The sequence below is a fragment of the Chlorocebus sabaeus genome, chromosome 15 (genome assembly GCF_047675955.1).
Source record: "Chlorocebus sabaeus isolate Y175 chromosome 15, mChlSab1.0.hap1, whole genome shotgun sequence".
Taxonomy (NCBI): Eukaryota; Metazoa; Chordata; class Mammalia; order Primates; family Cercopithecidae; genus Chlorocebus; species Chlorocebus sabaeus.
The window spans coordinates 10,281,888-10,407,963 of NC_132918.1; the positions used below are offsets into that span (position 1 = coordinate 10,281,888).

Consider the following 126,076-nt stretch of genomic DNA (forward strand, 5'->3'; position numbering starts at 1 on the left):
CCTCAGGTAGCCATTTTTCCCCATCAGAGACAGAACATATTGGGGCCAAGCGGTAGTGCAAAAAAAAAAATGAGCCGCCTCTTTTTCAGGGTTTGTGGGTCAAATTGGTCCCAATGGCTTAGGATGGATTTTAAGGGTGAGCCTGTTGATGCCTGAGTGTTTCCCATCTGAAAGACAAAACTGTCTGTGGTTTTGGTTTCTCTCCCTGCCCAAGAACCCTGCCCAATGGTCCCTGGATCCTGCTGATCAGAATAGTTGCGCTCACTGACGCAGCAGCAGAAACACTAGCTTTCCACCCAGACCACATGGAGGACCAAGGAAGGTCGGATTTAGTGGCCCTTACCAAGGCATTGTTGAAAACCTGCACCCTTGCTTGTCCTCCTAGACCACAAGGAGAACCGAGAAAAATCGGATTTAGTGGCCCTTACCACCGCATTCTCGAAAACCTGTTAGAGTCCTAAGCATTCTCCTAAGCAGTCTCCTTCATAGGACTTTACCCCCGTCCTATGAAGATGTTATGCCCCAAAAATGAAGTGGAGGGCCATACCCTGAGGGAGGGAAGGGATCTCCAGGGTTGGAAGAGTAACACCTTTTGTCCTCACTTTACATGAATAGGAAGGATACAGTTTCTGAGGCTCCTCATAGCCTAGCTTCAGGAATAGCTTTTGTTAGGCCAGCTAGTCTGAGGAGGGATCCTAAAATTCCAGGTAGTCCCCTCTACAATGGGGCTTTGGGCAAAAATTATGTCTTCTGATTGGTGAGCCAGGGTGCCTGAAGAAGGCAACAGAGTCTTGGAGTTTACACTAGAAGTCATTCTTACAGGAGAAACTAGAAAAGCAACAGAGATAGGGAGTGATTTTTAGAAGCAGGACTAGCCTCAGAGAAGAGAGATGAGAGGAAATTTGTCTGGCAGGCATTAGGACCCAGGGGACAAGGGTCAGGATAGATAGAATAGATGAGTGAATCTTGCTTGGGCAACATGCTTTTGAGAGTTCCACTCATGGCTGCAGGGTCAACCAACTTCTTGTCAGGAGCCCGGAGCTGCATGGCTTTCCTCTCTGTCGACCCTCAGCTCAGCCCAGAAGTACAGGAAAAGTGGAAGCTGGTTCTAGGCAAACCAATGCTCCCAACTCCGAAGAGTCAAGGGTTGTTAGAGAACCCTTTCCCAGAAAGCCTGACACCCGTGTCTTTAGTCAGGGGGCCACGCTAGTCGCTTTTAACTGGCTGACAGGTGCCCAGTATTTAGCTCCCGAATTCTAAGAAAAAATAGGACAGAATAGCAAGCAAAAGGGGTCCATTGGTGCTCACTGCTCAGCTATAATTGATGTCCCACTGCTTGGCGATAGGTGAAATTCTCACCACGTGGTGACAGGTGAAAATCCCATCTGGGTCACCAAAATGTGTCCAGAATTGGTGGGTTATTGGTCTCGCAAACTTCAAGAATGAAGCCGCAGTTCTTCAAGATGGTAGTCCAGAGTTTGTTCCTTCAGGTGTTCAGATGTGTCCGCAGTTTCTTCCTTCTGGTGGGTTGGTGGTCTCGCTGACTTCAGGAGTGAAGCTGCAGACCTTCGTGGTGAGTGTTACAACTCTTAAAGGCGGTGCGTCTGCAGTTGTTCATTCTTCTTGGTGAGTTCGTGGTCTCACTGGCTTCAGGAGTGAAGCTGCAGACCTTCGCGGTGAGCGTTACAGCTCACAAAGGTGGCACGGACCCAAAGAGTGAACAGCAGCAAGATTTTTTGTACAGAGCAAAAGAACAAAGCTCCCACATGTGTGGAAAGGGACCCTAGCGGCTTGCCACTGCTGGCTCAGGCAGCCTGCTTTTATTCCCTTATCTGACCCCACCCACATCCTGCTGACTGGTCCATTTTACAGAGAGCTGATTGGTCTATTTTACAGAGAGCTGATTGGTCCGTTTACAGAGAGCTGATTGGTCCATTTTGACAGAGTGCTGATTGGTGTGCTTACAATCCCTGAGCTAGAGACAGAGTACTGATTGGTGCATTTACAATCCTTTAGCTAGACACAGAGTGCTAGAGAGAAAAGTTCTCCACATCCCCACTAGGTTAGCTAGATACAGAGTACTGATTGGTGTATTTACAAACCTTGAGCTAGACACAGGGTGCCGATTGGTGTATTTACAATCCCTTAGCTAGACATAAAGGTTCTCCAAGTCCCCACTAGACTCAGGAGCCCAGGTGGCTTCACCTAGTGGATACCGCACTGGGGCTGCAAGTGGAGCTGCCCGCCAGTCCCACTCCATGCGCCCACACTCCTCAGCCCCTGGGCGGTCGATGGGACTGGGCGCCACAGCACTGGGCAGTGCTCATCAGGGAGGCTCCGGCTGTGCAGGAGCCCAAGGCGGGTGGGGGAGGCTGGGGCATGGCGGACTGCAGGCCCGGAGCCCTGCCCCATGGGGAGGCAGCTGAGGCCCAGCGAGAATTCGAGCGTAACGCTGGTGGGCCAGCACTGCTGGGGGACCCAGTGCACCCTCTGCAGCTGCTGGCCTGGGTGCTAAGCCCCTCACTGCCCAGGGCCAGCAGTGCTGGCCACCCACTCCGAGTGCGGGGCCCACCGAGCCCATGCTCATCCACAATGCGCTGGCCCGCGACTGCTGCACGTAGCCCCGGTTCTTGCCCACGCCTCTCCCTCCACACCTCCCCGCAAGCAGAAAGAGCCGGTTCCAGCCTTGACCAGCCCAGAGAGGGGCTCCCACAGTGCAGTGGCAGGCTGAAGGACTCCTCAAGTGCCGTCAGAGTGGACTCTGAGGCCAAGGAGGTGCCGAGAGCGACGGCTGCTAGCATGTTGCCACCTCTCAGTATTGTATGACACATACTAACGACTGGTGTATGTAACTTTGACTTACTCTTTTACTGTATTATACTAATGAGGTGATGATACCAAACCATTATGAGTTTTCAAGTTTAAGTACTTTCATATAAAGGTTACGGCCTTGAGCTTTGTAACCTAAATTAGCAGTGCGTGATCTTAGACATTGTTTTTCCATGTTGTAGTTGTTACCTAATCCCACTTTCTGTGGCCTGTACCATTTCTTGGGTTATAAATCAGCAATAAAAGCTAAACACCAAAATTAATTTGCATGAGTATACTGCATTCTAGTGTCAATTTGCCCAGAAGAACTAAACAGTAATGCAGTCAAAAGAGGTCTCCTCAAGATAACTTACATATCTACCACAAAAGTAATTAAGAATGAAAGATTAAACCTCACTTACTACTAATATAAATGCTACATTTGTCAACTATCAGGCAAACAGGTTTTATTTTCATCTTGCAACCTTGTATAGTGAAAAAAAATTTTTTTTAAAGATTATACAAAGTTTAATCCTGCAAACATACAAAGTAAACAAGTGTATGTGCAATAACATTGAAGTACATCACTCATAATCACATAATTTCTGTATAATTCATGGACTTGGTCATAGGTGCACATATTTCCAGGCATAAGTGTTGGCTTTCATTATTTTACTGTTCCATTTCCAACATTCATTATGTTTTCACAATTGATCAGATAGAACTACATAAAACAAGTGATGGAAAAGTTGCCATACCAAAGCTACTACACCAGTGGCCCCCAACTTTACTGTGCATCAGAAACACCTGGATGGCTTGTTAAACCATAGATTGCTGGACCCCAAACCTACTGTTTGACTCCATAGGTCTGGGTTCAGACCCAAGAATCCACACTTCTTGTAAGTTTGAAGGTGATTATAGCTGTGCATGGTGGCTCACGCCTGTAATCCCAACACTTTGGGAGGCAGAGGTAAAAGGATCACTTGAGCCTGTGAGTTCAAGACCAGCCTGCACAACATGGGGAAACCTCGTCTCTACAAAATCTAGCCAGGCATGGTGGCGTGTGCCTGCAGTCCCAGCCACCCAGAAGGTGACGTGGGAGGATCACCTAAACCCGAGAGGTTGAGGCTGCAGTGAGACATGATCATGCCACTGCACTCCATCCTGGGTGACAGACTGAGACCCTGTCTCAGAAAAAGAAAAAGAAGTAATGTCGATGATCCACGACCAAACTTTGAGAACCACTGTATTATACTAATGAGGTGATACCAAACCATTATGAGTTTTCAAGTTTAAGTACTTTCATATAAAGGTTACGGCCTTGAGCTTTGTAACCTAAATTAGCAGTGCGTGATCTTAGACATGGTTTTTCCATGTTGTAGTTGTTACCTAATCCCACTTTCTGTGACCTGTACCATTTCTTCGGTTATAAATCAGCAATAAAAGCTAAACACCAAAATTAATTTGCATTAGTATACTGCATTCTAGTGTTAATTTGTATAAAAATATATTTTTGAAAGGCTTCAATGGCCTCGTGTTATCTCCTAAGATATCTTGAAAAATAGAGTTGCACCTGCTGTAAAAAGTCTGAGTAGCATCTAGAAGCCTTAAAAGGCATAGAAAAGGAAGGATTGTGTATTTAAAGAAAAAAAGCCTTAAATTTTAGCCCTCCCATGAAAAGGAAGCATAAACTACACGTGGCCAAATGTACTGTGTTCCCTGGGATTGTGCATTTCTAACAAGTGTCTAGGAGATATTGATCTGGTAGTCCTATATTTTGTCTAGCAAATTCCTAGAATGGTGTCATTTTTGTACATTTCCATTCCATCTGAGTTTCAATCAATTTTTTTTAACTTCAAAGATTTTATTTGATTCATTAAAGAGGAAACTGGTGAGGCATTTCTACCAGCTCAAGGGAGAATTTTGTAAACGTTACATTTATTGATCAGAAATACTGAAATGAATATGCAAATGAAGGCAAAACTGGCCTCTTCCACAGTGGGGAAGAAAGTCAACAGAACCTCCAATAGGCATAATTTACATGTGTAGAGAGACTCAATCAGCTTTTAATATAGAAAGATATTTGAACCCAAAATCTTTCATTAAGGTAAAAAATACAGTAATAATTTTTAATGAAACCCTGGAAAATTCATACAAATAAAATTAAAAGCCTCCAATGGGGTAGAATCCAGCAATATCCTAGACAAATGCCTCCTGAAGAACAGCTTTTTTAAAACATCACTGTTATCATTTATAATTCAGACCTCTCCTATCTTTGGCTATTTTTATCTCTTCAAACTTTACTCCTAAAATTGCACTAGGAAAGCTTTCCTTATTGTAATCATAATTGGAGCAAAGCTGAAAATGTTTCTTTAGAAACATCTAAGGAAATTACTTAGACTCAGATACTTATAAGTGACCATAACAAGCTTTTATCCTGTTTCACATCAGTTTTAATGGGAATAAAAAGTAAAAACAGTACATTTATTAGTGGTTCACATAGCTGCCATGATGGCAAAGTGACTGTAACTTGCATAAATAATACACTCAAGGACATTCCACACTCCTTGGTGGTTCCAGCAATGCAATTTATTAAATAAAATTAAAAAGTGACTATTCCCATGAAAGAAAGCATCAAAAACTAGTTTTGAGAAAGAAGATGAAAGGCTCAATCTCTAACTCCTGGATGCCAGGAAGCAGAGTTTTTCAGAATCAAAAACAAATTAAGAGCTCACAGCCCCACCCCTCAGGGGTCACATAGGTTGGTACTGTTGCTTGTAACTAATTCATGATTTTAGCCCTTTCTTTACCCAAAATTAAAACTAAGGACATAACACTCTTCAAAAATACACATACCCTGAGATAGATCATTACCAGAATCTACACAGGGCTTTGCTATTTAGGTACAGTTAGTACAATTCATATTTAAAGTCATTTCATAAAAATAACAACTGTGCCAATCTTACAAGTTTCATTTCCTCCCATCATGGTCACCAAAGCAATCTCTATTGTTAGGATTCTTCATTGTTTGAAGGTAGAAACTGCTTAGCAAAATTCTCCAGCTCATTTTCAAGTTGAACAGCTTTATTTCTAATTAAAAAAAAAAAAAAACACCAATCTAATTACCGTAAAAGTCAAGGAGAAAAGTGTATTCCATCCATTATTAAAAGACAAAAACTTTAATAATAAACAACGAAGAGCATAATAGACAGTGGAATCACATCTTACACGGGAGTTATATCCTAAGTTACCTAGAGTCATGATTATGCTTGCAAATTCCCTTTAAATAATGCACAAAGTACAGAGTGTTTCTTACGGACATATAAGGAAATTAGCAGATGTTACAGTGGCAATGGCATACCAAAAATATTTCCTTTAAACACTAGATTCATCCTTGATGCAGCCAAATGCCCACAAGAGAGGAAAATTGGAACTAAAACTGTCAGAAAACCAGATTTGTTTCCCATTCTCATACTATGCTAGGGCACATATTCATTGCATGGGCTCTCTCTCTCCATTATGGAGCAGGGAGGGGTCTTGTTTTACTTTATTCCTGTGTGCATATGCTTCAGGTCACACAAGTGAAGCGTACATCAGCTCTGAACTCTACTGTATATATTTCTTGAGGTAGCTCTCCTGCAGCGTTAGCACATTAAATTCTATTCAAATGGCTGAGCCTAATCTAGTAAAAAATGGAGATTCCAAATATTATGGTATTTGATTTTTTTAAACTTTTTTCTATTAGAAAAATGATTAATTAGCAGACCAAAAATATTCATACTTATTCAAGCCAGTCTCTCCCAAATCAGAAAGCTACATGACTAATGCCAATAATCTATTTTATCATTTGTTTTATTATAACAAAATGAAATACTACTTAAAAACTTACGTAGGTATTTCTCTATCAAAAGCTGAATAAATCAAAACCAAAATTAACCACAAAAACTTACAGGGTTAAGTTTAAGGTTAAGACATAAAACCAATTTCTACTGCAGTTTCACCAAATTTGAAAGGTATATTTGGGATGAGCTGACTTAAAATAGGAGCAATCGAATACATACAATTCACATGGGTGGGTGAGGGTGGAAATATCTAAGTGACAGGCAGTCATCTTTTCCAGAGATTTTGAAACTAAGGTGCAATGAACATGTGTGTTGGTCAGATGAAGACACTATGGATAATCACTACTATGGGTGTTTTAAGCACATGTCCAAAAATCCAGGTCACAAAGACAGTCCCTCCAATTTGTAAACATTGACTACTAAGCTATTCTTACACGGGCAATTTTGTGTAGTATGTGTCCTAGAAGTAACAGCAGGGACTAAATGAGGTTTAATCGTTCTTCCAAGACATTCTGACAAGCGAGCCTAATGGGTAAGCATAAGTAAGAAAGCTGAAAGTTAAGTTCTTAAGCACTGAGTAAGAATTCCCAACCACACACCGAATGGTGACACTTTCAGTCTTGTCCCCAAAAGCAAATTTCATTAGACCCTAAATAATATATAATGAATCATATCAAACCAGAAATCCACATCTTATCAGGAAATCTTACTTTTATTATGATTTAAGTATGCACAATCAATAGTCTCCCATGAAAACAGAAGTTATGAATCTTGAACATATACAACTAAAAACCACTTTTAATTATACAACTTCTGTTCTGAAAGGGACAAATATAGCCTAATAAAGAGTAAATTTTGATCTATAAAGTTTCTTTCGATTCAGATTTGTTTTCTTGTTGAAATTAGCCTTCGGTGAAACTGCAAAACACATGGAATTCAATATGGAAGATTTTCATTCAAACCAACACAAAGAGCTATTAGGTATGAATACAAATTCATTAATAATTTTACATATTTTGTAATGAGATGAGTAAATGTTCAAATTATTGAGAAGAAAGGTTTACATACCTTAAGAGCTTTGAATTATTTTGTATTTTCTCCAACTGATCTATTTCTTTCGGTAATCTAGCAATTTCTTCTTCCAGTTGTTTTTGAGTAATATCAACTTGTTGGCACAGGCGAGCAAAAGTGGTAGCCATTTTTCTTAAAATACATATTTAGAAGCAGTCATAAATGTCTTCAAAAATGAATAAGCTTTAATTTAAAGCTCACATAAAAAGGAGAACACAAGTTTTAAAAAACTTCTAAACTACAGGGAATCAGAACACTAAGAATGCTAAGAGGGAAGGTATGGCACTAGTGGGCTGAATTTTATCCTGGCTCAAGAGACGATATTACCTCTGCTATATGGCTGTGAACAAGAACAAGCTACATAAAGACAAAAGACAGGTCTGTTTCTTCAGAAGCACAATAAACCTTACTCATGCTCGGGACCCTGCCCAATCAAAGTAAGAAATTATCAAGAACAGAAAAAAAATTCCACGAACTTTCGTGACATAGGCAAAAATACCTTACTATAGCAAAATTTAACAATATTTCTAGAATCAAAGGGTTATATTTGAGAGCTAATTAATATAGCAACTTTGGCAAACATTGCATTTTTAAATGGGAGCATACCTCTTCCCATTCCACCAAATCCCAGTATTAGACATGAAGCATGTGTCATTCTTTTACTATTTTGTTAAATATTAAATATTTACTTAGTTTATTTTAATTGAGATATTATTTGAGGTTACCTCCATTAACGTGCCAAGTCTTCTAAGAAAGAGGATCAAGTCAAGTTTTTATTTCCCATAACCCCTAGCATGAATTGCTACATGGAAGCCAATTAATAAACGTTTGATAATCAATGCATGGAAAGCTACATTAACTTTGTTTTTATTTATATGAATTTCAGCTGATTTCTTTGGATGTCCAAATACGTTAATTAGATGAAAACTCATTTTTAATATAAATTACAACTATCAGATAAAAATAGAGGCTCAAAAAACTTGGTCAATGAATGAATGAATAAATGAACAAATTCCTCAAATTTGAGGTCTCCTGGTAACCATTCTCTGCAATTATTAACTGTTACTTCAGGCTTTGATTTTGTATCTGAAACAGTTTATCGTTCCTGCAATTCCTGTCTCCTAAGTCTGAACAATTTCATATACTACTGCAAAGTTATTTGTTTTAGAGCTAAGTGTTGGTGACATCACTCTCAGAATTCCTAATTATCCAAACCCCAATCTACACATACAGACAAGGCCACATCCTGCCATGAAGTATATAACTGAATGTATGTAAACAGCTTATATACACGTGCCACACTGAAATTTTTCTCTTCATGTCCTTGAATGCATTCCTTTCCCCTTACCTTCTTGCTTTTGATTTGGGTTGTTGTCTCCATCTCATCTTCTGATACAGCGTGTTCAAATCTCATATGCTACATATCTCCTCTAGGAAACCTTTATTGATCTACTATCCTTCATGATTTAAGTAACTTGTACAGCCTTGTCTTATGATAATAGTTTATCTTCTTCTATTTCTTATCACTCTTAACTTTGTATTATAATTATGTAAATGTTAGTTTCTCCCATTAAACTGAAGTTATCTTGAACTCAAAGAATTTTTAAATTCTGCTCTCAAGAGGCATCCAAATACAGAATATTGTACCCTGACTTGACTGGAGTTCTATATATTTTTACCACATGAATGAAACAAATATTTAAGTTGCATAAAAGCAGAAACCAGGTCGACTTAGGTATATGTTATGATAAAATTCTCCTGAGATCTAAAAATAAAATAGCATTTAACTTATACATTTGAACCGTGAGAGCAAAAATACATTATACTCACCATGAAATCAGGAGTCTGCCTACCATTAAGTCCATTTGTTAAATGCTAAGAATTCATTCAGCTTTCTTAGACTGCTTGGCCAGGCTACCTCTCTATTCATTCAGTTTTCTTAATTAAGAAACCACAAAGATCTGGCTGGGCGCAGTGGCACACGCCTGTAATCCCAACACTTTGGGAGCCCAAGACAGGTGGATCACTTGAGGTCAGGAGTTTGAGATGAGCCTGGCCAACACGGTAAAACCCTGGCTCTACTAAAAAAAAATACAACAACAACAAAAAAATTAGCTGGGCATGGGGCTGGGCGTGGAGGCTCATGCTTGTAATCCCAGTACTTTGGGAGGCCGAGGCAAGTGGATCATGAGGTCAGGAGACCATCGAGACCATCCTGGCCAACATGGTGAAAACCCCATCTCTACTAAAAATACAAAAAAATTTGGCCAGGTGTGGTGGCATGCACATGTAGTCCCAGCTACTTAGGAGGCTGAGGCAGGAGAATTGCTTCAACCCGGGAAGCAGAGGTTGCAGTGAGCCGAGATCGCGCCACTGCACTCCAAAGTGAGACTCTGTCTCAAAAAAAAAAAAAAAAAAAAAAATTAGCTGGGTGTGGTGGCATGTGCCAGCTACTTGCTTGAATGCGGGAGGTGGAGGCTGCAGTGAGCCGAGATTGTGCCATTGCACTCCAGCCTGGGCGACAAAAACCACAAATATCTTAAGGGCAACTATTTATTTTTGAGACATAGTCTCTCACTTTGTTGCCCAGGCTGGAGTTCAGTGGTGTGATCTCAACTCACTACAACCTCTGCCTTCCAGGGTCAAGCAATTCTCGTGCCTCAGCCTCCCAACTAGCTGAGATTACAGGCATGCGCTACCACGCCCGGCTAATTTTTGTATTTTTTGTAGAGATGGAGTTTCACCATGTTGGCCAGGCTGTTCTCAAACTCCCGACCTCAAGTGATCCACCTGCCTCAGCCTCCCAATGTGCTGGGATTATAGGCGTGAGCCACCTTGCCCAGCCAGGCACACAGATTTAGAACAGGTCTGCTGAAGATCTTTTGAGTTGGGCATGGTGACGCATGCCTATAATCCCAGCTATTCAGGAGGCTTGAGGAGGGAGGATCACTTGAGCCCAGGAGGTCAAGACCAACCTGGGCAACATATTGAGACCCTGTCTCAAAAAAAAAAATTAAAAATTATCCAGGTGTAGTGGCACACACCTGTGGTCCCAGCTACTCAGAAGGTTGAGGCAGTAGGATCACTTGAGCCCAAGATTCGAGGCTGCAGTGAGCCATGATTGCGCCACTGCCCTCCAGCCAGGGCAATAGAGACCCTATCTCTGAAAAAAAAATAACAACAACAAAAATTAAGAACTATATTTTTAAACCCCTCCAGAGTTCTTGAGAGTTCCTATCTACCAATTTTCTAATGTTCAAACCTAACCTATCAGGAGAATGGAAAGAAGAATAGTGATTAGGAGGGAGAAACGGCAGCAGTGAGGTTTAGTATTGTTCTATTTTTTCTCATTTGTGGCGATCACAAAACATGTTCATTTTGTGATAATTCTTTGAGCAATACACTTATTTTGTGCATTTTCTGCATATATGTCATATTTCAGTAACTTTTTTTTTTAAAGGAAAGATGCATCTTTCAACTTACTGTTTTACTTGGTGACTGCAGTTCGCACTCGTGGAGCTAACAATCATCTTCAGTTTTTCAGTTGCATAGTTTACAAACTGCTGTTTAAAGGCTCGCTCCTTGGCATGGGTGGTCCAGGACAGTCTTTCATACAGATACAAAGCTCCATACATAGTTAATGAAACAGATATGAGTTTCCAGCCTATAGTTTTCCAAATCTGTAAGATAAAGTCACAGGTTAGTCTGAGAAGGAAAAACACCATTTTGGAGAGCACATTTAAAAACATTTTAGCTCCTTATGGATCTTTGAGTTAGATACATTTGTATATTCCTTCTCTATGAGAAAACCTGAAGTTACCAGAAATCAATCAGGCTTAAAAGGGATCAGCACACAAATAAGGGAGAGCTTAATAAGCTGCCAGATTTGATAAACTGATTCAATGTATCTCAACAATAAAACGAGGTTATCTATTTTAGGTCAGATCTTTCAAAAACCAAAACAAGTATATCTATGCTGTTAATGATATAATTAAAAAAAAAAAAAAACAAATAACTACTACTAAAAATAATATTTAATACTTACGATAGATCCCCTTGATATTCAGAGAAGGCTAGATAGGGCACCTGGGATTTTCTTATTACCCCAATGTACAAATATTTATTTGGGTGCTATGATGTGAAAATGCTTAGGAAGTATTAAAGACCAGCTAGATGGTGACAGTTCATTCCTAAAAATGTATGTTTTTTAAAAATTTAAGATGAGACTTGTGATATTTAATTCACTACCTTTAACCTGCAAATGTTCATACTATTTTACAGATCCTATAAACAGAAGTAAATACTATATAGCTTTTCTTTTGTGAGCTAACAGGCAGCCTTGAAAACATTTCAATTTTAATTACACTAAAAGTAATGTTTCTTACCACTCCTCCAACAATAATGATACCCATAGAAGTTCTAGATGTAAGGGAAGCCAATCCTGTTACTAATGTAATCATGAGTTCTTCTTGTGATGCATTATCTGGCGTTGCTGGAGTGGTAGGAGCACTGGGAGTAGAAGCTAAAGATCTAGGGAGCTGCCAAAAAGAAAAAAAAGAAAAAGGAAAAAAGATTATTATACTTAAACAACTATAAATTAAAGTTACCTTTATAAAACTCTTTAAAATTATAATAGCAAATCTATGAGGGAAAAATTACCCTAAATGATGAGTATACAGCAAATATACGTAGAAAATAAAAATAATTTGGAAATTCTTGTCTACGATATGGACCAATGATATCATGAACAATAATAAATGTTCATAATATACAATGGGGTCTAAATGTAACAATAGGCCTTCAACTCTCAAGAGGAACGAATTGTGTTTTAAAAAAAACTAACAACAAAAGCACAATCCTTGAAACAAACAACAACCAAAAAAGATAAACCAAAAAAAAAAAAAGGCCTTCAAAATAAAAGCCTCTCAAACTTCAAAATGCACAGCCACAGACAAGAGAAATATATTTGGGGGTGGGCGTGGTGGCTTATGCCTGTAGTCCCAGCACTTTGGGAGGCCATGGCAGGAGGACAGCTTGAGATCAGAAATTTGAAACTGGCCTGCGCACCACAGTGAGGCCTTGTGTCTACATAAAATTGTTTTAAATTAGCTAGGTGTGGTGGCACATGCCTGTGGTCCCAGCTCCTTGGAAGCAGGGGCTGCAAGTGAACTGTGATCATGCCATCATACTCCAGCCTGGGCAGAGCAAGTCCTTGTCTCAAAAAATAAAAAATCAAATAAAAATCATATTTGGAAATCATATATGTGAGAAAGAACTTGATCCAGAATATGCAAAGAAACCCTGCAACTCTATAGGACTCAAATAATTTAAAAATAGGTAAAAGCTTTGAATAGACATTTCACAAAAGAAGATACACAAATGGCTAGTAAGCACACAAAAAGATGTTTAAAATCATTGGTCATTAGGGAAATGCAAATCAAACCTCCAATGAAATACTACTCTATACCCACTAGAACCTAAGTATATACTAAAGAGAAATGAAAACACAGGTCCAAATAAAAAACATGTAGATGAATATGTATAGCAGCATTATTCATAATAGCTAAAAAGTACAAACTACCCTAATGTCCACCAACTGATGAATGGATAGTGTTATATCTATAATGGAATAGTCCTCAGCCATAATAAGAAATGAAGTACTATACATCCTACAACACTGATACCATGATGACAAACCTTGAAAACATTATACTAAGTGAAAGAAACTAATCACACAAGGCCATATTTTATATGATTGCATTTATAGGAAATGTCCAGAAAGGGCAAATCCATAAATATAAGGCAGATTAGTGGTGAGGCTGCAGGTGGAAATCATAATTGGCTACAAATGAGTAAAACGGCTTTGGGGTGACAAAAGCTAAAACTCAATTGTGGTGATGGTTTTACAATTTCACAAATTTCCTTAAAAATTACTGAATTAATAAATTTTTAAAACTTTTTCTTTTAAAAAGTTTGTATTTATTATTTATTTGAAATGTGAAAACCAAATCTTCTAAGAAAACATAAAAGTTTCAAAAATGAATGTAGCACCACCTGCAACAGTACTGGACGAAAGCTTTATGATAAGCTTTCCCTTAAGCATACCACAGGCTGAGTGTCCCCTATCCAAAATGCTTGGGACCAGAAGTGTTTCAGATTTCAGATTTTTTAGGATTTTTGAATATTTTCATAGATATTATAATGAGCTATCTTGAGGATGGGACCCAAGTCCAAACACAAAATTCATTTATGTTTCATATACCTTATATGCATAGCCTGAAAGTAATTTTATCCAATATTTAAATAATTTTGTGCATGAAACAAAGGTTGTATACATTGACTCATCAGAAAACACAGGTGTCACTATGTCAGCCACCCATGTGAACACTCTGTGGTTGTTTGGCATCACCATCATTCTTGACTGAATTTTTATGCTACTGACAAGCAATCATTTTCTTACACCTATTCACACAAAGGAACTTAACAGTAAAAATATAAGACACACCATTAATAATAGTGAAAAATAATGTATTCAAACTAAGCAGCACAGAACACTTGTATCAGCTGTTAAACAGCAACAATGGCAGGCTTTCAGTCTCTACCTACAATGCTATATTTTGATTAAAAATTCCTGTACACAGTACTTTGTTAGGTGAGAAGAAACATCAGAAGCAGCTGGGGGACCAAGAAGTGGGTCCTCTAGGCATAAGAAGACATTCTGCTGAATGGCCTTTTAAAATGTTTCCTGTAGTACCACCTACTTGCCTCTCTAACAATGGTTTTTGTTGAAGTCTCTCCCTGATTTTATAAACCTATTTCTTGTTCTGTTATGAATACATGCTGCTCTAGTGCTTCAAGAAGCCCATCACCATCCTGCCTATAGGCACTTGTTCTGCAGGGTCAACGACATCATCTTCATTATCACTATTATCATAATCACCTTGATTTAGAAGCATTTTAGCTCTTTCGTCATCAGTTAATGAATGAACAACTGAAGCCTCATTATCAATGTTAAACACTTCTTTGATATACCCTTCTTCTAGCTTACAGATGGACTCTGAAGATATTATTTTTTTGCATAAGGAGGTCAGATGTCATTTTTTTCTCTCTTGACATACTTCAAAGTCACCAACTTGCTCCTCATCATCAATAAATGTAGTGACAGGCAGAGGCTGCAGGCATACACAACTGAGTAACTGTCTTCCAAGTGCTGGCATATATGGCATCCTTCATCCTAAACTCCTTGTGCTGGCAACAGCATATATGGCAGCTTTCATTCTAAACTCCTTCTGAAAACCTTCCACACTCAGCCTCAGTTCACTGCTGCTAGCATGCTGCCCAAAAAAGGTTTTTGTATTTACTCCTCATTGATCTTAGAATACCCTGGTCACAAGGTTAAAATAATGAAACATTATTTTTTATGAGAATTTCAGCTAGAGGATGAACAGAATAGTTGTCAAGGAATAACAAAGTCTTGCAGTCATCATCTGGTCTAGCTTCCCTGCAAGTGCACACAAGCTGCTGGTATAAAATGTTTGTGAAACCAATCAGAAAAGATGTCCCTAGGGATCCATGCCTTTTTGTTCGCACAATAATGGACTAGTAAAAAATTCATTCCTTGAAAACAGTGAGGACACAAGCTTTTGCCTATCACAGCAAGTTCACATTTATGCCTGCTGCATTAGCACATCCCAGCACAGTTATTCTGTTCTTTGCATCCTTAATTCTTGTAGGGGCTGTCTTCTCAGCTGTAGTCAGTGTCTTTTTGGGTCAATAATGGCAAAACAGTGGTGTTTCGTCAGCATTACAGACTTGTTCTGGAGTTGATTTTCATCAGAGACAACTTGGCATATTCATCAATGAATTTCTCTGCTGTTTTTGTGATCAAGATGCTTTACCACCACAAACCTTTAAAAAAGTTAATGCTATCTTACCTTAAATTTCTCTAACTAGCCTATTGAATACTCACAGTTCCCTTTGATTTTCAGTTCATTTTAATAGATCTTTATTTCATAACCAGCATGTCCTTAAGTGGCACGTGTTCACTGAAATACTGATGGATCCACTCTTTCAATACATGATCAAGATCTTTGTATTTAACTTTCTGTAGTTTTTTTTTTTTTTTTTTTTTTTTAATTAACTTCTGTCATCATTTTTAGCACAGAACTTCAATAGTTTAGGCCTAAAGAACAACTTTAGGAAAGTTGTTCTTTCTTTTAGGTCATATATGGTGTTCATTCCAACATCATTCTTCTGTAAGAAGTTTCTCACATTGTTATCCAGTTTTTCCAACAGCTTAAATTTTTGTGCTATAAATAAAATAAATGCCTCTTCTTTTTCTTATCAATGTCACCCACGAGGGTATCTGTAGGCCTTTTAAACACTTTAAACAGGCTGGAAACTGTGGCTCACGCCTGTATTCCCAACACATTGGGAGGCTGAGGCAGGTTGATCACTTCAGATCAGGAGTTTGAGATCAGTCTGGCCAACATGGTGAAACCCCATCTCTACTAAAAATACAAAAATTAGCCAGGTGTGTTGATGGGTGCCTGTAATCCCAGCTGCTTGGGAGGCTGAGGCAGGAGAACAGGATGAACCCAGGAGGTGGAGGTTGCAGTGAGCCAAGATTGTGCCACTGCACTCCAGCCTGAGCCACAGAGCAAGCCTCCATCTCAAACACACCCCCACTCAAAAAAAGATCTTTTTTAAACAGTATCTTTACACCAGAGAAAAGAGAGTAAGTAAAGAAGCCCATAGTGGGTAATGCACAAAGGTCTTGGCCCCTTGTAGGGCATCATGGGGAACCTGCTGTTGGTGCATTGGGCCTGCACATGTGCCATTTTAGTACCCTTCATAGGTGTGCTTGTGTGGGGGAATTTGGGCATGTGTGGAAAAGATATATTGCAGTTAGAGGAGGCTGAGTCTTTCCCCTGAGGACACTGAATAAAACTGTGTGTTGTGTGCCTGCCTTTTTACTATGACCTCACATGAGGTCTTGTGTGGAATTTTCCACCTGTGGTGTCACCATACTCAAAAGTTTTTGATTTTGGACCTTTAAGGATTTTCAGATTGGGGATGCTCAAACTAAATATCTACCTCAGAAATGGCTCTAAGAGACAGATATTAGTTTTTAAATATGCAGATTTTGTAAAGCTAGTTTTATTATAGAAAAATCACACAAACAAAATAATAAAGGAGAGTCTAAATTGGTAGATTCAAAGATACATACCTGAAAGATAGGCTCTGATAATCCTAGGAGCACCCTCTGAGCATTTCTAGGGCCCAAAAATCGATGTACAAGGGAAGACCAGCCCAGGGAAAAATGAAATACAATATCCTCTTGAAAATCAGAACATAACTTGTGGTAATTTAGATTATAACTGAGATCAAATTTCTGGCAAGGGATCAGTGTATGTAGTTTATCCTGTATACCAGCTGGAAGTAATGGCTTCAAATTTTCTAGAAAGAACAAAATTACAACACTTATTTTAAGAAAGAATGGTAAGTGTTTTACCTTCAATGGAACGCCTAAAGGAAAATAAGCTCTTTACCAGAGTCATGAATGAAAAAACAAACCAGACGTGACCTTGTAGACATAAATATTACCAATAATTTCTTGCTGGGACTGAAGCACTAACGCGTTTACTTCATCGGTGCATCGATCAGCCAAATTTCTTCCCATACCATCCTCTATGTGCTTATTTAATTCCTGTTAACAATGGCAAATATCCATATTATTTTTTCTCCAGAAAGCATGTAGTTTTTATAAAGACATAAAAAATGCAGTAAATGCCAAAATGGTCTTTTTAATTTAATTTAATTTAATTTATTTATATATTTTTTTGTGAGACAGGGTCTTGCTTAGTTGCCCAGGCTGGAGTGCTTTGATCTTGACTCACTGTAGCCTTGACCTCCTGGGCTCAACTGATCCTCCTGCCTCAGACTCCTGAGTAACTGGGGCTTTAGGAGCGTGTCGCCACGCTTGGCTATTTTTTTTTTCAGATGGAGTTTTGCTCTTGTTGCCCAGGCTGGAGTGCAGTGGCGTGGTCTTGGCTCACTGCAACTTCTGCCTTCCGGTTTCAAGCGATTCTCCTGCCTCAGCCTCCCAAGTAGCTGGGATTACAGGCGCCTGCCACTGGCTAAGTTTTTTTTTGTATTTTTAGTAGAGACAGGGTTTCACCATGTTGGTCAGGCTGGTCTCGAACTCCTGACCTCATGGTCCATCCGCCTCAGTCTCCCAAAGTGCTGGGATTACAGGCATGAGCTACCGCCCAGCCTAACTTTGTTTTTTGTAGATTACAGTTCTCACTATGTTGCCCAGGCTGGTCTCGAACTCCGGGGCCCAAGTGATCCTCCCGCTTCGGCCTCCCAAAGTATTGAGATTACAGGCATGAGCCACTGTGTCTTGTCCTAAAATGATCTTTACCTCATTCTAAGTATAAATTTTCTATTTACTTTTTATACAAGATAGTTTACATTTATTACAAGAGGGCAATCTAACAGTTTCATTTTGTACTGATTGCCATGAAGACACTGAAATGCCAAACCATGAAATAAATGAGGGTATAGAATAATAAGAAACTGTCTCTGAATAATTTTATCTATACTTTAACTTACACTTTTATATATTTTTAATACATCTGGATTAGGATGAAACTCTGAACAAAATTCATCAACCAAAACAGACAGTCGACAAATTTCATCTGTCATTGCACATGCAACCTGAAAATATGAAAAATTTGGAGTTAAAATAATTAAACAAGATTATCAATTACTCAAAAAAATTAAGTTGAAAAATCTTAAAACATTCTTTTAAAGTAACAGGAATAACATTTTTAGTATTATCAAAAATAATTTCCATCCAGGTTATTTTAATCATGAAGCTACTGTTACCCACTTTGTTTGCCACCTCCTCGGTAACCTCCTTGATTTTTTTCTTAACATCCAGTGTTAAAAGGTTCATCTGGTTTCGAATAAAGTCCAGTCTATCAATTTGGTCTTCCCTCTCTTCCACTGAATAATGCCTATTTCAGTAATAAAGAGTAATCAACGTTCAGGGTAGACTGAAGTCCTAAAGCATTTCAGCAAGGGACTCATTCATGTATTGAACCATCTATTAGCATGACCCAAGGAAGAAAAACTTGTAACATCTGAAAGGATTCAAGTAATATTTCACTTATAAAGTATTTTATATAGACCATTTGATAGAAACCACATTTCTCTGCCCATGTGGCACCTGAAACCCAGAAAGGATGAATAAGAATTCTAAGTCTTCAAACACTTCATAAATATGAACAGGCAAAACAGAATGCAGTACTGACTTTAGTTAATAAGCAGGGGTCAGCATATGGTACCTTACAAGCCAAATCTAGCCAGCTGCCAGCTTTTGTTAAAGTTTTCTTGAAATGCAGCCACATCCATTCATTTACCTATTATCTATGGCTGCTTTTGCTCTAAAACTGTAGAAATGAGTAGCTCCAAGACACTTTATGGCCCATAAAGCCTAGAACATTTACTGTCTGGCTCTTTTTTTAAAAGTTTGTTCACCTCCGGCTGATACAGGAAAATAAAGGTCTGAAATCCATTTAAGAAGATCTTTTACTTAAGAAGTTCCCAGCACATTATGATTATACAATCCTCAAATCACATTTTCTTTGTGCTATACTTTGTTCAATGTCCTATGTCTTTAAAAATAATTACTAATTAAATCAATCTTATAGACCAAAATTTGGGTACTACATCAAAGCAACTGAGCTAGAAGGAAGTGCTATAGCAGCACAATCTCATTAAACAGAGGCTCTACACAGGGGCTGAGTTCAAACTCAGGGTTCTGATCCTTGCATTTTATATGCTGGCAGTTCTCTGCATTTGAACTTAATTCATTCCTAAGAAAGTACCATTATAAAGCAACACACAGGGACATGAGGGAGTCTTTGTTCCCAGCAAGAGCAAATACATTTAAAATTCCAATGTTATGACATCTTGGACTTAAGCTTTGATGCTTTTATGTTTCCTTCAACTGGCTTAAGTCCACTGAAGGTTCTATTGAGGCTTAACATCATTACTTTTGTCACATCTAGTAACATTCCATTCTGTGTTTCAAGCATACCAAGTTTGTGAGAATTATACTTTTTATCAATAATGCTGGTATTTTCATGTATTCATTGCCACCTTTACAAGGTAACAAATAGTATAAAATAATGCCATACAGTATAACATAAAGGGTACTGCTTACCGAATCAACTTTCTGGTTGGCAGGTAGCATCACCTTGTTTGTTCATCAGGCAATAAACAAACACAACTAGTATAAAATAGTGATTTCAAAATACCGATGTATGACTATATTAAAAAGTGGGTTGTGGGTTGAATGCAAAAAGAGGATCACCTGTTTTGGAGTTCTTCATAAAAATCTGCTTGAAGAAATAGCCATAAAACATTTTAAAAATCGCAATTCATACACAGGAATAGTGAGGTCCAGGGAATATAAATGATGTGTGCAAGGTTGCAGAATAAATATTGACACTTTTAAATATGCACTTAAAAAATACAAGTAGGCATCAGTTAAACCCACAAGGCTGATTTCACTGTAAAAAGTATTTATAGTACAACAATTTAAAACCTCAGTCTTAACAAAAGTCTGACCAAAAAAACTAACATTTTTACGTTGCAACGAAATGAACTCATACCTTTTCTCTTCAGCTGCCAGGTTTATTGAATCCATTATGTTTTTCACAGTAGCTAGTATCTGTTTAGCTCTGATAGTGTGCTGTTCAAACTTTGTTTTCACTGCTGACTGCGAGATACACTCCTGCGAGGGGCCCAAGCCATAACACATTACTGTAATTCCATCGCAACATTTTCAGGAATTTAAACACAAGAACTTGCTGTTTGTAACTTTAACCCAAACAGAAATAAAGATAGAAAATAAATGAGTGATAAAAGCACAACTTAAAATTACAAAGGTGAAAAAAATACAAAGACTCAAAAGTAAAAAGGGCTTTAGCAGCAAGTTACCATCTTTGTGTATTTTTACACAGTAATGTGCAATGGTTTGACTCTAACATTAAAAAAAAAAAACACAAAAAAACAGGGTACTATTTTCAATGTTAAAAAATTCTCTCATTAGAATTACTATTTTTTATCTGGATCACCTTTAATCCAATTCTAGTCCTTCTATCTAGATTCTTCTCATACTTGAAATAGATATAACCTAGTAAAGTTCTTAAATAAGATGTGAATTAGAACAATTCCTTATTTAATAGCTGAATGATACAATGATTCCTGTAAGTTCGCTAAAAAAGACTTCTCTGGATTAAAACGTGAAGAATCTGAAAGCTAACATTTAACAATGTAACATCTAAAATTGTTTATAGAAAAAATATCTGCAGCTATTTAGAAGATAATTGTAATTACTTTCATTAGAATATAGTATGTACACAAAGGCCTGAATCATGCCCTATCTCATTTGTTTTACCTTCAAGCTAACAACCCATTAATAATTGTTATAAATCAGTGTTTTATAACCAGTATTTAAATAAAAAATATATCACAATGCATCACATGTATCGATGGATACATTTTGCAACATTTTTGTTTCAATTTTCTTTTTCTTTTTTTTTTTTTTTTTGAGACGGAGTCTCGCCCTGTCACCCAGGCTGGAGTACAGTGGCCCAATCTCAGCTCACTGCAAGCTCCGCCTCCTGGTTTCACGCCATTCTCCTGCCTCAGCCTCCCGAGTAGCTGGGACTACAGGCGCCTGCCACCACACCCGGCTAATGTTTTGTATTTTTAGTACAGGCGGGGTTTCACTGTGTTAGTCATGATGGTCTTGATCTCCTGACCTTGTGATCCGCCCGCCTCGGCCTCCCAAAGTGCTGGAATTACAGGCGTGAGCCACCACGCCCGGCCTTCAATTTTCAATATATAGAATACTTGTTATCTAAGAAATACATATAAAAATTTATATATATATCTAAAGAAATATATATATATATATATTTTTGACAGTCTTGCACTGTCATCAAGGCTGGAGTGCAACGACATGATCTTGGCTCACTGAAACCTCCACCACCCAGGTTCAAGTGATTCTCCTGCTTTAGCCTCCCAAGTAGCTGCAATTACAGGCATGTACCACCATGCCTGGCTACTTTTTGCATTTTTGGTAGACAGGGTTTTGCAATGTTGGCCAAACCGGTCTGCAACTCCTGACCTCAAGTCATCTGCCTGCCTCAGTCTCCTAAAGTGCTGCGATTACAACAGTGAGCCACCATGCTCATCCTATAAATATATATTTACTATGATTTATCATTTAAAGTTTATAAAATTGTTATATTACAATTTGTCTTTCGTTTTTTCTTCATGGAAAGTCAAATTCTGCACTGAAATACAGCACAGTAACTACTATAGATGTTTTACAAGAGACTTATTTTCTATGATAAATTAATTTTAAATTAGGGATATATTAATTCTCTGATACTCCAATGAATTCATCTTCTTGAACCTCTATATATTTAGCTAATACAAATCGTGGTAATTGCTTCCTGAAGTTCATTACTAGCCTTCCTTTGTTAAAACAAATGGCTTTTAAGCTTCAAAAGGCATTTACTTAATACTCTAGTGCTACATTTGTTATCCTGAAATCATCAGGATGCTACATGTGTATTCAGTGTCCTATTTATGACCTATGCTTAGCCTTCATGTCTATGAAATTATTCGAGCATTCAGAAAGACTACAATCTCCTTTGCCATTTTAGCTCCCCACTTCAGCATTTTGTTTGAGGTAGAGAAAACAAAACAGATTATTTAGCTATACAGCACATGAGGGTAATTCATTTAGTCAATATTTAACTCTGAAGCCATTACTTTCTTGCATTGCCTAGCTTAATTTTTGCCCATGGTGAAGCTCATTTATGCATTAGTCATTTTCACTGATTTTGAAAAGAATAATGTAGGAAGTTATAGTATTCCTGTTCTGTACACACCTAAAGATAAAACATTCCTGGATGTTTTCTTTTTTTTTTTTCTTTTGTTTTGTTTTTTTCTGGATGTTTTCTTCTTTAAAATCAACAATAATTATATAATAATGAACATTTGTAAATTATTTTTTAATAATTAAAAGAATGCATTGATTTTATTTTAAATAAATGCCTCATAAATGTGTCAAATTAACTTCCGCAAAAATTATAATAAAAACAAAAATATTTTTAAAGGAAAAATATTAAAATAAAGTCGATATTCCTCGATGAAGCAGATCTAGATATCAGCAATGAAGATCCAAATTTGTAGATAACAGCACAGTGTTAGAGCTAGACGAGACAGAAAAGATCTCCAAAAGTTATTAGGCAATATAAGTTTCTTTCTGATTCAAAAAGATATAATGATGAGTAAGCATAGAGAAGAAAATAATCAATCTTCTAATTAAAAAGTATCCCACAGTGGTGCTCCCACTGATCTGTAGGATATTTAAGAGATACCTTGAAAAAAGAACATTCTACTCCAAATAAGTATGGGTAGTGTTAATTTAAATAAAGTCCCCCTTCTAAGTTATTTCTCAGCATCCTTAATACACTAATATGCTAATTAATCTCTATGGGGAACATATATACTACGCAGCAGTTCCCAGACTTATTTTATCAGGAACTCTAATCATACATTAATATTAATTTATATGTGTAATTAAAACATAAAACCAACAAACTTTTCAATTTCCCTTGAAAATAGACCCTACAAACACCTAACAACATGCTATTCATCACTGCCAACTTATTTTGGTGTATTTTCAACAGAAAAGTGCAAGAACTATACCTTTCATCTAGATATATCAAATACTAACAGTCAGCCCCTTTTGTTTACTTCTCCTCTCCCTCCATACACATGCTCCATACTTTCTATCTTGTGTGAGGGCATATATATATGTAATATTTATATATTATATATAATAAATATAATCTTGCAATATATATATAAAATGTATGCCCCCATATACATAAAGAGAGGCATACATTTTTATATATACTTATGTATTATTTTCCTTCCTAAACATTTTGACAGGTCATTACTGCATCACAAGCTTATTACTAAATACATCAACACTTGTCTTCTAAGAAAGAAAACATTTATTTGCACAATCACGAAACAACTGTATTCAGAATATTTACCATTGAGACAATACTGTTATCTAACAAACAGTTCATGTTCAAATTTCACCTATCATCCAGGAATGCCCATTACAAAAAATCCACTGACATTTTAAATAAGTTATTTTTATATGTCTATCTCCCATCATACAACCAAAACTAGTAAGAATTAATGGTGAAATAACTGTGCAAAAGAAATCTGGATTTCTAACTTGCTTTTAGAACAATGCAGTCCAAATGCATTTTGAAACTTTCCAAATACAGTTTTAAAACAATAAGAAAATGTATTAATAGACTAATATTGATTTTCCTTTCTTCCTTTTTAAAGAAAAGAGACAGAGTCTCACTCTGTCACACAGGTTGGAGCACAGTGGTACCTCCATAGCTCACCATCACCACAGACTCAAACTCCTTGGCCTCCTACCTCAGCCTCTGGGGTAGCTGTGACTATAGTCATGAGCTATCATACCTGACTTTTTTTTTTTTTTCTGGTAGAGATAGGATTTTCATGTTTTTGCCCAACCTGATCTCGATCTCCTTAGCTCAAGCAATCTTCCTGCTTTGGCCTCCCAAAGTACTGGCATCACTGGCATGAGCCACCAATGCCCAAGCTAATATTGATTTTCTTGATTGCTTTTACTCAATTTAATTTTCAAGCCTTGTTTAACTTAGTATTCTAAATGTTTAAAATACTTAGATCCACTTGAATCAAATGAATCTAAAGAAGTCCATGGCAAAGGTCAGATTGATAAAGGTGATGAACTTGATAGTTTTTCTTTTCACAAAAAATCTTGCAAGACTACAAAGAAAAGTAAGCAAATCCCCAAAACAAAGAGAAATGTGTGTAAAAGCCACATGATGTGACCACAACACAAATAAACCAAGAAATCAGTAACCAAAAATTGGATAAAATGAACCACAACACTTGAATTTTAAAAAATCTTATATTGATAAGGAAATGCCAAAAGGATAATTAGAAACAAAATCAACAAAAACTAAACTAGCACTGAAAACCTTGGGATACGCCCAAAGTTGCAGTCACAAATTCACAATCCTGAATCTTTTCTTCAAGAACAATAAGCAAAAAACCAATGCATCTTCAAAGTAAACAATGTTAAAGATGAACACAGGCCAGGCACGGTGGCTCATGCCTGTAATCCCAGCACTTTGGGAGGCCAAGGCGGGCAGATCACAAGGTCAGGAGATGAGACCATCCTGGCCAACATGGTGAAACCCCGTCTCTACTAAAAACACAAAAATTAGCTGGGTGTGGTTGCGCGCCCCTGTAGTCCCAGCTACTAGGGAAGCTGAGGCAGAAGAGTCCCTTGAACCCAGGAGCTGGAGGTTGCAGTGAGCCAAGATCATGCCACTGCACTCCAGCCTGGTGACAGAGTGAGACTCTGTCTCAAAAAAAAAAAAAAAACAAAAAACAAAACACAGAACTTAGTGAATGAACCCCCAAAAATGACATTTATTAAGTGATAAATTACATAAGAGCTGGGGCTGCGTCTTTGGATGATAAAACATTGGCAAACTCATTAAGGGTCTGTGTGTGTGTGTATATGTATATGTAGATATACATTCATATTTAAATATAGACATGAGAAACAAGAGACTCAAACAATTTTATGCTACTAATATAAAATTTCAGAAATACACCAATTTCTAAGAAATCAGGAATTACCAAAACTGATTTAAGAAGTAACAAATACCAGTCTTGGACTAAAGCTGACTAAAACTTTCAACGTAATTAATCACCAAAAAATATTTTGTCTCTTTTCAATACATTTAGACATAATATTTTTTGCCCAGCTGATTATCTGTTTAGATAAATTCATGTAATTTTTACTGATTCTCATTTTAGATATTTCGGACTTAAAATTTTCAAACTCTAAAGCTGCACATTCCATGACTTTATGTAAAAAAAAAAAAAAAAAAGCTACTGCTCAAAAGCAACTTTTTCCATACATAAATTTTAGAATCCCAAATGGACCATTAGAATAAAACATAAACTGCCAAGTTTCCTCTACAAACATTTAAAAAGAATAGTTCCTAAGTCTGTCTGATTATTGCAATCATTTGGGGAGCTTTGAAAATGTATGTATATAGATTGCTAGACCAACTCCAACCCCCTGGATCTGGGGGTTGGGGATATGATAGGTTGGGAGCCTGCGGTTCTGTAAAGCACATCATGTGATTCTGATGATCAGCCAGGCTTGTGAACCAATGCTCGACAGCATATCTTTTATTCTTCTGATTCCCACCTCCTCAAGGAGATATTCTGGGGAAGCACAAGCTATACCATGAAGCAATATGGAAGCAATATAAATGTGTAACAGAACATTACACAGTTATACACTCTATAAATGTATAATTTAGAAGAAATCAATGATAAACATACATAAAACACATATATACAAAGGTCAATAAATAAGAAAAAACAAGGAAACAGATCCTCTCCCTACATATTTTCCCCATGGATGAAATACTGGTAACAGTGAGGAAAGGAGGCTGAGATGGGAGGATCATTTGAGCCCAGGAGTTCGAGGCTGCATGAGCTATGATTGCCCAACTGCACTCCAGCCTGGGTAACAGAGGGAGATCCCATTTCTTTAAGATAAAAAAAAAGGTGAGGAGAGCATCAACCCTTTGGTGAAAGCAAAAGGAAAAGAAAAAAAAAACAAGCAATGGTCTTTGAGTAACTGGGACTTCACATATCCTATAGCTTGGCTTGAGAGGACATCTACCCATAATCCAGTAGCCTCGGAACAATTAGATCTTACCGAGATAGCTGGCAGTGGATTTGCTTTCTTCCAGTTTGTCTTCATCTAATAACCTTTTTTCTCTCACCAAATTAAAGATGAGAGATAGTAAGCAAAATGTTTATTTTAAAAATCCTGCCAAGTATACTCAACATTCATGTACCCCCTATTAAGGCAGTTACTACTTATAAGAATAATTACAGATTGAGGTTTCTTCAATGCTGAAGTCATTGTGTTCATTCCTAAGTGGGAAGGTGATATGAATTATATAGGGCAAAACAGGAGTTCAGAAGGTTAACATCTAAAGAACTATTCAGTCAAATGTAGGGTGAGTTTTAATGTCTCTGAATAAAAACACTTACACTGCAACATAAGAAACTAGCCTCCCTCCCTGTCTACCACTCAGGTACTTCAGTAGTTTCCTAGAAGATTCTGAAAATGGTGAAGCTCTTTTTTACTCAATTATTCATTTAGAGTGTTTGGCACAACATATGGAGAATGGACATGTGGTAACACAGTATATAAATATAATAAAATTTTGTCAAATGGCATTAATCATGTTTTGTATACTTCTATTAGTCACGCGGCACAAAGAAAAAAAGGATAATGCTTACTTTGCTCTATTATCCATTCCAACAGCAATTACGCTTGTTTGCTCTTGTTCCAAATTATTGAATACAGGGAATTTCATTCATTGCACAACACAGCAATACTGAAACACATTTTCTTATTTATATATAAATACATAAAAAATAAGAATAAGGAAGAAATTACAATCTCTAATTCTCAATTCTTACAAATCATTTTGCAGGGGGTTCCTTTCTTCAGACTTCCCACATTTTACTGGCTATGTCAGTAACTAAACTAAATAACAGCAAAAGTTATTGACAAAGACAAATGATAAAACAGAAGATTATGCTTTCTCCAACCAAGGAAAGAGTTTTGTATTAGGCAATACAATCACAAAATTCCTACCTCAAAGATTTGTTCAAAATTCTGAAATTCCTGTAATCTTGCCTGAAATCCTTCAGCAAGTGCCCCACCTGTAATGTACAGGCAAAGATTTAAAAACCTAGTATATAGCAAGATATATTTTCTGGTAGGTTACTGATTTTATAATTTTATATATAAAATATTCCATTATATATATATATACACACATATAAATATAGATATATGTTTTCCACCCCCCCCCACCCGAGACGGAGTCTTGCTCTGTTGCCAGAGCTGGAGTGCAATGGCGCAATGTTGGCTCACTGCAATCTCCGCCTCCTGGGTTCAAGCAATTTTTCAGCCTCAGCCTCCCCAGTAGCTGGGATTACAGGTGCACGCCACTATGCTGGGCTAATTTTTGTATTTTTAGTAGAGACGGGGTTTCACCATGTTGGCCAGGCTGGTCTCAAACTCCTGACCTCATGATCCGCCCACCCCAGCCTTCCAAAGTGCTGGGATTACAGGCGTGAGCCACTGCACTCGACCAATTTTAAATATTTTTATATTTAAAAAGGAAATCTATAACTAATGCATACCGCTTTCTGGCATCCCCTGTGCTTTTTGCTTTCTAGCACTAAGAACTTCCTTTGCTGAAACAAAGAAGATACGATTCTGTGCTTCTAAAGCATTTACAACTTTGAGCTCCTCCACCAAGAAATGCAGGCATCTTTCCATGTGCTGTCTGCGTACCTACAGAGAAAAGGGTATTAAAAGAATTCTAATAATTTAAACAAATATAATAACCAATGACTACAGGCCAATACTTTTATTTACAGTGATATAACAAAAGTTACCATATAACTAATGAATTCAAAAATTCTAATAAATGAAGTTTGATACTTAATGACAGAAAATCTTTCTCTTAACGATTCTGTCTTTTGAACATTTATTTAAAATTCTGCTGGGCACAGTGGCTCACGCCTGTAATCCCAGCACTTTGGGAGGCCGAGGCGGGCAGATCACAAGGTCAGGAGTTTGAGACCAGCCTGGCCAACATGGTGAAACACCGTCTCTACTAAAAACACAAAAATTAGCGGGGTGTGGTGGCAGGCGCCTGTAATCCCAGCTACTGGGCAGGCTGAGGCAGGAGAATTGCTTGAGCCCGGGAGGTGGAGGTTGCAGTGAGCCAAGATGGTGCCCCTGTACTCCAGCCTGGGTGACACAGCAAGACTCCATCTCAAAAACCAAACCAAAACAAACAAACCCTGCTAAGGTTGGGGCGAATACATTAACCAGGCATTAGAATTGCAATGTTGGGTTCAAGATTACCACTTGGGCACACTGAGGTGAAGATTACGGGTTAGAAGTTAGGATTTAGTACTAGTCTTCAGCATTATGGCTATGATAAGGGTTCTCTATATTAAGACTTGCAAAAATAAATCTAAATGGGAATGCTGAAATATCTGAGGAAAAATAATTTATGAGTGATACTTCCTAATTCTCCAATGATTATGTGAACCCCAATTTGAAAGAACATGGCTGTAAGACAACAGTTAATGACAGGAGGACATAAAACATGATGTTACGCAAAATTCCAATGGTGGAAAAATGAAAGCAAATAATTTAACATGTGAAGAGTGATGGGATAGTTTATTTTTATCTTGTCCTCTACATATAATAATTTCATACTACCATTAAAATCAGAAATCGTCTCAAGCAAATTAAATAAATATTATTTATAGTCCAAATTCCAGATACTTTAATCTTTTTAAGTTTCTACAATTGGTGTGACTAAAATGCCAAAAAAAAAAAAAAAGTTGAGGATGCAAATCTTATGAAACTCAATCTGCTGGCAAGAGTACAAATTGACACCAAGCACTTTGGAGAACTCTGGTGCTATGTTTACTAAAATCTAACATATTCTTAACTTGTAATCTAGCAATTTTACCTCTAGGTACATATACCCATGGTTTACTGACCTCTGCATTACTGACATTTTGGATTGGCCAATGTTTGTTTGGGGGCCCGTTCTGTGTCAGGGCATGTGTAACAGCATCTCTAACCTCCACTCATTAGATGCCATTAGCACAAAACCCCAGTTGTGACAAAAAAAAAAAAAATATATCTTCAGATGCTGCCAAATATCCCATGGCAGTCAAAACTGTCCAACCTCCACATTGAAAACTACCTAACAAGAATGCATATATATGCACACCAGAAGGACATATACAAGCATATGTACAGTAGCATTCATAACTAAATACAGTAAATTAACCCAAATGCCCATCGTCGTGAATAAGTCAACTGTAGTATAGTCACAGATGGAATACTATACAGCAATGAGAATGCAATACAACTATGCTATGCACAATATGGACACATATGACAAACATGTTAAATGAAAAAAACAGATGCAAAAGCAGATTTTTGTTTGTTTGTTTGTTTTTTGTTTGTTTGTTTGTTTGTTTTTTGAGACGGAGTCTCGCTCTGTTGCCCAGGCTGGAGTGCAGTGGCTCAATCTCGGCTCACTGCAAGCTCCGCTTCCTGGTTTCCCGCCATTCTCCTGCCTCAGCCTCCCGAGTAACTGGGACTACAGGCGCCACCACCTCGCCCGGCTAGTTTTTTTTGTATTTTTTTAGTAGAGACGGGGTTTCACCGTGTTAGCCAGGATGGTCTCGATCTCCTGACCTCGTGATCCGCCCGTCTCGGCCTCCCAAAGTGCTGGGATTACAGGCTTGAGCCACCGCGCCCGGCCAAAAGCAGATATTATATGATTCTGTTATATAAAGTTGAACAGGCAGAAAAATTAATTTAGGGGGTCAGAAGTCAAGATAAATGGATAATTTCTCTTTGGTAAGGAGGGCAGAATGGAAGTTGGAAGGAGGGAGGTAAGCGAGAGGTTCTGGGGTGTTCAGAATGGTCTGCTTTTTGATCCGGATTTTGAGACAGGTGTGTTAAATTTGTAAAATTTGGCCAGGCACGGTGGCTCACACCTGTCATGCCAGCACTTTAGGAAGCCAAATTGCAAGGATCACTTATGATTTATGTACTTTTCTGTTATGTACATTTCAATAAAAACTTAAACAAAAAAGAAGTTTCAATCTTTGAAATAACTAGATAGTATAACACAATTTTCCCTCAAAGTAACTTCATACCTCGGTCTTTATCACATACCCACTTCAGGTTTTCTCTAACTATATTCTTTTCATGGAATAGCTCTTATAATTTTCTATTATATAAGCTATATTGTTTTCTCAAATAACAATATATGTGACTGTACTTCAAAACCTACAAAAAATAAATAAAATAACTTACGTCTTCCATATATTCCGGCTCTGATGCAGAGGCATCCCAACGATTATTGAGAATGAAAATATTAGGCTTGGAAAGCCGCTCATTCACTTTATGAAAAAAATGTTTTTCCTGGAAAAAAAAAAAAAACAAAACTCACAGTACATTCACTGTAATTTACATTTACAATTGAAATTTTATTTTAATGAGAAAGTCTGAACCATTTAGACAACATTAACACCACTGACAAAAGATCCCAAAGCACTCTATGAGCATTAAACTTTCAAAGATGAAAAAAACTGATGAATAACAATTTTTAAAAATCATGTTATAGTTTTGAATATTAGATTATCTCAACTCTGGAAAGTTTATTTCAGATGAGTCTGGCTCCAGACATTTGGAAAAATAATCTTCTAAGTCTGACAGCAGCTTAAAGTGTACACAGGTAAGGTGAAACCTAGAGTATATTCAGGTGAAGCTGGAAACAGCTAATAATACTGAAAATATAAAAAGCCTTGTCCGATAGATGGCAGAAAGGAGGAGTGGTTTATATTTTATTCAAGAGACGTAAGTAAGCATCCTAAAATTTCTGGCATTCATTCTCCCTGAGACTGGCAAATAACCATAAGCTAGAGTCATCAAGCCCTATATTGCTAGAGAAATCCAGGGAACTACACACTATAGAAAGACTAGAAACAGCCCTTCTGGTTCTATGAAAACACAAACCCCTTCATTCATGCCTGTTTTTAGAAGTTCTTTCTAATCCATGATTTGGATTTCTCTTTTCAGAATGAAAACAGACACTGCTTCATTCCCTACCACCGAAACACAATAATATGATTAAATCCTACCGTATTCATTAGCGTAGATTCAGAGTTAGCGACCAAAACGAAGACATCAGCATCCAGGCAAAACTTATCAATCCAGCTATCCAGCTCTGTAGTAACATCTGTGCCTGGACTAATCAGAGTGAAATAAAAATTGTATTACATTTCTTAAAAAGAAAATTTGGGTTACAGAATTTTTTCAGCTTTTATGTATAATTTGAAGTCTAAAAACAGGATTTCCACCTGTCATCTATAAGCAGCCTAGGAAATTTTAACCCAGTGAACTTTGACAAAGCAAATAACATGCTCAATATTTCAATCTTTTTAATCTTTATGCTTTACATGGCTGAAATATAAAACTAGGCTAATGGATACTAAACAACAAGGGTTAAAGCAGCTATATCCAGTAAGGCTCAGAGAAGATTTAAGCCCTTATAAACACAAATAAAAAAATATAAATTTAATATACCAACTACACTAGGACCTGCAGTGAAGAATTTGCCAACTACAAATCTTTGTAAAAAATTTAAAAAATTTTTCATTTTAAATGTTTGTGGGTACATATTAGGTATACATATTTATGAGGTATATGAAGTATTTTGATGGAAGCATACAATGTGTAATAATCACATTGGGGCTGAGCACAGTGGCATATTCATATAATCCTAGCATTTTGGGATTCCAAGACACGAGTGCTTGAGTCCAGGACATTGACACCAGCCTGAGCAACAGGACAAAACCCTGACTCCACAAAAAAAAAAAAAATACAAAAAATTAGCTAGGCTTGGTGGCATGCCCCTGTAGCCCCTGCTACTCTGGAGGCTGAGGTGGGAGGATTGCTTAAGCCTGGGAAGCGGTGGTTGCAGTAAGCCATGATCCCATCACTGCACTCCAGACTGGGCAACACAGCAAGACCTTGCCTCCAAAAAAAAAAAAAAAATCACATCATGGTAAATGAGGTATCTATCAACTCAAGCATTTATTCTTTGTATTACAAACAATCCAATTATATTATTTTAGTTATTTTTAAATGTACAATTAAATTGTTATTCAGCCAGGTATGGCAGCTCACACCTATAATTTCAGCACTTTGGGAGGCTAAGATGGGAGGATTGCTTGAGGCCAGGAGTTTGAGACCAGCTTGGCCAACATGGTGAATTCCCACCTCTACCAAAAAATACAAAAATTAGCCAGGCATGGTAGCCACTCTGGAGGCTGAGGCACAAGAATGGCTTGAACCTGGGAGGCGGAGGTTGCAGTGAGCCAACACTGTGCCACTGTACTCAAGCTTAGGTGATAGAGCGAGACTCTGTCTCAAAAAAATAGAAATAAAAATCAATTATTATTCACTATAGTTACCCATTTTGGTACCAAATATTAGATCTCTTTCATTTTTTCTTGTATCTATCCAACTGTCAATCTTAACTGACTGGGTCATAGATACAACCTGGTTATGAAATAAAGCTAAATTAGTTAACATTGTATTTAAACCAAATATTTTGGTGTCATGAACATCTTCTCTCTCTTCTGTTTCTATGGATTACTTGAAACACTCATTTCCATTTAAAAGGAAAATCCATTATCAAAAACAAAATGGAGCCAGGTGAGGTGGCTGGTGTGTGTCTGTAATCCCAGCTACCCAGGGGAATGAGGTGGGAGAAATGCTTGTGCCCGGCAGGTGAAGGTTGCAGTGAGCCAAGATCATGGCACTATGGCACTGCACTCTAGCCAAAAAAAGTGGCCATCCTTTAAATTTCTTGAAACGGAATAAGACTGATGAACTGGTGCTTTTATGTAACTTATAAAATAAAACCAATACCTTATCTCTTCCTTAATCTAGCTAATGAGAACAAAGTGGCAACTGAATGTTTTAATTTTTTATACCACATGCTAAAGTAAGCAGTATTATACTATTAAACAAACTTCCAGAGAAAATGCAATCCACATGTAATTTTACCTGTCTACTAACACCAGGTCATCTCTCAAGAGGGCACATTTTGCTTTTGGCCAAAACACATGTACAAGACAGCCAGCTTTCAAATCTTTGTCCATGTGAAGGGCATGGGCCAGTTGATTAACTGTCTAAAGCAGGAGGAAAAGAAAAAAATAAACTGCACTTGTAATAAAATTCAATAAAAATTAACAACATTGTAGTACATTTATTTTAGCCAAACAGGTGTATAAAAACTCTGAAATAAAACCTTCTGAGCAATCATGAGAACCTGAATTTTTAAATTTCCAAGTACAAAAAAAATATGGTTCCCTCAAAAATAACTCCAGCAACAGAATTCTAAGCAACTCCTGATACTGATACTGGTTTTGTGAAGTATATAAGTTATGGAGTCTTCGTTCCTTTTGCCTACTTGTATTTTCTGACTACTGAAATAAATGTGTATCACTTTGTCATATGGAAGAAATGTCATTATTAAAATAGGTTAAAATTAAATAGCTTTTAACACCCCCTAGAAAGGAATGAAATCATGTCTCTTGCAGGAACATGGATGGAGCCACAGGCCATTATCCTAAGTCAATCAACGCAGAAACAGAAAACCAAATACTGCCATCTTCTCGCTTAAAAGTGAGAGCTAGGCCAGGAGCAGTGGTTCATGCCAGTAATCCCAGCACTTTGGGAGGCCGGGGTGGGTGGATCACCTGAGGTCAGGAGTTTGAGACCAGCCTGGACAACCTCGTGAAACCCTGTCTCTACTAAAAACACAAAAATTAGCCGGGCGTGGTGGCGTGTGCCTATAATTTCAGCTACTCGGGAGGCGGAGACAGGAGAATTGCTTGAACCCAGGAGGTAGAGGTTGCAGTGAGCTGAGATCACACAACAGAGCGAGACTCTGTCTCAAAACAAACAAACAAACAAAAAAGTGAGAGCTAAACATCTAGGTACACACAGAAATAAACATGGGAACAATAACATTGGGAACTACTACAGGGGTAAAGGTGGAAGGTGACAAGAGCTGAAAAACTACTGAATGCTATATTCACTATTTGGGTGACAGGTTCATTTGAAGGCCAGACTTATGCATCACACAATATATCCACATAATAAACCTGTACACATAGGCTGGGCGCAGTGGCTCAAGCCTGTAATCCCAGCACTTTGGGAGGCCGAGACGGGCAGATCACGAGGTCAGGAGATCGAGACCATCCTGGTTAACACAGTGAAACCCCGTCTCTACTAAAAAATACAAAAAACTAGCTGGGCGGGGTGGCGGGTGCCTGTAGTCCCAGCTACTCGGGAGGCTGAGGCAGGAGAATGGTGTAAACCTGGGAGGCGGAGCTTGCAGTGAGCTGAGATCTGGCCACTGCACTCCAGCCTGGGCGACAGAGCGAGACTCTATCTCAAAAAAATAAAAATTAAAAAAAAAAAAAACAAACCTGTACACTCCGAATCTAAAATGACGAGGAGAAAAAGAGTGTGAAGAGGACTGGAAGAGCACAGATCAGGAAAATGAGAGATGATTTCTTTAGAGTAACACGGCATACTTTGAGGCTCTAAAGTCATGAGAAGTTTGAATTTTGATTTGCTAAAAATCTTAATTACAAAATAATAGTGATTCCTTCATTTATATGAATTAAAAGCTTGATTAGTATTTTCTTTTCTTTTTGAGACAGTGTCTTGCTCCATTTCCTAGGCTGAATGATCACAGCTCACTACAGCCTCAACCTCCCAGATTCAACCAATCCTCCCACCTCAGCCACTCGGGTAGCTGAGACTACAGGTATGCGCCACCATGCTTGGCTAATTTTTGTATTTTCTGTAGAGATGGGGTCTCACTATATTGCTCAGGCTGGTCTCAAGCAATCCGACCACCTCAAGTGCTAGGATTGCAAGCGTGAGCCACTGTGCCCAGCCTTGAATAGTATTTTCATAAACATCATCTCACTTTTCTAATAACTAATCTGAAGGGTATGCTTTTTCTAAAACTTACAGACTGAGTCACCTGATTTACATCAAAGAGCAAATTCACAGAGCAAGAACCATCCATGACTTTACCAAGAAATGAAATAGCATGGATCTTCAAGCACTGAACTTTTGTGTTTGTGGAAGAGATCCTTAGACTTAAGACAAAGTGACCGCAATGAGAAACAGTGCCTTAACTAACTGCTTTCAGTCCAGAGTCAACATCTTGCATTCTAATTTGCTTTTCCTTTTATTCTTTTTTTTGGCTGTAGGAGTCTAGTGGCACTGAATTGAGAAATTTATGAAAGGCAGGGAATTGCCATTGGCTCTCATCTGACAAAGTTAAAATATTTATTCATGAATATACTTACTACATACTCCTGAAGTAAGAGAGTTTCTAAAAACACAGACACATATCAAAAACAGATATCAGGGCCCAATTTCTTAAGCAATTCTGTTTTAAAAAGACAAATCTGAGGCCAGGTATGGTGGCACACGCCAGTAACCACAGCACTTTGGGAGGCCAAGGTGGGACAAATTTGAGATTAAACAGCAATGATACACTTCAATAATGTCAGTCTCAGCCGGGCGTGGCAGCTCACACCTGTAATCCCAGCACTTTGGGAAGCCAAGGCAGGTGGATCACCCAAGGTCAGGAGTTCAAGACCAGCCTGGGCAACATGGTGAAACCCTGTCTCTACTGAAAATACAAAAATTAGCCAGGTGTGGTGGCGCATGCCTGTAATCCCAGCTACTTGGGAGGCTGAGGCAGGATAATTGCTTGAGCCTGGGAGGCAGAGGTTGCTAGCTGAGATCGTGCCATTGCACTCCAGCCTGGGCAACAGAGCAAGACTCCGTCTAAAAACAAATAAATAAAATAATGTTAGTCTCACTGTAAGGGGAGATTTAAAAAACCTGTAATTCTAATATACCTTTAAATTAAGGACAGGTTTTATTCTTCCACTAATTTAGCTATGAAGTAAAAAAAAAAAAATTTAGAGTACTTAAAATATTTAGTGATGGCTTTCAAAGTTACAAATACTAAGTTCTTCCTATAATCCTAGCACTTTGCGAGACTGAAGCGGATAGATCACCCGATGTCAGGAGTTCGAGACCAGCCTGGCCAACATGGTGAAACCCCATCTCTATCAAAAAAAAAAAAAGGTACAAAAATTAGCTGGGCATGGTGGCACGCACCTGTAATCCTAGCTACTTGGGAGGTTGAGACAGGAGAATCATTTGAACCTGGGAGGCAGAGGTTGCAGTGAGCCAAGATTGCACCACTGCACTCTATCCTGGGCGACAGAGCAAGACTCACTCTCAAAAAAAAAAAGAAAAGAAAGAAATATTTACAGTTCTTTTTATAAGATGTCAGCAATGCAGACATCTATAAAAATGTTATTAAAGAATAAGTTAAGGACATTGTTTCAGGTATATTATGCTGCTAAAGGTTAAAGATCATACCTTCACACTCTTTTTTTCATCTGATCCTTCTGTCATAAGATAGGCTTTATCTCCATCGGTTCCTTCAACACTTAGGAAGCAGTTGGTTATATGGCCAATCCCACTAGGGAGAACTTTATCCCACAGCATTGCATTGATAACAGAGCTCTTCCCACTGCTTGTCCTGAAGAATATACAAAATCATGAAAAACAAAACATAACAGTAAAAAAATTAGTTCTTTCACTGGGTCTAATTTAATCAACTTTTTTAAAATCCAAATTTTGTTAAGATTTCTTAAGACTGCATTTTTACAAAAAAATTGACCACCTGGCTTACACAAATATCATCAATGTACATTTCAGAAAAAATAAAGTGTAAGAAAACAAATCTGACCTTTCTCATAGTATTATCCTCAACTTTTCTTTCTTGCTTTTTGTGGCAATTTGAAATCACAGGTCAAAATTCTGTAACACTACTATCACAAGATGGGGTCTAATATCCCATCTCCTTAAATCTGGGCTGGTTTGTGACTGCTTCAACAAATAATGCACATCAGAAGTGACACTGGGTGGCTAGGTGCAGTGGCTCACGCCTGTAATCCTGGCACTTTGGGAAGTCAAGGTGGGTGGATCACTTGAGGTCAGGAGTTTGAGACCAGCCTGACCAACATGGTGAAACTCCATCTCTACAAAAAATTAGCCAGGTGTGGGGGTTGGGGGGGCACCTGTAATCCTAGCTACTCAGGAGGCTGAGGCAGGAGAATCACTTGAACCCAGGAGGTGGAGGTTGCAGTGAGCCAAGATCGTGCCACTGCACTCCAGCCTGGGTGACAGAGCCAGACTGCGTCTCAAAATAAAAAAAAGGAGTGACACTGGGTGACTTCCAAGACTAGGTCATAAAAGACAATGCAGCTTCTTCTATCTTGTTCCCTGGAATATATGCACTTGGAGTCTTGCCATGTAAAAAGTCCACTTACCCCGAGTCTGCTGTGCTACAAGGAAGTCAAGCTAAATGGAGAGCTCTGGGTAGTGCTCTACTGAACAGTCCTAGTCTTTGAATCATTCCAGCCCAGGTCCCAGACGTGTAATTGAAGATTTAAGATTATTTCAACCCTCAGTTTTTGAGCCACCCCAATCTGCACATCTTCTCAGTTAAGGCTCCAAAATCCATGGAACAAAGACAAGACATCCCCGCTGTGCCCCATCTGTATTCTTGACTCACAGAATCAGTGAACATAATAAAATGGTTAAGTTGCTAAGTTTTGGGTAATCTGTTATGCAGTCATAGGAAAAAGAACACTTTTGATAGCTCTGAAATGCAAAGAACAACCCATACTCACTTCAGGGACTTGCTTTCCATTAAGTCAACCCAAGTCCCAGATACCACTGGGAGCCTTTTGGTTCACTGCAAAAGCATTCTATCTTTTTGGCATATGTTTTACCTTTTTTCTTTAGCAGAAGAGGGAAAGAACTTTTCTTATGTTATGGATATCATTCCCAACTCCCTTCCCAGGGAAGCTGCTTACCTTCATTAGCTCAATATTGGCTTCCATTGCCACTATACCACATCCTGCAAGGATGCCTAGGACCTCTCTTACAATTTATCTTTCTGGACATTTTATGAAGCCTTGCAGTGATCCTCAAGGGTAGTTCTGAAACCATCTCCATGGGGTTAACAAGAATTATATGCCGGGTTCTGGACAGAAATATGGCTATAGCTCATTATTAATCAGGCTGCACTTTGGCCCACTTCCTTATTGCTAAATGTCACGTAACACCAGATACTGACCATTTGCACCTCCTTCTTCCTATAGACAGGATCTCTGACATTAGAATCATAACACTTTTAAGGATAGTTTAAGATGTTTTCAGGCCCCCAAATCCAGCAACCAGTTTGAAGACCCCCCCACCAGAAAGGAATGGGATGGACCAGCATGTGAATACGGCCTAGCTTTATTATCTCCCTCTACCATGACTTCACTCTGCAAGCTCCAACCAATCAATGATCTCTATACTTTGGGCACTCCAAAAACCTTAAAAACCCTAACCTCAAATTCCTTGGGAAGATGGATTGAGGTTCCCTCCCATCTCCTCATTTGGTGACCCTACGATTAAATCTCTTCTCTGCTGCAACCTGGTGTCTCAGCACATCAACTTGCTGCATGCACTGGGTGATGAACCTACTATGGTTACAGTTTGGGTTCCCCCACCCCATATAAGAATCATCTGGGGAGCCCATTAATGATGCAGATCCCTCAAACGAACTGTGAACCTAAAGAATCAAAACTCTGGGGATGCTCTCAGATGATTCTTATGCATACTAAAGTGTGAGACACGCTGTCATCCTGCCTCCCAAAACAAACAAAAAAAAACCACTGTGGAAAAAGAAACTTTTTCTCCTCTACTATCGAAATCAACACAGAACACTTCTTAACTAGATGTATGGGGATTTTTCCACATGCATGAAGCAGTTCTCCAGCAGACACCAACTGGGGGCCCTATTATTCAATTCATTTCTACCTCCTCCCACCTTGGGTTCAATGTCAGAATAGCTCACAGAACTCAGGGAAGCACTATACTTACATTTACTGGTTTATTATAAAGGATATTATAAGTGACACAGATGAGATGCCTGAGCACTCATGCCCTCTCAGCATGCCACTCTCCCAGCATAACCATGAGTTTAGTTACCTGGAAGTCCAATCTTATTCAAGAGTTTTCATAAAGCTTAATTTTCAGCCTGTCCTCCCCCACCCTTCCTGGAAATGGGTTGGTGGGAAGGAAAGTTCCAATCCTCTAATCCCCTGATCACTTAAATTTTCAGGTGACTGGTCACCCTCTGAGGTTATCTAGGCACCGCCCCACCCTAAACCACTTATTAGCATAAATTCAGGTGTCATCAAAAAGGGCTCATTATGAAAACAAGATACTCCAATCACTCAGGAAATTCCTATGGTTTTAGAAGCTCTGTGACAAGAATGGGACAAAGATCAAATATATTTCTTTTTATATCATACCAATGCTTTCTAATTTTCCTTTTACCTGGCTGGCATTTCTTTTTCTTGTTTGAGATGGAGTCTCCCTCTGTGGCCCAGGCTGGTGTGCAGTGGCATGATCTCAGCTCACTCAATTTCCGCCTCCTAGGTTCAAGTGATTCTCCTGCCAAGGCCTCCCAAGTAGTCGGGATTACAGGAGTGTACCACCACATCCAGTTATTTTTCTACTTTTGGTAGAGACAGGGTTTCACCATGTTGGCCAGGCTGGTCTCAAACTCCTGACCTCAGGTGATCCACCTGCCTCGGCCTCCCAAAGTGTTGGGATTACAGGCATGAGCCACCACGCCTGGCCCCTGGCTGGCATTTCCATGGATAGTCCCTCTTCCTCTCCCCAGTGTTTTTCATTGCACACTCTCCCTGGATCATCTCATCAACTCCTGTGATTTCAATCACCAACATAAGCCAATAATAATTCCTAAATTTCCTAGAATTCTCCCTAGTCCAAGTCTCATATTTCCAACCACCTTTTTGGTAATTACACTTGAATATATATAGTTGTATTAAACACACACAATTTATGGCCTATACTACTTGTCAGAGGTGTTTGAACCAGAGCAACTCCATCTTGAATAGAGGCTGAGTAAAATGAGGGTGAGACCTACTGGGCTGCATTCCCAGGAGGTTAGGCATTTTAAGTCACAGAATGAGATAGGAGGTTGGCACAATATATAGGTCACAAAGACCTTGCTGATAAAAGAAGTGACCAAATCCCACCAAAACCAAGATGGCGATGAAAGTGACCTCTGGTCGTCCTCACTACTCATTGTAATATATATATAATATGTATATAATATACATTAAACTAATTATAATACATTAGCACACTAAAAGACTCTCCTACCAGTGCCGTAACAGTTTAGATGCCATGGCAACATCCAGAATGGATGGATATATGGGCTAAAAAGGGGAGGTACCGGCTGGGCATGGTGGCTCACACCTGTAATCCCAGCACTTTGGGAGGCTGAGGTGGGTGGATGGCCTGAGGTCAGGAGTTCGAGACCAGGCTGGCCAACATGGTGAAACCCATCTCTACCAATAATACAAAAATCAGCTGGGCATGGTGGCACACTCCTGTAAACCTAGCTACTAGTAGGGAGGCTGAGACAGGAGAATCGCTTGAACCTGAGAGACAGAGGTTGCAGTGAGCCAAGATCATGCCATTGCGTTCCAGCCTGGGTGACAAGAGCGAAACTATCTCCCAAAAAAAGAAAAAGAGGGGGACAGGTACCAACTCTCAGTTCTGGGAATTGCCACCCCTTACCTGGAAAACTCATGAATAATCCACCCTTTGTTTGGCATACAATCAAGAAATAACCATAAAAACAGCAAAGCAGCAGCTCTTGGGGCTGATCTGCCTATGCAGCAGCCATTCTTTATTCCTTTACTTTCTTAATAAACTTGCTTTCACTTTATGGACCCACCTGGAATTATTTCTTGCACAAGGTCCAAGAACCCTCTCTTGGGGTTAGGATCAGGACCCCTTTCTGGTAACAATACTACAACTGCCTCCTACCTCCTGTTCTCATTTAATTCATTCTCCCCATTATATCTAAGGTTATAATTGTAACATCCAATCCTCTCATGACTATTTTCCAAAATAAAAGAATGCAGAACTCCTTAGCATGATAATATTAATATAAGGTCTTTTACAATCTGACTTTTGCTTACAAAGTCTCTTCTTTTGCTATTTTCATAACGCCTTAAATTCAACTACTTGAGTTCTCCAAACACACTGCGGTCTCTCTCCCCCTTTCTATTTATGGCTTTCTGCAAGAAATGAGCTTTTGGACCTTTTTCACATCCAAAGCTATACCTATTTCTCATCCTCGGTAGGACAGTTGAGTCATCACCTTCCCAGGAGGCTCTTCCTTCCTACTCCACCCTAATCTGAAGTAGGATCTTTTTAAATGGAGCTGTCTCATGCCAGACTCTGTGTAAGGCCCTGAGAATATGGTCAAATGGGAGAAGCAGAAAATAAAAACATAAAATAAGAGCATTGTGAAAAGTGTTGAAAGACATTAACAGGGTGCTTTAACAGAAAATAACTGAGAAGGAATAATTTAGACAGACTGGTCAGAGAAGGTATCCAAGGTAGTAATATTTAAGATGAAATATGAAGAATAAGAAGGCATGAGATATAGATAGAACAAGGAAAGGAGAGTTGTAGGCATAGGGAATTACAAGGGCAAAAGCCCTAACATGGGAAATAGCTTAGAAGGCCAACGAAGTCAGTTTAGTAAATAAATGCCTCTGTTGGTACACAGCACATGATAGCTGAATGACCAATTAAGGAGCTACTCATTTGTCTTTGCATATAAGCTGTGGCAGAGATCACACTATCACTCTGGATAGTGACACCAACGTAATGGTGCCTCCTACTCTCCCTCTGGGAATGATGGAGTTGAAAATTCTGGAAGACATACCTGATCACTGCCCTTTTCTTCCCCCCATAATCCTTACAACCTGTGAACCTGATAATTGTCAACCTTAAGAAAGATACTAAAGAAAATCACCTCTAAATTAGCCAGGCACAGTGGCTCACACCTATAATCCCAGCACTTTGGGAGGCCGAGGAGAGTGGTTCACTTGAGGTCAGGAGTTTGAGACCAGCCTGGCCAACATGGTGAAACCCCATCTCTAATAAAAATATAAAAATTAGGCCAGGGCCAGGCACAGTGGCTCACGTCTGTAATCCTAGCACTTTGGGAGGCTGAGGTGGGTGGATAGCCTGAGCTCAGGAGTTCGAGACCAGCCTGGGCAACATGGTAAAACCCCATCTCTACTAAAATACAAAAAAAAAAAAATTAGCCAGGTGTGGCAGTGTGCGCCTGTAGTCCTAGCTACTTGGGAGGCTGAGACAGAAGAACAGCTTGAACCCAGGAGGCAGAGGTTGCAGTGAGCCGAGATGGTGCCACTGCACTCCAACCTGGCAAGAGTGAGACTCTGCCTCAAAAAAAAAAAACAAAAAAATTAGGCCAGGTGCAGTGGCTCACGCCTGCAATTCCAACACTTTGTGAGGCCAAGGCGGGTGGATCACCTGAGGTCAGGAGTTCAAGACTAGCCTGGCCAACACAGTGAAACCCTATCTCTACTAAAAATACAAAAATTAGCCAGGTATGGTGGCGCACGCCTGTAATCCCAGCTACTCGGGAAGCTGAGGCAGGAGAATCGCTTGAACCCGGGATGTGGAGGTTGCAGCGAGCCAAGATTGTGCCATTGCACTCCAGCCTGGGTGACAGAGCGAGACTCCATGTCAGAAAAAAAAAAAAAAAAAAAAAAAAAATGCTGAGTTTACTTGGGAATCAAAAATAAGGATTATAATCTGGAATGCATGGAATGGCATACCAGTGCATTCAGTGAGGGTAAGAGGAGTTTCTTTTATCAGCAAAAAGAGATTTACATAAGCTGCCTAGAAACAGAGTTCTTTGGTTCCAGAGGTTCAATGCCAGCTATTGTCAGTTCATTGGTGGAGACGCCATTACTGGACAAGAACTCTCCTCAGAACATTTTATCTGAATTAATGCAGTCCTAAAGTACGTTTATTGATAAGTCTTATCAAAGCAGGAGATTTGAAAGAATTTCTAGAAAGTCCTTGGAAATAGTTATCTCAGACACGTAAGCAAGAGCCTCTTTCCTTCTAGGCCTGTCTAGGTCTGACAAAAGTTATATCATCCTAGCTTCTGAAACTTTCACATAATCAAGTAAACTTAAAAGAGTAAATCACAAATTATGCTTATCATTTACCTGTATTTCCATTCTTAAAACTGGCTAAGAGCCAATTCTTAGAGATGAGCATCATGAAAAGGTAAAAATATGACTGACTTTCATAAAGCTTCATTTTATACCAGGAGGTAAAATGTACAAATTCTTTCACATGCTAACAGCTTTAATGTTCAACACAGGCAGAAACTTGCGGGGCTGGGGGAGGATGGGAGAAATATTACTTGCTGAAACATCAGACACAAAGCTGATTTCTGGAAACTAACCTTAGAATAATAAATAATTACCTGCCAAAAAACGCCACCTTCATGTGTCTCCGAGACAGCACCTCACCAATGATGGAAAGCTTGTCTTTATATCCCTGCATTTCTACCAGATCATTCTCAGTGGCTATTCGATCAAGTTCTGGATTCTTGTATGTTGCTGTGAAATTGAAATGGCATCAGAAAAGTGATATAAATGAATATTAAGTTAGTTATATAATGGAATACCTAAGATTGTATGTATTTTGGCTTTATGTTAACGTGCCACCCACAGCATCTGAATGTTTGGTAAAAGGTGCATACTCCGTGGCAATGGGTCATAAGAATCCCGCCTGAAAGAATTTCAAGAATATTAAATGTTGCAAGGGCACAGTCAAAAGCGTACTTCTAGGTCTCAAACATACAAGCTACCCCTGAGACAAGATTACATTTCTAAACAGAGAAACTAGAACCTAACACTGACCTATTATTGTTCCAACCTGACAGGATGGATCTTCAGATCTTGAACTCAGAAGGGGGAGCCACATACTGAGAAAAAAATGAGGTTTAATAGGAGCCCCTCAGAAATTAAGATGTGGTTCAAGGTCTCCAAGCTAGGAAAGACCTTGCTACTTTACCACGTTCTATCAGCTTCCCTCAGGGATGAGGTGAAACAGCTCATTTAACAGAGAAGAAAGAGAATTACAGGTTGTGTCCCATCTACAGCCATACCACCCTGAATGTACTCGATCTCATCAGATTGTATCCCAGTCTCACTCTCATCAGGTTTAGGGTTTAACTGCACATCCCAGCCCTCACCTCTCCTCTATAGCTGGAGGTAGTTAAAAAAGCCTGGGTTTGAAAGGAGAAAAATATTTCAGTTTTGTTTATAATTCAGGAATAGGAGATAACCTGATGTTTACATTCTTATCACCTCTTTTTGAAGGTAAAGACATGAAGATTTATGTGGGCATGGGGGCTCACGCCTATAATCCTAGCACTTTGGGAGGCCGAAGTGGGCAGATCACTTGAAGTAAGGAGTTTGTGACCAGCCTGGCCAAAATGGTAAAACACCATCTCTACTAAAAATACAAAAATTAGCTAGAAATCACTTGAATCTGGTAGGCGGAGGTTGCAGTGAGCCGAGATCATGCCACTGCACGCCAACCTGGGCAACAGAGCGAGACATCGTCTCAAAAAACAAAAACAAAAAAAAGATTCATCTGGCTATCTGAATGATCCTAATTAGAGAGAAACACTGCCACTGAAAACATACCCAGTGCACATCCAATTAAGCTTCTCATATCTCACCATACTTTTTTAATGCATTAATAAAATATATGCAATTTGGTGAATAATGGACAGACTTGTTTAAGTATCATTACATTTATTTTTGCTTTTCATTTTATTTTTGCTCTTGTATGTTTTTCCTGATTTATTTGCTTTGTCTCCTTTTTGCAACGTTTTTACTGAGTTTCTAAAACCTGTAAAACTGAATTCAGATTCTAAAGCTGCCATTTCACTAGTGCCTAGCATAATGCATGATCTACAACACGCACAATACACATTTAACTTCATTTTCACTTCCTATTAATTTTTTTAGAAAATAAAATATTTTTCAAAAGTCAACTGTGCCAGCTCAAATTATTTCCTAATTGGAAACAAAGATTCTATACTACTATTTTTTTTTTTCTCATTCAGCATTGAATTGTGTCAAGTCTGGTGCTAGGAATACCATGAGTCCTAGGCTCCTGCCCTAAAGGAGCTCAAAATCTGGTAAGAGAGGGTTGCGAGAGACATGAAAAAAAAAGTTTGATTCTACCAATCTATTAAAGGTTTCCAGCATTGCTGGAAAAATTTATAGAATCCCTCCCTTTCCATTGCACAGTTGAGAGGTACATAATCTTTGTTTTTTTGGTTTTTTTTTTGAGATGGAGTCTCACTCTGTCGCCCAGGCTGAGTGCAGTGTGCAACCTCGGTTCACTGCAACCTCTGCCTCCCAGGTTCAAACGATTCTCCCTCCTCCAGCCTCCTGAGTAGCTAGGATTACAGGCTTCCACCACCATGCCGAGCTAATTTTTGTATTTTTAGTAAAGACAGGGTTTCACCATGTTGCTCAGGCACGTGCCTGTAGTCACATTTAGTCTGGAGGCTGAGGGAGAAGAATCGCTTGAACCCAGGAGGTGGAGGCTGCAATGAACCGAGATCACGGCACTGCACTCCAGCCTGGGCAAGAAAGCAAGACTTTGTCTCAAACAAAAAAAAAAGTACTCCCTAGTAAGACATTCCTCATCACCACTGTTTCAACAGTTATGAAATGCCTTTTGCCCCTTTCCACTGCAACTCAGCCTCATTTGAGAGAATGAGATATGCCTGAGGTCTTGGTTTAACTGCTAAGTTGGGGAGGAGACAAGTATAATGGTTAAATGTGGACTGCCTGATTTTTTGTCTGGGCATTTATTAGCTGTGTGACCTTGGGCAAGCTGTTTAACTTTTCTTTGATTTAGTTTCTTCATCTTTAAAATGAAAGATGGTGGTGATGAAAATTAAATGAACTATTAATATAGCTATTTCATCACCTAGTGGTGATAAAAATTAAATGAGCTATTAATATACTAAAGTTGTTATTAATACCATTTAATTTTCCCCTTCTGGAGGGTAGAAATGGGTTTTACTCGTTATGGTACTTCTCATAGTATACAGTACAATGCCCTATATGTGTTCAATAACTAATGTTGAAAGAATACGCACTTTTATATATTTTCAACAGTAATTACTTTAAGAACTTAAGAACTAACCTTCAACAAAATGTGATCCTTCAGTAACAAACTCCAGTAACTGGTCAAAGATTGCAGTAATCGCCTTCTTAGCCAGCACAAAGTGCTTCAGTGGAGAAACAGTTTCTGCCATTATGCTACTAGGGGGAGATAAAGTTAGAAAAGCACAAAGTAAAGTGGATGATAGATATGTAAACTAATGACACACCCAGTGACAGTCATCAACTCCCCAGTGAGATAAATTATGCGGGCAAAATGTTTTTAGGTAATTCTTTTTTGGGAGTGTTCTAGTCAGACAATTAGAGATGACTTTTGAATGATATTTCACTAAAATAAGTGAAATCTATTAGCCAAAATTTTGGTTGCAATTTCGACTCAATTTCCCTTTGGTAAAGATGAAACTAATTGTGACTAAGTTTGTCACTGCATGTGACTATAAAGTACATCAGGGAATAGGGTTAGTGAAAGGAAGCCAAGTTCACAAACAATAACGAAGTTATTAAGTTTCTCAACCTGAAGCTCTGGGTGAGTGGGGGTGGATATGCAGAGTGAACAAATAAAATTATAAGATCACAACGTGAGGCTGACATTTAGAAAGACGGAGTTCATCACTACAAATGAGGAGGTAAGGCTTAAAGAGGGCATTAACGCTTCCAGCCAAAGTATCAGAAACTTGAAGGAATATCAGTCTAAGAAAGCATAGGTGGTTTCTCAAGAAAAAGACACCAAAGACAAACAATCACGGCCTAATCCTGGTGTGCACATGGAAAGGAACAGTGGCCATAAAGAAGGCGGATCCTTCCAGAGAGTCCAGAAATGACCGCGCGAAGGAGCTGCGTGGGAAAAGCCGGGTGGAGGCAACGCCCCGGTCCGGCCGGTGTGAACACCTGCCTTAGTAAAAGCCTCCCGCCTTCCCACACCGGGCGCAGTGGTCGGGGCCAGAGCCCACCCCAGCCCCCCGCGCGCCCGTCCAGGTCCGGATCCCCCACTCCCACCCCCGAGCTCGGCCTCGTGGGCCCCGTGGGCTCGACTCGGCCGCCGGCCCCGCTCGCCTGACGGTTCGTTCTCTCCTTTCCCACAGGACCGCGGCGGGCTGCGCCTCGTCACAGAACGCTGCATGCACGACTCCCGCCCCCTGTCCCCAGTCGCTCGAAGGTCACTCCGAGCGTCGCAAACGTGCTAGCTGTCGAGGCAGCCGACACTCACTGTCTCTGCTCCAACTATCACCCGGCAACAGAAACTCGGCCACTGATCCCAAACTGCCTCATCTTCCCGAGAAGTTAAAGGCGGAGAGGAGGCAGGGGGAGTGGCAAAGGGCGGTCACTTCCGGCCTCTTGCCTCCCCTGTTCTGTTTGGCTCCGTGGCCGGAAGCGCATTATGCCAGGCGCCATTTTCCTTAAGGGCAGAAGGCAAGATTTGTTGTGGACAGGGACTGCTACCAGGAGAGTGGTTTTCCGTTCCCCCTTCCAACTTCTCACCCTCCCTTCTCCCCTCAAAGTGTCCAAGTCTCTGCCCAGCCTAGGCTTAGCTAGCTTCCAATGATGGCAGTGGCTGACGCCTGTAATCCCGACGCTTTGGGAGACCGAAGGGGTGGGATATCTCTTAAGACCAGGAGTTCGAGACTAGCCTGGGCAACATAGGGAGCCCCACCCCGCCGCTTCCTCCTCCCCGTCTCTACAAAATAAAAAAATGAAAAAAATTTTTAAAAAATTTAAAAACCTAGCGATGCGTGGTGGCACACACCTGTGGTCCCAGCTACTTCGGAGGCTTAGGTGGGGGAATTGTTTGGGCCCGGGGCTGCAGCGAACTGTGATTTATCGTGCCACTGCACTCCAGCCTGGGCAACAGAGCGTGACATTGTTTCCAAATTAAAAAAGAAAAAAAAGAAAAAAATCCAGATCATATCACTTTCCGAGTTTAAAAGCTTTCCAGGCCCGGCGGGGTGGCTCACGCCTGTAATCCCAGCACTTTGGGAGGCCGAGGCGGGCGGATCACAAGGTCAGGATATCGAGACCATCCTGGCTAACACGGTGAAACGCCGTCTCTACTAAAAACATAAAAAATTAGCTGAGCATGGTGGCGGGCGCCTATTGTCCCAGCTACCTGGAAGGCTGAGGCAGGAGAATGGCGTGAACCCGGGAGGCGGAGCTTGCAGTGAGCCGAGATTGTGTCACTGCGCTGCAGCCTGGACGACAGAGTGAGACTCCGTCTCAATAAATAAATAAATAAATAAAAAGAACTTCAGAAAATAGAGCAGAAAACCCAACAGAAAAACAGACATAGGGAGAAGCATTTCACAAAATGAAAGTGAAAATGACTAATAAGCATATTAAAATAGTCTCAACTTTGTTAGTAATCAGATTATGCAAATTTAAACAATAATAATGTACTACTTTATACCCTTAAGATTTACAAGAAATTTAAAAATTGTATGATATTGCTGGTAAGCCTGTGAGGAAACATGATCTTGCTGATGGGAGTATAAACTTTAGTCATTCTGCATATATTTTGGAAGTACTGAATCACAAGTATATAAAAAACTTACAAAAATGTGTATGGTAGGTAGCGTTATACATAAAGCAAATACTTAGATACATGAAAGTCAATTTGATATTTAACGAATTTGTAGTTCAGAAAGGTGACAGTTTCCTGCATTATATGGTAAATCTCTTTGAGGTCAAGAACCATAGTTTATCTTTGTATCCCTGAGCACTTGGCTTGCTGGTAGATATACCATAGCTGCTGTTGGTTAAATAGAAACATAGTAAAATAGTTTTTTTTTTTTTTTTTTTGAGGAATCCCGCTCAGTCACCCAGGCTGGAGTGCAATGGCGTGATCTCGGCTCACTGCAACCCCCACTTCCCAGATTCAAGTGATTCTCCTGCCTCAGCCTCCCGAGTAGCTGGGATTACAGGCATCCACCACCAATGCTTGGCTAATTTTTCTATTTTTGTAGAGACAGGGTTTCACCGTGTTGGCCGGGCTGGTCTCAAACTCCTGACCTCAGGTGATCCACCTGCCTCGGCCTCCCAAAGTGCTGGAATTACAGGCATGAGCCACTGCGCCCAACCCGTAAAATAGAAGTTTTTAAGGTCAAAAAAAAAAAAAATTTTTTTTTAAGGAAGGGGGAGTCCAATCTTTTGGCTTCCCTGGGTCACACTGGAAGTAGTATTGTCTTGTGTCACACATAAAATACACTAACGATAGCTGATGAGCTTCAAAACAAAGCAAAAAATTGCAAATAAATCTCACAACGTTTTAAGAAAGTTTACAAATTTGTGTTGTGCCATGGGTTGGACAAGCTTGTTTTAAGGAGTTGCAGAACCCATGGACTATTTAAGAAAAACTTAGTAACATTACATCTACTGTTCGTGATCATAGTCACACAATTTATAGCTACGGAACAGGGATTACAAATCAGAGTCATATGCTTTTGTCCTTTATTTTTTAATATGTTATTTTCTCTTAAGTGTTTGGTATAACATTCAATGAAAAACACAGGGCACATTTTAACTTTAAAGAAAATTCTTTGAAGAGTGGTTGGGAGTTTGTCATGTTCATTCTACCTTAAAAAGCATTTGACTAAGATGTTAGAAGATCATTTTTCTCAAATATAAATAAGTTTAATCTGGAATTCTATATTCTCCAATTTCAGTCACTCATGTATCATCTACCCAATGTTTTCCATATCCATGTATGACTATTATTTACTTCATATTTTTCAGCAATTTGTTTTTCTTACAAAGTTGATTTTTTCCTAAATTAGCCGGGCATGGTGGCGGGCACCTGTAGTCCCAGCTACTCAGGAGGCTGAGGCAGGAGAATGGCATGAACCTGGGAGGCAGAGCTTGCAGTGAGCCGAGATCGCACCACTGCACTCCAGCCTGGAGGACAGAGTGAGACTCTGTCTCAAAAAAAAAAAAGTTCATTTTTTCCTAAGTAAAAATATTCATGAATCAAAGTGTTGTGCCAATGAAATTTTATACCACACAATTTACAACCATGAAAGTAAAAACTACATACCATATACAATTATTATTTTATTATTATTATTATTATTAGAGACAGGATCTCACTCTGTCTGCCCAGGCTGAAGTGCGGTGGCACGATCAATAATAGCTCACTGCAGCCTTGAACTCCTGAGCTCAAGCAATCCTCTCACCTCAGCCTCCCAAGTAGGTGGGACTACAGGCACACACCACCATGCCTGGCTAATTTTATTTTAAATTTTTGTATAGTTGGGATCTCACTATGTTGCCCAGGCTGGCCTCAGGCGATCCTCCTGCCTTGGCCTCCCAAAGAGCTGGGATTATAAGAGTGAGCCCCCACACCCAGACACAATTATTTTTATATGTTTTTCACTTTATGAGTCTAGACTGTATCTCTAAGGTTCATCACAGATCTAGCATTGTGTCATTCTAGGTTCGGTCCTTCTACTTCAGCATCTTAGTTGCTCACTAACAATGGATGAATGCCATAAGGAATTTAACCAGAATATTGTAACTATAAAGAAGTTATTAAGATGTGTGCCATAATGTTCTGCTTAAAATCTAAAATAGACACATTCAAAATTTACAAATTCAGCACAAACTGATGCCAGGCAGGTATATATAAAATATCTGCAGGGTATACAAGCAAGTGATGTGGGTATGGCATGAAGGGAGTAACTTATTTTAAGAGTTTGGAGAACAGATGGAAGGAAGAATCAAAACAAATCTACTCTATCTTAGTCAATATAGGCTACTATAACAATGTACCATAGACTGAGTGGCTTATAAACAACAGAAATTTCTCACAGTTCTGGAGGCTGGAAGTCTGAGATCAAGGTGCTAGTATGGTTACGTTCTGGTGAGGCTCTCTAACCAGGTTGCAGACTGACTTCTCATTGTATCCTCACATGGAAAAAGGGTGAGCGCTCTCTGGGGTCCCTTTTATAAGGGCACTAATCCCATTCGTGAGGGCTCCACTTTCATGACCTAATCATATACCAAAGGCCCCATCTTCTAATACCATCACACTGGGGATTAGGATTTGAACATATGAATTTTGAGGGGGACACGTTTAGTTCATGGCAACTTACCTTGTTAGTTGGGAAAACTTTAATCTTTTGAAACTTTCTGAAAACTCAAATAAGATGAGTTGTAAAGATAACAGTAATCAGCCATAGAATATAATTTCAGAAATGTGTATTTAAAAAAAGATGAATAAGGCCGGGAGTGGTGGCTCATGACTGTAATCCCAGCACTTTGGGAGGCTGAAGCAGGTGGATTGCTTGAGCCCAGGAGTTTGAGATCTGCCTGAGCCTCTCTTATAAAAGAAAAAGAAAAACAGAAAAAGACAAATAATGCCATTGTAGACATAACCACAAATGAACAGGGTAGTCAGGAAACATGGGAATTCTGTATGCTCAAATTTTAGCCATCCAAAATCCAGAACAGCACGGTGAATAGCTTTAAAAAGAAACAAAAAATTACCCACCAGAAATTACATTTGCTGAATATGATTCCAATTTCTGATTTCAGCTTTACTTTGAAGAGTAAAGGCAAAAATATTAATAATTCAACTGCAGGATTTTTCAGTAGTGGATACACTCTCCGGACAAGATATTAAAAACTAGAAAATTTTGAGTTTTCATTCAAAATATGTACTATTCATTATATTTTTGGAATGTCATTCATTCAGCTCAATATTTCTAGCAAGGGGAAAAAAGATGTCAGGTTAGATTCATTTGCCTATTTAAAAACAACAAAGAACACACTTTTAAATGTTCTGTTAATTTCTTTTAAAACTCTCTAAATAATCACCCTTCATAAAGTATGGGAATAAGATTAGTAGATACTACAATATTCTTTTCCAGCAATGTAAGAAAATTTCTTTTTGGAATGAATAAATTACTCTTCACAAATTTATTTTGGGTTCAGATAGCTACCACTTTAGCACCAAAGTTACTAAAGAGAATTAACTTAATAAGGAATTGGTGGTGACTGATGCTTTAGTATGGAAATTCATTATCCAGAAAATTATTTTTCAAATCACTAGTACAAAGTAAATTCCTAACAACTCTAATAGTCTTAAAATCTTAGTTTTTAAACTTACAAATTGGACATATAACTTTATATAAACAGGTAAACTATGTGAAAACTTTTAGCTTTGCGAATTTGTTTTAAACCATGAATGTACACCATTTCTTAGATGTGAATGTTGTCTTAAAAGATTAATTTATGGAAAGCCAAATTAACATAAGGAATATATGTAATCCCATAAACTCAGTGCCATAATAAAAATTCTCTTCTGACACTCTATCTTTAGTCAATAGTACTGAGGTTAAAAGTTATAGGCAAGGGAATATATATCCCAAAATTTGTTTTATTTATTGGGATGAAACTGTTAATTGTATGATATACCTGACTAACACAATTGACTTCTCCACTGGGTTTAAGAGGTGATCTTAAGTATTTATTTTCACTTAAATTCTTTTTTTTTTTCCGAGACGGAGTCTTGCTCTGTCACCCAGGCTGGAGTGCAGTGGTGCGATCTCGGCTCACTTCAACCTCTGCCTCAGGGTTCAAGCAATTCTCTGCCTCAGCCTCCCGAGTAGCTGGGATTACAGGCGCCCATCACCACGCCCAGCTAATTTTTGTAGTTTTAGTAGAGACAGGGGTTCACCATCTTGGCCAGGCTGGTCTTGAACTCCTGACCTCGTGATCCACCCACCTTGGACTCCTAAAGTGCTGAGATTACAGGCGTGAGCCATCGTGTGCATCCAACCTCACTTAAATTCTTAATGAATATTGATATTTTGGTAAGCCAATCTACTTCCCAAGAAGATTGTGGCCATTTGATTTTTTTTTTGCTCTTTCAAATTTATGTAACATATGTTTTTGTTTTTTTCTTTTGAGACAGAGTTTCACTCTTGTCACCCATGCAATGGCACGATCTTGGCTCACTGCAAACTCTGCCTCCCGGGTTCAAGCAATTCTCCTGTCTCAGCCTCCCAAGTAGCTGGCATTACAGGTGCTAACCACCACACCTGGTGAACAACCCACTAGATCTGTATAAGTCTATCCTGTAGTCCTTTCGGCCATTTGATAGAAATTGAACAGGGAGTCAGAAACTGGGAATCAGACTTTCTAAGTTCTTGCTCACCCCATGACCTTGGAGAGATGTTTGTCCTTTTAAGAATGTTTCCTCATCTGGAAACAAAGTTAAATTTTGTTGTCGTTGTTTTTTTAGTAGAGAATAGGTTTCACCATGTTGGCCAGGCTGGTCTCGAACTACTGACCTCAGGTGATCCGTCCGCCTCGACCTCCCAAGGTGCTGAGGTTACAGGCATGAGCCATCACACCCAGCCAACACATGGTCTTTTTAGGCATTAAAATTCCATTAAAAAATTAACACAGCAGCTTGGAAAACATACTAAGTCTCTTGTAAAAGGTAGTAAGACATACAAGAAAAGTGAAAAAGTGCCAGGATTAAGTAATTCAATGCTTTGTAAATCAGATTTAAGAATTTGGATTAGTGCTAGTCTATTTAAAAAAAAAAAAAAAAAGCCTGCAACAATTCAGCAAACAATGGATTAGAGAAACTATGAAATTGACAAATAATATGCAATTCAGAGAAATGTGAGAAAGGTGATTTAAAATGGTAAAACTGGCAAATTTACAAGCAGGAAGAGGCTTTTTAGTGAACAACCATTTTCAATTTCTGGAATACAGGGAAATGTTTTGGAATTTCAAAATAACTCATTGTAAGATGAAGATTTAAAACAGCAAGAAAAACAATGATGACCTGTCACTACTGTTCACTGCTGCCCAGAGCCTTCTACTGAGGTGTTAATAAACATCATCAGTCATGTAATCTCAGACTTGAATTGTGGTGCAAGTCACAAGAATACAGTGAAAATGTCTGTCTCTGAAGTTAAAAACTACAACAACAAAAGTAGGAATGTTAATTTTTTTAGGTAGGTTTGTTTTTCTGAAGTTCATTAAGTTAAAAGACTGGCTAGGCACAGTGGCTCACGCCTGTAATCCCAGCACTTTGGGAGGCCGAGGTGGGTGGATCACAATATCAGGAGTTCAAGACCAGCCTGGCCAAGATGGTGAAACCCCATCTCTACTAAAAATACAATAATTAGCTGCGTGTGGTGGTAGATGCCTGTAATCCCAGCTACTCGGGAGGCTGAGGCAGGAGAATTGCTTAAACCCGGGAGGCGGAGGTTGCAGTGAGCCGAGATCACGTCACTGCATTGTAGCCTGGGCGACAGAGGGAGGCCCCATCTCAAAAAATAATAATAATAAATAAACAAAGACCAACTACTTCAAGCAATTTATGGTCAATCATTGATTTGAAAACGGCCAAGGCAAAAAGGTTTTGTGGGACAAACTGTCATTGGGATAGGTCCTTAAGCTGCAGATTCATCAAAAAGTACAAAATTATGCTGGACACGGTGGCTCACGCCTCTAATCCTAGCATTTTAGGAGATCCAGGTGGGCAGATCACAAGAGGTCAGGAGTTCAAGACCAGCCTGGTCAACATGGTGAAATCCCATGTCTACTAAAAACACAAAAATTAGCTGGGCGTGGTGGCACACGCCTGTAATCCTAGCTACTTGGGAGGCTAAGGCAGGAGAACTGCTTGAACCTGGGAGGTGGAGGTTGCCGTGGGCCAAGATCACGCCACTGCACTCCAGCCTGGGCGACAGAGCAAGACTCTGTCTCAAAAAAAAAAAATAAATAAAGTACAAAATTTTATAGTTCTGAAACTTGGATTTATGTCTGAGTAGCTGCATTGCAATCTTTTCTTTTCTTCTCTTTTCTTTTTGAGATGGAGTCACCCAGGCTGGAGTATAGTGGCGTGATCTTGGTTCGCTGCAAGCTCTGCCTCCCAGGTTCACGTCATTCTCCTGCCTCAGCCTCCCAAGCAGCTGGGACTACAGGCACCCGCCACCACGCCCGGCTAATTTTTTTGTATTTTTAGTAGAGATGGGGTTTCACTGTATTAGCCAGGGCGGTCTGGATCTCCTGACCTCGTGATCTAAAGTGCTGGGATTACAGGCATGAGCCACCACGCCCGGCCCACATTCTTTTCAATTACTAACACTTGATCAAAATGTAAAGCAGCAAATAGATTTTAAAAAAACAAACAAACCAAGACATTACTTAAGGTGTTTTTCTGAAAATCTAATTCCTGGAGCTAGATGTATAAAAAGCATAAAAACAAAATTATCAAGAACTAGGTTAATTGTTAGGTAGTCACAAAAAACACCCGAGGGACAAAGGTTAGGTTTATGTAGCATAGTGTAATGGAACCATCACTAGACTGTAAACCAGATAACCTGGATCCCACTCCCATATGCCATAACTGGTTATATGTAATTGGCCTCATAGCGACCTACATTTCTATTTCTGCAAGAAACTTAGAAAACTAGAGGCTTTAGACCAGATGCTTTCTAAGGTTATCTTACAATGTAAACTGTTACACTTTTAAGTCTTATGAGAAACATTTGTATCAGCCCTAACAGGAATGCTATAATTAGATGGAATGTGAGTTGCTAGGAACAGGTATGCACATACAACAAAATAGTCGGGATAAAAATAGTACCTTCTAAGAATACTTGCAGCCACCATTGTCAAAACAGACTAAATTCCTGAAGTAGGAAAACCATTGGTCACAAATTGATCTTCCACTTGTATCAATAAACCTAAAAAATAATATTGTTAGCAGTGCTTGTGAAATTTGAGAGCAATGATACACATAATTCTGTCTTCTTTGTACTGCTGTTTCAGACTCTGCTACTGAATTATGTTCCCTCCCAAATTCATATGTTGAAGTCTTGAACCTCAGCACCTTAGAATATGACGTTATTTGAAGATCAGTTCTTCAAGTTAAAAAGATGTTGGGAGGGGCCCTAATCCAATATGACTGGAGTCCTTATTAAAAGAGGAAATTTGGCCCAGCGCGGTGGCTCATGCCTGTAATCCCAGCACTTTGGAAGGCTGAGGCCGATGGATCACCTCAAGTCAGGAATTTGAAACCAGCCGGACCAATGCGGTGAAACCCCATCTCTACTAAAAATACAAAATTAGCCCAGCATGGTGGCTGGCGCCTGTAATCCCAGTTACTCGGGAAGCTGAGGCAGAAGAATCACTTGAACCCGGGAGGCAGAGGTTGCTATGAGCTGGGATTGCGCCACTGTACTCCAGCCTGGGTGACAAGGGTGAAATTCCATCTCAAAAAATTAAAAAAAAAAGGGGGGGGGAATTTGGGGACAGACTCGCACACAGGCAGAACACCATGTTAACATGAGGCTATCCATCTACAAGCCAAGGACAGACCTGAAACAGATCCTTCCCCTACAACCCTCAGAAGGAACCAACTCTGCCAGTAACTCCATTTTGAAAGTCTGGCCTCCACAACTGAGAGACCGTAAATTTCTGCTAGGCAACTCAGTTCGTAGTAATTTGTTATGGCAGCCATGGGAACTAATATCAATGCTAATTTATCATTTTATTGACAAACAAATATTGTTAAGCTATACATTTTCATGCCAGCAACCCGTATCTCCCAGATCTTCCTAACTTTACATTAAATACTTCAGTGGGTTTTCTGTCAATAAACAATTTGACATCAGAGATTTGGGCAAGAGTCGGCATAATGGCTCATGCCTATAATCCCAGTGATTTGGAAGGCCAAGGTGGGAGGACTGCTTGAGTCCAGGAGCTTGAGACTAGCCTGGGCAACATAGCGAGATCTCATCTCTATAAGAAATTTAAAAACAGCGGGCACGGTGCCATATGCCTGTAGTCCTAGCTATGCAGGAGGCTGAAGTGGGAGGATTGCTTGAGCCTGGGAGACTACTGCTTGGGAGCTGTGATCAACCACTGCACTCCATCCCAGACAACAGAACGAGACCGCCTCTAAGGAAAAAATAGTCTGTGCATGAATTTATGGTTCCTCAACAGAAAATGAAACATCAAGTTATGAATGAGTTATGATAGTTATTTATTATTGTGTAAGCCCTTATTAGTTCCTCCCTCATCCCATCTTAAAATATTCAACAATAGACAGGGGCTCAAAAAAATTTTTTTTAAAAAACAGACTGCCATAAAAACCAAATCTTTTCTTCCTGTGATAACAGTGGCTTCCTAGTGTTATTTCTTATTAATGAGAATATCCGTGGACTTAATTGTATACTGCATTTTAGTTCTAGTCGTGTAATAATTTAATGACTTCATACACAAAAAAACTAATATTGTCTTAAGTTTTAAAAAGAAAAAGTTACTAGCACCCACAGTTAAGGAAGAAAAACTGCAGCTCATTTCAATACATTTGTTTCTTTTCAATTCATGAAATCGAGCACATGCAAGAAACAGGATGCCAGTCACCAAGAGTGGTTAAAACTACAAACTATCACGCAATTGAAAATACCACATTAAAGATATATTTATATACTGAAAATGGAGGAATGCCAATAAAATTTTATAATTTACAAAAGTTACCTGTTAAAGGCAAATTTCATAAGTTGTGTTTACAATCATCCATTTAATCATCTCCAAAAAAAGGCTGAATTTATTATTTTAAACTTTCTGTAAGTTAAAGAGAATAATCAAGTTGTCTCATGGACTGGAAGGTGACTTATTAATTCCCTTTCGTTTCCAAACCTCATCAAGCAGTCACTACATTTATGAGGTAAGTCAGCTGAATGCTTGAAATCTAGATGAATTTTAAGATCTTCAATTTGTCCTGTTGAATATTCACAATATTGACATAAATAAATCCCTTCAGATAAATGTGAATTTAAATGCTTGCAATATTCTAGCATACTTGAAAAGCCTTTCCCACAGTCATCACAAACATGAGGAAAAATTTTAGTATGTTCAATAGCAACATGCCTGTTAACATTCGTATGAAGTCTACTCCGAAAACCACATACTTGACATACAAAGAAATTTTTACATTTGTCAAAGGTAATTTTGCTTAAGAGGCTATACTGTCCATGTTCTCCATTGTTATACTTATCACTTAACTCTATTAATTTACATGCATGCTCATTTACCACATGGCTATGCAAGTCTTCTGGATCATTAGTTTCATGTTCACAGAACTGACACAAGTACTGTTCATCACAGCTATGCTCCTGGAAATGTAGGTAGAGTTCACTGCTTGAGGAGAACTGTACATCACACTGTTCACACCAATAGAGGTGATCACTAAAATGGGTGTCTGCAATGTGCTGGCTGAGGTTCTCAAAAATTACTGTCTTATAATCACAGTATTTACAAATGTAGGGATCCTCTTCATGTAGTTTGGCATGTTCTATCAGAAGCATATTGGTAGAGAAACTTTCCTTGCACACTCGACACACATTTGAATCAGTACGTTTATGCTTCAGGATCATATGCTGCTTTAAGTCAGAAAAATATTTGCTGTTAAACTCACAAAGTTCACATTTATAGAGGCCACTGCTATTAGCTCTCAGTAAAGGCCATTTCTGCTGGGCAGTCACATTCAAAGCTTGGCTCTTGTCAAGAATTTTACAAAGTTTAGCTGGTGGTTCTTCATCAGTTTGGTCTTGGAGACTCTCAGAGGAATTGTTTTCTGTCTCTATATCATAATCCTCAGAAATCGCATGCACTTCTACAGCAATTGGAACATCTTCAGCAGTGTGAACTTCTATAGGACTCTCCTCTTGGGTTTGCTGGTTGACTGATTCAGGTGAGTCACACTCTTCATCACAAATTTCAATATCAGCAGATTTTTCTGAAGAATAAAACAAACCTATTATATGACTATAACTAAATAAGATCTGTGAAATACAACTGGGCAAAAAGAAATTTATTGCATGCACTTTTTTTTTAATTCACCAATACAAAATGTATCAATGCTATTAATTAGTTCCCCCAACCTGTAGAAAAGGCAGTGTGGTCTAGAATTCTAAGTACAGGACTGGGAACCAGGTAGTTCTGATTTCTGTTTCTGGCCTTGATTCCATCTGCAAATTTTGGCAAGTCGTTTGATGTCTCGGTATCAGAATCATCATCTGTAAAAAGGAATTTGGAAGAATACTTATTATTTATATAATCAAAGCATTAATTATAGAACGAAGCATCAATTTTTAAATACAATTTTGAATTCCAACAGTAACTAAGACTTGGATTTAGTCACAAAAAGAAAATTATCTATATACCTCAGACACAGAAAATCTGCTCAAACAAGCAAATGCTTTAGAAATGATGCCCCATTTGAACTAGATTACACTTTTTGAAGTTTCTTAGGATTTTAAGTTTAAATTACTGAGTTTGAGTAAGTCAGTATACCCGCAGGTCAGCGCCAGTGTTTCAAAGGTAGCACGGGGAAACTGAAATACACATTAATAGTGAAAATTGGGCTTCAACATTTTGCGAGGGAGCAAGTTTTGCTCTGTCTGCCAAGGCTGGAGTACAGTGGCATGACTGTGGCTCACTCACTGAAGCCTCAAACTCCTGGGCTCAAGTGACCCTTCAGCCTCAGCCTCCTGAGTAGCTAGGACTATGGGCATGCACCACCAAGCCTGGGTAATTCTTGTTTTTTGAGATGGGGTCTTGCTATGTTGTCCAGCCTGGTCTTGAACTCCTGGCCTCAAGTGATCCTCCCACCTTGGCGTCCCAAAGACCTGGGATTATAGGCATGAGCCACCACACCCAGCCCATCCATCATGTTTTCTTAAAATAGACTTTATTTTTTAGAATAGTTTTAGAATTACAGAAAAATCTGAGAGGATAGTATGGAGAGGTCTCATGTATCCCAGTTTCCCCACTACTGACATCTAACATTAGTATGGCACATTTGTTAAAATTAATGACCAATACTGATATCTTATTAATAAAGTCATCTAGATGTCCTTAGTTTTTAACCTAATATCCCTTTTCTGTTCCAGGATACCACATTTCATTAAGGTGCCATGTCTCTCTAGACTATTGTTGGCTATGGCAGTTTCTCACTCCTTGAGGAGTACTAATCAGGTATTCTGTAGGATGCCTTGCTAATGGAATTTGTTGCTTTCTTTTTTTTAAATGATTAGGCTGGAATTATGGGTTACTGGGAGATAGACCAGAGGTAAATTGCCATTTTCATCACTTCTTATTAAGGGTACATACTATCAATATGATTTATGGTTGTTGATGTTGATCTTGATCACCTGCCTAAGTATCAGGTTTCAACACCGTAAAGTTGTCCTTTTTTTTTTTTGAGACAGAGTTTTGCTCTTGTTGCCCAGGCTGGAGTGCAATGGCGTGATCTCAGGTCACTGCAACCTCCGCCTCCCAGGTTCAAGCAATTCTCCAGCCTCAGCGTCCCGAGCAGCTGGGATTACATGCATGTACCACCACGCCCGGCTAATGTTGTATTTTTAGTAGAGACGGGCTTTCTCCATGTTGAGGCTGGTCTCGAACTCCTGACCTCAGGTGATCCGCCCACCTCAGCCTCCCAAAGTGCTGGGATTACAGGCGTGAGCCACCGCGCCTGGCCTAAAGTTGTGCTTTTATTTTCCATACTTTACCCTTTGTAAGAAGTCACTATGTGCAGTCCATGTTAAGGAGTACAGACTTATATTCCATCTCCTAGAGGGAGGAGTAGCTACATAAATAATCTGGAATTTTATTGTTTCTTGGCCTTTTGGTTAAGATGAAGTCTAATAATTTGGAATTTTTCTGCACAGATTTGCCTCTTCTCCTCTATTTAATAGTTTGTAACAGCATGAATTCATGGATATTTTATACTCTGGGTTATAATTTTTTGTCCTCAAATAGTTTTCAGTTTTGGCTACTGGGAGCTCTTTAAGTTGACTTGTGCTCCTTTAGCATGCCCCTGTCAAGTGCGTGTGTTTGGGTTTTTTTAAGTACTCTTCCTGTTTTCCAGCACTACAAAATGCTCCAGGTTCATCTTGTATATTTCCTGCCCCAGACCTAGAATCAGCCATTTTTCCAAGGAGGCCTAGTTCTTTTCACTAAAGAATGGCATTAGAAACCAAGACCTGGGCACTCAATGTGCTCATGCTCACTGCTTCTGGGTGTCATTTCTTTTAGGCCCTCTCAGCTAACAGAGCAAAAAGTGTATGTGTGTACAGTACCATATACATATATACACACACACGTATCTACAAGCATTCTGTATGTAGCCATCTGAATCTATAGTAAGCTAAACATGAATTCATACTGATGTCTCCAACTCTACATGATTTTTGTAATTTATATTTCTGTGCCTGTAACAGGAGCTCAAGGGAACTGGGACAATCTGGTTGCAGAAGAAGTTTAAGTGCAAGTTGTAAATTGTTATCGTTCACCAATGCTCTAGAACAGAGGAGCCAATAGAAGATCCAAGATTGAAAAATACCAAATCAACCTCTGTTCTTTTCTTCCACACTATGTGGTATAGCTGAGTAGAACTGTGTCTAACACTATTCTTAACTTTTCAAGATAAATAGTCCCAACTCTGAGTCACACCTGCTTTGCCACCAATTCCTAACCAACTAAAGTGGATTTAGGACTGAGAGCCGTGGCTCAGCACTCTGTGAGGCCAACATGGGAGGACTGCTTGAGGCCAGGAGTTCAAGACCAGCCTGGGCAACACAGCAAGACCCTGTCTTTACAAAAAAATTTTAAAAATTAGCCAGGCATCGTTGTGCATGCCTGTAGTCCCAGCTACTCAAAAGGCTGAGTGGGAGGAATGCTGTAGTTCAAGAGGTCAAGAATGCAGTGAGCCATAATCCATGGAGTGAGACATGTCTGCATGGGTGACAAAATGAAGACTGTTTCCCCGCAACCCTACTCCCTTCAAAAAAAATGGACTTACAAGAGTACACTTTTTTATTTATATATCAGAAATAATGTGAAAAGTTAAAATTATAGCCGGGCATGGTGGCTCACGCCTGTAATCCCAGCACTTTGGGAGTCCAAGGCTGGCGGTTCATGAGGTCAGGAATTTGAGACCAGCCTGACCAACATGGTGAAACCCTGTCTCTACTAAAAATACAAAAATGAGCTGAGCTTGGTGGCGCGCTCCTGTAACCCCAGCTACTCAGGAGGCTGAGGCAGGAGAATCGCTTGAACCCTGGAGGCAGAGGTTGCAGTGAGCCGAGATCATGCTGCTGCACTCCAGCCTGGGCGACAAAGTGAGACTCCATCTCAAAAAAAAAAAAAAAAAAAGGAAGAATTAAAATTACTTGCTTTCTTAAAAAAAATACAACTTTGCTTTCTTACACTGTAACAAATTTCAAAGACTTGTCTGTTTTGAAATCATCAATCCACATTTTATCCACATTTTCAAGTAAGAAATAAAAAATGTAAAAGCAGTTTAAAGAAACATATTTTCAAAAATATTAGATATACCTTTGTTGTCGAAATATTTTAAATCTGGCTGTCTCATAGAACAGACACTGTAACAATGATCAGAGAAAATTCCATTGAATCCATCTGCAATTCTGCTTATTCCGGAGGAATCTGAACATAAAACAAAATGAAAAATATTTCAAGCACAGTAAATAGACACATTTAATGAGAAACTTCCCGTTATCTTACACAGATGTTCTTAATGTTACAGTATCTGTAATGAAAATACTATATATTTTCAACTTTTAAAGCTTTTATATTTCAGATCCGATACTGACATTGGACTTTGAAAGAACCACAAATTACATACTTTAAAACGTAACAACTTTGAAATACACAAGGATACATTTGTTTTATACTCAGAATCACACAAAATAAAAATATACGATAAACAGTGTATTAACTGCACAATAACAGTGAAATAAACACCAGGAAGGTGTGCCATGTCATGCAGAGAAAGGTTATTACATAGGGGAAATGCTGAGGACCACTTAGGGCTTCTGAATATAGTCATTTCAAGTCTTGTATAGGAAGGGCCAGTAAGCAGTATACTAGGATTAATTTCTTCAGAAATGAAGAATGCGTAGGCTAGGTAGACTAATAGGTAAGACTGAGATGGTCCCAAGTAAATGTATGCGAGGTGTATGAGAGATGGCCACAAAGACCCCTTTTCTTATACTGCCAACACAGCAGAGCCAACCTCAATCAAAGGATCTAAAATTACACAGTCATCCAGCCTGGCCAGCATGGTGAAACCCCATCTCTACTTTAAAAATACAAAAAATTAGCTGGGTGTGGTGGTACACGCCTGTAATCCCAGCTACTTGGGAGGCTGAGGCAAGAGAATCACTTGAACCCAGGAGGCAGAGGTTGCAGTGAGCTGACATCATGCCACTGCACTCCAGCCTGGGCTACAGAGTGAGACAATGTCTAAAAAAAATAAATAAATAAAATTACACATTCAGAATGAATGAAAGTTTACATTTCCAAAAGTAATAGAGAGAATAAAGTCTTTTTTCCCCAATAACGCAAAATATTTTCTACTAAGGTTGTCATTACTGTGTCTTAAGCACAGCTTAGGAATCAGACATGCAAATCCCAATTATGCTATATAAGTAAATAACCTTGGCTATCTAATTTTAAATATTTATAACCCATAGAGCTGTGAGGAATAAAATAATGTCTGTAAAGTTCTTATGTGTGCCTAGCACATGGCAGACAATAAAGAATATATATTCAGAGAATGTATTTAAACCGTTCTTTTACCTAAAAATTGACCCAAATACTTAAGTCTTATCTGATCACTCAGGAGAAAATGGATGAGAATATAATTTTGCAGGAATTAATCCATACCCAACTTCAAAATAAATTAATTACATGCTGACCTGAATAACGAGAAGGGTGTAGAGTCTTCCTTTTTCTTTTTTTAGGATACTCATTCATATCTTTTCAATCTAAAAAATGAAAAAAAAATTAACAAATATGTCACAAATAACAACTGTTAATGCCATTATAAAAATTCTAACTGAAGAATTTACTGGCAATAACAAAGATGTGAGCCACTTGAAAATCTATGGTATAACAAAAATGTTAAACGATGCCTCTGTTTGTATTTCAGATTGCTTCCCAATCAGGTTTCAAGGCAGAAACTGATTTCTGTTTTCTTTCTTACGGAGGTTAAAAAATTCTTTTTCAAATGTTGATATAAATTGTGAGAACTGGATAATTACAATAAATCAAATGCTTAAGTCATTTTGTGTATATATAAAAAAAGAAACATTGTGCCTATGGCACCACATTAGGAGTTTTATATTTGGAAATATTTTCACGTAGTTTTCAAGCTAAAGGTGGAGACATTTCCTTTAAAAAAATATATATATCGTTAGTATGTACCAGCCTCCTGGCTTCCAGAAAAAAGTACTCATCACATAGATCAGAATATAAATAATTTTCAGGAAAAAAATCATTTTCCTATTTATGAGGTCACATTCAACGTTCCACTGAGAACACAACAGGTGCAGCAACCATTGTCCAATTAAATTCTCATTAACTTATAAAATTAATTAGTTTCAATACAGTCCACTTACTTGGTGTAATTCTTACTACTGGAGTGAGGAAAAATGAATTACAATAAGTTTCTGTAGATGGTAAAAAATGCCTGTAAGTAAAACATGAAAGAAGTTAGTAAGCAAAAAATATAGGTCATTTCTGGTACTGAATAATACAATGGCACCAGATCTTTAATCAACTGGAAACTTATACAGAACTAATTAAGATACATTATTTTGAAAATAATGTACTACATACTAAAAACTGTATATATTGATAAATGTGATTATATGTAAATTTCCACATTTCTTTGAAATGATTCACATTCAACAGTTTTTTTTTGAGACAGTCTCACGACTGACCTATAGTTAAATCTTTTGATACCAAAATAAAAATATGAATCTGAATTAATTTATTCATCCATAAGGAAAGCAAGCATAATGAAAGCAAATCAAATTATAAACTTTTTTTTTGTTTTTGAGATGGAGTTTTGCTCTTGTCACCCAAGCTGGAGTGCAATGGTTCGAGCTCAGTTCACTGCAACCTCAGCCTCCTGGGTTCAAGCGATTCTCCTGCCTCAGTCTCCCAAGTAGCTGGGATTACAGGCACGTGGCACCACACAGGGCTAACTTTCGTATTTTTAGCAGAGATGGGGTTTCACCATGTTGGCCAGGCTGGTCTCAAACTCCTGACCTCAGGTGATCCGCCCACCTCGGCCTCCCAAAGTGCTGGGATTACAGGTGTGAGTCACCTTGCCTGGCCCAAATTATAAACTTTAAACTGTTACAGTCCTTATAGATTATTTATTTAAGAAATAAAAGTGGCTGGGCACAGTGGCTCACGCATATAATTCCAGCACTTTGGGAGGCCGAGGTGGGTGGATCACCCCAGGTCAAGAGATCAAGACCAACCTGGCCAACATGGTGAAATCCTGTCTCTGCTAAAAATACAAAAATCAGCTGGGTGTGATGGTGCACACCTGCAATCCTAGTTACTCAAGAGGCTAAGGCAGGAGAATCGCTTAAACCTGGGAGGTGGAGGGCTGCAGTGAGCTGACATCACGCCACTGCACTACAGCCTGGGTAACGGAGCAAGACTCCCTCTCAGAAACAGAAAACCAAAACAAAACAAAAAAAAAGAAAGTAAAAGTGACAATAATTTACTGACCACCAATTATGTACCAGGCTGTGAACATACTTTATCTCCTTTAATCCTATGTAATCGTATGAGATGCACATTTCACATCACCCTCTCAAAATCATTTACTTCCTGCTATTGATGAGGAAACTGAGGCACAGCAAAGTCAAAGCTAGATACTTAGTAAATGCTGGGGTTGGGATTTGAATAAAGGTTTACTCAATTTTATTTATCAATCTATTTATTTATTTGAAACAGAGTCTTGCTCTGTCACCCAGGCTGGAGTGCAGTGATGCGATCTTGGCTCACTGCAACCTCTGCCTCCCCAGCTCAAGCGATTCTCCTGCTTCAGTCTCCTGAGTGGCTGGGATTACAGGCACCCGCCAGCACACCCAGCTAATTTTTGTATTTTTAGTGGAGACGGGGGTTCACCATGTTAGCCAGGCTGGTCTTGAACTCCTGACCTCAAGTGATCTGCCCACCTCGGCCTCCCAAAGTGCTGGGATTACAGGAATGAGCCACCGCGCCACCTATAATGCTCTTAACATCAAGGTGATACACATGCCAAGTGTTCTAGTTGAAGTGCACATACTATTTTTGCTGCTTCGCTAAGTTCTGGGTATAGCAGCACTAAACTGATAACAATATAGCAGGGAATGAGATAGTGCTTTTTCAGTTTATTAAACATTTTCCTAACCCTTATTCTACTTCATCTTCAAAATAGTGCTGTGAGGTACATGGAGGTGTTACTAACAAACCCATTTACATTTTTACTGATATGGAAACAGCCTTAGTGAAAGTTAAGTCAACTAATAAGTGGGAGAACCAGAGATGAAATGCATGTACATCTTGCTTCCAGTTCTTAGCTACCAGGTGGGAGAAGGGAAAGGGAATAGCCTGAAGAAACCGATAACCATGAAATGTACAGAAATGATACCAATATTTAACATGCCTCACCTCGCCGGGCACGGTGGCTCACACCTGTAATCCCAGCACTTTGGGAGGCCGAGGTGGGCAGATCACCTGAGGTCGGGAGTTCAAGACTAGCCTGACCAACATGGAGAAACCCCCTCTCGACTGAAAATACAAAATTAGCCGGGCATGGTGGCGCATGCCTGTAATCCCAGCTACTTGGGAGACCGAGGCATGAGAATCGCTTGAACCCGGAAGGCGGAGGTGGTGGTGAGCCTAGATCACATCATTGTCCTCCAACCTGGGCAACAAGAGCGAAACTCGGTCTCAAAAACAACAACAACAACAAACAAAAACAAAAACAAAAAAAACCCAAAATGCCTCACCTAACAATGTAAACAATTGTTCCTTGAGTAACCATCTCAATTCACTGCACTCAAAATTTTAAAAAAGAGCTATTACTATCTTTATGTAATAAACTAAAATTTCAAGACTTATTAATACCTCTTTTGTACACTTCCAGGATTCATACAGCCCAAAGCTTCACACTTCACGTTCTAAATACTCTAAAAGTATCAGGGAGAACACTGAAAACTGTCAGATGAACATGTTTTAAGTAGTCTCTTGTTATTTCAGAATGTATCTCAAGTTCTTTAGAACTTGAAGAATAAAAGTAAGAAAAGAAAACCAAGCGTGGTATTAAAGTTAACGTTGCAAGCTGGCCTGGATTCAGGCTGTTAGTTGAGAGGAGTAGGCACACGGATCAGGAAGGGTTTGACTCCTACTTAGGGCCGAACAATATCCAAATGTCCATCGGACTTCTTTCAGCACGATGGTGAGATGCCTATTCAAGACCAAAAATGCTAACCATCCTTCATTTTAGCAAACATTCTTATGTGCCTTTTGTATGCATAACAGCCTTGAAAAAACTTAAGCTTTTTACTCAAGGACATCAGAAACATTTGCTCACTAGTCGTCTTAGCAGGAAGATTCTGAATCACAAGCAACTTATCACACAGTCCCCCCCCACCCCCGAAATACAAACGACATATATAACACGTGTCACTGCAGGAAAATCAGAAAAATGTTTTAAAAACTTTATATCACCTAGAAACCAACATCTTTCCACCTGTCATTTTTTTCAACCAACAAGAATGTCTATGCACAAAATACAATACATACAACAGGTAGTCAGCAATTATCAAACAGATAAACATTTTAAAAGGCTTTTCATGCAATGTGTAGTCTTTCTTCCTAATTGGTATAAGATGTCTTTACAGTAAATAACTCCATTTTTAACGAGTTTAAAAAGAGTTAAGCTTTCTTTTTCGTTCTCATTAAAATAAGTATACGCTTTAAATTGTAAAAAATGGAAACAAAACATGTTGCAGGAAAGCCTGAACTAGAATCCACTACACGTCCAACGTGGAGGCAGTCTTTACTGCAATACCACACGGTCACTAAATACTTGATGTGCTATTTTTCAGTCCGGCATAAATCTTTCTCTTTGCAAAAAAAAAAAAAAAAAGTATAAACTGCTTCAAATTACTCGTTTCCCTAGGCAGTACTTAAAAACAAAACCAAAAAAGGGTTTCTAAGCACTGTAATGAGTGGAGCGACTCTCGGCTGGAGGCTTTGGGCGCCAGCATCGACGCCTGCTCTCCGCGGCTACAACTCTTTGCGCGAGCCCGGGGATTCGCTGCCGGAGGTCACGAAGCCGCCGGGCAGGGCCGCAGCGCCAGCGAGGACCGAGGGGCGTACCGAGCCCGGACGCAGCCAGACAAATGCCAGTCGGAAGCGCACGGCAGGAGTCCTCGGGACTTAGCTGCCTCCACCCCGGCGCCACGCACCAGCCTCGCCCGGGCCCAGAAGTCGGCGCCGAGGAGACTCCCAAGCCCCGACCCCAAAGGTTCCGTAAAGACAACCGCAGTAGGGGGCCGAGGCGAGCCCGGCCAAGCCGTCCTGCGCAGGGGGTGGAACTGCCACCGGGATGGGGGAGGGGAACGCCATCCCGCCATATAACGAAGGCAGAGTTTCCGTGTAAAGGGAGCTCCAGTCTCTCCCGCCCTCTCCAGTTGGAAGATGCGCCCGCACGCCCGCGTCCCCTGGAGCAGTGCAGCGCCCGGCCCACCCACTCCTCCCTCATACTCACCAGTCAGTCCCCCGCGGGCCCGCCCGGCCGGCCCACCCGCAGCTCAGAAGCGGTGGCTGCCAAGGTGCCGGAGCGCGGGCGGAGGGGCCGCGCGGTCCTTCCCGCGGACGCACGGTGGCGGACAGCGCTGCTCCGGCCCTAGCGCTCCCCCGGCCCTAGCGCTCCCGGACGCTGTGTTGGGCCCACCGCTCTCCCTCCCCGCGCGCTCCACGCCCTGCGCGCCGGGTCCCCGGCGTAGGCTAGGCGGCCGCACTGCCTTGGCCGCCTCGGTCCGCGCCTGCGCCGCGCACCTCAGGGGCCCGCCGAGAGGGCGGGGAGGTGACGAGGTGAGGTGGGGGCAGGGAGCGGGCTGCGCCAACGCACCGCACACGCGGCCTGGGAGGGACCACCGACCCGCAGCCCCGGGGGACGCCCAGCGGCCCGCGCCCCCTGCCGGAGGCCTAGCGCCGCCGCAGTCTCCTTCTGGGCGGGGAAGAGCCCCTCCCGAGCCCCGAGGGTGAGCCCACTCTCTAGGATTGCTCCACGCCAGGCGGCCAGCGAATTTACCCCCGCCCGCCTCCAGCGCCCCCTCGAGCCCTGGGGAAGTGGGAGAAACGTGGCGCGCAGCGGCAACTTTCCCCGCGCTGCTCCTCAAGGGAAAGGACGCGAATGGTCTTGCCCAGGTTAGGCAAAGCAGATGGCATTTCACACCCCAAAGTGTGCCAGCAGCCTATTGGGGACAAAAAGGCCGAGGACCGCGTCACGGTTTACTGAGGCCACACCAGAGAACCACCCAGGGCTGGGATGCTGGCCTCAGGGCAAGAGGGTGAAACCTGAAGACTGCGAGTCGGTGTTGGGTTTCACCCGATTCCTTGGCTCCAGAAATAGTGGAATGAATGAGGAGTTAAGGGGGACTGGACTCGACGATTTAAGTCCTTTCTCGACTTTGACTTGCTTTGAGCAGCTGTGGAAATGATTAAATTACGCGAGCATAAATAAATTTGTGAACATGGTTCCATAAATGATCTCTGTGCAAGTGTGGTGATATGTTTAATTCAATCCTTTTGATAATGAGTTGAGTTTTTTAGTCACATTTTACAAAATAGAAAAGTAAATGTGTGAGAAGCTAAAGACTGGGTCTTAATTCATTTTGGTAGCCTAAGTCCCTGAGGTTCAAACGGTTAAGAGGATGACTGAGAGCCACGTGGATTATCAGGTACCCAAGGTCACGCGGATAGTGAGGACTGCAATGATGTCTCTTTATTCATGTCCACTGCGTTTTCTGATAACCACATGCTAATCAACTGGAAAGTAATCGCTGGAAAGTAATCACAGACTTTGATCTCTTCACCATCGCCCAGGAGATAAAGCTATATTTGAAAGAGACACTGCTTGTTTGTTTGTGAGGCTCAGTTTTTATGACCTCCTAATTTTTATGTGCGTACTCAGCTCAAATAAGCTAATGTTCACGAATGCTAGTATGGTCCGAATTACAGTTCGAAGAAATGTAGAGACATTTTAAAATGCTAGAATAGTTAGTATCTAGCACTGAACTGGGAATCGGTGCAAACCACAAGGGGGTGTCATGCCACCATCTTACCGTTTTGCTCACACATAGCCTTGTGTCCAAAAAATCTTTATATTTCAAAATGAAGTTTTACTCCAAAACATTTTGTTGTGAAAGTAAACGCACACTCTCCCCAGCATCCCGCGTATTGTTTGCACTTAGAGGAACATGATGTTGTTTAGATGTTGTTTAACATAGTCACAAATTGCAAGCAATTCAAGTTCTTGATTAGCTGGAGTGTTTTTCAGTTTCATTTTTGGGTCCCCCTTTTCCTCCAGCTCCAAGGGAAGGTGATAGCTGGGATAAAACCCTGAAGTCTCAAGAGTACTAAACTGTAGAGTTTGTTCAATACTATTATAAATTTGATTCAAGGCTAATAAAACATCATTCTTCCAACTTTTTCACACATTTGTAGAATAGCCTAATTTCTCCTTCCTTCCGTCCGTCCTTCCCGCCTTCCTTCCCTCCCTCTTCTCTTCTCTTCTCTTCTCTTCTCTCTCTTCTCTTCTCTTCTCTTCTCTTCTCTTCCTGTCTGTCTTTCTTTTCTTTCTTTCTCTCTCTCTTTCTCTTTCTTTTTTCTTTCTTTTTCTTTTTTCTTTTCTTTTCTTTTTTTGACAGGGTCTCACTCTGTCGCCCAGGCTGCAGTACAGCGATGAGATATCAGCTCACTGCAACCTCCACCTCCCAAGTTCAAGCAATTCTCATGCCCCAGTCTTCAGATTAGCTGGGATTACAGGCGCGCGCCACCACGCCCGGCTAATTTTTGTATTTTTAGTGGCGATAAGATTTCCCCCATATTGGCCAAGCTGGTCTTTAGCTTCTGGTTTCAAGTGAACCGCCTGCCTTGGCCTCCCAAAGCGCTGGGATTACAGGCGCGAGTCACCACGCCCGGCCACTTAATTTCTTCCTGATTAGAAAAGAGTTACATTTTTAATACATAATGGAGACAGAAAAGTACAAAGAGCAAAAGTAAATTTACCATAATCTCACAACCCTGAGCTCATCAATGGTAACATTTTGCTTTATATCTTTCCGTTATTTTTATACCTATATAGACATATAAATTTGTTTTCAAAATTAGAATATTGGTTGTGTTTTTTTCTAACAGGTTCTTTTTTCCAATTAGTATAGCATAAGCATTCTTTATGGTTTTTTGTTTGTTTGTTTTTTGAGACGGAAATCTTGCTCTTTCACCCAGGCTGGAGTGCAATGGCCTGATGTCAGCTCACTGCAACCTCCTCCTCTCGGGTTCAAGAGATTCTCCTGCCTCAGCCTTCCAAGTAGCTGGGATTACAGGCCTCTACCACTACGTCCCACTAGTTTTTGTATTTTTAGTAGAGATGGGGTTTCACCATGTTGGTCAGGTTGGTCTCGAACTCCTAACCTCAGGTGATCTGCCCGCCTTGGCCTCCCAAACTGCTGGGGTTACTGGCGTGAGCCACCGTGCCCGGCCTCTTTATGTTATTAAAGTGTTAATAGCACCTTAAAATCACTATAAGTTAAACAGTGGACATTTAAGTTATTTCCATTATTTAAAATGCTTTACCAATTTGTTAAGTAAAATATAGTATTCCATTTTAATACTTGTAATACATATTTTTGTATGAAATGGAATATTTTCTGATGTGCTTATTAACTATCCCTACCCCTGCCCCTGGCCCCCCAGACTGGGTCTCATTAGGCTGGAGTGCAATGGCATGATCTCACCTCACTGCAACCTCCACCTCCCGGGTTCAAGCGATTCTCCTGCCTTAGCCTCTGAGTAGCTGGGATTACAGGCGCCTGGCACCACACAGAGCTAATTTTTGTATTTTTAGCAGAGACGGGGTTTCACCATGTTGGCCAGGCTGGTCTCAAACTCCTGACCTCAGGTGATCTGCCCACCTTAGCCTCCCAAAGTGCTGGGATTACAGGCATGAGCCACGGAGGGCCCTAGCCGACCATTTGTACTTATTTCATGAATTTTCAGTTTATGTCCTTTGCCCTTTTTTAAAATAGGCTATTCATCTTTTTTTAACTAAAAATTTTAGCCTTTTACTTGTCATATCTGTTGCATGTTTCTTTCTCTCTCTCTCTCTCTCTCTTTTTTTTTTTTTTTTTTTTTTTTTTTTAGAGATAGGGTCCTGCCCTGCAGTCCAGGCTGGAATGCAGTGGTGCTGTTGGCTCACTGCAGCCTCGACCTCCCAAGCTCAAGCATTTTTACCACCTCAGCCTCCCAAGTAGCTGGGATTGCAGGCCCCACAGAACCACATGTGGGTAATGTTTTAAATTATTATTTTTTGTAGAGACCGAGTCTCTTTATGTTGCCAGGGTTGGTCCCGAACTCCTGGGCTCAACTGACCCTCCTGCCTTAGCCTCCCAAAGTGCTGGGATTACAGGCATTAGCCACTGCACCTGGTCTGCATATTTCTTTGTAGTTTGTTGTTTGCTTTTTACTTTTGTTAGTGGTACAAACATTTTAAATTGCAGCGAAAGTAAGTCTATTAATCTTTTCCTTTGCAAGTTCTGTTTTTGGTCTTTTGCTGAGATAATCTTTTCTTCTATGCAAGATCTGGTTGCATTTTTTGCTTTAACTTTTTAGTTTGTCTGTAATTTATTTTGGGATATGGGATGAAGAGAACTCTTTCTCTCTCTGTCATGATCCTTTTGTCTTCTTTCTCTCCATCTTGTATAACAGCCTGAAAAGAAATTTGTAAGAAATAAAATAGCTTCATCTGATGCTCAAGTAATCTCATAAGGCATTAGTTTTCAAACATTTTCTGCATCAGAATCACCAGAAGATCTCATTGAAGTTCAGACATCTGTACTTTATCCCAGAGTTTCAAACTGGGTAAGTGTGGACTAGGGCCTGAGTAGGTGCAGTTCTAACAAATTTCCTTTTGATGTCCATGCTGCTGGCCTGTGATCACATCTGGAGAACCACTATCCTAAGGCTTTCCTCACCCAACCCCACACTAACCATATGGTATTTCTCACTTTCCACAGATACGCTCTGCCTTTTTCTCACTTGTGTGATCTAGCATGTTTATTCTACCTGCAATTTGTTTCCTTTCTGTCTGTAAGATGAAGCTCACAGTTGATCTCTTCTATGAAACCTTGATTTTCCCTTGCTGAAATCTCTGATCAATCTTTAGAGATTCCACAGTAGTTATTACATTTGTCCCCTTATCCCCAGAGATGGATTTACTGTGAAGTTATTGAAGCTTAAATTTCAAGTCCCTTCAGTTGCATGAACCTCTTCCAAGACCAGGTTCTTAATTTTGTATTATTTATTTTGAGACAGAATCTCACTCTGTCGCCCAGGCTGAAGTACAGTGGCATGATCTCGGCTCTCTACAACCTCCTCCTTCCAGGTTCAAGCGATTCTCGTGACTTAGCTTCCCAAGTAGCTGGGAGTACAGGTATGCGTCACCATGCCTGGCTAATTTTTGTATTTTTAGTAGAGGCAGGGTTTCACCATGTTGGCCAGTCTGGTCTCAAACTCCTGACCTCAAGTGATCCACCTACTTTGGCCTCAACAAAGTGCTAGGATTACAGGCATGAGCCACCACACCCAGCCTGTATTAAAATTTTGTATTATTTTTCTTCAGTTGATCTCCCCCGTTAGCATAAGCGTCTGCCCTTGAAAATTTTGGCTCCATCTGTTTATCATGTTGTCTCTCCACAGACTGTAAGTTCCAGTTTTATTATCTTCCAATCTGCTCCATTTCCCTGCTTGGCACAGTATGTTGCATACAGTCTCATTCATTTCTTTCAGTAGAATATTCATTGCATATCTACTTTGTGTTCAGCACTGTACCAGATACTGGCAATACAGCGTGAGCAAGATAGACATGGTCACTGGTCTCCTGGTCCTTACAGTTAAGTAGGGAATATGGGCAATTATACAACACTGGAATGTAATTGGTAAACTTAAATAGTGCAAGTAAAGAATGTTTATGGGAGCACATGACACAGGGCCTAGCTTGGTATTCTGTTTGTCGAATGAATTGATAAACTCTGTCACGGTTACCTAGTCAGCTAACACTAGTGCACACCTAAAGAACATACTTCTGACTCAGGTGTGAGGTGGCTGCAAGCAAGAGTCTCAAGTCAGCGATCTCACGTTCTCAACAGAGCCATCTGAGCTCCAAAATTCCAAGCCACCCTTACACAGGTACAAGGACTAAATTTATACATTTCTTTTTTGAAAGCACTACAGGCCAGGTACGGTGGCTCACACCTGTTAATCTCAGCCCTTTGGGAGGCCAAGGCAGGCAGATGGCTTGAGTGCAGGAATTTGAGATGAGCATGGGCAATGTGGCAAAACCCTGTCTCTACAAAAAAAAAAAAAAAAAAAAATTAGCCATGTGCCTGCAGTCCCTACTTGGGAAGTTGAAGTAAGAGGATCTCTTGAACTGGGGAGGTCAAGACTCCAGTGAGCTGTGATTGTACCACTGTACTCTAGCCTGGGTAACAGAGTGAGACCCTGTCTGAAAAAAACGACAAAAAAGCAGTCCAACAAAGCCCAAGTCTAGCCATTCCAATCAACACACTCAGACAATTTGCTTTCCTAAAATGGGACAGGGGCAGTGTTTTGGTTGTAACAGATCTAGCCTATTTCTCCTTTCTTTCTTTTTTTTTTTTTTTTTTTGAGATGGAATTTTGTTCTTGTTGCCCAGGCTAGAGTGGAATGGCACGATCTTGGCTCACCTCAACCTCCGCCTCCCAGATTCAAGCTTTCTTCTATCTCAGCCTCCTGAGTAGCTGGGATTACAGGCACCTGCCACTATGCCCAGCTAATTTTTGGTATTTTTGTTAGAGACGTGGTTTCACCATGTTGGCCAGTCTGGTCTCAAACTCCTGACCTCAGGTGATCCACCTGCCTCAGCCTCCCCAAATGCTTGAATTACAGGCGTGAGCCACCGCACCTGGCCTATTTTTCCTTTCTTGAACCTCATCCCAGAGAGCCAACTAGACTCTATGCTGACCCAGGATCTCTGCTTAGCTGTCAAACCTCTTCATTCAGTGCTCACTTTTCAGTATCAGTCTTTATTTTTTCCATTAGCTTGGTGAATGACTGAATGAATGAGTAACACCTGATTAGTCTTGCATATTAGGATATTAACAATGATTCCTTCTACAGTGTTTCTGAGGCACTGTTCATTTTCTAGAGCACTGACTTTACATGATTTACATTACTTTATTTACATTAACTGGGAGTAAATGTCATGGTGTATCCATTTGATAGATTTGAATTCAGACACACATACCTGCAAAGATTCGAAGGCTGAACCTCTTCAAGAGAAATTGACACTAGTAGATGATGAAAAGGAAGTATTTCCCCAGTAAATAGATACATTTGTTATACCTAAGAGGAAAACTTATTGACTGTTTAGGTCTGTGGTAGGCATTACTACTGTTCACCAATATCCAGGTGGGGTATGGAGACTTATGCCTATAATTTTGGCATGTTGGGAGGCTGAGTCCCAGAGCTTAAGACCAGCCTGGGCAACATAGTGAGACCCTGTTTCAAAAAAAAAAAGTAGTAAAAAATTAGCCAGCCATGGTGGTGCACACCTGCAGTCCCAGCTCCTCAGGAGGCTGAGGTGGAAAAATCCCTTGAGCCACACAGGAGGGTCCACTGCACTCTAGCATGGATGATAGAGTAAGACCTCCATCTCTAAAAAAATACAAAAATTAAAAACACTATCCAATTTTTGATACTCTCTACTTTCAGGCATGCAGGAGATTATACTTCCTGTCCTGCTTGAGGTTGGGTATAATCATATAACTTGCTTTGGCCTTTGACATATCAGTAGAAGTGTTGTGTGTCACTTCGAGATAGAGGCATTTCACATCCAGTGCTCAATTCTCTAGCCCTCCCTTCCACTGAATGGAGTCATCAGGACCCACAGCAGACACTATATGAAGAAACAGATTTAGGCCAGGCATGGTGGCTCATGCCTATAATCTCAGCACTTTGGGAGGCTGAGGTGGGTGAGGCTAAGAGTTTGAGAGAATTCTGGTTAACATGGTGAAAACCTGTCCCTACTATAAAAATACAAAATAGTAGCTGGGCACTGTGGCACACACCTGTAATCCCAGGTACTCAGGAGGCTGAGGCAGGAGAATCACTTGAACTGGGGAGGCACAGGCTGCAGTGAGCCGAGATCACACCACTGCACTCCAGCCTGGGTGACAGAGCGAGACTTGGAAAAAAAAGAAAACCCACACAAAAAAACAAAAAACAATTCGTTATTGTGTTAAACTGTTACGCTTTGGGGATTGTTATTTCAGAATCACTAGCCTATCCTGATAGTTACAAGGGCTAAATTTATACATTTCTTCAGCCACAGCCTGAGTCTAAAGAACAGAACCTATTAAAAATCTATAGTTCAGTAATGTGCCTTTGGATTTCATTTGGATTCATTTAAAAAGCATTTATTAAAGCCTATTATTTTCAAGATAACTGTGGTGGCCACTGTGGCTGTTTTCACTTTCTTTTATGACTGTCTTCTAAGCCACTGTGGAGCGGGCTGTTTTACTTTCTCTTCTGACAGTCTTGTAAGGGCACATTGAAAATCTTTGTAAATCTGTTAGAACTGTACTTTTCATGTTGCAGTTCTCAAGTCCTACACCAAGTGGTGCCACATACTAAATGGTAACCATGGGAGCTGCTTTTGATGATCAGGCATATCCAGAGTTTATCTAGTCCAAACTTTGAGTAGCCCAACTTAGCCACATTGCTTTTCCCGTTATTGCTAATGAGAGTTTAAAACAACCTTAAAGGCATACTTATTTGTAATAATTACTAATACACACACACACACACACACACACACACGAAAACAATCTTGCTGGGGTGAAATGTGGGTGAGGTGGGTCAGGGTAGGTGAACAAGACTCTGTGGTGTCTTTTCTGGTAGACACTACGCTCTGTGAAGGTAGAAAATTTGTGTGTCTAATCAAATACTAGCACGGTGCTGTCCCACAGTAATTCCCTAGTAAGTCTGTATTGTATGAATGAAGGACAAAAGGAAGGAATGCATGAAATCCTTAGCACAGTGTAAATCTTCATACAATGTTTAGTTTGTACGCTAAAGTTTGCTAAAACCAAAAGGTGTACTTAGTAGGCATTTTTCCTCATTTTTAATTCCTTCCAAAATTATGTTTTGAAGTTTAAAATCTTTATTTTTGAATCGGAAAATTGATGTGGAATCTTAAGGACAAAGCTAGCATTAAAGTGAGCTTTACTTAGTCACCGTTAAAGCTACAAAGTTTTCAGGTATTTTAAAGCCATTAAGAAAAGAAAAATGAGGGCCATGCACGGTGGCTCACGCCTATAATCTCAGAACTTTGGGAAGCTGGGGCGGGTGCATCGCTTGAGGCCAGGATTTCCAAACCAGGCTAGTCAACATGGTATAACTCTATCTCTACTAAAAATGCAAAAATTAGCCAGGCGTAGTGGGCACCTGTAGTCCCAGCTAGTCTGGAGGCTGAGGCATGAGAATAGCTGGAACCCAGGAAGCAGAGGATGCAGTGAGCAGAGATCACACCACTACACTCCAACCTGGACAACAGAGTGAGACTCTGTTTCAGTAAAGAAGAAAAAACAAAGGAAAAGGAAAAGAAAAAGAAAAAAAAAAAAGCTTTAAAGAAGACCATCATCATAGTGAATACTGGCCTTAGTTTTTCTGCTCTTCACAGATGTAAAATCTCTTTATTTAAGAATTTTTAAATGGATTATGTATAATCGATTTGCTCATAAAAATGATGAGGCTTAGTATATCCAAAGAGTAGTTTGGACCATAATCCCACTAAATGAATGTTTTTCATTTTTAATCTGCATGTCTTTTGGGTATTTTTATGGCTTTTGTAAGCTTTTTCAAACACAGAGAAGAATAGGAAGAATAATAAATGAACCCTCCTGTGTTCAGCACCCAGTTTTCAATAATTATCAAACATTTACTATACTTCTACTGGTATATCTCTCTGTTTTGTTGTTGTTGTTGTTTTTTCTGACACTGAGTTTCACTCTTATTGCCCAGGCTGGAGTGCAATGGTCCCATCTTGGCTTATTGCAAGCTCCGCCTCCCGGGTTCAAGTGATTCTCCTGCCTCAGCCTCCCAAGTAGCTGGAATTACAGGCGCATGCCACCACGCCTGGCTACTTTTTGTATTTTTAGTAGAGACGGAGTTTCGCCACACTGGCCAGGCTGGTCTCGAACTCCTGACCTCAGGAGATCCACCTGCCTGAGCTTCCCAAAGTGCTGGGATTACAGGTGTGAGCCACTGTGCCCAGCCGTATCTCTCTGTTTTTTCCGTCCTTTCTTCCTCCATCCATCCTTCCTTCTCTCTTCTTTCTTTTATCTCTTTCCTGTGGCTATTTATTTATTTGGAGATAAAGTCTCAGTTTGTCATCCAGGCCGGAGTGCAGTGGTGTGATCATAGGTCACTGTTAACTCTGAACTCCTGGGCTCAATCGCTTCTCCTGCCTCAGTATCCTGAGCAGTTAGGAATACAGGCGCACATCACCATACCTAGCTAATTTAAAAAAATTTTTTTGTAAAGGCGGAATCTTGCTATGTGGATCAGAAGGTCTCAAATGATCCTCCCCCCTTGGTCTCCTAAACTGCTGGGATTATAGGCATGAGCCACTGCACCCAGCTTCTGTGGCATTTGAAGGAAACATCAGGTCATTTTACTTCTATGTACTTCTCTATAAAACATTACATCTTCTTACATGAACACAAGTCAATTTCACACCTAACAAAAATAACACTAATTACTTAATATCCTCTAGCACTGGTATTTCTTTGTCTCGCAAATCTCTTTTTCCAGTTGGTTGTTCAAAACCAAGATCCAAACGAGGTCCATACATCAAACCTAGTTGTGATATCTCTTTAGTTTCATTCAAGCGTGAATAACCCTTCCCACTTTTTCATGCCATTGATTTGTGAAAGATGAATTTATATATTTTCTTTTAAATGTCAAAAGTTTTGTTATGAAGAGAACTCCAAAGATCTGCATTGTAAAGAATCTTGCATCTGAGTCTTTCTCTGCCAGTTTGCAAAAAGCAGACAAATATTTAAAACAGAATAACTAGCTTTATACGGACAAAGAGGATCTGTTTTTATGAATTTATTTGGCTCCATTATAATAAGGAAATTCATATTTTTCAAGGAGAAGCAAAACATTATTAAGTACAACACAGGTAATTCGATCATATTTTCCTAGCTTATCACTTTTAATATTTCTTTTTTTTTTTTTCTTGAGATGGAATCTCGCTGTCCCCCAGGCTGGAGTGCAGTGGCGCGATCTCAGCTCACTGCAAGCTCCGCCTCCCGGGTTCACGCCATTCTCCTGCCTCAGCCTCCTGAGTAGCTGGGACTACGGGCGCCCGCCACCACGCCCGGCTTATTTTTTTATTGTATTTTTATTTTTTAGTAGAGACTGGGTTTCACCGTGTTAGCCAGGATGGTCTTGATCGCCTGACCTCATGATCTGCCCGCCTCGGCGTCCCGAAGTGCTGGAATTACAGGCGTGAGAAACCGCGCCCGGCCCACTTTTAATATTTCTTGCGTCTCTGGCTGCTTAATTTTCTTTCCCTTTAAGGACCTGTGAAAATTAAAGGTTAAACCAAGATCGAGAGTTCCCTAAGCAGCATACATCTCACTCGCTTCCCTGTGAACTAAATCCTGATTTGACTGAGGACTGCAATGTGTCCATTTTTAAAAAACTGTGTTTTTCAGCCTCTCTTACAGATAAGGGTGGTATTAAGATGCAGGTCTGGGCCAAATGCGGTGACTCATGCCTGTAATCCCAACACTTTTGAAGGCTGAGGTGGTAAGTTGGCTTGAAGCCAGAAGTTTGAGCCCAGGAGTTCCAGAGCAGCCTGGGCACCATAGAGAGACTCCATCTCTACAAAATATTAAAAAACTGTGGGGCATGGTGGAATATGCCTGTAGTCCTAGCTACTCAGGAAGCTGGGCTGGGAGGATTGTTTGAGCCCAGGAGCTTGAGATTACAGCAGGCTATCATCATGCTACTGCACTCCAGCCTGGGCAACAGAGCAAGACTCTGTCTTAGAAGAAGAAGGAGAAGGAGAAGGAGAAGCAGAAGGAGAAGGAGAAGGAGAAGAAAAGATGCAGGTCTGACCGATGAAATAGATGTAGCAGAGGTAGTTTTAAGGGGCTATCAGAAAGCTCTTTTTAAAAATGGAGGCAAAACCATTCATAAAGAGAGACAGTCCTTAAACATATTTTTTAAATGCTCAAATTAACTTATAAGAATTTGAATACAAATTAAAACTACCTTGAACTCTCACTTGTCACTGGCACATTGGCATAAATAAAACAATTTAGGCTGAGTGTGGTGGGGAACGCTTGTAATCTCAGCACTTTGGGAGGCCGAGGCAAGGGCATTACCTGAGCTCAGGAATTCAGGACCAGCCTGGGCAACATGATGAAACTCCAATCTCTACAAAAAATACAAAAATTAGCCAGATGTGGTGACATGTGCCTGTAGTCCTAGCTACTTGGGAGGCTGAGGTGGGAGGATCACTTGAGCCTGGGATATCAAGGCTACAGTGAGATGAAATCATGTCACTGCACTCCAGCCTGGGTGACAGAGTGAGACCCTATCTTAAAAAACAAACAAAAAACCAAAAACTCTTTTAGAGAGATGGTAGGGTAATAGCAATTTCATTAATGTAAAATGATACACCCCTTGATGCAAGATTTGAACAATACCAGCAAAATTACAGATAAATTTGCCATTTGATTAATAAATCTCACTTCTAGAAATTTATCCTTAAAACACACTAGCATGAATATGAAATCGCATATGCACAAGATGTGTTTATGTGTGTGTTTTTATGTGTTGAATCAAAAATCATAACATACAATGTGGTGCTCATTATGTGAAGAGGAGATGCAGAAGATAATAGTGTTTGAAAAATGGAGAGGGTAAAGGGACCTAAATGAAATTGGGCTTCTACATTTCACTCAAAGTGGTCAAATACCAAACATTCATATGAGTAGGCTATGGTAAGTTGCATATGTATATTGCAATAACTAGAGCAAAAACTAAGGAAACTACACAAAAAGATATACTCAAAACACTACAAATAAATCAAGAGAAAAAAATTAAAAATCAAATAACCCACAAGAAGTTAAGAAAAGAGAAACAGAGGAAACAGACAGGAAACAAAATTTAAACAGCAGATTTAAGTCCTAACATATCAATAATTACTTTGAATGCAAATGGTCTAAATATACCACTAACAGAGAGAGGTTGTCAGAGTAGACTAAGAAAATTGATCTAACAATGTTATGTTTATAATACATTCACTTCAGGCTGGGCAAAGTGACTCACACCTGTAATCCCAGCACTTTGGGAAGCTGAGGAAGGAGGATCACTTGAGTCCAGGAGTTCAGGACAAGCCTGGACAACATAGTGAAGCCCCCATTTCTAAAAAAACCAATACAAAATACACTTCAAATTTAATGGCATAGATACACTAAAAATAGAAAAAATAAAACAACTTAATAGATATCTATTTGAGTTTTTGGTAAGCTTTTGCTAACATTTATAGTCAGCCACAGTTCTTATCAAATCTCTACGGATAGTACAAATTCAAAATTATTTTTGTTTTCTGCCAAATCCTTGATCCATTTTTAAAGTAAGGCTTCTAAACCAGATGTGGTGATACATGCCTGTAGTCCCAGCGACTTGGGAGGCTGGAGGCAGGAGGATCGCTTGAGGTCAAGAGTTCAAGGCTATAATCCCGCCTGGGAATAGCGACTGAACTCCAGCCTGGGCAACACAGCAAGGCCTCATCTCTAAAAAATAAAATGAATCTTTTATTTTTAGAATAGCTTTAGATTAACAGAAAAATTGCAAAGATAGTACAGAGAGTTCTCGTATACTTCTCACCCAGTTTTAGCAATTATTGACATCTTACATAACTTTGGTACACTTATCTCAACTAATAACTCAATATTGGTATGTTATTATTCACTAAAAAAGTATTTACAAATTCATAAAACAGGCATCTTAAATTTATGAGAGAGAGAGGGAGAAAGAGGAGTGTTGATAATTCCTATCTCATAGGGTATCCATGTTAGAAAATATCAACATTATTTATAAAATGCACATTATAGGCCTGTGTTTATGCTACTCACTGAGGAATACAAAGCTGAATAAAACAAAGGTTCTCAAAGACTACTATAAACTAATAGTCCTTTGGATTGGACATGTTACTGGGTGGGGAGATGCAGGGTTGGGAAGGTTTCTTGGAGGACTAGTAGGAATCAGCTAAGAGACAAAGAGGGGGAAGTTTATTGGCCAAAGGGAATGCATAAATAAAGACAATGAGAAAGAAACATGTCTTGGCATTTCTGGAAGAAGCGGTTAAATTTGAAGTTGAATGTGTTTATAGACAGGCAAAATGGGCAGGGACCAGGTCTGAGAGGGTTTTGTATGGCTTATTAAGAAGCTTAGACTTTGTCTTTACAGCCAACAGGAAGCCATTGATAAGTGGGGGAATAGCCATTGCATTTGTATTCTAGTGCAAGCAACAGTGCATTAGCAATGGATTTCTAGCCACAATGATATTTCCCTGGAGATAGAAGAGTTAGAAACTATTGCATTGTTCTAGGTGGGAGACGATAAAGACTTTGAAATAGATCAATGGTATTAAGGACATAAGAACGAGACAAATTCAAGGAATAGGAAGTGAAAGAGTCAGAACATGGTTATAACAGGGTGTTTGGAGATGAGGAAGAGGGAACAGTGTAGAAGGAATTCCCAGTATCTGGCCTGTGTGACTAAGTGGCAGATTAACATAGGTAATGCAGGATGGGGAGCAAGCCTGCTGGGGAAAGAGGATGAGTTAAGTTTTGGTCTTGTTGAATTTGATATACAGTTGGCATTTAGTAGGCAGGTCAGACACTTTGTAGAAGGAACCAGTCTGGGTATAGACCATATACTGTAAAGATTCATTGTCATAGCTTATATGCATAGCACAGGATTTCAGATTTATTCATTTATGATTCCTGTTTCAGTGTATTGTCTGCTAGTAACACTATCAGGTAGCTGTTGCAAGTGACAGTGACACAAATTCAATAACCAGTGACAGAAATTCAATTTCAACAATCTTAGGAAGTAACATATTTGTTCACATACAAGTGGGAGAAACAGGACACAGAGAATGTAATTTGTGTCAACATTAGAGGGTGAGAGGTCATGAATACTTCAGAACCTGCAAAATGGATATATTTAATACAAGAGTTAACTTACTTAGCAGACCACAGAAAGCCAAGTTCTGTCAAAGTCTACCAGCCAGGGATCACCAGGAACACAACTGGAGTTAAACAAGTTATGTTCAGTCAGTTTGCTGCAGCAAGGGAGAATACACCCCAGAGGAACCTTGGAAGCATCTCAGTAAGTGGGCATAGGGGACAGGGAGGGGCTCCTTATAGGACTGGATTTTGCTGCGTAAGGATTAGGGAATTGGACTGCCAACTGTGAGTGGGATACAGTCAAGAAGTGGGGGAATTTCAGCAATTGGATAGCTCAGAAATTTTTTTCGGGAGGCTGAGGAACAAACTCGGACTGAGGATGTCATTGGTAACAAAGCAGCAGTCACTTAGAACAAAAGATTGTTAGTCTTTTTATTTATTTATTTATTTATTTATTTATTTATTTATTTATTTATTATTTATTTATTTTTTTGAGACAGAGTCTTGCTCTGTCGCCCAGGCTGGAGTACAGTGGCATGATCTCGGCTCACTGCAACCTTCACCTCCGAGGTTCAAGCAATTCACCTGCCTCAGCCTCCTGAGTAGCTGGGATTACAAGCACACGCCACCACTAATTTTTGTGTTTTTAGTAGAGACGAGGTTTCACCATGTTGGTCAGGCTGGACTTGAACTCCTGACCTCGTGATCTGCCCGCCTCGGCCTCCCAAAGTGCTAGGATTACAGGTGTGAGCCACCGCGCCCGGCCGATTGTTAGTCTTTTACAAAAAAAGAGTTTTATTTATTTAGAGACAGGATCTTGCTCTGTTACCCAGGCTCAAGTGCCATAGGTACAATCATAGCCTACTGCAGCCTTGAGCTCCTGGGCTCAAGGGATTCTACTGCTTCAGCCTCCTGAGTAGTTAAGACTACAGGTGTGTGCCAGCAATCCTCGCTATTTTTTTAATTTTAATTTTTATTATTTTAAAATTATTATTATTATTATTTTTGTAGAGACAGGGGTCTTGCTATGTTGCCTGGCCTGGTCTCAAACTCCTGGTCTCCAGTGATCCTCCCACCTTGGCCTCCCAAATTGCTGAGATTATAGGTGTGAGCCACCACATAGGGCCAAGGTTGTTGGTGTTTTTGCAACTGTGGTATGTTCTTATATAGAAAAGTTGTTTCTATTACCTTGCTCATATTCCTTGCAAACATTGTTTATGTTCTGTTAGGAATATCACAGGCTGATTACCAGTAAGTCTGTTTTTCATTTTCTTAAATCTAACTGCTTATAGGAGGGTGACTCCAAGAAGCAGGCTGATTTTCATAGCAGAATTCTGGAAAGGTTTGAATTAGACACAACAGGCATGAATGGGTATGACTGGGACTGAAAACATGAGGAAGTCTGCATAAAAATGAAAGAAAACAGTCAGGCCTTTAGAACTTTTTCTCTACATAGCCAGGCTGCAACTTCCCACCCCAAGAGAGGATTGAAGGTTTACTCTCTAGAGAGAATCAGAGAGACTCTGGATTTAGAAATATGAGGAATAGCAAACGGAAGAAAGATCCTACTAAAAAGGAACTGAGGGGAACATTTGCATTTTCTGTTTTTTTCTTAATAATTATTTTATTTTATTTATATATATATTTTAAGTTCTGGGTACATGTGCAGAATGTGCAGGTTTGTTACATAGGTAAACGTGTGCCATGATGGTTTGCTGCACCTATCAACCCATCACCTAGGTATTAAGCCTAGCATGCATTAGCTCTTTTCCCTAATGCTCTGCCCCTCCTTCACCCTCCCCTGACAGGCCCCAGTTAAGTGTTGTTCACCTCCCTGTGTTTATGTGTTCTCATTGTTCAGCTCCCACTTATAAGTGAGAACATGCAGTGTTTGGTTTTCTGTTTCTGCATTAGTTTGCTGGGGATAATGGCTTCCAGCTTCATCCATGTCCCTGCAAAGGACATGATCTCATTCCTTTTTCTGGCTGCATAGTATTCCATGGTGTATATGTACCACAGTTTCTTTTTTTGTTTTTTTTTTGAGACCGAGTTTCACTCTTGTTGCCCAGGTGGGAGTACAATGGCATAATCTCGGCTCACCACAACCTCCACCTCCCAGGTTCAAGCGATTCACCTGCCTCAGCCTCCCTAGTAGCTGGGATTATAGGCATGTGCCACCACGCCCAGCCAATTTTGTATTTTTAGTAAAGACAAGGTTTCTCCAAGTTGGTCAGACTGGTCTTGAACTCCCGACCTCAGGTGATCCATCTGCCTCGGCCTCCCATAAAGAAACTGCCCACAGTCAAGAAACAACAGATGCTGGTGAGGTTGTGGAGAAAATACTTTTACACTGTTGGTGGGAATGTAAATTAGTTCAACCATTGTGGAAGACAGTGTGACCATTCCTCAAAGACTTAGGACCAGAAATACCACTTGACCAAGCAATCCCATTACTCGGTATATACCCAAAGGAATACAAATCATTCTATTATAAAGATGCACGCGCATGTTCACTGCAGCACTATTCACAATAGTAAAGACATGGAATCAACCCAAATGCCCATCAGTGATAAACTAGATAAAGTCTGCATTTTTATAGTTAGACTTCAGCCCCCTTCCCTGACTCAGCTGTCAGAAGACTGGCTTACAGACTTAGAAATAAGATGATTCCTCCCTTGGGAAACCAGAGAATCGAAGGGGAAAAACTTATAGTTATGTGCAGGGGACAATGTGGGCCCCCAGGAAAACAGCTGAGTCCTGGCCTGATCACCCTACAATGAAGGCTACCATTATGCTCCCAAAGAGCTTTGTAGAGCCTTACTTAGTCTTAAATATGGGCGGCACCCAAGGACCATGAGAGATTTGGGAAAAGCATTCAACAAGAAAGAAAATGAACACTTTTTTTTTTTTTAATTAGAAGAAAAGAGACAATCCAGGGAGAATAAGATATTGAGCCACGAAACAGGAAAGAAAAAAAAAAAAAAAAAACAACCTAAAAAAGGAACATTCAACAATCAAGAAAACATTTTTGATAATTAAAAATGCATTAGCTAAATTACAAGCTAAATTAGGGACTGGGTGCAATGGTTGATGCCTGTAATCTCGGCACTTTGGGAGACTGAGGCTAGAGGATGGCTTGAGCTCAGGAGTTTGAGACCAGCTTGGGCAACATGGTAAAACCCTGTCTCTTCAGAAATTACAAAAATTAGCTGGGCATGCACCTGTTGTTCCAGCTAGTCAAGAGGCTGAGGTGGGAGGATGGCTTGAACCTGGGAGGCCAAGGCAGCAGTGAGCCAAGATTGTGTCACTGCATTCCAGCCTGGGTGACACAGAAAAAAAAAAAAATTAAATCAATAAAAGCTTGAAAAAATAATATGAGGAAGTGGGATCATTTGAGCAGATCGAATGCTCAAATGAGGAGTTCCAAAATGACAGAACATAGAATAGAGAGGAGAAAATAATCAGGAAAAAATATCAGAAACTTTCTCGGAGTAAAAGCGCATGAGTCTCCAGATTGAAGGATCCACAGAGTGCCCAGCAAAATAAATGGAAAAAAATTTCTACACCTGGATGAAGCATTGTGAGATTTTAGAACATCAGGATTAAAGAGAAGATTTTAAAACTCTAGGAATGGAGATGGGGGTAGAACATATACAAAGCATAGAATCCAATCTAGAATTCTATAGCTAACATACTATCAATCAAGTAAGGGTAGCATAATGACAACCAAGTATTTAAAACACTTACTGAAATAAATTATTTTTCAGGAAGCTCTGGATAATATACTCTATTGAAAGAGAGGGTGAATCAAGAAAGAAATATGGGAGCTCCAGTAATAAGAAACACAAGAGAAAGGTGAGAATTGCCAGGATGATGGTAAATATAATTCCTGGAATACAATAATGTAGCAGGCCTAGAATTTTAAAAATCGAAATTAAAACAGAATGGTGGAGAGCTCCGGACATGTCTAAATTTAAAAACAAACAAAGTAGAATTCATAGTATTTTTTAAAGCACCAAAAGGAGATTTATACTTCTAGCACAGAGCTTGAAATGAATTACAAAATTAAGCCAAATGAAGCATCTATAAACTCCAGGGAAATTAAAAGTGAAGTGGCTCAGGTAGCAGAAATATGTATTTATATAGTTGCTATAATATAAATACTAAATATTTAACAACAATAACAAAAAAAACACATAAGGAAGTGAGCGTCTGGGGGTGTGTGTGTGTGTGTATGTGTGTGTGTGTGTGTGTGTGTGTGTTGTGAGGGTGGTTTTCCCACTAAACAGATGGAGGTAGAAGAGATCTAAACCCTTTTGATCAGGAGTAGGATCCCAGTAGAAGATATCTGAACTTGAAAAATCAAATTCCTATATAATCATGATATCTGGAATATTGAGTAAAGTGTCAGACACTATATAGCCAAAAGAGTTGGAAGTGACTGCCATTGGCGGGGAAGAAACTGGGTATGAGGAGGAGTGGAGGAACAGACTGCTGCTGTATATTAAAAGCCTTATGAAACTATTGGACTTGTCGGGCGCGGTGGCTCACGCCTATAATCCCAGCACTTTGGGAGACTGAGGCGGGTGGATCACATAAGGTCAGGAGTTTGAGACAAGCCTGACCAACATGGTGAAACCTGTCCCTCCTAAAAATACAACAAAGTAGCCGGACGTGGTGGTGTGCACCTGTAATCTCAGCTACTCGGGAGGCTGAGGCAGGAGAATCGCTTGAACCCGGAAGGCAGAGGTTGTAGTGAGCTGAGATCGCGCCACTGCACTCCAGCCTGGGTGACAGAGCGAGACTCCACCTCAAACAAATAAACAAGCAAACAAACGCACGCCAAAAAACTATTGGACTTTAAAAAATATGTACGTATATTCCTTTGATAAAAGTAAAACATTATCTTAAAAATTGCAATAAGGAAGGAAAGTGCGGCCAGGCACGGTGGCTCACGCCTGTAATCCCAGCACTTTGAGGGGCCGAGGCGGGTGGATCACGAGGTCCGGAGATGGAGACCATCCTGGCTAACACGCTGAAACCCCAACTCTACTAAAAAAAATACAAAAAATTAGCAGGGAGTGGTGGCGGGCGCCTGTAGTCCCAGCTACTTGGGAGGCTGAGGCAGAAGAATGGCGTGAACCCGGGAGGAGGAGCTTGCAGCGAGCCGAGATCGCCCCACTGCACTCCAGCCTGGGCAACACAGCAAGACCAAAAAAAAAAAAAAAAAAAAGAAAGAAAGAAAGAAAAGAAAGAAAGAAAGAAAGAAAGAAAGAAAGAAAGAAAGAAAGAAAGAAAGAAAGAAAGAAAGAAAGAAAGAAAGAAAGAAGGAAAGAAAGAAGGAAAGAAAGAAGGAAAGAAAGAAAGGAAAAGAAAGAAGACAAGTGGAAACAATTGAAACCATGCTTTCTGTTTCCTTTTTCCTGTTTCTCTCTGTGCCTCTGATGCCCTCTCCCTGCCCTGTGGATGGGATTTATCGGAGCTCTGTGGTGTGGGAAGGGCTAGGGAGGATGTGTCAGGGTAAGGGGATGGCCCTCAGCAGATCTGGACTCATAGCTTTGCCCATGGAGAGTAAAAGACTCTTCCTCCCAACTCCAGTTAGTATAAGAATGACTTACACTTCTCTTTCCACAGCCCCCTCTGTATTTGTGAAGGTTGTTTTATTGTCTTCAGTACTTTTCCTCCCAATGAAGATGTATTTGATGATTACAGAAATATTTGTAAATATTTTAGGTACTTGTGTTTACAAATATATTTTTTTATCAGAATCACTTGGAGCCTCATAATGATTCCTAGGGATACTAGCTACTGATTATTTGATAATGATATAGAAAAGAAGAAGACTAGATTAATGACCACTTTTCTCATACATAGTAACAAAAGCATGTACATATGTGCCACTACATCTTTTCAGTCTAATTTGTTGGCAGAAATCTGTCCTTGCTCCTCACTTGGGAGTGTGTGAAAAATGCAAAATCTCAAGTGCCACTTTGTCAGAATCTGATTGATTGATTGATTGATTTAGAGATAAGGTATTGCTCTATCACCCAGGCTAGAATGCAGTGGCACAATTGCAGTTTACTGCAGCCTTGACCTCTTAGGCTCAGTGGCTAATTTTTTTAAATTTTTTGTAGAGATGGGGTTTCTTTATGTTGTCCAGGCTTATCTCAAGCAATTCTCCTGCCTGGGATTATGGGCATGAGCCACTGTGCTCGGTCCAGAATATGATTTAGTCTGAAGCCTGGGTCTCTTTTTCTTTATTTAGTTCCCCAGGTGATTAGGTTGTTACCGAACAATCTGAGCAAATAATAACTCTATTCCTATTTATTTCACATTTGTGAGTGAGTAAACAGAGTCATTGTTTCCAAAATTCTGTGTGCACTTAAATCACCTGAGGGTCTTTTTAAAAAACAAAACAAAGCAAAACAAAAACCCTTTCATTTTGAAACAATTATAGACTCACAGGAAGTTGCAAAGACAATAGAGAGGTCTTGCATACCCTTCACCCTGTTTCCCCTAGTATTGACATGTTATGTAATGTTAGCACCGCATTAAAGCCTGGAAATTGACATTAGTACAATGTGTGTGTAGTCAGATGCCATTTTATCACATATGAGATTCCTGTAACTGCAATCACAATACCGAACTAGTCCCAAAATACAAAGATCTCCCTTATGCTACCCCTTCATAATCATACCTGTCCCTTTCCCCCTGCTTCCCAGGTAACCTCTAACAACCACTGTGTTCCATCTCTAGATTTTTGTGATTTTTGAGAATGCTATAGATGGGGAATTATTCAGTGTGTGGCCTTTTGAGTGTGGTTTTTTTCACTCAGCATAATACTCTTTTTAAATAAAAATAAACTTTTATTTTTAAAATTATTAATTATTAAATTATTTATTCTAAATAAAATAAAATTTACTTTAAAATCAAATATGTGGATTATATTAGCAGATTAGATTTTTAAAATCAAATATGACATTATATTAGCAAATTTTATTTTTTAAATCAAATACGTAGATTTATTAGCAGATTTTTAAAAATCAAATATGTAGATTATATTGGCAGATTAGATATTTTTAAATCAAATGTAGATTATAGTGGCAGATTTTATTTTTAAATCAAATATGTAGATTAATTAGCAGATTAGGTAGATTAGATTATATCTTAAAATGTATATATTTTATTTTATATATTATATAATATACATATATATTTTAAGATGTAATCTAATATAATAAAAAAATATATATATATATATATTTTTTTTGAGACTGAGTCTCACTTTGTCGACCAGGCTGGAGTGCAGTGGTGTGATCTCAGCTCACTACAACCTGTGCCTCCCAGATTCAAATGATTCTCCTGCCTCAGCCTCCCAAGTAACTGGGATTACAGGTGCCAGCCACCACACCCGGCTAATTTTTTGTGTTTTTAGTAGAGACAGGTTTCACCATGTTGGCCAGGTTGGTCTCCAACTCCTGACCTCAAGCGATCTCCCAGCCTCCACCTCCCAATGTGCTGAGATTACAGGCATGAGCCACCACACCTGGCCCATTTTTATGTTTAAAGAAAAATATAAGTTTTCTTTTAACCTCTTTTGGTCACAGGAGAAGCTAGCTTATAGCTTTTTTCTAAATTACTTTACATGTGGTGAAAGGATTTCTCTTTCTCCTACCAAGAATCTTTTGAGCAGAGAAGACTGTTAATTCTTCATATCTGTGATTATTGCTATTTTCCGTATCAGTGGTCCTGGAGCTCCTTGAACTCAGGATGCTTTTTACCCAAGACCATTATGTATGGCTTTGGTAAACCAAAAATAAGACATATTTTTGTGTTAAATGTAGTCCTGTTTCCCTTTAATATGTAGTATAGACGAATCATAATTGGCCACAAAAATTAAAGAAAAAATTGATAGGAAAAGAGATCTTAAGGCCGGACGTGGTGGCTCACACCTGTAATCCCAGCACTTTGGTAGGCCAAGGCAGGCAGATTGCCTGAGCGCAGGAGTTCGAGACCAGCCTGGGCAACACGGTGGAACACTGTCTCCACTAAAATACAAAAAATCAGCCGGGGGTGGCAGTGTGCGCCTGCAGTCCCAGTTACTCAGGAGGCTGAGAGAGGAGAATTGCTTGAACCTGGGAGGCGGAGGTTGCAGTGAGCCGAGATCACGCCACTGCACTCCAGCCTGGGTGACAGAGCAAGACTCTGCCTCCAAAAAAAAAGAGGTATTATAACACTTTCTTTGCCTATAATTGCAAAAAGACACTAGTGTTTTGTATCTTTGGGGAATGGGCACATATCAGTCAAAAGAACGTCTCCACTCCCCTGTAGATCAAACATTTAACCTTAAAAGGACATTGAATTCTTTTTCAATTTATTGCAAAAAGGATAATGTCTCTGATGAAGGGTGGCCAAATATGTCACCCCAAAATACGCCACTTTGGTGTAAGAATTATTTTGAGCTAAAGAGACTTAAAAAACAACAGGTACAAGAATGTTCCAAGTGTCTCTTTTCTTCCTGAAAGTAGGAGATAAAACTTCTGTGTGAAAGGTATTCTCCCTACACTAGGAGGAAAGAACATTTTTATCACCAGGGACAGGGGGTTGAAGCACAGATAATTCTGTACAAACAAAACTTGTTAAAATAACTCTTATCTGCCTCTAGCCTCCCCATATATTTCAGTTACTTTTCCACAATTGCCTCTCTCTGTTCAAACTAGTATAAGAGCAGTTAGGTTTTGCCACTTCTTTGGGTCTTCATTTTCTTATTAAAAATTCTGTGTCACATAAAACTTACATTAAATAAATTTCTGTGCTTTTCTTCTGTTAATCTGTTTTATGTCAATTTAATTCTCAGACCCAGCTGAAAATTCTAAGAAGGTAAACTTTTGTCTCTGCTTTACTGAAAAAGAGAACAATATTATACAGTTACATTTGAGAACTCTATGATCTGATATGTCCTGCTTCTTCAGAAATTGCAATATTATAGCTTCATATAAAATTCTTTTTTTTTTTTTGAGACAGAGTTTCACTCTTGTTGCCCAGGCTGGAGTGCAATGGTGCCATCTCAGCTCACTGCAACCTCTGCCTCCTGGGTTCAAGCAATTCTCCTGCTTCAGCTTCCCAAGTAGCTGGGACGACAGGCGGCTGCTACCAGCAAATTTTTGTATTTTTAGTAGAGATGCGGTTTCGCCATGCTGGCCAGGTTGGTCTCAAACTCCTTACCTCAGGTGATCCGCCCACCTCGGCCTCCCAAAGTGCTGAGATTACAATTGTGAGCCCCTGCACCCAGCCAAAATTCTAATAATAGTAGTAATAATAAACATTTAAACATTCATTTTATATGGATTTTAGAAATAATTGTAGGAGAAGACAGGAGTGAGTCTTGTATAGCAATTAACAAATACCCTTCTCATATAATGATTGGTATTACAAATTTACATTTTGTTAGCTTTTTTTTTTTTTTTTAATGTGTGGAGATTGAAGCATTGAAGAAACATGTTTTGGCTCCCTTTCCTACTCTTGTGTTCCCACTTTTCTCCCTCCATATCTCTACTTTGCTTGGTGAAAACAGAAATGTAGGTGTTGCTGGGCATAGTGACTCACTAACCATAATCCCAACACTGGGAGGCCGAGGCGGGTGGATCACTTGAGTCCAGAAGTTCAAGAGCAGCCTCAGCAACATAGTAAGACTGTCTCTACAAAAATAAAATAATTAGGTGCGGTGGCTCATGCCTGTAGTCTCAGCTACTTGGGAGGTTGAGATGGGAGGATTGCTTGAACCCAAGAGGTCAAGGCTGTGGTCACACCACTGCATTCCAACCTGGGCGACAGAGAGAGATCCTGTCTCAAAAATGAATATAATAAAATAAATAAATAAACAAATGAATAAATAAATAAACGTAGGAACAGCAAGATGAAGTAAGAGCCTGTTAAGAGGATGCATGAGTGAGCTCAGTCAGGCTCTTGGATATTATTTACATGGGGGAGTAAATTCAGAGTGGAACTCAGTGAACAGTCAGGAGTTCTACAAATGACTAAGAGGTTTCAAAAAGTTGTTGATGACATTTGAAAGGACAGAAATAAGGTCTTCAGGGAGGATATTTGAAACTATTTAATTGTAGAGACAGTTTTGGTTTATTTTGTTTCACAGGCAGCCATCAATCTGCTTTTGGTCTTTATACTTCTGCCTTTCTGTGGTGGACAGAACCCAAGGTGACCGGCATGATTCCTACCTCCTGGTGTTCATGCCTTTGTGTAATACTCTCTCCTTGGGTATGGGCAGAACCTATGACTTGCTTTTAACCAATGAGATATGGCAAAGGTGGTAGGATGTCACCTCTGTGATTAACAAAGGTGGTGAGATGTCATTCCTGTGCTTATGTTACAATACATAAGACCCTGACTTGCTAGCAGATTTGCTCTCTCTTGCCCTCCTGAAAGCCTTGAAGAAGCAAGCTGCCGTGTGACAGCTATTAAGAGGGCCATGTGATAGGGAACTGTGGGCAGGTGCTGGCAGCCTCTCAGTTCTCCAGCCTCCAACAAAGGACTTCTGTCAATAACCTGAGGGAATGCTGAGATAGACCTTTCTTCAGTTGAGCCTCTGATGGGACTGCAGCCCTGACCAATGCCTGGATTACAGCCTAATGGGACCCAGAGAGAGAGAACAAATGTGTGTTCATAATATTGTGTGAGATAATAAATGTGTGTTGTTTTATGCCCCTAAGTTTGTGATGCAGCAATAGACAATGAATTTGCTTTTTTAGAAATTTCACACAAACGAAATCCCCATAATACGTCATCTTTTGTCTGGCTTCTTTCCCTTAACACATGCCTTTGAGATTCATCGATATTGTTGCATATATCAATAGTCATTCATTTTTATTGCTGAGAAATATTCCATTTATGGATATACCACATTTGGTATATCCATTCACCAGTTGATAGACATTTGCATTGCTTCTACTTTTGGGCTATTATGAGTAATACTGTTTCAGCATTTATGTACAAGTCTCTGTGTAGACGTATATTTTCATTTCTCTTGGGCAGATACCTAGTAGTGGAATTGCTGGGTCATATGGGTAGTATGTTTAACTTTTTTTAATGCTGCCAAACTATTTCAAAATTGGCTGCACCACTTTACGTTCTCACCAATGGGAGACAGTTTCAGTTTCTTCACATTCTCTGTAAAGTTGGTATTTTCAGTTTTTAAAACTGGTATCTCATTGTGATTTTAATTTTATTTTCCTACTGACTTTGGAAAAGTGCTTATTAAAATCTTCTGCCAATTATTTTTTCGGTTATGTTGTTTATCTTCTTATTGAGTTGTAAGGATTCTTGTTATATTCTGGATAGAAGTCTTTCCACAGGTGTATCAGTGAATGTTCAATCAAAGAATCAGAACCACTAGGAGACATATATACACACACACACAGACACATATATTTTAAATACACACAGATTTTTAAAATCAGAAATGTGGCCTTAAATAAATCAGATCAGGGATCTGATTGTGCCCCATGTACAAGCTAATAAGTTAGCTTGTTAGTATTTCATGAATGCTGACAGGAGATATCAGAGTCTTGGGTCAGAGAAAAAGGATTTCATATTGGTGGTACAATAAGCTGAATGAGAATCAGCATTTTGGCATCAGCTCCTCTTGCCACTCAAGTTCCACGGAGTAACATGAATGACACTGATGGGTGACTGAACACACAGTGGCCTTACAGGAGAAGAACACTGAGCCTGAGGGTATAAACAGCCTGCTCTTTCTCCCGGAAGGGGACTCTACTTCATCCCACAAGGTTACTTGGCAACTGTCACCCTAAGAAATGGCGTGGGTAAAGAGCTCTGAGGGCCTTGTGTTCTGAGCATTCTCAGCAATAATGTGCAAGGAATCTCAGGGCTCAAGGTGAAGCCTCTCCCAAGAATCCAACCCTTGCCCTTCAAGGCTCCTTTGAGTATCAGGAGAAGTATACAAATATGTATCAGTGAGATTGAAACAAGGTTGTGCTGGTCCTTGTGTTTGTACACAAATGGTGAAGGGCACATTCGGGAACTGTCATCGATGGTCTCGGGCATAGGGGAATAATTCAGTATCAGACATGTCCACATGAGTTTCTGTGTTTTCATTAGCACATGGACAGGGATGACAAACTCAGTGGTAGGTCAGATTTCCCCTCACAGCTGCTGCTTGTTACAAGTGGACCACATGATCATTTTGCCAGACTGTGTTCGTGAGTATAACAGTCAGAGAGAGCATAAACTCTTCTACCCCTCCCTCTTACTTCCTAGGGTCTAAGGTATTCCCTACTCTGGTGCTAGGGTGTTGCTTTCCCTTCATGACCACAACATTGATGTGTCCATTCTAGTAACTATAACTTTTTTTCTAATGGTCTCATGTTTGTACTTAGGGGGGATCAGGTATGAGGGGAACAAGGGCATTTTAATGAAATTTACAGAGACCTATTATATCTTCCACCTTGGCTCATACAGACCACTCTACAAGGACTTGGTGATTGATGTACTGAACTAAGTGATCATTATCTCTAGGATCTAGGACCATGGCAGTCCAAACAAGTTTGAATTCAATAAGAGACTCAAGTAATTTTGAATTCTTAGGCTTCCTTTTTGCCTGGCTGATACACAGAAGGTATACCAATCACACAAGTCTGGGGCTGCTGTTAGCGGAATGAAAGAATCATTGTGCTCAGAAATGGTCAGGGTAAAAATCTCGCATTTTCAAAATAAGTCTATGTGACCCCTTCTTTCTTCCTGATCATTACAAAGAAGGAGGCTAAAAGGAATTGATCTCTCTCTGGTGATAGCCATGTGCATTGACCAAACTACTTTATTAAAGTGTTTGAAACAGAAGGAGGTGAGAGAGAGAGACTAAGAAATTTTGGGGGTTGATCTTTTGAGAAGACTGTTTTAGTGTTCTACAATACCTAACGCCAGCCCATGACATTAGGTGGGGGGCAGATTCTATGGTGGGGAACATGGAATCTCCTTTGAATAACCTGATTATTGGCCCATTGTCAGATAGTCTTTGAGGGAGAGAGGAGAGTGAGGGGAGATGATATGATGGCTTTAGTCTGTGCCTGCTGAGCTTGAGCCTGACCAATTTTCTTTTCCAGACTGCCTGCTCTTTGGATTGTGAACTTGCTTAGACAGCCCCTACAATGGCATAAACCAACTCCTTGTAATAAATCTCACACACATTGGAAATTGTTGGGATGAACAATTTCGGAAGTGAGAACTAGGAATTCTCTTTTGGACATCTTCAGTAGATGGTGTAGACCTCCAAATGGAGAAGTCAAGTAGGCACTTGGACGGTTAATAAACATGAGGGCTACAGACGTAAATTTGGGACCTATGATTATAGAGATGCCTATTTTAAACCATAGGTCTCATGAAACTGGATGGGATTGCTAAGGAGAGAACGTATACAGAGAAAAGAGGAAAAACCACAACTGAGCCCTAGGTAGTCGAATGTTAAGCGCTCCAACAATGTAGGGAAAGCCAGAAAAGAAGATGGAAGAGTCACGGTCCCTGAGGTAAGAGAAACCCAGAGAGTGTTATATCATGGAATCTACAAGCAAACAATCTTTCAAGAAGCTAGAGGCCAAATTCCAATGTTGGTAAACTGTAAAAGGAAGTGACTATTGGATTTTTTTTTTTTTTTTGAGACAGGATTTCACTGTGTTGCCAAGGCTGCAGTGCAGTGGCTCAATCTCAGCTCACTGCAGCCTCTGCCTCTCGGGTTCAAGTGATCCTCCCACCTCAGCCTCCCAAGTAGCTGGGACTACAGGCATGCACTATCAAGTCCAACTAATTTTTGTATTTTTAGTAAAGACGAGGTTTCACCATGTTGCCCAGGCTGGTCTCGAACTCCTGACCTCAAGTGATCTGCACACCTTGGCCTCTCAAAGTGCTGGGATTACAGGTGTGAACCATCTTGCCTGGCTGTAATCATTGGATTTGGTAATCACAATAATTCAGTGTTCACAGGAAACATTTTGGAGCACTTTTATAACATCTGTAATGTCAGGATTTTTCTCTTACGTGAGATAGTGGGAGGTAGTTATAATCATTATAATCCCTCTTTCATTAATGAGGATTTGGGGCTAAGATAGATTTTAGGGAATTGCTCAAAGTTAAAGTAGCTAGTTATGACAGACCTGGGTCAGAACCAGATTTCTTTATTCCAGCTCATTTTTCTGATTCTAAATCCTGGTTGGCATAGGACTCATCTGCGGAGCTTTCTAAAAATATAGGCACAAATAGTCTCATCAAGGAACTCTGGGATAAGAGTCGGGTCATGAGCACAAAAAAAGTACATATGCAATTCAACAAGTCGTTCTAATAAGAGGCTAGAGTTGAGGATCTATAATGAATTAGTCTATAATGTGTTCTGAGCAACCGTTAAATTAGACTTCTTAGGATGAAAGTCTATGCAAGATTTGGTTAACTTACCTCACAAAGGTCAGCCGAAACTTCTTTGAGTTTCCCCAGGGTGGAAATGCTAATTAACCCCACACGTTAATGCCTCAGTTCAATCTGCTAAGTGTTTTCTTGTAATTAGTCCCCTGCTTCTGAACGGAGAAAACATTATTAGGGTTTTATCCAATCACAATACGTCGTGCAACACCACACGCAAATCTACACGCAAGTCAGAACTGCCTTTCCCAAAAGACAGTTACTTTCTTCATGACTGAACTTCCAAATTAAACTTAGTTGTCTCATCAAGTGAATTTCCATGACTAGGTTCCCCAGGTTGAGAATCACTTAGAGTGATGAGAGATGCAACAATTGGGAATGTATGGAGATTGTCATCCGCAAGTTTATGAAATAAGGATTGTATCCAAAATGTAAGAACTTGCCTGCTACAAGAAAGAAAATTATGCTTTATGGGTAATTTAAAGCAGGGACTCATACTTATTAAATCATGAGGTATTTTTTTCCAAAATTTTTTGTTGCCTAGGCTGGAATGCAGTGGTGTGATTACGGCTCAGTGCAGACTTTACCTGGGCTTAAGTGATTCTCTCACCTCAGCCTGCTGAGTACCTGGGACTACAGGCGTGCTGTCATGCCAGGAAAATTTTTGTACTTTTTGTAGAGTCTGGGGTTTCACCATGCTGTCCAAGCTGGTCTCAAACTCCTGGGCTCCAGGGAAGAAGTGTGTACAGATGTTTTTTTCTTGACTCAATTGTAAGTCTTTTCAGAACAGGAATGGTGTCTTATTCACTTCCCACAATGTTTAGAGGAGTGGTAGAGGATCAGTCAATGTTTGTTGAATGAATAAGTGAATGAATAGGTGATAGCTTCTTGTAGTTTCTGATTTATTAATAAAGGAGTAATATATAAATTATGAGTAATATATAAATGTTTCAACATTGAGATTTTGCTTTGTATCTTTTTCTTTTCTTACGTGGTTTCTTTTTTCTGAAGTTGTTCTGCTGGTTTGTTTTCATATTGCAAGATTTGAAGGAAGTTTCAAAAAGCTGACGAGATAATGCTGTTTCACATGCAAGTATTCCCTCCCCACCTTGGTGAGGAAGGCAATCACTATTTTCTCTTTCTGCTGAGGGAACGAGACTCAGAAAATACAGGGATTTATATGTCACAGACTTTGCAGTAAAATTAGCATTCGAAAGTTTAGCCTTCACAGTGAGAGAAGCAATTCTTTATTTTATTCTGCTGATTCCTCTTTTCTTCTGCTTTTTCTATTTATATGTGGGGAATCTATGAGATAAAAATAACCCCTACATTTCTTATTCCTTTCTCAAAAAAATATTTCCCAGACGAGACATGGTGTTCAAAATAAGAAACATGAAAATAACGTGAGATAATGTGAGAGGCTGAGGGAGATGATCCATGGTGTTACTTAACTTGTCCCAGCTCTATCTTTTAAAACATTTTTATTGTAAAATATTGCACATTTGTTTAGAAATATGCATCAATTTATTTGCACAGTTTAACAAATATTTATAAGGGAAACATTCATGTAACTGGTATTCAGATTTAAAACTTAAACATTGTGAGCACTTCACAGTAATCCACCTATCAATTTCTGATTACCGTCCCTGCCCTCTTTCCAGGGGCAACTGTTTTTTTTATGTTAATCACTTTCTTTCTTTTCTTTATAGTTTAACCACAACTACATACATCCTTAAACAATATTGCATAGTTTTGTGTGTGTTTTCAAGCTTTATATAAGTCATAGTGTATATATTCTTTTTTTTCTTTTTTTCTTTTGATACAGTCTCGCTCTGTCACTCAGGCTGGAGTGCCGTGTGCAATCTTGGCTCACTGCAACCTCTGCCTCCTGGGTTTAAGCTATTCTTATGCCTCAGCCTCCTGAGTAGCTGGAACTACAGGCGTGCACCACCACGCCCAGCTACGTTTTGTATTTTTTTGTAGAAACAGGGGTTTTGCCATGTTGGCCAGGCTGGTCTCGAACTCCTGAGCTCAAGTGATCTGCCCATCTCAGCCTCCAAAAGTGCTGGGATTAAAGGCATGAGCTACTGTGCCCAACCTGTATAACTTCTTTTGTCCTTTTTGCCCTCAACATTATGCTGTAAGAGTTATTCATACCGCCGCATATAGCTGAAGTTGATCAGTTTTGTTGTTAAATGGTATTCCTGCTTGAATATACTATAATTCTTTTTTACTGTGTATGTATATCTTTAACTTTACTAGATACCACCAAATTGTTTTCCAAAGTGGTTATACCACTTTACAACCTCACCAACATTAGAGTTCCAGTTGCTCTGAATCTTTTTTTTTTTTTTTATTCCTTTTTGTGGAGAACGGGGTCTTGCTATATTGCCTAGGCAGGTCTTGAACTCCTGGGCTCAAGCTATCTTCCTGCCTCTACCTCCCTGAAAGCTGGGATTACAGGCGTGAGCCACCGCGCCTGGCAGTTGCTCTGAATCTTTACCCACACTTGCATCCTTTTTTCCCCTGCCTTATTTGTGGCTATTACAGTGCCAGGATAATGTGTTTCACTGTGGTTGCAATTTGCGTGATAACTAATGAGGTTTGCACCTTTTCATTGACTATTTGGATTTCTTGTTTTGTGAACTATCTGTTTAAGTTTTACTCATTTTTCTGTTGGATTATATGGCTTTTCCTCAGTATATTTGGTCTGTCTTCAAGTTAGAAAGATGGGCATTGATAGTGAAGTTCTGTGATAATAACCAACCTTTTTAGAAAACTGTTAGATGCAGTGTAAGGTTTTGTTTTTGTTTTTGAGACGGAGTCTCACTCTGTCACCCAGGCTGGAGTGCAGTAGCAGGATCTTGGCTCACTGCAACCTCCACCTCCCAGATTCAAGTGATTCTTCTGCCTCAGCCTCCTGAGTAGCTGGGATTACAGGCACCCACCACCACACCTACCTAATTTTTATATTTTTAGTAGAGGCGGGGTTTTGCCGTGTTGGTCAGGGTGGCCTTGAACTCCTGACATCAGGTGATCCGCCCACCTCTGCCTCTCAAAGTGCTGGAATTACAGGTGTGAGCCACCCACCCAGTGCTGGGATTACAGGTGTGAGCCACCCACACAGTGCTGGAATTACAGGTGTGAGCCACCCACCCAGTGCTGGAATTACAGGTGTGAGCCACCCACCCAGTGCTGGGATTACAGGTGTGAGCCACCCACCCAGTGCTGGGATTACAGGTGTGAGCCACCCACCCAGTGCTGGGATTACAGGTATGAGCCCCATGCCTGGCCCGGTGTAAGTTTTTCGGAGTGGGGTGAGGAAAAGAATTCTGTGTAATGGCTTCTCCTTTTCAGATGTTACCTCTAGGCAGTTCATGAATTTTCTGCTCTTGAGCCTGGGTAAATGACTCTGTAAGGTCTGAGTAAGCACCACCAAGGGAGAATACAGGAAAACAAACAAAAAGCTGGTATCAGGAGACCATTTAATGGGGGACATCAAAGGATGTTTATTGCTTGGGGAAGACCTTCTGTTAACTGTTACCTAGAAACAAAGAGCAGAGCATTTGCTGGCTGATCAGCCCCCTAAACTGGTGGCTCCCCTTTAACTAATGCTTTGAAGATAATTCAAATTCCCATTAGAACCATTACCTCATCTGGAAACCACTGTTTACATGGAAATCAGCCAAATGAGAAAGGGATTTTCTGTAACAATCCCTTGGAGGAACACATCTTCCTTTCCCTTAAATAAAGTAAAGAGAAAGTGGAGGACGGAGAGGAAAGTAGAAGAAAGATAATTGTAGTTTCTGAGAAATACCCTGCTGGAGCACCTTTGTGCGTCTTTATGCAAGTACTATTTAGGAAGAGCTGATGGGCTAACTGTAATCTAATGACTGATAATTGATATTTTAAACAGTTTTTCTGCACAGAGGATTAACCTGAAGAGTTGTTCTTTTTTTTCTTTTTAAATACTGCTTGAGGTGGTTGGAATTTTGCAGAGCATTATTTCTCAAACAACACAGGAATTATAACTCTATATATTTTTTTGAGACAGAGTGTTGCTCTGTTGCCCAGTTTGGAGTGCAATGGCACGATCTCGACTCACTGTAACCTCCGCCTCCCAGGTTCAAGCGATTCTCCTACCCTCAGCCTCCCGAGTAGCTGGGATTACAGGAGCCCGCCATGACATCTGGCTAACTTTTGTATTCTTTTGGTAGAGACGGGGTTTCTCCAAGCTGATCAGGCTAGTCTTGAGCTTCTGACCTCAAGTGATCCACCCGCCTTGGCCTCCCAAAGTGCTGGGATTACGGGCATGATTCACCACGCACGGCCAGGAATTATAACTCTTAACAAGCTCCACAAAGTCTGACATTTCGGTCTTTTACATGCACCATTGTTTTTCCAGAGCCTTGAGCAGTGCCTGGTACATGATAGGGATTCAAATATTCATGAATAAATGAACGAACAAATGATTTTTTTGACATTGATGGATAATGAATGCTAATAGCTTAATAACAGAAGCAAGCAAAGATGATGGTCAAAGAGTACAATTTTTAGTTATGCAAGATAAATAAGTTCTGGAGATTTCTATACAGCATAGTGCCTATAGCTAACAATACTGTATTATATATTTAAAATTTGCTAAAAAGATAGATCTTATGTTAAGGGTTTTTAACATGCAAATAATAATAATAATAAAATGGGGTAGAAGGAAACTTTGGAAGATGATGTATATGTCTGTGGCCTTAATGGTGGTGATGGTTTCATGGGTGTATGTTTATCCCCAAACTCATCAAGTTGTTCACATTAAATATGAACAATTTTTTTCCTGTCATCATACTTCAATAAAGTGTTTTTTAAAGGATTATACTTGTTATTATGTGAACACATGCAAGCACACAGAGTCTACTTAAATTTAACCATGTTTCTGGCTTTCCGGTGGAAAAGATGCACAATTCTGCTCTTAGTGCGTAAATAACTAATGAGCATACAAACACTTTTATAGCCACAGACACAGGCAATAAGCTTAGTCTTAGTTCTTGAGGGCAAAAACTGCTTCAGTCCCACTTCTATTTCTTAAGGATTCTCCTGGTTAGAAAGGCTGAAAATACGCTCTATCCATAATAGGTTCTCAAAAAATATCCAGAGGATGAACATCATATATCCAGAGGACGGACATCATTTACCTGGAGTTATAATTTAATTCATTGCAAATCAACACATCTTGTGTAGCATTTTTTGCCTGTGAGAAATCAGCCCTGACATGGGAAGTGTGTGGGTGGGACTGCATCCCATTGATCTCTGTGTTCTGAGTGCCCTCACATGACCTGGTACATAATAGGGTGCGATCATGTAGTTTGAATGAATTAATCTGTCCTGTGAAGAAGAGCTGAAGAAGCTGATTATGATTAACCTGCAGAAGGAGAAGTCTTTGGACAGAGGAGGAGATTGCTGTCTTTGAACATTTGATGGCCTAACCTGCGGCAGATGAAGAGCAGAATGAGGACACTATGCGGACACTTCCAGTGGGCAGATTTTTATTCATTACATATCAGCCGAGGAAGAGTTTGATCTTAAAACTAAAACCCGGAAAAGAAAAAAGTTGCATTCCTTTTCCAGGTTATTTTTTGCAAGGCATTTTTATGGGGCACCTTGCCTCCCCCTCTTATTCATTCCTTTGTTTTCTTCCAAGGTTTACCGTATGAGTTCCCTGACTCAGCAGAAAAGCCCCAGCTTTCTATCAGCAGATCTGCTTCCTGAGGAATGATGATCCTCTCTGGGTCATTACATACACTACATTTCAAGGCTTAGAATTCCATGGCTAACATCAGTGAAGAGTAATATATAGCTCTACCTTTGTCTGTAAAAATGAGACCTAAGAAGTGGTAAGACATAAATCAATTTTATGTCAAGGCCACCTAAACCTCCACAGCGTTGCTCCTAATGAGTGTTGCTAAGGACTCTCCACAAATCAATGTGAAAAATTAGTCTCTACAAATAGTGACGTATCTGTTGCCTTTGGAAGTATTTGCACATTACCTTGCTATTAATATGAGGTTATATTGGATTAAAAATATTAGTTTTACCTTGACTTTTGTTTGGATGATGAAAATCTCAACTACTGGGCTTTTACATACTAATCTTTTCTACTTTAAATTCAGATCTCATCTTCTACTTATAAAATGCAGGTAATCGAAGAGAAGAGCTACGACTTAGAAAGAAACCAAGAACAGGAATAGAAAGCTTTCTCAACTTGTCAGCCTCTGAAGCTTTATGCAATCTCAGGTAAATTGTCCAATTTCTTAGCATCTCATTGTTCTACCCATAAAATAATGTTAACAAGAGAAATATACCACATTCTTTCTGCTGGAGGATGAAGGTATGCTTAAAAATTTTTGGCATATATTATTAAATTGTCCCTGGAAATAGTGTAAAAATGACTAGATTTAAGTCATTTTGTCAAAATATTTTTAAAAAATAAATATTTATTCATACTTCTTTCTTATGAACAGGGCCGTACGGGACCTGGCTTGGGGGCACGCCCTGGCTGAGCTTTACAGGTGGAATTATAGTGACGATGCAGGAGTCCCCAAGGAGAGCTTGTCCAAAGAGTGAGAGGGCCAGGAGGGAAATGTGGTCAGTTTGAGACATGGCCCGCAAAATGCCTGAAAATCAACCTCAGCAACCCATCAGTTTAACAGTGCCTCACTCCACGTGGTGTGATAGAAAGGTCAGTGTTAGGAAGTTTGGGTTAGTTCTAACTCAGCTACAAACTGATAATAACTCTGAGCAAGTCATTTAACCTCTCTGTGCTACAATTTCTTCATCTGTAAGTTGAGGTATTTCGGCTAATTTGACACTTTCCAATACAGTGGCCGCCAGCCACATATAGCTATTGACCACTTGAAATGTGTGTGGCTAGTGTGGCTGGGGAGAAACTGAATTTTAAATTGTATTTAATTTTAATGGATTCAAATGTTTATTTATGTACTTAACTTACTTAGAGGCAGGTATCCCTTGTCACCCAGGCTGGAGTGCAGTGGCGTGATCTTGGCTCACTGCAGCCTTGACTTCCTAGGCTCAGGTGATTCTCTCAACTCAGCCTCCTGAGTAGCCAGGACTATAGGTGTACACCACCACAGCTGGCTACTTTTTAATACTATTTTGTAGAGATGAGGTTTGTCATGTTGCCCAAGCTCGTCTCAAACTTCTGGGCCCAAGCGATCCACCTGCCTTGGCCTCCAAAATGCTGGAATTACAGGTGTAAGCCTCCGCATTGTCAAATTTAAATTTAAAAACTGGAACAGCATAAAACATTTTTATTTTAAACAAAACTTAGTAACTTTGACAGGACTACATTTTACTTTAGCCGTTGAAAATTTAGTGTCCTTACTGAGATGGGTTAGAAGTGTAAATTACAGACTGTATTTAAAGGACAGTATGAAAGACACTGTAAACTATCTCATTAATAAATTTTTGTATTGACTATATGTTTATGAGATAATATTTTAGATATGTTGGATTACATAAAATAATACTATTAAAATTAATTTCACCTGTTTCTTTTAATGTTTTAAAAATGTGGCTATTAGAAAAATTTAAATTATTTATAAGGCCCACATTGTATCCATATTGGTTAGTGATAGACTAGGTGATCTCAATTGCATCTTCCAAAAATAAAGCCTATTGTTCTAGGTAGCAAATGGCAAGCTTCAGCTCCGAGTGACTTTGAGCATGGACTTTCAAAGTAGAGAGTATAAATTATATCCCCCTTTGCCAGCTATGTGATTTTGGGCTAACTTCTTGGCCTCACTGGGCCTCAGAAACACATCTGGGGACTAGAAACACATCTACTTCATAAGGTTGTTGTAAGAATAAAATGAAATAGCATGTGTAAGGCACCAAGCACAGTGCCTGTGACTGTGTTGAAATAAGTTCTCCCCAACTTTCTCTTTTCTCTGATAGAGAAATACCCATGAGGACCAAAAGAGGAAACAAGGACAGGAGGGTTTTAGGAAGCACCAGTTCCTGTGTGGTGGTGCACACCTGTAATCCCAGCTACTTGGGAGGCTGAGGCAGGAGAATTGCTTGAACCTGGGAGGCAGACGTTGCAGTGAGCCGAGATTGCGCCATTGCACTCCAGCCTGGGCGACAAAAGTGAAACTCCATCTTAAAAATAAAAAAAGAGCCAAGGTGTGAAGAGGTTTAGGAGGTCAAAGGAAATGCATGGCTTTGTCGACAGGGATCAGCCATGTTCAGGTTTGATCCTTGACTTGATCCAGATGCCCACTTTCTAATCCTGCAGCTCATGTCTCTCCCTCCCTTTACTATTTCCCTTTTGCCCTGACAGTTTTTCTGTTAGTTATATTCTAGGCCTTTATAGCTTGCTGGTCTCAAGATGTAGAATTGCTGAAAGATGTAATTCAGACTGTTTGGGAAAGAAGACAAGTTCCTCCCTCCTTCCTGGGTTTCACTGTGAACCATGGAGATTTCTACGATGCATGGTTCCAACCATTGAAAATTTAGTGTCCTTACTGAGATATGTTAGAAGCGTAAAATACAGACTGTATTTCAAAGACAGTATGAAAAAGCCAACTTTTGTAGCAGGGACCAAGCTTGTTTTACTTTATACAGGCTCCCTAATTCCTCTCTGCCACTTCAACCCTCAACTGAGATCCCTGGCAGAAAGATGAAAAATCAAAAGGGCAAGAGAGAGAACATTTGTTTTAGGCGTTGGGACAACTCCAAGTATTAAGGATAACAGATTTCTTTCATGCTGTTTTATTTAATCAATATTCATTCATGGCAAATTTTATTTATTTTTATTTTAATTTTTGTGGGTACATAGTAGTTTTATATATTTATGGGTTACGTAAGATATTTTGATATAGGCATGTGATAATCACATCAGGGTAAATGGAGTGTTCATCATCTCAGGTATTTATCCTTGTGTCACAAACAATCCAATTATACTCTTTTAGTTGTTTAAAAATTTGGGGAGTGGAGGGCAAGTGGAGGGAGAGCATTAGGACAAATACCTAGTGCATGTGGGGCTTAAAACCTAGATGATGGGTTGATGGGTACAGTAAACCACCATGGCACATGTATATCTATGTAACAAACCTGCATGTTCTGCACATGTATCCCAGAAGGTAAAGTAAAATAAAATAATATAAAATAAAATAAAGGAATCACTAATGCAACCTACATTTGCAAAATAAATTATAAATATTGAAAAGAAATACAAAGTACAAAAAATTATTTTTGTCTATAGTTACTCTGTTGTGCTATCAAATACTAGTCTTATTCATTCTTTTTGATTTTCTGTACCCACTAACAATCCCCCTCCCCTCCCCACGCGCCTCCACAGCCCACCCCACTACTCTTCCGTGGTAACCATCCTTCTAGTCTCAATCTCCATGAGTTGAATTGTTTTAATTTTTAACTTCCACAAATAAGTTAGAATATGTGAAGTTTGTCTTTCTGTACCTGGCTTAAATTTCACTTAACATAATGACCTCCAGTTCCATTCATGTTATTGCAAATGACTGGATCTCATTTTTTTTTTAATGGCTGAATAGTACTCCATTGTGTATATGTACCACATTTAAAACATCAATTTGTTAGTTGATGGATTGCTTTCAAATCTTGGCTATTGTGAATAGTGCTTCAATAAACATGGGTAGATATCTTTGGGATATCTTTTCATCTTTTCTTTTCTTTTTTTTTTTTTTGAGATGGAGTCTTGCTCTGTTGCCCAGGCTGAAGTGTAGTGGCGTGATCTTGGCTCACCACAACCTCCGCCTCCCAGGTTCAAGCAATTCTCCTGCCTCAGCCTCCTGAGTAGCTGGGATTACAGGCACGCACCACCATGCCTAGATAATTTTTGCATTTTTAGTAGAGATGGGGTTTCACTACGTTGGCCAGGCTGGTCTTGAACTTCTGACCTCAGGTGATCCACCCGTCTCGGCCTCCCAAAGTGCTGGGATTACAGGCGTGAGCCACCTCACCCAGCCTGATTTTTTTTCTTTTGAGTATATACCTAACTCCGTTTTTAGTTTTTTGAGGCACCTCCAAACTGTTCTCCATAGTGGTTGTACTAATTTATATTCCCACTAACAGTATACAAGGGATCCCTTTTCTCCCTATTCCTGCCAGCATTTGTTATTGCTTTACTTTTGGAAAAAAGTCATTTTAACTGGGGTGAGATGATATGTCATTGTAGTTTTGATTTGCGTTTCTCTGATGATCAATGACGACGCCTTTTCATATGCCTGTTTGCCATTTGTATGTCTTCCTTTGAGAAATGTTTGTTCAGATCTTTTGCCCATTTAAAAAATTGGATTATTATATTATTTCCTATAGAGTTGTTTGAGCTCCTTTTATATTCTGATTATTAACCCCTTGTCAGATGGGTAGTTTGCAATTATTTTCTCCCACTCTGTGGTTTGTCTCTTCACTTGGTTGATTCTTTCCTTTGCTATGCAGAAGGTTTTTAATTTGATGTGATCCTATGTGTCCATGTTTGCTTTGGTTGCCTGTGCTTATGGGGTATTACTCAAGGAATCTTTGCCTACTCCAATGTCCCGGAGACTTAACGTTTTCTTTTACTAGTTTCATAGTTTGAAGTCTTAAGCTTAAGTCTTTAATCCATTTTGGTTTGGTTTTTGTATAAGGCAAGAGATAACAGGTCTAGTTTCATTCTTTTGCACGTGGATATCCAGTACAGCACCATTTATTGAAGACACTGTCATTTCCCCAGTGTATGCTCTTGGCAGCTTTGTCAAAAATGAGTTCACTGTAGATGTATGCATTTACTGTGGGTTCTCTATTCTGTTCCACTGATCTATGTGTCTGTTTTTATGCCAGTACCATGCTGTCTTGGTTACTATAGTTTTATAGTATAAAGTCAGATAAAGTGATTCCTCCCATCTTGTTCTTTTTGCTCAGGGTAGCTTTGGCTCTTCTGGGTCTTTTGTGGTTCCATATGAATTTTAGAGTTTTTTTTTCTATTTCTGTGAAGAATGTCATTGATATTTTGATAGGCATTGCATTAAATCTGTAGATTGCTTTGAGTAGTATGGACATTTTAACATTATTGATGCTTCCAATCCATGATCGTGTAATGTCTTTTTGTGTGTGTTCTTCGATTTCTTACATTAATGTTTTATAGTTTTCACTTTAGATATCATTCACTTCATTAGTTAGTTCCTAGGTATTTAATTTTATTCATAGATATTGTAAATGGGATTACTTTTTTGATTTCTTTTTCAGATTGTTCACTGTTAGCATATAGAAATGCTACTGATGTTTGTATGTTGAATTTGTATCCTGCAACTTTACTGAGTTTATCAGTTCTAATCGTTTTCTTGATGTATCTTTAGTATTTTTAGTATTTCTTGTTTGTTTGTCTTACAGTTTTTGTCTTATAGTATTTTGTCTTTAGTATCTTTAGTATTTCCTAAATACAAGATCATATACGAAAACTAGGATAATTTGACTTCTTCCTATCCAATTTGGGTGGCTTTTATTTCTTTCTCTTGTCTGATTGTTCTATCTAGGACTTTCAGTATTATGTTGAATAACAGTGGTAGAAGTGGGCATCCTTGTTGTGTTCTAGATCTTGGAGAAAAGGCTTTAAATTTTTCCCCATTGAGTATGATACAAACTGTGGATCTGTTGTATATGGTTTTTATTATGTTGAGGTATGTTCCTTCTGTAACCAGTTTTGTCAGGTTTTTGTTATGAAGGGCCGTTGAATTTTACCAGGTGCTTTTTCAGCATCAATTGAAATGGTCATATAGTTTTTGTCTTTCATTCTGTTGATATGATGTATTACATTAATTGATTTGCACATGTTGAACTATCTTTGCATGCCTAGGCTAAATCTCACTTGGTCATGATGAATGATGAGTGATTGAGTTAATGAGTATTGATGAGTCATTGAATTATAAGTTATCGAATATTGAGTTTGATTTGCTAGTATTTGGGAATTTTTGCATCAATATTCTTCAGAAATATTGGTGTATAGTTTTTTTTTGATGTGTCTTTGTCTAGTTTTAGTATCAGGATAATACTGGCCTCAAAGAATGAGTCTGGAAATATTCCCTCCTTTCTTTGTGTTTTTGAATAGTTTGAGTGGGATAGATATAGTTCTTTTTTTCATTTGTTTGTTTATTTATTTGAGACAGGGTGTCACTCTGTCACCTAGGCTGGAGTACAGCGGTGAGATCTTGGATTACCACAACCTCTGCCTCGCCTCCCAGGCTCAAGCAATTCTCTAATAATATTTGCTCTATATATCTGGGTGCTCCAGTGTTGGGTGCATATATATTTATAAAATTATTATATCCTCTTGCTGAATTGACCCCTTTATCATTTTATAGTGACCTTCTTGTTCTCTTCTTATAGTTTTTGTCTTGAAATCTATTTGTCTGATTTATCCAATTTATTTGTCTGACTCCTGCTCTTTTTTTGGTTTCCATTTGCATGGAATATTTTTTTCCAACCCTTATATTCAGTTTATTGTGTATTCTTGGATAAGTTACTTTCTGAGCCTCAATTTCCTCATCTGAGAGTTGCATCTAATAGTGTCTATCTTACAGGACTGTTTTAAGGGTTAAATGAGGCAATGTACAGTGCCTGGGGCATGACAAGATATGGTAATTAAGAAATAATTACTCAGGCCAGGCATGGCGGCTCATGCCTGTAATTCCAACACTTTGGGAGGCTATGGTGGGAGGATCACTTGAGCCCAGGAATTTAACACCAGCCTGGGCAATATAGTGACACCCTGTCTCTCCAAAAAAAAAAGAAAAAGAAAGAAAAAAGTTAGCCCAATATTGTGGTCTCATGACTATAGTCCCAGTTACTCAGGAGGCTGAGATGGGAGGATCACTTGATCCCAGAAGGTTGAGGCTGCAGTGAGCCATGATTGCGTCCCAGTCTGGGCAACAAAGTAAGACCTTATTTCAAAAATAACTCAAAAATGGCAGTTATTATTGTTTATTTATTTATTTATTTATTTATATATATTTTGAGATGGAGTCTCGCTCTGTTGCCCAGGCTGGAGTGCAGTGGCGTGATCTCGGCTCACTGCAAGCTCCACCTCCTGGGTTCACGCCATTCTCCTGCCTCAGCCTCCCGAGTAGCTGGGACTACAGGCGCCCGCCACCTCGCCCGGCTAGTTTTTTGTATTTTTTAGGAGAGACGGGGTTTCACCGTGTTAGCCAGGAGGGTCTTGATCTCCTGACCTCGTGATCCGCCCATCTCAGCCTCCCAAAGTGCTGGGATTACAGGCTTGAGCCACTGCGCCCTGCTGAGCTTAGGCTTTATGTTCCCTCCCCAGCTTGAGGACAGCTGAGGAAGGGACCTTGGCAGTGGCAATGGTAGAGCGCCTTTCACTTGTGTCTTGGGACTTCATCACAGAGAAACACAGAAGGGCTGCCAATTGGAGCAATCAACCCTGGGTGGGTCAGCTGAATTTAAGGCCCGAACTGGGGACCTTACCTGGTGATGAGCAGGGTTGGTGGGAAACCTCATTGGAGTGAAGACTGGCATCTTTTCTGCAGGGCTGCTGTGATGTGCTGGAGGTGTAAATAAAGCACTCAGTGTCTTTGTTTCATTTTTAGTCCACGGGCATCAAGGGTAGTACCACTGCAGTGGCAGTGGCAGAGGAGCTTTCAGTGGCTTCTGGGAGCTCCACCCCAAAAGAACATAGAGCCACTGCCCATGGAATTTTTCTGCCAGAGGTTGAGTGGTTGTGTTGTTGGCCTGAACCAGGGGCCCTGTCTGGTGAAGAGCAGAGATTTATGGCTCAAAGGGAAGGGAGACTGGGCTCCACTATGTGTGGCAACTGTGGTGTGCTGGAGGCAGAAGTAAGAAACTCAGGCTCTTTGTTCCTTTCCTAGTCTGAGGGCAGCAAGGGCAGTACTGCTGCACGGCAGAGGCAAAGGGGTTATCAGTTGCTTCTGGGAACTCCACCCTGGGGAAACACAGCTGCTGCCAGTGAGGATGTTCAGCCAGGGGGTGGGGTAGCTACTCTGCGGCCCTGAGCTGGCAGCCCTGTCTAGTAAAGAGTACGGGTCAGGGGCTCACAGGGAAGAGAGACTGGGCTTCTCTCTGTACAGTGGCTGTGATGTGCTGGAGGTGCAGCAGAGCAACCAGGCCCTTTGTTCCTTCCCTAGACCTAGGGCAGTAAGGGCAGCACCACTGTAGCTGCAATGACAGAGGGTCTGTGGGTTGTCTCTGGAATTTTCTCCCCAGAGAAATGCAGAACAGCCACTGACTGAAGTGTTCAGGCAGGGCGTGGTGGTTGTCGTAGGGGCCCAAGTCGAGAGCTCCTGCCCATTGAGGGATAACAAGAGCATGGACCTACTTGGAAAACAGTCTGGCCACTTTTTTTTCTTTCTTTCTTTCTTTTTTTAAATTATACTTTAAGTTCTAGGGTATGTGTGCCCAATGTGCAGGTTTGTCACTTATGTGCAATATGTGCCATGTTGGTTGCTGCACCCGTTAACTTTTCATTTACATTAGGTATATCTCCTAATGCTATCCCTCCCTCCTCCCCTGACTCCATGACAGGCCCTGGTGTGTGATGTTCCCCATCCTGTGTCCAAGTGTTCTCATTGTTCAATTCCCACCTATGGATGAGAACATACAGTGTTTGGTTTTCTGTCCTCGCAATAGTTTGCTCAGAATGATGGTTTCTAGCTTCATCCATGTCCCTACAAAGGACATGAACTCATCCTTTTTTATGGCTGCATAGTATTTCATGGTGTATATGTGCCACATTTTCTTAATCCAGTCTATTATTGATAGGCATTTTGGTTGGTTCCAAGTCTTTGCTATTGTGAATAGTGCTGCAATAAAAGTACGTGTGCATGTGTCTTTATAGCAGTATGATTTATAATCCTTTGGGTATATACCCAGTAATGGGATTGCTGGGTCAAATGGTATTTCTAGTTCTAGATACTTGAAGAATTGCCACACTGTCTTCCACAATGGTTGAACTAGTTTACAGTCAGTCCAACAGTGCAAAAGTGTTCCTATTTCTCCACATCCTCTCCGGCACCTCTTGTTTCCTGACTTTTTAAGGATCACCATTCTAACTGGTGTGAGATGGTATATCACTGTGGTTTTGATTTGCATTTCTCTGATGGCCAGTGATGATGAGCATTTTTTCATGTGTCTGTTGGCTTCATAACTGTCTTCTTTTGAGAAGTTTCTGTTCATATTCTTTGCCCACTTTTTGTTGGGGTTGTTTGATTTTTTCTTGTAAATTTGTTTAAGTTCTTTGTAGATTCTGGATATTACCCCTTTGTCAGATGAGTAGATTGTAAAAATTTTCTCCCATTCTGTAGGTTGTCTGTTCACTGTAATGGTAGCTTCTTTTGTTGTGCAGAAGCTCTTTAGTTTAATTAGATCCCATTTGTCAATTTTGGCTTTTGTTGCCGTTGCTTTTGGTGTTTTAGTCATGAAGTCCTTGCCCATGCCTATGGACTGAATGGTATTGCCTAGGTTTTCTTCTAGGGTTTTTATAATTTTAGGTCTAACGTTTAAATAATCCATCTTGAATTAATTTTTGTATAAGATGTAAGGAAGGGATTCAATTTCAGCTTTCTACATATGGCTAGCCAGTTTTCCAAGCACCATTTGTTAAATAGGGAATCCTTTCTCCATTTCTTGTTTTTGTCAGGTTTGTCAAAGATCAGATGGTTGTAGATGTGTGGTATTATTTCTGAGGGCTCCGTTCTGTTCCATTGGTCTATATGTCTGTTTTGGTGCCAATACCTTGCTGTTTTGGTTACTGTAGTCTTGTAGCATGGTTTGAAGTCACGTAGCGTGATGCCTCCAGCTTTGCTCTTTTTGCTTAGGATTATCTTGGCAATGTGGGCTCTTTTTTGGTTCCATATGAACTTTAAAGTAGTTTTTTCCAATTCTGTGAAGAAAGTCATTGGTAGCTTGATGGGGATGGCATTGAATCTATAAATTACCTTGGGCAGTATGGCCATTTTCACGATATTGATTCTTCCTATCCATGAGCGTGTAATGTTCTTCCATTTGTTTGTGTCCTCTTTTATTTCATTGAGCAGTGGTTTGTAGTTCTCCTAGAAGAGGTCCTTTACATCCCTTGTAAGTTGGATTCCTAGGTATTTTATTCTCTTCGAAACAATTGTGAATGGGAGTTCACTCGTGATTTGGCTCTCTATTTGCCTGTTATTGGTGTATAGGACTGCTTGTGATTTTTGCACATTGATTTTGTATCCTGAGACTTTGCTGAAGTTGCTTATCTGCTTAAGGAGATTTGGGGCTGAGACAATGGGGTTTTCTAAATATACAATCATGTCATCTGCAAACAGGGACAATTTGACTTCTTCTTTTCCTAATTGGTTACCCTTTATTTCTTTCTCTTGCCTGATTGCCCTGCAGTCTGCCACTTTTCAATAAGGCAGCTCTGTGTTGTGTTAGAGGTCCGTGGTGGTCCTTAAGCTCTTAGCTCTATCCCAGGTCCCAGGGTAGCAGGGGCAGGGGCTGCCAAGTGGTAAAAATGGCAGGTCTGCCTGTTACCTTTGGGAGCTGCATCCCAAGGAAATGCAATGCTGCTACCAGCTTGAGAACTGAGGCGGAGGTGGGGTGGCTATGCTGGGGGCCCAGGTCAGGAGGCCCTGCCCAGTGAAGAGTAAGTAGTGGGAGTAGAGACCTGCATGGAAAACTGTCTGGCTTCTTTTCAGCAGCTGTCCTGTGCTGGAGGTCCATGATAAGCTTTAAGCTCTTTTCTTTCTCCTGATCCTGAGGGCAGCATGGGCAAAAATGGCAGGCCTGCTTGTTATCTCCAGGATATTTTTGCTTTTGTTGCCTGTGCTTGGTTTCATATTTAATAAATCATTGCCAAGACCAATGTCATAAAACTTTTTCTCTGTTTTCCTTTATGGATTTTACAGTTTCAGGTCTTATGTTTAAATCTTTAATCCATTTTGAGTTGATTTTTGTATATAGTATGACAAGGTCAAATCTCATATTTTTCTATGTGGATAACCAGTTTTCTCACCGTCATTTGTTAAAGAGCCTCCTTTCATTGAGTATTCTTGGCACCCTTACTGATGGTCAGTTGACCATATACATGTCGACATATTTGTAGGCTCTTAAATCTGTTTTATTGGTCTATATGTCTGTTTTTTATGCCAGTACAATACTGTATTAATTACTCTAACTTTGTGATATTTTTTAAAACAGAAAAATATGATGTCTCCAGCTTTTTTCTTCTTGTTTATGATTGCTTTGCCTATTTAGGGTCTTTTGTGGTTCTATATAATTTTTAGGATTTAAAAAATATGTAAAAAATGCCATTGGGAGTTTGATAGAAATTACGTTGAATCTGTAGATCACTTTAGGTGATATGAACATTTTAACAATATTGTCTTCCCATCTATGAACATGGATTAGCTTTCCAATGATTTATTTCATTAATGTCTTGATCAATATTTTGTAGAAGTCTTTTAGAAGTATATATCTTATTTTTTGATACTATTGTAAATGGAGTAGTTTTCTTAATTTCCTTTTCAGATAGCTTGTTGTTAGTGAATAGAAATCCAACTGATTTTTGTATGTTGATTTTGTATCTTGCAACTTTATTGAATTTGTTGTTAGTTCTAACAGTTTTTTGGTGGAGTCTCTAGAGTTTTCTATGTGTAAGATCATGTGATCTACAAACAAACAGAAACATGTAATCACCGCCCGCCCCCCCCACCCTGCCACTCCACCAATCTTGACTTTTATTTCTTTCTCTTGCCTAATTGCTCTGGCTAGGACTTTTAGTATTATATTGAATAGAAGTGGCAAGAATGGTCTTCCTTGTTTTTTCTTGATCTTAGAGGAAAAGCTTGCAGTTTTGCACTGTTGAGTATGATGTTAGTTGTGGGCTCTTCCTTTATTATTTTGAGGTAAATTCCTTCTCTACCTAGTTTGTTGTGAGTTTAAGTCAGCATAAGGAAGGAAATAAAAAAGATTAAAGAAGAAATAAACAAAATGGAGAGTAGAAAAACAATAGAAAAAGTCAGCAAAATTAAGTGTTTATTTTAAAAAAGTGAAACAAAAGAGACAAATCCTTAGCTAGACAAAGAAAGAAAGAGAGAAGGCTCAAATAAAATGAGAAATGAGAAGGAACATTATATTTGATGCCACAGAAATAAAAAGGTTCATAAGAGACTATTATGAACAATTATATGCCAGCAAATCAGATAACCTAGAAGAAATGGATAAATTCCTGGAAGCATACAACCTACTAAGGCTGAATTATGAAGAAATAAAAAACCCAAACAGATCAATAGCAAATAAGGAATTTGAATCAAAGATCAAAACCCTCCCAGCAAAAAAAAAAAAAAAAAAAAAAAAAAAAGCCAAGAACCAGATGGTTCACTGTTAAATGTTACCAAACATTTAAAGAAGAATTAATACCCATCATTCTTAAACCATTCCAAAAGAACTGAAGAAGAGGAGGAAACACGTCAAAGCTAATTGTATGAGGCTAGCATTACCCTGATACCAAAGTCAGACAAAAACCCTATGAGAAAACAAAACTACAGGCCAATGTCCTCAATGACACAGATGTAAAAAACTTCAGCAAAATTCTAGAAAACCATATTCAACAGTTCATTAAAAAGATCATACAGAATGACTGAGTGGGATTTATTCCTGGGATGCAAGGATGGTTCAACATATGCAAATCGAGTAATATGATTTACCACATGGAACTAAGCATCAAAACCACACGATCATCTCAAAAGATGAAGAAAAGGCATTTGATAAAATTCAATGTTCAAGACATATTCTTAAAAATACTTGTTTTATATATGATGATAATTACTCTTGCATGGGAAAAGGGTTTCACGGTTAACCAAATTTGGAAAACACTGATTTAAAAGACAATATTAATAATGTTCAGTTGATACCTGTTTTTATTAAGCATTGTGCATCATCTTATATTAGACAGAGGAGAAACAGTGGAAAACAAATAGACACTGGCCCATATTTATGGGACTTAAAATCCAATAAGAAAAGCTGGAATTAAATAAATTTTTGTGCATAATTCATAGAAAAGTCTCAGGAAGGAGCCTGCAGAGTGTTATTGGATATAGTTTAGAGTGGTTAATGTGAATAATAATTAAGACTCTTTTTAGCTCCTGCCATGAACTGGACATTGGGCTAAGAGCTTCATAATCATTACATTTAAACAAGCCAAATGGAGTGTATGCTAAAGTGCCTTTTGCATTTCCTAGTGTTGAACACGGTAATAGAGCATTTCCCAAGTGAATCTGACCTCAGAACACTTTCTATTTTTCTTTTTTGAGATCAAGTCTTGCTCTGTCGCCCAGGCTGGAGTGCAGTGGTGGGATCTCGGCTCACTGTAGCCTCTGCTTCCTGGGTTCCAGAGATTCTCCTGCCTCAACCTCCTGGGTAGCTGGGATCACAGGTGCATGCCACCACGCATGGCTAATTTTTGTATTTTTAGTAGAAGGGTTTTGCCATGTTGTCCAGACTGGTCTCAAACTCCTGACCTCAGGCGATCCGCCTACCTTGGCCTCCCAAAGCGCTGGGATTACAGGCGCGAGCCACTGTGCCCGGCCCATTTTCTTTTTAACATTTTTAAATTAATTAATTAATTTTGAGACGGGTTCTTGCCCTGTCACCTAGGCTGGGGTGCAGTGGCATGAACACAGCTCACTGCAGCCTTGAACTCCTGGCCTCAAGGGATCCTCCTGCCTCAGCCTCCTGAGTAGTTGGGTATACAGGCATGGGCCACCATATCTGGTTAAGTTTTAAAAATTTTTTCTTTATACAGACGGGGTTCTCTCTATGATGTCAAGGCTGGTCTCAAAATCCTGATCTCAAGTGACTCTCCCGCCTTGGCCTCCCAAAGTGCTAGGATGACAGGCACGAGACACCATGCCCAGCTAATTTATTTATTTAATTATTATTATTATTATTATTATTTTGAGATGAAGTTTTACTCTTGTTGCCCAGGCTGGAGTGCAGTGGCACCATCTTGGCTCACCGCACCTCTTGGGTTCAAACGATTCTCCTGCCTCAGCCTCCCAAGTAGCTGAAATTACAGGCATCTGCCACCACACTTGGCTAATCTTTTGTATTTTTAGTAGAGATGGGGTTTCACCATGTTGGGCAGACTGGTCTCGAACCCCTGACCTCGGGTGATCCACCCGCCTCGGTCTCCCAAAGTGCCAGGATTACAGTAGTGAGCAAATGCACCCGGTCTTTCCTTTTTTCTTTTTAAAGAATATAGAATATTCATTTAATTCTATGGCAATTTTAGCAAGGCTACTGTGAATCATGGAGAGCCATTGAAGGGTCCTCAGATGGGGAGGGAAAAGGCTAAAATCTAATTTCTCAAATGATAGGAAACATATACACTGAAACCCTGGTGACTGAAAAATGGCCAGAAACTTTAGAAAGAGTTAGGGATCTTCAACTTTGCCACTGCATAAGAGTTACCTTTACTTTTTAAAATACTGGCCTATTATTTATTTATTTGAGATGGAGTCTTGCTCTATAGCCCAGGCTGCAGTGCAATGGTGCAATTTTGGTTCACTGTAAGCTCCATCTCCTGGGTTCAAGTGATCCTCCTGCCTCAGCCTCCTGAGTAGCTGCGATTACAGGCGCTCACCACGACACCATTAATTTTTGTGTTTTTTGTAGAGATGGGTTTCACCATGTTGGCCAACCTGGTCTCCAACTCCTGACCTTAGGTGATCTACCCGCCTCGGCCTCCCAAAGTGCCAGGATTACAGGCGTGAGCCACCACACCCGGCCAATACTGGCCTATTAAATAAATCTAAGTCTCTTGGAGAATAGTCGGTATTTTTTACAAGGTCTAGATATATGAAAAACTGGTAATACCAGTTGTCTCTGTGGAGGGTTATTGGGTAGCTGAGCAACAGATAAGGGAAGAAGATTCTTCACTGTAAAATAGTGAACAGTGGTTAAATATTACCTAGTTAAAATAAATGTACAAATTTAAAAGAGTCTCCATAGATGATCTGGATACAGCCAAGATTGACAACCACGGTATAGTTAATTAGTGGATTAAAAACAAAATAATGTGAAACAAGTAATTAAAATTTTCTATTAAAAATAAGATGTGTTAGAATAGATTTGATGATTGAGGGATTAATAACCTTAAAGAAAGCAACTTTCCAGTGATGGGATGGAGAAATTAGATCACAATGGTTAAGGAGTCAGGAAAGCGGGTAAGCTGTTTGTTGATGGGCAGCCACAAGGCAGGCTGTCTGAACCCTGATGCCTCCACTCATGACTTGTGGGACTTGGGAGAGTTTCTCAGTCCCTCAGGTTCCTCATTTGTAACATAGTATAACATTATCTGTCCTATGATTCTTCAAGGATCTAGAACCAGAAAAACCATTTGACCAAGCAATCTCATTACTGGTTATATACCCAAAGGAATATAAATCATTCCACTTTAAAGACACATGCACACATATGTTTACTGCAGCCCTATTTACAATAGCAAAGACTTGGAACCAACCCAAATGCTCATCAGTGATAGACTAGATAAAGAAAATGTGGTACATATATACCATGGAATACTATGCACCCATAAAAAGGAACGAGATCATGTCCTTTGCAGGGACATGGATGAAGCTGGAAGCCATCATCCTTAGCAAACTAACACAGGAACAGAAAACCAAACACCGCATGTTCTCACTTTTAAGTGGGAGCTGAACAGTGAGAACACACAGATACAGAGAGTGGAACAACACACACCAGGGCCTGTTGCAAGGTGGGGGATGAGGGATGAGGGGTGGGAACTTAGAGGACGGGTCAGTAGGTGCAGCAAACCATCATGGCACACGGATACCTATGTAACAAACCTGCACATTCTGTACATGTATCCTGTTTTTTTTTTTTTTTTTTTGAAGAAATAAGAAATATATAGTACTAAAAAATCTCTCTCTCTCTCTCCCTCTCTCTCTGTCAATCATCTTTCCTAAAAATGGTACAGGATGGGGGGGGTGGTAAGGAAGAAAAGGACAGCTCACATATTCTTATATATAAACTTAGACATATAGAGAAGGCTGGATGTTTTCAGACCAGGAATTATTTGCATTTCTCTGCACAAGCATGTTGAAACCTCCCCCTAATGAACCAGCTGAGATGAGACTATAGATCCATCTGAGTAGACATGTCCCATTTGGGTCAAGAAAGGAAAACAATATGTTGAGTCAGGTTAAAAAAAAAATCCTAAACCATAATTGTCCACTTTCTTAGCAAGGAGAACAGTAGTGTTCAATTCCTTTAGCCCCAATGCCCCCACTGTTTTTTTTTTTTTTTTTTTTTGATGGAGTCTCACTCTGTCACCCAGGCTGGAGTTCAGTGGCAAGATCTCGGCTCACTCGAAGCCCGACATGACAGGTTCACGCCATTCTCCTTCCTCAGCCTCCCGAGTAGCTGGGACCACAGGCGCCCACCACCATGTCCGGCTAAGTTTTTGTATTTATTTAGTAGAGACAGGGTTTCACCGTATTAGCCAGGATTGTCATGATCTCCTGACCTTGTGATCCACCTGCCTCGGCCTCCCAAAGTGCTGGGATTACAGGCGAGAGCCACCGCGCCCGGCCCCCAATGCCCCTTTTAAAGCAAACACTTTACTATTCTGAAATCAAGTTCATAGATAGTATAACTTACTTACATGCATTAAATAATAATATAATGGCCTTTGGGAGGCCGAGACAGGCGGATCACGAGGTCAGGAGATCGAGACCATCCTGGCTAACACAGTGAAACCCCGTCTCTACTAAAAAATACAAAAACTAGCCGGGCGAGGTGGCGGGCGCCTGTAGTCCCTGGTACTCGGGAGGCTGAGGCAGGAGAATGGCGTGAACCCAGGAGGCAGAGCTTGCAGTGAGCTGAGATCCGGCCACTGCACTCCAGCCTGGGCGGCAGAGCAAGACTCCGTCTCAAAAAAAAAAAATAAATAAATAAATAATAATAATAATAATAATATAATGGTCTAACTATGGAATACAGGAGAAATTAAAGTTAAGTAGTTTAGTATTATTATTTTATTTTATTTTATTTTATTTTTGAGATGGAGTCTCACTCTGTCACCCAGGCTGGAGTGCAATGGGGTGATCTCAGCTCACTGCAGCCCCCATTTCCTGTGTTCAAGCGATTCTCCCTGCCTCCACTCCAAGTAGCTGGGGTTACAGGCATGTGCCATGATGCCCAGCTAATTTTTTGTGTATCTTTAGTAGAGATGGGGTTTTGCCATGTTGGCCAGGCTGGTCTTGAACTCCTGACCTCCAGTGATCTGCCCGCTTTGGCCTCCCAAGATGCTGGGATTACAGGTGTGAGTCACCATGCCTGGCCAGTAGTTCCTCGTTAAATATGTAATTCTTCATGTGAATCCTTGAGCATGGCTACATCAGTTTGTAGACACTAATGAAGTGGTCAGCTGCTGACACGTATATGGACACTGTGGATGTGACAGCTGGGAACAGGCTGTATCAGGTGTGTTATTGCCTTGGAAAGTCGAGCACCATGAACAGGTTTGCTGATGGTGATGTGAGTTCCTAAAATGGTGAAGAACTTTGGAAACGTCCGAATAAAACAAAGTATAAATTTCTCTCGATTTACATAGTAGATGCATTTTGGGGAAATTCAGTGGATATTGAAAAAGCACAAAAGATACTTCAACACAAGGTACTTTGTACTTGATGTAAAATGGCATTAGGTTTTTAACTCAGATCATAATAAGTAGCCCTGTCATCTACATTAATTTCCAGTGGACATGAAATAAATTTCCATCACACTTGGGGCAATTCTTTGTTGCGTGGGACGTCTACCACATCTGGCTGTCCACTCTCTAAGTGCCTGGCAGTGCCCTTCCTATCATGGTGGCAACCAAGAAACACCCTCACCCACAGACCCACAGATTCCCAAATGCCCACCAGGAGGAGGCATCGTTCCTTTTGAGGTGCCACTAAATACTCTACTAAAGTGGAATGTTTGAGTCAGACTGAACTCTATGAGAGGCTCATTAAATGCTTGTGGAATAGAATGAGCAGGAATCTTGCAGATCCTCACAGCCATCATTTTGAATTTTAATTCACAATGTAGAGAGAGCATAGATATAACTAGAAGAGCTATACAGGGATAGCCTAATGGTTTAATATTTCAAGCCTACCCCAATTTGTTGGAAGTTGCTGCCTTTAGTGGTGAATACAGAATAATTTTTGCAGTAGTGTCCAGCTTATGCAATCATCCAGCAGCTATTTACTGAGCATCCATGCCAAGCACTATTCCAGGAGCTAGCAATACAGTAATAAACAAAAGACACAGATTCAGGCCCTCATGGAGCTAAAATTTTAAGCACAGGAAGAGCTAACAAAGGTGTGCACCATGGCGTCGGGAACATACTATCCATGAATTTGTCTTACCTGAAACAAGAGAGTTATCTGAATTACTACTAATTCTCAAGGACTTTCCTGAGATTTATTTTTATTTTTATTTTTATTTTTGCGACAGGGCTTCATTCTGTCATCCAGGCTGGAACGCAGTGGCGCTATCTTGCCTCATGGCAACTTCCACCTCCTGGGTTCAAGTGATTCTTGTGCCTCAGCCTCCCAAGTAGCTGGGACTACAGGTGTGTGCCACCACATCTAGCTAATTTTTGTATTTTTAGTAGAGACGGGGTTTTGCCACGTTGGCCAGGCTGGTCTCAGACTCTTGGCCTCAAGTGATCCACCTGCCTCAGGCTCCCGAAATGTTGGGATTACAGGACTGAGCCCCTGTACCTGGCCTGGGATTTTATTTTTAAAAATTAAGCACTGTCCCGGGGTTGGGGCATGGGGCAGTCAATGTGGGAACCAAAATGGAGAGAAGAGTGAAGCCTGAGGGTGCTGGACAAATGGGATATTAAAACTTTTTGGGCCGGGTGCGGTGGCTCACGCCTGTAATCCCAGCACTTTGGGAGGCCAAGGTGGGCAGATCACAAGGTCAGGAGATCAAGACCATCCTGGCTAATACGGTGAAACCCTGACTCTACTAAACAAATACAAAAACTAGCCGGACGTGGTGGTGGGCACCTGTAGTCCCAGCTACTCGAGAGGCTGAGGCAGGAGAATGGTATGAACCTGGGAGGCGGAGCTTGCAGTGAGCTGAGATCGCCCCACTGCACTCCAACCTGGGTGACAGAGTGAGACTCTGTCACACATACCAAAAAATAAATAAAAATAAAAATTAAGCACTGGATATAGATTTATTTTTCTATTCTGTGTCTTTTTCTCCTTAGAAAGAGAAACAGAAAAAAAACAAAATAAAATAACTTCTAATTGATTAAGAATTCAGGTTATTTGCATTCTTATTAATGGGGGTTATTCTATAACGTTTAGGAATGCATCAAAATTCATGACCAGATATCACTTGCCAAGAATGGGGGCTTCATCAAATCTGGAACAGAATTTATCTAAAAGTGATCAAGACATGCAGACTTATAAAAAGCTATAAACATCCTGTCTGTATAACAACTTGGCCAGCCACATTCCTGGGGCAAAGGACTAAGGCTCTTTCAAGCCTTGACAATAAGACACCTATAAGAATAAGCCCAAGCTCCTCCTGAGCGAGGAGGCCGACTATTGTCAGTAGAAGCATGGACTTTTGAATGTGATCTGTTCTGGAGCCCCAGAACTAGCTCTTGTTACTTTGTGATTTTTGCACAAGTTCCTCAGACTCTCTGGTCTTCTGTGTCCTCATCTGCCGAAGGAGCAAAAAGTTCCTACCTCCTCAAGTCCTGTGTCTGAAGGACACTATGTTCCCATAGCACTGAGCACAATCCCTGGCACATGGTTACTCAGGGCACCCAAGTTATCATTATGTGTCTAGGGAAAGTTGGGTTGGGCGTGCAGTGGTTGGATTCTCTTCTTTCTAGGTGAGCACTGCCTCTCAGCAGCTGATGGGGGAATCCCTGCATTATTGCCACGCCAGGAGAGAAGATACCTGCTTCCTGCAAGCAAACTTAGGATTTCATACACTCTATTGGATCTTAAAGGCAGATCTTTTTTTGTTTTGTTTTGCTTTTTTGAGATGGAGTTTCGCTCTTGTTGCCCAGGCTAGAGTGCAATGGCGGGATCTGATCTTGGCTCACTGCAACCTCCGCCTCCTGGGTTCAAGCAATTCTCCTGCCTCAACCTCCCAAGTATCTGGAATGACAGGCATGCGCCACCATGCCCAGCTAATTTTGTAGTTTTAGTAGAGACAGGGTTTCACCATGTTGGTAAGTCTGGTCTCAAACTCTTGACTTCAGGTGATCTACCTGCCTCAGCCTCCCAAAGTTCTGGGATGAGCAACCGCGCCCGGCTTATAGGCAGATCTTAACAGCACATTAAATCACCTACTCCAACTCCCACAATGCACAGAGAAATAAGCTGAGTTCCAAGGAGGCAGCATAACCTGAGACTAGAAATGGTGCTTAGGTTCCTAAGCCCAGGCCTCCAAGGCCTATTTCCTGCATGATGTGACCTGATATCTCCCAAAGTATAAATGTAGGGCCAGCTGTGTTAGGATCACATGAAGGGCTTTTTAAAATGCAAATTCCGTCATCCTAATTGTTTTATCAGAATCTCTAGGGATGGGACCTTGGAATCTGTATTTAACAGAGGATCACACTTGAGTTCAAGAACCACTCATGTAGTAGAAAAATTATCTCAACTTACAAGATGAAATGTGTCTGTGCCAAGTGCCACCTGGTAAAGACTTGATCAGAGTGGATTTCAAACAAGACAAAATATTGAGGGCTGTTGAACTGTCGAATAATTTCAGCTATTATTTCTATTAGTTTCTACCTCACTATCCATCGAGTTGTTTGTATGCCAGGATAGGCCCAGTTCTCTGGCTCTTGTGAGCTTGTTTAAGTCAGTGTAGCTCTCTGCTCTTGCAAAAGCCCAAAAAGTGAATTAACATATGTATAGACTTAGAACTGTAACTAGCTCATAAATAGTAGCCATTAGTATTATCACTCAGAGCAGGAAAAGCACCTGCACAGAGGTGATGCTGGTTTCTCTGATGTGAGCCTAGTTCAGGCAGTCAGGTGCCCATTTGATTAGCAATATGGCTGGAGATAATAATCAGGGTAAAGGAAAGATCCCATCGAATGCTCCAGAAGTTTGTGGCACAGATCATACTTCCTTGTTGTTTGTTTTCCTGCAAAGAGAATGTAAGATCAGATGTGACTTTACTTTTGACAGTTTGAATCCTTGCTCACGTCGGCAAAAATTCCCCATATTGGAATGACTGTCCAGTTAGGGGTTTATTTATTCTCCTACGCACAAATATAGATAGTCACGCAAAGAACAGGCTGTTGTATAATTTTAGGTTGTTGTCAATGATTTGTGCATCTCT

General features: G+C 40.0%; 2 protein-coding genes across 4 annotated transcripts; both read right to left on the reverse strand.

Moving 5' to 3' along the window:
• Positions 1-4,729: 4,729 nt before the first annotated feature.
• MFN1 (mitofusin 1) lies at positions 4,730-48,134 on the reverse strand. Of its 2 annotated transcripts, none has more exons than XM_007972035.3 (18): positions 48,028-48,134; positions 46,843-46,958; positions 44,090-44,225; positions 37,048-37,210; positions 33,628-33,752; positions 31,695-31,803; positions 30,868-30,975; positions 28,149-28,302; positions 27,595-27,662; positions 20,408-20,529; positions 18,619-18,745; positions 18,339-18,443; positions 17,328-17,430; positions 16,951-17,180; positions 12,107-12,259; positions 11,205-11,401; positions 7,719-7,853; positions 4,730-5,898 (listed from the first exon to the last, which is right to left on the reverse strand). In XM_007972035.3, the coding sequence occupies exons 2-18, from the start codon at positions 46,952-46,954 to the stop codon at positions 5,820-5,822; spliced, it is 2,226 nt and encodes a 741-aa protein (XP_007970226.2). In that variant the 5' UTR covers positions 46,955-46,958; positions 48,028-48,134; the 3' UTR covers positions 4,730-5,819. The 2 variants fall into 2 exon arrangements, with proteins under 2 accessions (XP_007970226.2, XP_007970225.2); XM_007972034.3 differs by having other exon boundaries at positions 46,843-46,961; positions 48,028-48,130.
• A 9,671-nt stretch (positions 48,135-57,805) lies between these two features.
• ZNF639 (zinc finger protein 639) lies at positions 57,806-69,543 on the reverse strand. 2 transcript variants are annotated; one of them, XM_037988543.2, is made up of 6 exons: positions 69,436-69,543; positions 65,273-65,343; positions 64,571-64,639; positions 63,186-63,296; positions 59,726-59,860; positions 57,806-59,580 (listed from the first exon to the last, which is right to left on the reverse strand). In XM_037988543.2, exons 3-6 carry the CDS (start codon positions 64,626-64,628, stop codon positions 58,427-58,429), a joined length of 1,458 nt encoding a protein of 485 aa, XP_037844471.1. In that variant the 5' UTR covers positions 64,629-64,639; positions 65,273-65,343; positions 69,436-69,543; the 3' UTR covers positions 57,806-58,426. The 2 variants fall into 2 exon arrangements, with proteins under 2 accessions (XP_037844471.1, XP_037844472.1); XM_037988544.2 differs by lacking the exon at positions 69,436-69,543 and adding an exon at positions 67,788-68,812.
• Between the last annotated feature and the right edge of the window lie 56,533 nt (positions 69,544-126,076).

Coding starts and splice junctions, on each gene's coding strand:
- MFN1 (XM_007972035.3), bottom strand. CDS start 46,954: ATGGCAGAAACTGTTTCTCCACTGAAGCACTTTGTGCTGGCTAAGAAG. Junction 18,746..20,407: donor CTGGCAGCTGAAGAGAAAAG/GTATGAGTTCAT, acceptor TTACTGAAATAG/GCATTATTCAGTGGAAGAGA. Junction 17,431..18,338: donor TATTAAAAATATATAAAAGT/GTAAGTTAAAGT, acceptor CATTGTTAACAG/GAATTAAATAAGCACATAGA.
- ZNF639 (XM_037988543.2), bottom strand. CDS start 64,628: ATGAATGAGTATCCTAAAAAAAGAAAAAGGAAGACTCTACACCCTTCT. Junction 59,861..63,185: donor AAAATATTTCGACAACAAAG/GTATATCTAATA, acceptor TCCTTTTTACAG/ATGATGATTCTGATACCGAG. Junction 59,581..59,725: donor CCACACTGCCTTTTCTACAG/GTTGGGGGAACT, acceptor TTTATTCTTCAG/AAAAATCTGCTGATATTGAA.